The sequence below is a fragment of the Nyctibius grandis genome, chromosome 9, assembly GCF_013368605.1.
Source record: "Nyctibius grandis isolate bNycGra1 chromosome 9, bNycGra1.pri, whole genome shotgun sequence".
Classification (NCBI taxonomy): domain Eukaryota; kingdom Metazoa; phylum Chordata; class Aves; order Nyctibiiformes; family Nyctibiidae; genus Nyctibius; species Nyctibius grandis.
In genome coordinates this window covers 10,626,331-10,748,226 of record NC_090666.1, presented here as the reverse complement: position 1 = coordinate 10,748,226, position 121,896 = coordinate 10,626,331, and the positions used below count along the sequence as shown (strand labels likewise).

At 39.6% G+C, this 121,896-nt stretch overlaps 1 protein-coding gene across 1 annotated transcript; it reads right to left on the bottom strand.

The window, feature by feature from the left end:
- Positions 1–554: 554 nt before the first annotated feature.
- On the bottom strand, positions 555–102,072 carry RAPH1 (Ras association (RalGDS/AF-6) and pleckstrin homology domains 1). The gene is given in 15 exon segments (XM_068407740.1): positions 555–8,221; positions 8,224–8,788; positions 13,460–13,602; positions 15,258–15,378; positions 15,977–16,075; positions 19,706–19,816; positions 20,996–21,139; positions 22,579–22,644; positions 24,375–24,496; positions 25,593–25,752; positions 27,897–27,974; positions 57,948–58,465; positions 59,346–59,451; positions 62,985–63,104; positions 101,746–102,072. Coding segments are annotated over 14 exon segments (3,756 nt in total). The 5' UTR covers positions 101,746–102,072; the 3' UTR covers positions 555–6,818.
- Between the last annotated feature and the right edge of the window lie 19,824 nt (positions 102,073–121,896).

Here is a 121,896-nt window from a genome sequence, read left to right as displayed (position 1 = left end):
TGTCTTTGGTTACAGACTTTTCAACACAGTGAGGACAGGGATAGCCGCTTGTGTATGCAGCAGCCCCGTCCCAGAGGAGCTCTGAGAGCAGCACTTCCCACAGCAGAGGTATGATCATTGGCATCCAGCCTGCTGCCTCCAGCAGCTCCTCTCTCCACTTCAGTATATCTACTCATTTCCTATAATCACCACTATGCAATGCCTCAAATCTCTGCTGTAAAAGCTGATGACTGATGCAGGGCCAGCCTGCGAGCATACCCCAGGAGGAGCTGAACAGAGCTGAATTCCTTACAGTGGACCCCAGAGAGGGGCCACAGCAACACTTACCAGCCATCAGCTGTTCTTGCATGAGCAGAGCTGTACAGGACTCTCTATGCCTGAGGGAGGAGGCAGATGGAAAAGGTAAGCCTTCACACTGGTCCTCTTTAGACCTGTTATTGGTGTGTACCATGTTATGGTACAGCCAGCTCTGACCCACTGGAAAGAACTGTGCAAAGGAACAGTAAAAAGCAATTTTATTGAGAGTGAGCATATAAATGATAACCTGTGGGCCATCAGCTATCTGATGCCCTGAGAACACAATATGGGTTCTGAATTCATGAAAAAGGGATGGGGCAAGACAGAGGATTAAAACAGATTATTAAATTTAACTACATCTTTATTGAATTGTGCATATTCCATTGTATAATGATCTATATTGGGTACTCTATAATGTAGTATTTCTTTTTGTCCTCTCCCATGCTTAAAAAAGTATATTTATACATATATTTATATATATTTATAATATGGCAAAGCTCCCCCCAACCTGAAGCTATCAGTCTAAAAGAGCTTTGATTTTTCTTTTTGGAAAGGGAAGAAGAGGGGAGGCAATCCCATTGAAAGATAAAATGTGCAATTTTCTTTTTAAAGCAGTAAACATGAATGTATTTACAGCACTCACACAAGTTTGCTGAACAGACAGATCATTGCAATGACACTTTTCTTACATTTGCATCCCCAGTATTATACAGAATTTCACCAGTGGCTGCTAACAGTTAGTGTAAGCCATAAAACAAACTGCTGCTCTAGTTAATTTCCGGTCCACTGCAGTCCACTAGAAGGAGACCTAAAATTTGCAATCACAACTTGTGACAAATCACTTAGTTTTCCTTTTAGAAGTCCAAGCTCTATAGTGCTGCACCACATCAGCAGTAGGGAGCCTTGGGCACAGGTTCAATTGCTAAACTGTCCTTTGCCCCCGCCCCTTGCAGACGTGTACCCAGTTACCAGCGCTGGTTAAAGGCAAGAGATGCACATCCAACAGTGGCAGCCCTGTTCTCTTGCCAAACAGCTGCTGCAGATCAGCAACACTTCAGCTCCTGGCAGCCTAGCCTCAGGAGAGGCTGGTGCAAGCTCATCTGTGTACCTGGAATTTAGCTCTGAATGCATCTTTGGCATCTTGGGAAAGGTAGGAGGAACTATTCTCCACCGTAGGGAACAGTTGGTTCAATTCCCAAGTCTCCTAAAATACAAGTCACCTTTAAGCATTTAAATAAGGGGTGGGTGGGGTGGGTGTTGGTGTCCAAAATCTATTACTCAAGTTCCTTCTCACTCATTTCCCTCACTAAATCCCTGCCGGGGGGGATTGTGCATATAGCACTAGTTCCTGTTCCTCCTGTTCTTCCAACTTCTCTAGCTCTCCTCACCAAAGATACACGCTTCTAATGAACAGAGATCTCACTGAGTCCTTGCCCTGTTGAATGCCTCAGAGCACCAAATAGCCATTAACCCAAATCACTTTTTTCCCACATTACTGGCAATTACTTTTAATTTACATCATTAAATTATGTGAGGGATAAGCGTGTATTGTCACCTCATTTGCAGTTTAGTGTCTTAATCTTTTCAAAACTAGACAAGGCCTGTGACTCATTGGATCACAGTATTAGTGAGTGCTGACCCCTGCAATGTAACTCTGGTTTTGTGAGTCTTCATGGGCATTTTTTTAATTGAAGGAGAAAAAGAATTCAGAAAGGAAAATTACTCAACTTCAGACAAACTTGTAATTCCAAAAATAAAAGCTTAAAACCCACCAGCACATTACAAAAATGTCTATCTATCTCCTGTAGTGTTAAATCCTCTCTGGTTTGGAGTCTGCCCCAATGGTGCGAGGGAATGCAAAGCTTAACACCAGGAGCCGCAAATGGGCTTTGGGAAAAGATCTCCTCCAAAAGAAGTAAGACTCTCCTCACTGCCAAATGAGGAGCACTGTTTGAACAAGTACATAATCTACACCTTAGCAATGAAAAAAGGAAAAAAAAAACCCCAACCCCTCAAACTCACATGCTCTGGCTGCATCCTCACTACCTTGATGTCAGGAATGTATATTGCTTTCCTGGAGTGCAACTGATTTTAACATGACTGTACTTCTTTAAGTAATACAATAAGACTCACTTATAATCTTATTTATTTCAAATAAGAAACAAATTTACCTGCAATGGTACCACTGAAGTAAAGCAATTTAGCTCTATGCAGTTTTCTGTAATAAGCAGAAAATTTCTCTTTTGCCCTTCTGCTGTTGAAACGGCACTTTTGGTTCCTTTAAGTGTGGAAAAAATAATTTTTAACTCCGAGGCAAACTGGCCACACTTTTATCTCTGAGCTGATTTGAGTTATCTGGTGGCCTAAGGGCACAGAAAGAAGAAATTAGAAAACCTTTAAATGTGCAAGTCCAGAACAGTAAGTCTTAAAATGCACTTGTTGAAAAAAAACTGCTCCCTCTCCCATCAGACCTGAAACCAAAGTGATCGAGGTACTGTCACTTGGTTTCCCTGATGTGTCAGTCAGTCACTGTTGTCCTGCAGGAAACTGCAGCGTAAGTTCAGGAGTGGAGATCTTTGGCTTTGAGGTCATACACCAAAAGTCAGAGCAAGCAGTGGTGGTTTGCCACAGGCTCTTCCATAGAAGTAACAGGATTATTTTATTGTGAGACTTGTGCCTAACCTCCTCCCTCAACCACAGGTTTTGAAAGACTAAACAGAACCCCTGGCCTATGCACCTCACACACGTTACCTAAGGTTTGTTTAGAACCCGTGGGTTTTTTTTTTTTTGTTTTTAAATAATTTCTCCCCTAAGATTAGTGCTGACATAAGAGCCTAGTTTTCCCTTCCAAAGCAACTCCCCAAGACCTGAAGTGCAATGAGTGTCCAAGAAGACTCGCTCCCTGCTTTTTACACCTGTGCTGCAGGCACAGAGAAACCTGGCTGACCCAGAGGGACCCTGCTGCTCACAGAGGTGCATGGCAGAGAGGAAATGAAGACCAAATCTGGAACAATGAATGCAGCTGTATGCTCTCAGCTGCCCCTGCAGCAGCAGGGCTTTCACCAACACCCACCTTAACAAGTGTCAAAGGCCATATGCTTCATCATGTAACACAACTACAGCTGTGCTCTCAGTATTTTAGGATCAAAGCATCTGCTAGCTTTGTGTCCGGGTTATGAAAGCTCTGCTCTCACATGCTCATTTTAATAGTGCCAAAAGGATTACAGCCCATGTTTGTAGCAGGAAGCTTCTTGCTCCGTGTCCAAGATCTGGGCCCTTTGTTTTTCTGATTTAAATAAATATAATGGTGCAATTATGAGACCAGTGCACACAGGGGAAAATAACTTACTTGCAAATAAGGCATAAACATTTACTGTCACCAAAACAGTAAATACACTGGAAAAGCAAGTTACAATGAGGGGTCTCATAAGCTGAAAAGGCAACCAGGTTGTCTGAACCACACTGTAGCCAAATGTCAGTGCTCAGCTGAGAGAAAGCAACCTGCAGCTACTCACTACATTTCTGTATCACTACTGGCTTAGGAAGTAAGTTGTAACAAAAGGAATACAGGGTGCCACCTTTGTTGACGCTCATTCTTTTTGCTGCAAACTTAAGAGTTAAATTTCTGTCTCCCAGCATGCTGCGTAGCAACCTGCAGTAGTAAGCATGGATTCATGTCTAGGGAGAGATGAACTTGGGCACAGAAAAATGAGAACAAAGCTCAAATGCCTCTGAAGAAATTGCACTCAAAACAATGCTCTGCCGAGTCCAAAGCCCAGAGGTACCCGCACTGAATGAACAAAAGAAAAAGGACTGGAACTGACACAGACCAGTGGAGCTGTCTTAGGGGAAAAGAAAAACAGATGGGGCAAGCAGAATTCCCTGACTGCTGTCATCTGGGAGCACATGCTGCATCAGCCCAGATGCATCTTGCCAGGGAGTAGGAGAACGTGTCCACTTACCTATCATCAGTAAGAGCTGGGCAGATGACTGTATCTGCACACCTTGTGCTCCACTGGTGGGTATGAGCCCCAGGAGCTGCCTACAGTACAAGGCAGCAGGAGGACCAATGTTGGAAAATTACAGCACCCATGAATTGCAGTATAGCTTAACAACCTTCCTGTAAAGTTATTTGCCAGCTACACCGAGCATGCTTAAAATCAACAATGCAAATGCTTTTAAGGACACTTTAGAAGCACAAAAATAGTAGAAACAAAACTTTGTGAACAATTTGAAAGATACAAAAAGGTGCCTTTCCATAGCAGTGCTTTAAAAATGCACACAACAGTATATACTCTTATTGCTCAAAAAAACTAGTCTGAAATATTAAAACAACTTCCAGAGGTGCTGAAAACCGATTTTTAAAAAAATCATATGAAACAGGTCAGCAGAGACAGCACCATTACTTTTTCTCTTTTCATGATTCACTTATTTAAAACTATATAGTTATAGATGTGTCATTTTCCCCTCTAATTACCAAAGCTTTTTTCCTATTCATAAATTATTAACACAGACATTTACTTTATTATTTGGATTTTTTAAAAAAACACTTTATAAAAAAAAAAGGAATGAGGGACACTGTCACAATATTTCTTAAATCTATCAGCCTGCATTACTCTAATGAGAGATTATAGTTTACATCTTTTTTACACCCTTGAAGATGACTGTCAGGTCAAGCTACTTCCTTTGTTTCATTCTTTGGGGGAAGGAAAGCATTTAAAATTTGCTTTTGGAGAAAAGGTAAACAAACAGTAAAATCATTTGCCATCTGAGTCTTCACAGTATCCCCATGGTGACGAGGGAAGTTGTAACAACTGAAGATGGGGTAGGTACAGTCCAAGTATTTTAGTTACTTTACAAAGGTTGTGTACCAGTACCCTGTAGTGAACATGCATGATACAGAAGACCACTTACGCTAACTACGCTACCTTATCGCAATGTCCAAACACGTGGGTAAGACTGTACAATCAAGCTCCTGCAGTACAAGAAAAAGGACTCTAGTACTTGTTCTGGTGGTTGACTGTGAATCAGTGGCAAACAAAAAATCCAAAGCGAATATGATATTCTATTTCCTACCCATATGGGCCCTTAAATTAAATTATTATTGGCAAATGTTATTGCCTCTCAAAGTTGGGTCGTTTTCCAGTCTTCCCCCTTGACTGCTAGATGTGCAACTTGGTAATTAACAGGTTTATGCATTGGTCGCAATCTCTGGCGGGTCAAAGAAAAGAGAAAGAATTCCCACTGTGCTTGGCCTGAAATTACCACTCCCTTCTCCTTCTAGAAGGGAAAGCTTCCCGACAGTTTCTAATGAATTACAAACAATACTTTCTTTAAACGTTTTCAGACATTTGCTTTTTAAAGATATATATCTTACCAGGCACAGACAAGGTGAGACTGTATGCTGTGTATGCTGTGTGAGAACGTAACGCTCTCTACAGAAACCTACCTGTTCATTCAATGAAAGAATTACACGTACAAGTGATGTATCGGCATGGATCAGCCTTGTGGGTCGGCATTGATTGCAGGAGTCCTGGCAGCTTTCAGAAGGGGTTAACACAAATATCTTCATCTTGAGCCATAGAAACAAATGATCGGGCCTACTATAAAGTTAGAATGCATAATGGATTGGAATAATGTATATTTATCCTACTTACTGCATGGACAAATAACTTTGAAATAATTTGTAGCAGTGTATATTTTTAAACTATTTGAAAGGGAGGGGGAGGCTCTTTATAGTATAAATATATTTCACTCCAGCCCACTATATATAAAATCTATTTTCTTCCTCAGAACATACTCATTTTCAGTAGTATTATGACCAGAATGTTTTGGTATATTGCATCTGTACTTTTCAATCAATGGACAATGTACAGTTACAGCAGAACACCTCAGCTCTGCACCATTTACCCACCACAAACTGCCAAGAGGTTTGTGGGTGTTTTTTTTTTTTCTTTTTGTTTCTTCCTTTCTTTAAAGTGCCCCCTACATCTTCATCTTTGTGGTAAGATTTGACTAGTTACAGAGTCCGATTCCAGGTAATATAGTGACTGAAACAATAAATACGGTTCTACAAAAACATTCTGGTTATCTTCTATAATTGAGACGAAATATATCACAATATATTATATACCTACACTTATAATACATGCACAAACATGTCTCACATGGACAGACACTACAAAAAATTATCTCCCCCCCTCCCCTAAATGCAGAAAAAGTAAGAAAATGGTTTTTTTGGTCCAATCCATATGAAGGGTAAAAGAAACTGAAAGGATAAGTCAATGCCTCTCTACCCACCTTTCCCAATAAAATATCAACACCTCCAAGCCCCCAACTTTTTTGGCCTAGCCGTGAAAGGAGAACGTCTTTACATTTAGCCTTTGCTACAGTTTGAGATCACCTCTTTTGATGGGGCTATCACCCACGTCCCCACATTCTCTCCAAGTGCGCAAGATCGCAGGTTGGCCAATCACGGAGCAGCCCACAAGTCACGGAGAGCATCAGCCCCTGGGGACTGACTACCAGTCCCGTGACAGCTTGGTGTTCTGATCCCTTTTGGGCGGTGCAGGGGGTGGCCCCCTCCGTAACGTTGCATAGCCAGATATATGACTGCCCCCAAAGCTGCTCGTCTTCTGCTGGTCAGCCAGCAGCTCCGGTGGAGGCGGAGGCAGGGCCATGTCATCCATGGTGGCTGTGGGCTCTGTTCTGGACATCCGCGCGGAGGAAAGGGAGCCATGCCGGGTGATGGATTTCCGCTGCAGTGTCCGGTTGAGGTCTGCCAGGAATCCCGGCTGAACACTAAGGCTGGACTTGGGTGAAGTGGGCACTTGAGGGCCAGCTGATCCTGGTGGCTCTGTGACCTCCGCCTGCGTCAGTCGAGTACTGTCGTTCCGCTTGGGACGTGTGGGTGGTGGAGCTTTTTTCACAGATGGTTTTGACCACGCCTGAGGCTGGGGATTGACCACAGCGACTTTTGGGGAGGTGCTGCCTGAAAACAGGGATGGGATCTCAACTGGTGGGGGAGGAAGATCTATTTCAGGTGGTGGTGGTGGAAAGTCTGAATCAGATGGTGGTGAAGGGAACTCGACCACAGATTCCTTCCCAGAGACACCCGGAGCAGGAGCCTTGGCCAGGATCCCTCCTTGCGGGAGGACAATGGGCAGGCTCACCCCAGAAAGGTTGAGCTTTCCTGGCTTTGGAGGGGCTGCAGGAGGCGGTGACTCCTTGGAAGGAGACCCTGACGGCTCTGGTGGGTGTGCAAATTTGCTGACAAGGCGGTCCACCGAAGGCCTCTTGGACTCATGGTACTCATTGGAGCTGGTGGACTTGATGCTGGAGTTTCGTTGAGGTGTTGGAGGTGGTTTCTTCCCTCCGGGGCTTGATGTCTTGCTGGTCTTCTTGACTGGAGACCCTGATTTGTCAGGAGGGGGAGAACCTGCAGAGGAAGCTGGGGAAGGAGGTGGAGGAGGAAACACTAAGCTGCTCTCTGGTGGAGGAGGGGGGAAATCTGGTGAGGGAGCAGAAGTAGGCTGCCATTTGGGCTTTGCCTTCACTGCTGGAGGCGACTGTGGAGTCACACTCAGTGGAAGGGGTTTCAGAGGCTGGGGCTCAGTGGCAGGTGGGGTGGGAGGAGGTGGGAACTGGCTCACTATCTGTTTCACCACTGACGGCACTGGGGACTGAGGGGATGGAGGAGGCTTCACAGAGAAACCCTGCTGCTTTGGGAACGTTGCGGGGGGAGTGGGGCCAGGAGGGGCTGGGGGCAGTGGAGGCACCTGGGGAGAGGTGACACTTGGTTGTTTCTTTATTGCAAGGGGCAAGGGAGCTGGAACAGGAGGGGTGACATGTGAGACCCCTGGTGACACTGCCTTCCCACTAGGCTGGGGGGGGAGAGCTGCCATGACAGGCTTTGGGGGTGCCTGGGTGGTGGCGGGGCAGGCACAGGAGGAGGAGGTGGTGGCAACGATGAGGTGGCAGTGGCCTGGCTTATATTTGGTTGAACCTGATGGATTTTGGGGGGTGGTGGTGGCGGTGTGAACTGTGGCACAGAGGGGGCACAAGGTGCTGGCTTCAGTTGCGCCATGGCGGAGCCCGGTGTGGGGGGAGGCGGTGGAGGTGGGGGAGGCGGCATGACCCCGTTGGGGGGCACCAGTATCTGAGGCTTTGCGGAGGGCGGGGGGGGTGGGGGGGCCTGCTGCGCCACAGGAGCTTTGGGAAAAGGCCCGCCATGCTGGGCAGCGTTCTGCAACCTGGTGATGGTGCTGTACTTGACAAACATGGCGGCAGGCGGACCCGAAGATGGGGCAGCCTGGCTGGGGAGGGGGGGGGGCGGCGGGGGAGGGGGCGGCGGGGGAGGCGGGGGTGGGGGCGGCGGCGGGGGCAGTGGTGGGGACGGCTGCGATGCTGTGTAGGGGCTCGCCACTCTTGTCTGTGGGGACACAGAAGGTGCAACAGATATGAAGGGCCGACCTGCAGGCTCCATTCGGGCCTACGGGGAAGGGATTTTTAGTGAAAGTGGAAAGGGAGAAAAAGAAAGAGAGAGAGAGGGAGGGAGAGAGGGAGGGAGGGAGACAAAGAGATTATAAAGTCAAGGTCTAAATGTGCCTGTCATTAAAAATTAAGGGGCGGATTACAGCATGCAGAAGTATTAGCAAAACAATGCAGCAAGAGACAATTCCATACGCTGACAAGGCTGGGCCATGCAGTCTGACCGGGCAGGCAGGGAGGGGAGCTGGCAAGAATCAGTGGAGCCAGCTCTACCCCGAGCTAGGCTGAATGTCAGGGAGAAAATACACCAGCCTCATCACTTCTGGGGGCAGGCAGCTGTACCCAGTGCAAACCGCTGGTCCTCTCTGGGCAAGCACAGTGACCCAAACAGAGCACTCCCCAGAGTGCCACAGGCCGTGACGGGGGACATCAGGCAGAGCAAGGGATTCTGCGGATATCTCCTCAGCTCAGTAAGCCTGGAGCTAAACCATACATGGCCTCACAGAGCACCCGTCAAGCCTTTACGTTGGTTAGGTCAGGCCTTACACTGTTCAGTGTTGCAAAATGCAGAAACCCTGAACTGCTCTAAAACACATGAAGAGCAAGCTCTACGCAGGAATACTACCGAGATGCTTCCACTCCACATGCTCTGATACCCAAGACTGGCACAGAAAAAAATGAGGAAAAAGAGGGAGAACTGAGGTTTCGTAGGAAAATTTGCCCAGAAGGAAATGTTTAGAGATCTGCAAAAGAAAGTTAGCTTGGGAAAGAAAAGCTATACATGCAATTATCACGTTAAGCAGAAAAAGAAAGGAAAGAAGGAAAAGCTGACTAAGGAAAGGAGCAATTTCGGAAAGCAGCAGGCAATGTTTTAGTCTACTCATTGGGTTTTGCTCAGGTTAAATTGTTTCTTTAAAATTGTAAGCCTACAACCCTGTTAAAAATGAAAAAGATAATTGCATTACTCAAGTTTATAAACATCCTCCTAATACAAAGTGGTTTGGCTACAAGCCAAGTTGTGAATTCCACAGTACACAGCATAGAAACATGCATTAGAAATGTAACACCAACATGGCAACTGACCCCACTGGCTACTTCATTAGTACATACTTTGCCACAAGTTGGCCCAATTATGCTCATTTGCACTGTACGAGCAGGTTTGCATATTGCTTTGTTCTAAACACAGGTGCACAGAGTTTCTATACGCACAGAACAACACCAAAAGGATTAGTCAGAAACAACAAACAGTGATTTACAACACACGTGGGGTGTGCCTCTACCTGTCACATTAGGTCTGGAAGGCAAGAGTATAACAGTTCTGGAGCTAAATCAAAGTGTTCACATAACAAAACAGAAGAGAAATCTTGATCTCTTGCAAGTGTTAGTCTGTAAATTACCATTCTCCCAGTCACCCAGGTTAATGAATTTTCAAGTAGCATCACCTGACCTTAACTGTGCCCTGTATAAGGCACCACGGGTGTGCTGACCTTAGCTGTGCTGAGCTTCACTTTTGACACCTGAGACAGCAAAAGGCAACAGGAAAAATAAAAGCAGCATAAAACAGAGAGAGAGGGAGACCAAGGCGCAACAGAACAGCTATCCCTGAATGGCAAGACCTTGGAGAATCTCGAATCTGTCACTTATAGCACACACAGTGAGCACACATTTTGACGCCTGTTATAGCATCCCACTTCAAATAACACATTCAAAATCTAACAAGCAAAATGACACATAATGAGATCTTCACTGCCCAACTAAGAATAATGTGAACAGATGAATAAAATATTCTTTGGGCAAACAGCAATCTTTCAAAATATGAAGTGGAGGAATTACCTGCATTTTAGGAAAGGTGGGTTTTTAATCTTAGATATATTTGAAACAGAGAGGAATTTTCCTCATCTCCCTTAAAGACAGTCATTTTCACAGCGAGCAAATTAAACACTCAGGACAGGGAAAAGGATATTGTGCATCTCAGGAGGAGGAGCCCCTTCCATCTCCACGGAATCAAATTAAATTTCCACAACCAGAAACATATTCACTGATACTTTGTCTATAGAACCACCTCAAAACAGATCATTGTCCTTGTTCATCCTTATATCTATGTGATGTCCTTCTGTGTATCTTGAAAAATTACTTATTGTATACTATCAACTCATATTTGTAACATGCATCTTCATGATTATCTAGAACTCTCAGAAATGCTATAAAAGAAATAGTATGTATTTTTTAAAATAACAACGGTGTACTTTTTTTTGCTTTCCTAAGAAAACAAGCTTTTGCAATTGAACTGTTTGCCATCTCTTTTCCTATGCCAGTTGCTTTTGGACTGGTTAGCAAATTTCAGTCAAATATGACAGACCGCTAGAAATCTCAAAATGTTTTCAACTTCAATAAATTGTTGTGAAGTTACTGTCATCTGGTAAATGAGGGAAAAGCAGGCAGAACTCACCCACTTTTAACTTGTTGAGCAGTTAGCCACTGGCCAACCAGTACAACATCCTGGCTGGCTGGCCAGCCTCAATGTCCTCTCTCTGCTGAGCCAAAGCATGCTCTGTTCTGCCCTGCTTGCTGAGGGGGATGAGACAAGGGTGACAAGGGGGGAGAGAGCTGTTGCAAAAGGGGAAGGGACATACTGGACAAGTCTCCATTAATTCTGCCACTTGCAGCAACCTGCCCATATGAACTTCCTAAGCCAGCTTTGTCACCAAAGCACTGTGGAATAACTACCTCTGAAATAACTGTTTGGAGACTAATCTGCCTAAACCAGCATGTCTCAGTATCTTGCAACTGCAACTACCTTTTCATGTAAATTACAATTTTTTCAACACTGTTGTTTCCTTTCTTGCCACACAGTTTAACATTTTCCACTGCCAGTCTGATTTATTAGTTATTGAAGTTCCTTGGGCCAGACTGTACAGAATAAAAAAGCATGTACTGTAGTTTCACTGAAGGTAAATTTGTCCTTAATTTACTCAGAATTTTTTAACATGGCTTCGAATTATAATTTTACATGGTTTATGTCATTTGGATCCTTTGGCAGTTTTAGGGCAATCCATTCACCCGTCTTATGCACGAGGAAGAGAGAAATATACCTTTTATTGGATTTGTGCATAGAAAGGAATTCAAATTGATGAAATCTTGAAACGTGGATGGCCCTTAACAGGGAGCAGTCTGAATATTTTATTTTTAAAATGGCTTTAATCAGATAACATAAAAACTCTTTGGGTTTATTTAAATGAGCAATTGCCAGCAGCCCTATGGACTTGATAAGAACAACAGTAACTTCAGTGTGGTAAACTACAAACTTTTCTCTAAAAGCTCACAGAGAGTATAGCAGCAAGATTTTCACATTAAAACCAAAACTTTAGGAAAAAATAACATTACACTTCTCATAGCTGTACTCTCTCACCTCTGTCAGATGCATGCTAGACAGACTGAAGTGCCCTGTCTTTTGCACCTACCCTGCTCCTGCAGAAATGATGAACCCTGTACACATACACAAGCCATCTGCTGATGAACATGCACCAGGTGTTGCACTCATGCAGTAGAAAAATTTGGATCACAATTTAGCAAGCTACATTCCTGGGCTGAGTACTACATTACTATTAGACAATTTCCAAGCCAGCAGGCACTGCAGAAAAGTTATGAATCCCAAAGAATGCAGCCATGTCAGTTTTCACATGGTGGCACATGTGCTTTCTTATTTGAAAATGTGATGTTGTTTCTTATTTTTAGCTATTTATCTGATGCACCGATGTCAGGTGTAGTGACTCGTGGTTTTAGTTTTAAAAAGCTTCTTCCTCTGGCTTGAACCTGGAGTCTGGAGAAGATTCAAAATGACAGGAGTGAAGATGGCTTCTTGTAGCATCCTGCCAAGTACTTCCACACGTAACTGCTGCAGTTAATACTGACATCATGGCTGTTCAGGAATCTGTAAATTCCTTCGAGCCTGACAACAAACCAGCTTGAGTGGCAATTCTGCTGTGTTTGGAAGTATTCCCCGTGAACTACACAAGTCAACTACCACAAAAAGGACAGAAAACTGACCAAACCACAACAGACCTGAGCCCCAGGCTTCAATGGGTTAAAATCTTTTATAACTCTTTACCAGCAACAGGAGATACCACATCTGCCTCAATCCACAATTGCTGTCAATTTTAGTACTTTTGCTTTGACCATATCTATGGTTACTGTTTCCATTTCCACCAAATATAACAGAAAACATTTGAGTAAAAACTACTGGAGTACTTCCTAAACAGATATACCTGCCTTGAGGTCTGTTATTCACACCTTTACAATGGAAACCTGTGGCTACTTAACTGGAGAAAGATCTTAGTGAAAGAATTTCATTCAACTTGTTAACAGCTGATCTTTTTATTTTGTCTTTATTCAACATCAGTTAATAGGATTCTATGGGAAGGGCTGTATCATGCCTTCAAAGAACAGAGGGAGTCTGTGCACACAAATAAAAGCAAGAACAGAAGGTTCCAGGGCTGATTCCCTGAAAGAGTGACTCCTGAATAAACAATCATATGGTAGTGTATGTCAACAACATTGACCAAAAAAAAAAAAAAAAAAAAGAAATCCCACTCAAGACAGAGATTGAATAGGTATCGCTTTGTCTCGTTCATTTTGTTAGGCGTTGGTTCTCAAACTAAAGTCGTCTTGTTACCTTGCTGGATTCCTCCAGTTGAGTGCCTCGTTTCCAGGCCTCGGAGAACATGGAGCTGACAATACTTTGGGAACGGACATGTCCAGCTGGCTGGGTATCCGAAACTCCACTGTCAGACTGATTAGAATGATTTGATTGAGATTCTGTTTAGAAGAAAGTTAAGAAACAGTTAGCATATGTTTCTGAATGTAAAAGTAAAGTCAGTGTGCTTACAATGCAACTCTGTGTGACATTTATTGGTCACCCTTGTTAAACACGTTATCCCACCAAAGGACACTGTTCCTACTAACTACTGCATAAGCTCTAGCTCACATCGAGGCCGTTACTGAGTGGAAAACAAAACAATGCAACAGATCCCTGGTATTAACCAAATCTGAAGCTCCACGAAGATGATGGCGTGTCAGATATGCTGCAAAGTAAAAACACACTGCAGTTGTACAGGTTCTGAAACAGCCAACAGCTCCTGTACTTTGGGACAAGCCCCATTTCATGCAATGCATGCAGCCTGCTCTCTCCAGCACTCCCTTCCAGCACAACCTTAGAAACAGACACTGGACACTGGCTAAGGACAGGCAAGCTATGCTAGCCAAGGCAGTAGTCTGCTTCTGATTGCTCCATTCCTCAAGAGGAGAGAAGGAATGATGTGCATCCTGCAACTAGCAAACACAGACGATGCTCTGGGTCCACAGGGTATCTTAAAAAGGCAGCAGCAGCCACTGCCAGACCAATTTATCCAGCCTGGCACCTGTTTTCTGTGTAGTCCCAAGCTGTCCTGGGGAAAAAGAGCATCTAGGCACAGGCTGGACTACAGCTCTGGCAGAACATGCATGGCTGGTGGGCTTTGGCTCAGCTCCCCAGAAGAAGAGAAACTTTATCAGAAAAGCACCCAGCTTGGATGAAGAAATTGTCAGTAACCAAGAATTTACTGGTACACCTGGCAAGCTGTGCCACATAGTTGAAAAAACATGGTGCCTTCGCAGTTAGGCTGAATTTGCTTAGCTCATTCTCACAGGCTACTTCCTGAACCTTTCCAGTTCAGTAGCATTACTTCCTGACCTGTATCTGCCATGGACAAAACACTTTCACACAACAGCCTGTTTTCAATAACGAAACTTGCTCCTGAGCATTCAGAATAACCTGGCAAAGTGTCGGTCAGCTCTGAACAGTGAAATAAGACTATATAGACCATCAATTTTTAAACTGTTATGTGCTGCAAAAAAACAGTGCCAGTCCTGCTGAGAGGTAAACAGGAGCATATTAGTGCAGGGACACAGTCTGATACAGGAACAGAAACAGTATTTTCAAAGTTTGTCTCTGAATAGATTGTTTGGATCTTTGCCTTTAGGCAGGGACTATTTCTCTTTTTCTAATTTCAAATATTTCAGTCAACAAAAGCAGTTAAAGCGCTACACACACAAGTTGCTAAGCATCATTAAAACATATATTTGATTTCTTTTATATTTGATTTCTTTTTTTCAAATAGGTGAAGATAGAGGCATCAGAAATTTGAAAGGAAGTTTCCTCTTCTCAGTAGCAGAAAAATATTTTTTGGAGATGAACAAGGAAGTACTATATGTTCCAAATACATACACCATGACAAGTAATATAATAAAATAGGTTTTCATATGTTTTTATATATATATGTTAAAAATAAAGGCTATGTTTCAGACTAAACATAGCATAAAAGACTTTGGGGAAACAGTCCATTTCCTGCAATAATCTCTTCTGAGGTCTTCAGATAGTGGATGATTAAAAAGCTAATTAAATCTTTCTATTATGAGACAGATCACATTATTACCTGGCAAACTCGATGAGCTGGAGCCTGACTTGATACTGGAGCTAGACAAGGAAGTCCAGTCGTATGCCGATTCTGTTCTCTTCAATGCTTCCTGATAGTTCATGTATAGTTGCTTCCCATACTAAGCAAAATGACAAACAAGTTTAACTACTGTATAGGCTGTGTACCCTTTTCAGACTGTTGAGCTCCACCTCTGGCTTCTCTATTCCACCTTTTTCTCCCCCAGAGAGAAACAATAGGCTCTTTTGTTAAGTTGCTCAGGCAACATTAATTTTTTATCAGTGAATTGCTGAAAGAAAACAGTTTACTTATGCTAGAAGAGATAGCGCCGAGCAAGAAATGGGCCAATGAATAAACTAAGCCAACCTGGGGAGCTTAGAAAACAATTCTGTTTTCTCAATTCTTTTTTCCCATAACCCTTCTTTTTAAAATCTGTAATGGAGCTGGCTAAAACCTAGCCACGATGTCAGTTAGAACTTTGTCATGCGACAGGTGCAGCAGAAACAAGAAGGACCCAATTACTGAACTACCATAACAACAAACCTAACAATTTTGCTAGGCAATGAAATACGTAAGAAGATTGTATAGTTCACATTCAGAATAGTTAAAGAGAGGGAAGTTAGATTTGGCATGTATTTTGCTAAGTAACTGTAAATGGTTTCAAACAGATAATGACAACAACTCATGACAACAGTGCAAGACTGCCTAGAGGAGGTTACCTTAGCAATGCGGATGCCATTGATCCATTGGTGTAGAGTTCTTACGTCATCACAGCAAAGATACTTGATGTACTGGGATTTCTTCTGGATCTGAGGATGCTGCAGAAAAATTGTTAATCCTCATGAATATTTTAATAGCTAGGAATGCAAAGAAAGCCATTTATCTGTTGAGGTCTATACAGACAAACTTAATGCTGGAAGCTCTTCAATAGTACTCGGTATTTGAGCCCACTTAAAAATGTTTTGAGAGTATTTCAGGAGGTGACAGTGGGGATTGCTTCACACACAGATTGGCAGTGTGTCCAACATGCACTGATTTCCGGTTTGAAACACTAAGAAAGGGTGGAAATCTTTATACTCTCAAGCCAAGTCGTCAGAACAGTGTCAGCTTGTAAAAACCTTTCCTAAATACAACCAAGAGACTTCCAGAGCATAGAGAGTTGTCTCTTTTCACTCCTCTATGGACTGACTCACTACCTCAGGGAGACAACTGATATTTCACCTTCCTCTCACACCAAAACAAACTGGAGGAAAACAAACACACTGGTCTTCTCTGCTTTTGTATGGCTTGAGTGAGACACTCCACAAATGATATGCTGTTAAGCACAATTCCATTTTCAGCTCACAGAGCCTTCAAGATCCCCACCCGACTGATACAGGACTATCATCTAAAATACTTCCTGCTCCCACATGCATGTATAAAAAAGAAAAGGTTCTGTATTTATCAATTCAGCAGTCGAGAAAGAAATGTATATTTTTCAAAAATATACATTGGAAATCATTCTGGATGGATTATTCAGTTGTTTCCTGTCCATGCTGTAGAAGTTATATGTCTCACAGCTGTTGGGACAACTCTGAATATTCAAGTTCTTATCATTTCCTCTGTTAGCTTACAGTTCAGTGACACAGAGTTTTGCCAGATGATCGTAGATATGTAAGTTTTACTGAAGACTGTCTGAAACATATATCAAAGAACTTTAATCTCTTTTCAGAATATTTTCTCCTGTTGTCTTCCAAACATAATTGTTTTAAAATGAACATGAACATGTTTATCTCCATAAACAGAATATATATAACTAACTTCATTATAATATAATTGTTTTCATTTTTCACTACCAGCCTCTTTCACATACATGTTGTGTAACAAAAAAGAGTCTATAGAAGCACAAACAATTTCTTTGCTACAAGCCATCTTTTTCCTGGACTTATTAAAAAATTTGGCTATATAGAAATAAAAGAATCTCTCAGAAATGTAACATTTAGGACCAAGGAGCTGATATTATATACTAGCATACAAATGTTATATTTAACAATATAACACCTGTCTGGCACAGTAAGGTTCAAAATAAGCAAGGGAAGCAAACATGTAAAGACAAATCCATTCTGGACTTCAGTGAGAATCAGCCTTTCAGTTTGTATTTGTCATTCACCTCTCTAAAAACATGTTCATGTTTTGGAGGTATTTCCTAGCTTAGTGAATCTTTGTGGCACAAAACTGGGTTTATATTAAAGAAAACTGTATGGCTTCTATACTTTGGCACTAATATAAAAGATAGATTTAACATTTTAAGACTTGAGGAAAGCAGAACTCAATCCTGCTTAGTATAGTAATTTGGTGATTCATCAGTTCCACACTGAAAACATAGCTTCACTTCGTCTAAGTTATCCAACTAACTCTACCCCATTAATTTACTTAAATAAAGGGACAATTTAGAATTTGACTTTAACATTTTCATGTCTTCATTATGCTCAGAATGGCAATATTTTTTAAAAAAATCTACTTAGATAAGACTTAGTCTGGTTTACTCTATGTGGTCAACAAGCCTGAAAAAATAATTCACTATTAACGTGTCCAAATGATGTGGATAGAAAGGGACATGTAAGCAGAAGAAATCAATTTGCTTCAAGGAATTTATAAATACCTACAAACACTGACATTTTTGCTTTTAATTGCATTCAATTAACTGTGCCAATGACTTATAAGAACATGGAAAATATTTCCATTTTCAGCTGTATGCTTTCTCCCTTAATATCATGTCCCATATTTGATATTCAGTGCCTACCTCTCCTCTCAGTGGGCCCACATGCATGTTGCCCTATCTATTGAAAGATGAAATCTTTTTTTCACACAGTGGACAGGCAACCACACACTCCAGGCACATAAAACATTCGAATGTACTGACACATGCAACACCACATGAGCTACAGTTCAGGGAAGGTAAGAGGTCAAAGGAGAACTACAAGTGCAACTATAATCATCTCTTGTTACTTGCACCATTTTCAAATCCATGAAGACACTTTACTTGCTGTGAACATACTGCGAAAACCTGTTTTAAAATAGCTTTGTAGCTAGCTATCTTGCAGGAACTGACACCACTTTGAACACTGTGTGGGAGTCAAGAGCGACTGGGAGATGAGTTGACGCAATTTAAAATAACATGAAGTACTCAAGTTATTAGTCTCACAGTTTAAGACAGGTCACTGCTTTCATAACATTTTTTTCTACTTGTTCTTTCTACCTGTCCTTTATGCTCAGAAGTTTCCTCCTTTACAGCTTCCCCTTTCCCTCAGGTTGGGCAATATCAGCCGACTTGACTCTCTAATACCAATTTCTGCACAACTCTAGACCTACACTCTGAGAAGACAGCATCTCCCTGAAGTTAGCATTTCAAGGGGTATTATCTCACTGAACCTGAACTGTTGTAAGGTATAGAGTTGCCAAAGGGAAAAAAAGAGTTTAGTGTTATGTTTTAGAGTATGATGAACAATTAAACAGACAGGGACTCATCAGTCTGGAAGTAAGACAATTCAGGGCAATATGAAAACGTTTATAAAGTCATGAGGAGCATGGAGAACAGGCAACAGTAGTTCACTAACTGTTCACTCCCTGTACAAGAACTAGAAGAAAATAAAACGGGAAAGCAACTGATGGTTCAGAACAAGTCAAAAAGTGTACAAGGTGTACCCAACTGCTGCAGCATTTTACAAATTTCGTGGAATCCCAAAAGAGACGGGGCATACTCAAAGAGTAAGAATGCACCAAGGGCTATTAAACAGCCAAGATCCACTCCCTGACTCCCTAGATTTCTAAAGGCTGAAAAAGTATTCTGTGGAAGTATGTCTGCAAGACTGTCCTGTACTTCTATTTTTTCCCTAAGCAGCTTGCAAAGAAAGGCCACTGTCAGAGAAACTTAAGAGTGCCAGATGAATCTAGTAAAGCCATTCTGCCGCTGCTCTGATCTTTTTTGCCCCCCCGCCCCCACAATCCACATGGATCTTCTGGCAGGTGGAGGAAATCTGTCAGCTTGATGGGGAAGTGATTCATAGCCATTTCTTCCCTCTGCGCAAGACCCTGAATGGCATTTTCTCATTTTTTTTACCGTATTTCTGTCAAGGAGGCTCATTACAACTCCACAGAAAATGTAGTTAAACATAGCTTTCTCACTGTCACTATAACTTATGGCAATTTAGATTTCTCATGTGCAGAATGCAGATAATTTAGAGATTCGCCCCGAAAACTGACAGGCATAGTTTTCCAATTGTTATATATTACTATAGGAAGTGTATTCTAAATTATAATCTCTCCCAAGATCAATATTGTGTTAATCAGCTCTTGTTAACAATTAGGAAGTGTAGTTATTATAAGGGACTAAGATTAGTGTGGAAATGTTTCAAGTTCTTTAATTGCTTTTTTCAGTATGAGATTTTTCAAAGCAATTAACAAGTTACCTTTAGCACTAAACAATAGTCTGTGGGTGCTTTGTATTTGTTCCGATAATCCTGTCCATAGTAAACATTGACGTGATCTAGCTGTAGAAAGCACACGAGATCCCGCGAGACCTATTAAACATAAAAATGATCATTTACAAAGTATCTTTATAAGAAAACCACATGCACTGACAAAATCAGTCTAGTGTTAAGATCCAATAGTAATATAAGGTCTAGTTAAGGTCAAATATTAGTTTCAATCTGATTTGAAAACTACCAATACAAGGATATACAGCCATGCATAAACTCTTGCATCAGATGTTCATTTTTAACCAAGATATCCTTTTCCAAATTCAGTCTGGTTTTTTGTGGTTTTTTTTTGTCTGCATTTTGCCTTTTGACAACATTTTACTCCAGACTACTAATGTTTATTCAGAGTTGATATCAGGAGAAAGTAAATAGGACTGGTTGACCAGGAACTTTTTAACAGCTGTTGGTTACATTTCATCTTGGTAACAATCAAAGTGTCCAAATTCTAGTGTGACTGAGTAAAATTCCAATAAAGTTTGATAGTGATTGTAGGGCACAGAATTTCAACAGGCTATCTTGCATATAGATACAAAAGGCTGTGGAAAGAACATCTGAGATGTGCTGACAGAAATTTCCTCCTCATTGCCAGCTGTGTGGGAAGCGGACTTCCTGTACTGGAGATCAGTTGATGCTGTCAACACTGATGGATTCATGGACAACTTGAACTCACAGTAGTTCAGCCTTGAAGATATAATGCATTTGTAGCAGCTTTCTATTTACTTGTCATAATTGATACACACAGAATAGTAGCAAGTGACACTGAAGAAATGGTATTATATTTACCAGTTTCTAAAAACATAGCACAACTTGGTCCAAAAAGAATCCCATTTATATGAACCAACTAAACCCAATGAAATTATGCAGACTGATCATGGAGTTGGTCTGATATTTTATGATTGGCATTTGCAGTGCAATTTGGTCCTTCATCTGAATTCTGCTTGAGAAAAGACAGCCTCTTAACTCCATCAATCATTTTTCCTTTAGTGTTTCTGAACGCCTACCCTGAGCTCACTCCAAAAGCACACCCTTGTCTATTTTTAAATTTGGGGTTACACCCTTCACATCAAGTACTACCACAGTCATTTACATGATATTTCCATGACAAAGCTGCACTTTATTTAAGGGATGTGGCACTAGGCAAGGCACAGCTAAGCCAAAATTTAAGGCTGATTCTTGAGCATGCAATAAACAATTCAGAGAAATTGCTTTAAAATAGCATACCTTTGCCTTCCCTTTAGGGACATAGTAGATTCCAGAAGCCCGAAGAAGAAAGTAACGTTTCTTCCAAGACTTCTTACCATCCTCTTTCAGCCACAAAACTCCCTCAATCTCTGGCACAGTTACTGAACTTCCACAGAAACATTCCTGCCAATAAACACAGAGGTTTGGGAAGAGAGAAACAGACAGAACACACCGCGTGCAGTGGTCTGGTTTGTTTTTAATGACTGAAATTCTGAAATTCTTTATGTAAGGAACGCACACATAACAGGGACAGCTCTTTTTTTCATGCAGTGATACAAATTATAGATTAATTGTAGAAGCTATAAGGTAATTCAGCCAAACACAACAGGGCATCTTAAGCATTTTCTCAGCACAAGAATGACAACAAAAATATTGGCAGCTACTGTAAGATTTTCTAACCACTGCTTATCTGTACCAGATCCCTCAACAGCTTTACTGGCTTTAAAGTTACGAGGTCACCTTATAGATATAGTCTTTTAAGTCTAAGTACACACAAAGCCTAATTAGATATCCATCAGATACACCTATAGTTTGTTCCATGAATACTTTGTTGCTACTAACTGCCAACACTACAACTTCTGTTAAGATTCTATTTATAAAGAGCTAATAGAGGAAAACAAACACTTTAAATACACTCCAGATTAATATGCAGCACAAAGATTTATGAGTAATCCTAGAAGACAGAAAAAATTATATAGAATTACAACCCTCTGCATGTCTTGACTTCAAGCATCTTCTTGATCCACAGTATTCACATGATCACTTATTAAAACTCATATTAATAATATACTAAGAGCATGCATATGCTATTTACAAGTTAAATTGTATTAAGTATAGTCCAAAATTAAATACCAAAATATTTACATTTGTGTACTGAAATCATAATCATTATTCTGGAAATGAAGTGGAAGCTATGACACTTCAGCATGGGTATGTCTACAAAAATGTCACAAAACCATTCAGTTTTCAGCTTATGGAGGCTAAGTTTACTGTTTGCTTTAATTGCTCCACACATTTTTGTAAACTATTTAACGTGTTTGATATTAATTGACTTCCTTTTCTGTCACTCATTTTTTTGAATTTAATATTTGGTTGTTTATTTTAAAATGTAATTGAAACAATTTTTAACTACTTTGCTTACTAACAAAATTTAAAATTTTAACATAGAACAGTCATTGAACCAATGCTATAGAATTCTGTAGGGTGTAACAATTTGGAGAGTACTAGTAAAAAAATCTACCACCACAGGTCAAAAAAACCAGGTGACAGTTCTGCAAATTTCAACTGTTTTTAGACATAGTTACAGGTAACCTCATTTTGATTATCACTGTGCATGGTATTTTAGTTATTAAACAAAATAAAGAGACATTTTTATTAACTGATTGTACCTGAAACAGGGTAATATTAAAATAGCCATTTATCTCAAATGTAACACATTCCATTCACAGTTGTTCCAGAATTACACTCAGCTCTGTCCATCAATTTCAATCACCACAACCTTTTAGAGTTTAGCTTCAAGCTCTGAAATGACCACTATGCCCTTTTGGTTTTGGCAGTCTTACCTCTAGCAGCACCTCTTTATTTCTGTCTGCCATCTCAGAGGTTTCTTTCTTCCCCAGAAGATAGTTCTGTAATAAAAGAAAGCTTAATATTTCTACAGACATTCTGAAATCAAGCCAAATAACATTTCTCATTTGCCTTTCTGTAGCAGTAAGGAAAACCACAGCTATTATCTAAGAATAATACATTAATTGAAGAAAACTTTGTAGTCCAATTGAAACTACGTGTCAGACTGCTAAATAATACATGGAAATAAGTTATAACCGCCTTTTCCAGATGTATCAATCAGTCCATACTCTCATCTTAAGTAGCGGCCTCATAACAACATTGTCCTGGCTTTCCACAAAACAAACAGCTGCCTGGTACAACGCATCCAGAAATAAAAATACTATCAACTTGAAAATCCCACAATAAAAATATTTAAAAAACCAGAAATCTTTAAACTTGTTACATGTTGCCATTTTTTATGTGTTCAAAGAAGCACACACAGAAGCAATGTACTTTTTTCCACATTTCCCTGATAGTTTTGATGAATAAAAATAGTTATATTTCATGAAGAATTACTAAATATTTCTTGTCTTCTTAAAAGAAATCTAACTATGCATAGGTACTATATCTTATTTAATAAGAAGTTTTGTACCCTTCTTCAGCTTGGAAAGGATTGAGACAATGAAAATCTTCCTCTTCCTAACCCTAGCTCTTACACTGGGAAGAAAAAAAAACAATATTCACAAAGTTTAGCCAGTTCAATAATTTAAACCAAGGAGAAATATTGGTTTTATGCTGGTACCTCATTCTTGTTGACAGTAGCTACCATATGTACTGATGGTAAACGTATCAACTATACGCTTTTAAAAAGAATTTAGAATTTCGCTGCTTCGTCACAAAGCACTTGAATAAGACCTGTTTTTCAATTTTGCTTTTTTTTTTTAAAGAAAAAAAAAAATTCAAGTACACTGATGTTGTCCCAAAGGATGAGCATGCAAAACTGATACTCAGTTTAAATCCAGGAAATTACCACATAGATGCCATACAGATATAAAAATAATCTATGACCCCAAAAAGAAATACTTTAGGTAAGGGTTAAGAGAGAGATCAAATGATATTATATCCAGATCTTTTCAATTCAAGTTATTCAAAGAGCCACCTTCTGGTTTTGTGTCTCTTTTCCTCCACTCCCTTACAACACTGAACTGCTGCCAGATATAAAATCTGTAGCTACCATTTAAGAGAGGCCCTTGAGTCTATTTGAGAGAAAAGAGTGGTCTTTGGTTTCCTAGGCAGGGAACAGGAAACACAGGTGAACAGAGGCAGGTCCCACCTTCCGCAGGGAGGGACACATGCTCTCTTCTCTTCACTTGCCATTTGGCCACGGAGCAGCTATTCTCTTAGATTTTCTCTTCCCCTTCTTGCCAGCAACGCAAGAATGCACAGTGGAGAGGCATTACTATTAGCAATATCTGTCAATACCTTTCTTGTATATTTACATATTTGAACAGCACTAAGTATTGGTGTAAATGCCATGAAACTGCCTGCCTTCATCTCCATTAAAATCACCTACAAACATATGAGCAAACAGATCGCTTCAGCTCATGGTATTGTGCTAGGGACTTGATTTTGTGTCAACCACAACGCGGATGTACACAGTGCCGAAACGTAAAGTTGCCTGGCATTTTAGTACACACACAAGTATCAAAATAGAAGTATGGAAAAGACGACTACCAAAAAAAGTAAGAAACTGCAATCAGGCATGCATGCATGCACACACACAGGCATTCAACATGAATCTCCGACTTACCTGGGGATTCTTGAAAAGTGCGTATTTCTCTATACGTTCCACAAACATTAGTTTGTTTTGACTATCTCTTGTCCAGTTCAGAAGATTTTCAACTAAATTTTCATGATCTTCAAAGATCCTTTCTGCAGCAACAAGAGAGTAAATACATTTGAATCTGTCACATTTTGTGACAGAAACTACTCTGTAGTCATATCTGGGAGACAAGGCATATACGTAGAGAAAATAGAGTTCAAGGTCTACTAAACTGAGGAAGAAGTTTACACTAAGAAACTAAGAGAACCTGGTCAACTTCCAGGTGTGCCTGGTTTAATTTCACACATACACTCACTCAACACTCTCACTTCCATCTCTTCACCCTTATACTTCCATCAATATATGAAGTGTTTTTCTTTTTTTTACCTGACAAAGCCTACCATCCCACATGAACGCAGCAGACTCAAATGATGACATTTCAAATGTTATGAGTACAAATAAGAAGGTTATTACATTTATATGTACTCTGGTCCACACAATCCCTGGAGGAATTTCTTAGGCAGCTTTTTCAGCACAAGATTTGTTTCTACATCCCAATCACTATCTCACTCAAAGTCTTAAAAAAAGTAATGGATAATGATCAGAGGGAAAACAAAATGCGTCCGAAATGCAGAATACCCATGGTTAGTGGGGGTATAGTAGAAGTAATCTGAAAACTGACACTGTCTATATCTTACAATCTATCTTGTTGAATAAATGATGTATCAACAATGGCTTCTTGAGAACTCATTTTTCCCCTTGTTTTCCATTCAGATGCTACATCCTTTGGCTAAATGAACAACTTACATTGTGGTATGTGCAATGCAGCGCAAAGAGCTTTAATTGCGCTTAGAGCCATATTGCCAATTGCATTAAAATATTTAACAGAAAAAAAAATGGAGATGGCTTTTTGTAATAAGAGCTATTGGGATCAGTACAAAATACTATTTACAAAGACATCAGTAAAATTCCTATATCACACCTTAGAATTTAGACATACTTTTAATATGAAAGAAGAAAACATTTCCAGATCATTCTGAAACAACATCATTCATGAGCTTTATTACATGAATGAACATTTACTACATGAACCAACGCGATAATGAACTTTATGAAGGCAAGAATTTCAATCATTCTGAGGACATAGATATAGACAAGTATTACATCAATAGATAAGAACTATAAATGTTTATAATCATTACTTACCCATTTGCAATTCAGAGATGGTTTCCACCAATGACCAGTCTAAACTGTAACCGCAATGCGATTTGTCCATCAGATTGTCTAATACTTGTCTCACTGTCTGCCTCTCATCCACCATCATTGTTTTTGAGCTGTCATCAGACATATGGACTCTGATCACCAACTATTAAGCAGAAAATTAGGAAAATAAGAAGAAGGATTCATTTCCTACATTTCAAATAAAAACTTTTTTAAGATCTTGTTTCTTTTGCTAAGATTTTGTGAAAATAGCATAAAATATTAAGTTCAATCAAAACACTCTCTCAAAATGTAAAAAGCCACATATGATGCTTAGATATTCGTATCATAGACACCTAATAAGACACTGTTCTCCTTCAATATAAGAGAGTAAATATAAAGGTCTTCCCAATACAATGACAATGTGCTTTAGTTGTGTGTTGAGGAGAAAAATCCCTCCTGCCAAAGTGTCCTGTTCTGATTAATAAAGTGTCTTTGTGACAATTCTTCTCACATATCTAGGTGGAATAAACATACATATAGAGTTCTGCACAACCTTATATAGAACCAGAATTTTTCAATTTGTACTTCAAGCTTTCTGCCCACTTCCTCCATATTTTCTAAAAATGCTGATTATGTAAACAATATACCTACACTAAATAATCTTTTCCTGGGGAGTATGAAGCATTAGTGTGAAAGAAATCTGCTTTTAAACACAATGGCTTCTCATTGGCACTTTAAACAGGTCACTGTTCAGAAAGAAAAATGCAGCCATTTTTTTAACCAATCAAAAAACTTCAGACAATAGCTGCTTCTTGCCAATCATTATGCCTCCTATTTTACACCTTGTTCAGCTGGAAAAGTAAAACATACTAGCTGTAATACCCTGGTTGGCTTGTTAATTCCCATCTTCCAGCCAGGACAGTTTTTCAGCTTTTCATATATAAACACTGAATGTAAAAGGCATTTTAAGCTACTGAAAAACGCCAAACGTAAAATAAGAAAGCTAAATTTCAAGGTGTCCTGGTTTGGCCTAAACCAGGCCGATTTTCCTTTCAGTGATTTTTACTTTCAGCTAAGTCTCCTCTAAATAACTGCACTTTCTGAAACTAACTGCATGTTTTTGCAGACAGTGTCTGCTTCCAGGACTGATAACGCTCGAAGTTTGTAGTTATCGCTGAGGCACCGGTAGGGATGTTGTGCAGTAAGGCTCTTGCTGTACTTTTTTCTTAGAGAAACCGAGGTCACCGCTGAATTCCTCACTGCTTACAAGTGAAAAGCCGAAGGGGGGTCGCAGCTGCAGGGGGGAGCAGACAGGGCAGGTGACCCAAAATTGACCAACGAGGGTATTCCATCCCATACACGTCATTCTCGGTATAAAGCGGGGGGATCACGAGGGTCTCCCTCTTGCTCCTCTTGCTCCTTTCTGCTATGGCCAGTGTCCAAGGAGGACTCCGTCTGTTTTCCTGCTGCCCCCGATCCTGATCTGTGCATCCCTGAATCCAGCTCTCGACCGTCGCTAGGCCCAGCCTGGGCCTTCCCGGAGCCTGCCCTGCAGTGCTGGTGGTGACGTTGCCGACATCGGGGGAGCTCGATCTTGGTTTTGTATATATATTTGTATATATTTGATTATTCCAATATTATTATTATACTCTTTTTCATTATTATAGGTTTATTAAAACTGTTTTAACTTTCCAACCCGTAAGTCTCTCTCCCTTTTCCCTTTCCCTTTCCCTTCGGGTGGGGGGGGAGGGTTAACAGAGAGCGTCTGCTGCAGGTTTAATCGCCAGCCCAGCTTTAAACCGTAAATTTACGTATATTCTTTGATAGTGCATCAACTAATGTCAGTAGACTTTCTCCACTTGGTAAACCCTGTCTGTAGACTGGAATGCTTGTATTCCGTTTATCACTGGAAAATCCTGCTATGCATAATGGGAAGAGGTTTGTAAAGAAAACAGACCGAAATTTTAAATGCGTGACTGCTTAATATAGAAAGACAATCTCAGGAGGTTGCATGTTTATTTCAGCTCTGAGTGGAAGCTGGCAAAGTCTTCTCAATGTGCACTAGCTGCAAAATAAGCTATTACTTAAGAAAAATATGCACATGTTACTCCAAATGCTAGGATTTTCTTGATTAGGTCCAGTCTAGATGAGAAAGTACATTATCACTCAAGATCGGAACACTACAGTGTTCCTATTTTATTTTGGGCAACTTAAGGGTAACAGACACAAATGAGAAGAATATTGCCTGCATTTTCCAGGTGAATAAGTATAAAATTAAGACCTTACAAACCAGTATAAATAAGATACCTTTTTCACTTGTGCCTCTTTAATCTTCTCTAACGCAACCCTAATCTTCTCAGCTTTCAGTTTAGCAGCCTGTTCCTCCTAGGGGGACAAAACACACAGAATTCCAGTTAACACAAACTTCAGTTCATTTTTAGTGGGTTTAATTTTGAGGATACCATGCTTTAAAACATGAACTGAAATGCTGATTTACCCACCTATAAATCCTCAACTATTTCTTAGTGATGATGAAGACTATTATTTTTTAAGACAAAAAATGTTACTATATAGAGCCAACATTTAGAAACACAAGTGTCATTATCTCCAAAAGAACATACTGGAGCTATATATTTTGTATAGACGCATTTGGCATTTCTCTGTTCTTCCACATTGTAAGTAGCCTTGTGCACTGCTACCAAATCTGTTAGCATATCATGTATTTACAGTCATAGATTTGGACAATACATATTCAACAAGAGTGTACAATTGAGTACACCCAATAGATATTTGGTTGATAAACATAAAAAATAAATAGCACACTGAGAAGTATCAGAATTTAACAGCACACAGAAAGTACGGAAAACAAACCCTATAGATAGGATTCCACACTATGTGCATTGGTTTGGAAGATTTTAAACTATTAAATCCATTTGCAATAAGTAAGTAGCTTGAACAGTCCCTTTATCTTTACTAAATCCAGGCTGTATTTCTCCTCGCTTTAAGTATTTTAAGACACATAGAGCAAACGAGCATTCTTTTCTTTGACACTCTTCTAAGTAACCTATTTTTGTTACAACTGGAAATGCATTCAAAATTCAGATAATTTAAATCTATTCTATCTGCTGATGCTAAAGAAAGACTAGCAATATTGTTTTTTAATTTCTGGAGATTATTGATATTTCTGTTGAAAGTGGATTTGAAATATGCAGCTAAACAAGCAACCACTCTTTTTAAGACACCATATGAAGGTTTCAGATTTTAGAAATCTTAAATTGTGGATGCTCATTGTGCCTAATACCTAAAAGCATCATAATTATTTAAAAATCTCTAGAACAATAAACAAACAAATAAACAAACAAATCCCTTCCAAAATAGTCAATCTCCTTAGAAAAGAAAAATTAAGATTTTTCTCAGATCACAAGTAGCACAGCCCATCACATCACCCAACATGCCATAGACATTCAGCTCTGCATTGCTTTCTTGTATGAATGTAATTTGTGGTTTCTTTACCATGTGTTTAGATGGTTGCTTTTCTTGTAAAAGTCAAGATTCAGCTGTCCTGAAATCCAGAGAGTTTAAGTTTTCCACTTCTCAGTGAATTACTAATATTCCTATCAACTGCTAAAGGGAATTTCCTATGCTACTTACTGTACTTTTACTTAACAGCTTTTGCTCCCTCCCTCCTGTGACCATACGATGCACCAGAAAAAACATCAGCTAGACAGGGCAACAGGCTGCCTTGTGACAAACATTAATTCTTTTCAACAAAATGAGCCAGTAAGCTGACATGAGAAGAAATAATGTGAGCTTGAAACATTACCTGGGAACTCGATTACCTAGGAACTAAGTTTTTATTAGTCTACAGAGAACTATGGCTTTTTATTCACTGTAACAATGGTGTCATATAGCTTAGCATTCTATTAGCATTCTATTAAAAACAAACAGTGCCACGATACCTAGAATCATGTAAATGTAAAACACAGCTAGAATTCTAAAATATTCTTCCTCTTCCTTAACATTAACCATTTTCATCTGTAGAAATAAGTTATTACTAAAAAACAAGGCTATAAATACTTGTAAGTTTCTAAAAGTGATGCTATGCACCTATGCATTATGAAATCAGCAAGAGCAAGACTTTATTTTGTCACACATTTGGAGAAACTGTAATTTATAGCTTACAGAAGCTGCTCGTTAACCCAATCATAAACCTTTACAGCTGTACAAAGGTCGACAGCACATTTGGTCTTGCTCTTCACTGAAGTCAAGCAGCACAATTTTCCACTCCATTTCACTGCACACCTGTGCAATGCAGCAATGGATAGCAAACCCCAGCAGGAGCACTTACAGCCACAGTGCACAGGCAGCGGCAGCAACAAGAGAGCAAGCAACAAGTAATCAGCTGGGGGCCTCTCATATACCTGTGCCAATGCAGCTAAAATATCTTTGTTGATCTCAAAGTTTATAATCCATCCTTCCCTAAAATGCTCTTAAAAATAAATAAATATGTAGACCAAAAAATACTTACTATTTTAACACCTACCAATTACTTTTCATATCCCCCTCAATTTTAATGTGGGTCCAGAGATCAGCATTTCTTATACTTTACTAGAGTTTAACAAAGTCAGTTTAAATTTAAACAAAAACTTAGAATTACGATTATAAAAATAACAACCGGTTTCAACCAGCAACAAATTAAAAAAAAGCAGTCTGAATCTACTCACTGGAAACGTAAAGAGAAAAAGTGAGGTAGAAGTACAAATTTCTGAAAGCACATGGTAGACAAGGATTTTAAGTTATTCAAGTTTTGCTTTATAGTTAGTGCTCAGGCCACTGTTGCATCATTGCTGATGTGACAAACGATGTTTTACTGCTGCAGTACGAAGAACTATCTATTTTGATTACTCAATAAAATCAAACTACAGAATTCTTCAACATCACAATTTATTCTGTTTCTCTCCTAATGGCCCAAGAAGGCAGCCATCTACCTCCCCTCCCCATCAAAGCCACCCCAAAACTGCACTCAGACACAAACACAGCCTCTCTCCTGCCCCGTACATGGAACCAAGACAACTCCTCAATGGGAAGAAGCATCAGCTTGTACTAAGCTAACAGCATTTTTCATTGCACATGGAGAAAGGTGACAGGTAGCAAAAATACTCGACTGCAACTGTAAAATACTCAATGCCACAAACTAACATGGCCAGGACACACAGTCCAACCACATTTAACTTAGGCATTTATTTTCCCTTTGCTAGTAAAACCTTCTAGTAATAGTGATGTGAGTTAGGTTGCCAAAGGGTCATAAACATGCACATAAATGGCAGGACTGCTGCCTAGGTCATGGTTTCACAAGTGGCGTATACCAACATAAGTCCCTGATACGCCTGCCTCCTCTGCACAGTGTTACTTCTGTTACAGCAGTCATAGTGCTGCTGGGGCCATGCAGACAGTTCAGTCAGGGAGCCGATCTGGCTGAAAATTAACACGGCAGAAAGATTCAGCAGAACCCACTCCTTGCTAAGACTGCCTTTATGGTCACGTACACGCTATGGAAAAGCATAAAGGAGACACATACTGCGTGAAACCACAAAACATAAAGGAGTGTCATCTCCACCTCAGGAAAAGGATATTCTCTTTTAGTAGCAGTACACATCACTGAAAAATTGCGACATAAATTCCTCACTTTAATGGGATGACTTCGGGAACATTGTTATACTTGCATTTTAAAGCTTTGAGCTGAGATTACTTTTGGTTATTGAAAACATCCCACCTGATTTAAAAAATGCTCGGCAACATATGTACATGAAGAACTTGTTAATCCAAAATAGCCTAACATATTGTGAACTAAAAGAGTACAGCTCTACAATACAATGGTCTTAATGACATTTTTCTTTGTATTTTTATATCAGAACTCAGTTTTCAATAATTTTAGCCTATACTGGAGTATTGGAAAGAATAACTGCAAAAAATTTAAAGTTAACATTTCCTCAATATAACGACAATCAGCCTCCCGCCCCATTTTCCAGTCAAATGTGCAGTTAAATATACTCCAGCTGTTTTTTAACATTAAATATGCAAAATGTGTGCTATGACAGAGCTGACCTTGCTCAAATTACTTATGTCTCATATTTCTAGGTTGGGGTTTTATTTTTTGTTTAATTGTACATTTTTAAAGTGTCATTAACTGGTCTGTTTTACAGAGATCGCAGGCAGAACGGAAAAAAAAAAACGTACTTCACTTAAGTTAGCAGGGTAGATACACAGATCGCAAGACGCATAAAAGAAGAAATTTCTTTTATGTTTAATATTTGAAATTTTTGTCTGAAGTCTTTCTTTGTATGCAGATAAGAAGATAACTAAATACACAAGTAGCATTGACTTCTGAAGGACTAAAAGCAGGGATCCGCTGTTTATTTTCCCAGTTACAACCTAGCCTCAGGCAGAAATGCAACCACCTGTTTCTCAAGGACTCTCTATCCTTCAGAGTTTTTACTGAAACTGAGGTTCCTGTTGCCTGAGAACACCATATTAACATGTCAGTTTGTACCTAATTCCCCAAAATTTCAAGACATCTTCATTAGCCCTATGATTAGTGTATATCAATCAGAACATTAATCACAGTAATGAAGTGTTTTCTGTTGGTTGTTTTCATTTATTATTAAAAAAAAAAAAAAGGAACACCAGGACAAGCGTGTATGTGATCAGCGGTGGAAGGGGAAAGCCAAATGAGTGAATATTAACAGCAGTTCTTCTGTATTTCTTGATAAACTTATTAGGACAGGCAGAACACCCCTACCCTAAAAAATAACGTGTGGCAAAGGTGGCACAGCCCCTTTATAAACAGTGAACTCGTGTTTACAGTAGTAGTTCATGACCATTCTCAAACCATGTTTTATTGCATTTCTTCTCAAAATAACCCAGAATAACCTATATCTGAGTAAAGTAGAAAGGGAAACAAGACATTACTCTTTCAAAGCTCACTAAATGTAAGTGTACAGCAGCCATTTTCCTGGTGAGGGGTCCATCCTCCCTAATGTAGACTCGTCCCACACTTCCTCCTCCTTCCTTCCAAACTTTTATAGTTTTCTAATACCTTTGGCATATCACTATACTGTACTATGTTAATAAATACAGAAATGCATGTAAAGCAGTAGTATTGTGTTGGGGGTTGTGTCTGAGAATTATTCACATTAAAAGATTTAAACTATCTGGCAAAGTGTTAATGCTAGAAGTGCGACACAAAGAAATTTTCACAAACAAACGTGGCAGTGCTACTTGTCATTAAAGAGAACCACTGCACAACTTTAACAAGATCAGAATTCTATTTGCTTGCAATATCATTAAATCAACAGGCTGGGAAGAGAACTGCGGTGCTAGTGTCCTTATCTCTGACAAACCTGTTTTACCCAATTTTCACAGAATAGCTGAGGTCACCTTGTCCAACTCCCCTGCTCAAGCAGGGCCATCTAGAGCCAGCTGCCCAGGATTGTGTCCAGGTGGCTTCAGAGTATCTCCAAGGATGGAGACTCTACAACCCCTCTGGGCAACCTATGGCAGTGTTCAGTCACCTTCACTGTCAAAAAGTGTTTCCTGATATTCAGACAGAACCTCCTGTGTATCAATTTGTGCCCATTGCCTCTGCTCCTGTCACCGTGCACCACTGAAAAGAGCCTGGCTCCATCCTGTCTTCTTTACACCCTCCCTTCAGATATTTGTACACATTTATGAGATCCCCCCGAGTCTTCTCTTTGCCAGGCTGAACAGCTCCAGCTTTCTCAGCCTGTCCTCAAAGGAGAGATGCTCCAGCTCCTTCATTATCTTCATAGCCCTTTGCTGGACTCTTTTCAGTAGCTCTGTATCTCTCTTGTACTGGGGAGCCCAGAAGTGGACACACTACTCCAGGCGTGGCCTCACCAGTACTGAGTAGAGGGGAACCTCCGGCTGGCAACACTCCTCCCAATGCAGCTCAAGATACTGCTAGCCTTCTTTGCTGCAAGAGCATACTGCTGGCTCATGGTCAACGTGGTGTCCACCAGGACCCCGGGTCCTTTTCTGCTGAGCTGCTTTCCAGCTGTGTTGTCCCCATCATGGGCTCATGCACAGGGTTGTTCCTCCCCAGGTGCAGAACTTCACACTTCCCTCTGTCAAACTTTGTGATGTTCCTGTCAGCCCATTTCTCCACCCTGTTGAGGTCCCTCTGGATGGCAGCACAACCCTCTGGCATCACAGCCACTCCTCTCAGTTTGGTGTCATCAGCAAACCCACTGAGGGCACACTCTACCCCATCATCCAGATCAGTAATGAAGATGTTAAAGAGGACTGGACCTAGTATTGACTCCAGGGGTACACTGCTAGTTACCACCCTCCAACTAGACTTGGTGCCATTGATCACCACCCTCTGGCCCCGGCCATTCAGCCAGTTTTCAGTCCACCTCACTGTCTGTTTATCCATCCCATATATCAACAGCTTGTCTGAGGGTTAGCTTGTCTATAGGGTTAGTGCCGAGCAGAAGAGAGTGCCTAGAGGGGCCATTGGAGTGGTGCTGGAATTGGGCTGCCAAAGGCAAGCTGGAGCACTGAGGAGTAGTTTTTGATGTGGGTCAGAGGTGAGGGACTTAATCCAAGCCTGGGCCAGAAATCAGGGTTAGCATTTGCCCCACCATCTAGATCATTAATGAAGATGTTGAAAAGTATTGGACCCAGTATTGATCTCTGAGGTGCACCATTGGTTAATGATCTCCAACTAGACTTCATGCCATTTTGAAGGTATGCTTCAAGGTATGGCAGAATAGAATTTTTTTCAGCAGGGACGTGTGTTCTGCTGTCCCTCTGAAAGAATACTCAAACTAGATTTGACAAAGCTAGTAGCAATGAAGAAAAAAACCAAAACACATTTGTAAGGAATTTCACTGGCTCTTTATCCCTTGAAGCATCCATCTGCACAAGATTATCTTCCTGCTTGCCTCTCAATAGGACTCATCTCATAACAGCTCTAGGCCAGGTGCCTCAACAGGGCTACGTAAGGCAAACAGTTATGGGAGAAAAGATACTGGATCTGGGACCAGGAAAAAAGCAAGCAAGGGGAGAGGAAAAAAAAAAAACAAACCAGAAGGGAGAACAGGCCTTAGAAACCACGGTAAGGAAGTTTGAGAGCGGAAAGGAGATGACAACGTAAGAAATGAGGCACTAGGATTGACTGGTAAGGAGTTTTAGCTGGACAAAAAGCTCAACGATATATGGAACATGGCAGAAACACAGATTTGAGAACATAGGCTGTCTAACAATGAGTCCACAATAACTTATTATAATTCATTCCAAGACAAAGCTGACATTAACACTACACAGAAATGTCACAATAATCACAGTGGATTAGTACCAACCAGCTTCTTGAATAAAAAGTTTACATCATAATTTTCAGCATAGCACAAAAGCCTGCTACTAACCACCTATATCCTTTTTGTGGTTTCCAGGTATAGCCAACACAACTTCCTCAAAAATGGCTGTAGGAGGCTGGAGTTTTCAGATCATTCTTACATCCTTTGCAGATTATAAATCAGTTGCTGTATTTTTAAACTGCATTAAAAAAAAAATAATCTCAAACAGATGCTTCATTCAAGAGTGAGCACATCTGAATCAGATTGAGCTAAAATGCATGAAGCCAACTTCACAACTGATTTATTCAAAGGTCTGAAGGGATTACAGTGTGTAGTAACCAAAATCTACAAACCAGGGGAATCAAAGTTCATAAGAAGAATATTTGCCTTTCAGGTCAACAAGAAGAATGAAGTACTGGACAGCTGGGAAGAGAAGGCATAACATGACTCCTTTTCTCCAGATGCTGACGTACATATCTGAAGTATTACACATCATTAAACCACCATCATCTGGCTTCCTGAATGTAGTTTCAGCTTCGTATGCATCAGAAAGGTAGAAGAAATGGTAACTTCAAAATCTAGCATGTTACATTTCTATTTCCTGTTTTCATATCCTAAACTGGGATATAGTTGAGCTCTGAATACTCTCACAAAATTATTTGCATGTGCTCTATATTTCACAGCCATAAGCTTAGTTGTCAGTATTTATTTGATGGCTTAATTCCAAACCTACAGGGCAACAAGCTTGCAGATTTGACATTAAAGATACTGAATATTGAAAATAAAGCAATGTAACTTCACTGATATGCTTTCACTTCTTTCTATTTTCAAAAAAAGGGTTTGAATGCTGTGTGAACAATAACACATGGGATTATGTTTAAAAATTAAGAGACCACCACAACGAACAGGTCATTTTCCGAGCTGAGATCTGCCCTATGCTGCGATAGGAACAGTGTTTGTGCTGTAATGCAAAAGGAATCTAGTCCATGACTAGAGTTTTTACAATTAGTTACATTACCAGAGGACAAAAATGGTAGTATCATTCCCCCAAAGTGTCTCTAGTCTCAATATAAGACGTAGACAGATCAAAGAAGGGGAAGAATACAAGAAACAATAAGAAATAGTTGACACACCATAGACACCAGCATAGAGCTGCAACATGATCCTACAGCTAACTGATCTAACACCTTGCTCCAACCACAAGGAAAAGCCCCATTTCTTGGGACTGTTTCTCTCATACTGGGGCTTATCTAACATTACAGCAAGCTGAAGAGATCCAAGCAAAGTAGACTTCCATTTCATCATTTTAAAGATATTTCTCTCTGCAGGAGGTCAGAGGAGCACCAGTAAGTAACCACTCCAGGACCGTGTGCTCAGTAGTCAGAAGCAGAAGGTATAGCTGCACTGAGACAGTCCTAAACTGAGCTAACAACAAATATTTTCCTCATAACATCAGCAAGCTCACCAAAAGCACCTGTCTCAAAGGGCTACAAAATCTAATAAGACAAGACAAAGATTTATAAATCCAAACATTTAACTTCAGGAATCTTTCGGAATCACTGATACAAGGTAGTCCATGGTCATATGATGCAATGGACTTAATATTTTATGCATTTTTCTAATTGAAGTTCCTTACGCTAACCAACACTCATCCTGTATATAAATAACCAGAAGGGAAGATATGAAAACATATGGAGACGAAAGAGAGAAAATTACGGTTTCTGTTTGTGCCACAGCTGTTAATCTATTTGCAATGAAAGCAAGGTTTGCTGGTTTGGTGGCTCTTTGCTTTGCTGGGGGTGCGGGGGCGGGGAAGGAAAGAGGTATGGACTTAAATTTTAAGCAAAACAATCACAAGAGCAGAAAATTACTTGGTGTCCTGGTTTTGGATGGGATAGAGGTAATCTTCTTCCTAGTAGCTGGTACAGTGTTGCGTTTTGGATTTAGTATGAGAATAATGTTGATAACACACTGATGTTTTAGTTGTTGCTAAGTAGTGCTTATCCTAAGTCAAGGACTTTTCAGCTTCCCATGCTCTGCCAGTGAGGAGGTGCACAAGAAGCTGGGAGGGAGCATAGCCAGGACAGCTGACCCCAACTGGCCAAAGGGATGTCACACACCATGATGTCGTGCTCAGCATATAAAGTTGGTGGAAGGAGGAGGAAGGGGGGTATGTTTGGAGTGGCATTTGTCTTCCCAAGTAACTGTCATGCGTGATGGAGCCCAGCTTTCCTGGAGATGGCTGAACACCTGCCTGCTGACAGGAAGTAGTGAATTAAATCCTTGCTTTGCTTTGCTTGTGCACGCCACTTTTGCTTTACCCATTACACTGTCTTTATCTCAACCCATGAGTTTTCTCACTTTTAACTCTCCCAATTCTCTCCCCATCATCCCACCAGGGCGGGGAGTGCCAGGGCGAGCAGCTGGGTGGTGCTTAGTTGCAAGCTGGGTTAAACCCACGACATTTAGTTTGGCTCTTTATACTCCTCTAGAAGACAGCCTGAAAGTTTGTTGTCAGATGCATGCTGAGCATTTCAAGAAGAATGTTAAGGTATTTAAGAAAAAAGCAGTAAAACCAGTTCTAAACTTTATTGGAAAATACAGACTACTTATGCCCAGTAAACATTATCCTTATTGTTTTGAAGTCGCCAAGGTATATTTTGTCACTTCAGGCTTGCCTGAGATTTCTCCTCTAGAGTGTCTATTTTAAAAAATAACCCAAGGAGTGGTTTGCAGTAGGTTGTAGCACCAGGACATATCTGACCACCTCAACTAGCCGAACATTAAAGTTTTCTCAACAACGTGAAGCTGTATGTTCTCCATCCCAGCTTGGTTTTTTCCATCAAGGAGATGTATAGCTTGCTCCATCCCTCCTATTCTAGTTTCAGAAGGCAATATGTATAGAAAATGTAACTCTTAACAAATGGAATGGCAATTTGTGGCTTTCTTAGTACATTACTGACCTGTTTCCTGTAAAGAAAATGAATTGTATAATCACTATTTGTACATACCTGGCTCATTAGACCACTGTCCTTACTAGGACATTCTCTCCACATTGTATCAAGACAGCATTCAAAATGTTTAAAAAAAAAATCCAGTTACTTACTACAGTTTATCTTCAGCACAGCAAGTGAACTTATTTTAAGGGATACTACTGCCTTTTCACAGTACTGAATACCCCCACATATTTTCCACAGTTATGATCTTTTTTATTTTTTTTTAAACTAGTGAATGGGAATAGGAACAAAGAACTTCTAGCTCAGTACATTTCCTTTTCAGCTAAGGCAATTTTACCTGCTGACATGGCTATTAAGCATTTGCCAAGAACTTGAACACTTTGATAAATATGCAGAAACAAACAATAAAATTCAGTCTTTAAAAGCATCTTGGGACAATGAGGAAAAAACACGTAAGTAAACACACAAGTTCCTGGAAAGGGTATGGGTGGGAGGAGCATAACACACACCAAAAAGCATTCTTTCTACATAGAAATAGTCACATACAGGTGGAAAGAAGAAGCATCACCTTGGTCAGCAAATGAGAAGGCTTTCCTGCAATGTTTCTCAGAAGGAGGGAGGTTTCCCTGTCCAAATAGGAGTGCTTGTGCAGAAAGAAAGAGAAAGAAACATAAGTCAAAAGAAGTCAATATAGTAATTTTATAGTGTCTTGATTACAGAGATATAAAGTAGAGTTTAAGGGAAAAACCCCCTACGTCATCACTTTATTTCCCTCCCATAAAAAACATGAACATTCCCCAAATACTAGAGCCTAAGCACACCAGTATAAAAGCAGTTTGTGCTACTATAGGACACTCTTTTAAATCCTACCCTGTACAAAATGTCACACAACAGAATTAAGAAAAATTTTGCTTACCTGCTACTGGTTTCTTTTCTGCAAAGAGACAACTTATTTTTAAAGACATTTAGAACCACTACAAAGTACAGAAAAGCAGGCCACTTACAATGCTTTGCAAAATGCTGTCCAGTCTTCTAAAACTGGACATTCTACTCTGTTATGCAAACACAAAGCCACTAAAAACTAGTCATCTTGGAGTCAAGGAACTGGTTTCATGGCTTTTTTACAATGGCTGCTGCTTCCACAGTTAAAGAGAAAATATGTTACCATAAACAATAATCCAAACCTGACTTACAATGATTTTTTCTTTTTTTTCCTTTTTTTTTTTGAAAAGGCCTTAAGTCTCTCTTCTCTGTACAGTCTAAATTATATAATCCAAGAAGTTAGAAACATATCCATCATACTTCTCTCAGAAAGAGAAATTAGCAGGAAATACATTTTAATCTGTTTAAAAAGGGGGAAGCAAAATTAGTAGCAACCAGTAGAGGAGGACTTCTCAAAAGGCAAAAGTCAGTTAATGACAGTTAACAGAGCCATTATCGTCTCCAGCATCTGCTACAGAGGAACAACAAAACATCAGTCCATGAATTTGCAGAACCACACAGTCACAGGTCTGCTAAGGAAAAAAGGCTAATACTGTGGCATTTAACAAGAGCATTATGTATCCTGCGTACCACCACTGTACGGCAAATTTCGTCCCGTATGGCTGCACCTGTCTCAGCCTTATTTGTGTTAATTGGTCCGATGTTATATATAACGGCACGACAACTGAGCAGCCTACTATACTCTTGTTTATTAATCAGCAGCACAGAATCCCTGTCTCTTCTTCAGAGCCACAGTAAGGTATAGTCTCCTAAAAAAAATGAAGAGACCATGTCTACAACTTCATGCAAGGCAATATCAAAGAGTTTGGTGAATACAGTTCCTGCAGAGGGAGTTTACTTTATATGACTGCCACATGCTAGGATGAGTAACTAAGGATCTCTAGCATACTTTAAAACTTACAGCTTAGAAAAGCCCCTACACAGCATCTGAAGTAAAACCTAGGCTCCAGCCCAAGTTCCACCTGGTACTTAGCCACTAATATAGACACAGGTTATGCTACAGACTGAATTAAGATTTTTCTGCTTGCAGATTAATTACTGTCTGTGTCTACATTATATGTTTTAGAAGCACAGCAGTGCTGCCTAGTGACAAATTCTTCACACCTCAAGCACACACTGATAAAGAGCTTTATGATGCAGGACTTGGTACAATTAAAAGGTCTCTGCATTGTTTACAGTCATACAGAATTCTCAGACCAGACTTCCTGACATACATAATCATTTGAGACCAATGAACTACCACATTCTGCTTTTTCTACATACACAGGATTTCCAGCAACTTCAATGATACTTAAGAAAGGCTATCATTTAAAGAACACGTCATTTACCCGGTCTGAGGAAGCCTGAGGCAATGCTAACATTGCTGGTGAATAATACAGCTTTGCTTAACTTGAAGGCAGATTGATCCTCTTTTTAGCATTTCTGCTAGGTACATTTTTACTCTGAATTGTATCCTTTCCTACACAGAAGCTCTAACTTCACACACAGTCAGTTTAGAATGGTCTCATTACAACATATTACCACAGAACTTCTGGAATAAGTCGGATGGCTCAATGCAAAGCTCAAAAATGTATATATAAAAATCCAAAGACAAGTTCAAGGAAATTCTTTTAAAGAGTTTCTTGATGGAGTTCTTGCCAGACATCATGGACTCCAATTAATTTGGATCACTTTTTCACGGTGAATGAAGCACTGCATTAGAAAGATCATTGAAGTGTACATTTGTAGCCTTTTCCTTAGGATTTAGCCACCTTCTCTCCTTAGCTTATCAGTCAACAATAATAACAGGACGAAGAGGCAATATGGAATCTCTCCTTAAAGGAAACACTATTTGCTGGAGAATATTTCTCCCACAGAGAAGCTCAAGGCAACCTTCTTCCTATCGTTGGCCATTTTGGCTGTTGCCATCTTGCATTTAAGTACAGTGAAACTCTTCTCCACTAAGGAACTTTTATTCTATCCAGAAATGAGAATGCCATGTATTTCTTACAAAATAACCACCACTGGGGACTTTGCTAATACTGCTTTACAGACCTGCAGCAAAATATGAAAACAGAGAACCACAGGGAAGTTACTCTGTAAATCAAGAATGATGGTATTTCATGGGAACAGGTGTTGGCCAGTAAAACGTGGAATAACTGTGATGACAACTACCTATGTGAATTTGAGCTGGAGAGACATGCCTAGAAACAGGAAGGCAACAGTTCTTTGCCGGATATCTTTTGTGTATAGCTCCTTCCTACTGTGTAACACATTCTGCAGTACTGCAGATACACAAAGGTTAGAATGAGCAGAAGTAGCAAAGCAACAGGAAAGCCCAAGTTCTAGGAACTATAGCTTGGCTAAACAACAACTATGCACACATAACATTTTTTAAATATTTGACCTGCACAAACCATTAGAGAAAGAAAAAAATTAAGTTCATTTTAGAACAACAAATGTGTTACTCTTTCACAATCCACAGTTTTAAAGCATTTAATCTATTGGCAAAGGAAAGAGTTCAGCTCAAACATCAAGCTTTGAGGTGAACAGATGTTGCCCTTTAACACAGGCTTCTAGGAGTACTCCATTGTTCAGGTGAAGATAAACATTTTGTTATTTTTTCTTCAGATACCACAATCACATTGGAGCACACAGAAGATCTAAATAGCCCACTCTTCCTCCCTGCTTCTGGAGTTCAAATATGTATCAAAGCTCTGACAATATAAATGCCTGATTTTTCCAAATAAAGTACCTACTTTTCTGCCCCAAGTACTTTCCCAGACTAGAACCAACACCAATGAAATCTAGGAAAACAAAACCAAAACATTAATTACTCCTAAGTAGGTATTTCTAGTCTTCCACCATGAAAAGCACCTGTTCTCCTTCCACCTGCTCCCATCACAACAAGAACAACTCATGCCTTGGCAACAAAGAAGTCTCTCTCCCAGTGCATTGTCTTGGCTTCATTTAGGATCTAAAAACAATTCCAATTACACAAAGTAGTTCCCTCTGCCCCCACCAATGCCATACATTTTTTTACCCTGTAGTAGTAAGCTGACTACTTCCACACTACAAGGCCATCATTTCTCATAATGGGTATTTTCAGTTTAAAATTTTTTTAAATTGTCACGCAACCAGAATATTAAAATATCCTTGGAAGGTAAAAGTAGCTTGAAACATCATGAAAGTATGAAAATCTGACAAAATCTTCAGAGAAGGTAAAAACGTGCAGTTCTTTATACTAAGCATGAAGTTATACAAGAGCTAGGTTGTAACAGTGTTGGAAGACTATTTAATTGCTGCATTCATCAAAATACTCAGTGAAGCTTATTCAATGTGAATAACACCAAGTAAAAGACTTGATGCTTAATTAATTTACCAAATTCTTTGAAAGATCACATATTTCTAGGCCAGCACTTAACTAAGGTTGCAAACCTGAATAGTATATAAAATGTGCACAGTCCAAAGCTAGCTACAATTCTTTATTTCTAATAGAAGGTTTTATTCTTTGCTTCTATTAGAAGGTTTTATAGAAGGCTTTAAAAGCTGTATTTTTTATGTATAAGACAGCTTTCTCAATAAAATCCGGCCATCAGTTACAGCCATACCTTTTCTCAAGTTTTTGTATAAAATACTTATTGCAAATATAGGGCAAATGAAAAAGCTTTCCAAAGTTATTTCCAATATATGTAGAAAAAAATTCACTTAATAGGCATTAGCAGATATTAAAATTTTCTACTAAGAGGAGATCTATAAAACCACTCTGTCAACAAAAGAATTTTAAAACCAACACTTATATTTTGATATTTTAAATTACGAATACAGAGCCAGACTCCACTGAGGATTCCCAGTTAATCCAACACCACCACTGCTCAGTCAGAACTCAAAATACCATAGTCTGGTGAGCATCCCGGAAGGGAAATGTGATCGGGCTTTAAGAGAATTCTTAAAGAGGCAATAAGAAATTTTTCTCCTTGTCACATCACCAAATCATGTAATTTGCACTTCCACAGACAGTGTTTAAGTGAAGAATCTGCAATATAAACTGTGCTACAAGACTTCACAACAGTAACACTGGACAGGCTACAACACTAGCCATACTGGAGACTAAACCTCACTAAGTTTGTTTCTTTATAATCTTCAGAAGATACTCTTCCTTCCCTAAAAAAAGCAAATATGAAGCCTAGCATCAGGTAGCGAATACACTTGGAACTTCTTTTTGTGCCAAAATCACTTCTTTTGGGGACATTTTTTTTACACAACACATAAAAAGCTATTCAATTATGTTTTAGTCCTTCCTCATAACATAAAACAGACTTTTGAATTAAGCTTCAGAAACTCAATTTACTTCAAAAGACCTGGATAGAGAAAAAACAGTGAAAAGAAAAACTATAAAAAAAATAGGAAAATTAATGTTTTAAACTCATTTTATACATGAAGTATAAGCAAATAGGGCAATGATGACTGTTTTGGACTCTTTTCTACAGTAACTCCCAGCAGCAATTATTCCAAGTCACACTGAAAACTATGGATGTTAAAAATAATAATAATTAAAAAATCCTCAAAATACTAGAAAAGATATGCTGATCAGAATATTAATGTTCTATAAAATAAAATGTACACCTGTCTCCATTTAGCCCACACCCAGGGGTAAACAATAACCAGTTGTTCTATCACCCAGTGTCCCCTCCCCAACCAAAAAAGGGAACTGGGGAAAGGAGGGAGACTCATGGGTTGAAATTTAAACACATTTAATAAAATAAGGAAACCAATATCAATACAGAAGAAACAAAATTATACTTAGCTCACAGAGCGGTAGCAAGTCCCTCCAGAGAGAGAGAGGGGGGGGAGAGGGGGAGAGAGCCCCCCTAATCCCCAAGCAGCTTTCCCATTTATAGTGACCCTGACATTAACGTTACAGAATACACCTGTGGGCCAGCCTGGGTCAGCTGCCCTGGCTCTCACTGCTGATGGCCTTGACCACCATCCCACAGCTGGCCACACACTGAAACAAAATGTAGCAGAAAATTGATTCTATAAATTTTATCCCCACAAAACCAGGACAATACATTTCTCAAGGGATGACAGAACAGCTGTGCACAAAAGTATAAAGTACAAGAACATTTTTACATTAAAAAAATGGGGTATGATGATCAAAATATCAGAACTAACAAAAAAGCATATAAATAAGTCTACTAATGTCTCCATAATGAACTTTAGCTGGCATGGATAATAACAACATAGAAAACTAGATTTGAGTAAAATTAACATTAACATTTAAAAGTTCTAGATACTGTTAGGACAAAAAATTGTAAATAGTATTCATGCATAGTTCATTCAGCAAAGACAGATAGCCTTGATGTTAATAAAAACATGGCATATAGTCTTATTCCAAGTTACTTGTTGGACTTCAAAGATTTTCTATATCCTTTCTTTGAAGACAAGAATGTAACATGCATTATCTTCAGGCCTAAATACCAGAAGTTCATGGACCAGCTGTTGAATATTGCGCTTCACACTGTTTTCAGAGAACTCAACACGATATTCCTCTTAAATACAAAGTAGCTGCTTATGCCAGAAAGCTTTCTCAATGCCAAAACATTTTATACCCATCACCAACACTACATCTACAAAATATGTTTGCTAAACGTGACAGAACAGATGGACTACCAGTAAAATTAAAATACCTTTTGATTTTCAGAATATAATTGGTTGCACTATCCTAAATGACAAGTAATCCTCTACACGGCCAAAAGCTCAAGATTTTCTCCCCTATAATCCTTGCCCGTTCCTTTATGAAAAGTTCAGTAGGCTGTTTTAATTCTTGAGGTTCTGAGGTCTGAGGATGAAAGCCAGTTTAAAAAAAAAAAAAACCACCTGAAATTATTTCTAAACTAACACTGAATTACTGAGCATATTAGAATTATTTTTTGCAGACAGCAACTGATAGGTGGATTTTAAGAAGTAAAGATGTTTTTAGAAGATGTGATAAACTGAGCTGTCTAGCTAGGTTGTAAAGGACGTAGGCTGCGTAGCCCACCTTGCAACTGTAGCATGGCATCAGTTCACAGGTATAGACATGGCATCATTTCTTCAATTCTACTTGCACATTTTTGCAAAACCTTGACAATCACGTTCACATCAAACACCAATCTATTTTCTTGTTACACACCTGATTATCACTTAGTATACAAGTGAGACAAATTTAGAAAGATTCAATCTCATCGCTATGAGACAGAGTTGTATCTAATTCCTCTAATTTTAAAGTAAAGACTCAGAATACGTACATGCAGGGTTTAAAAACAGTACAATACAGTATGAAAGGTGCCAAATATGATCTTTACACTGTCAATTTACAAATAACGAACAAAAACTGGGTGGGAACTGTAAGAAAAAGATGACCAGGCAATCTTCTAAGGTATTTTATCTTATTGTTCTAAGGCCTTAAATAGGTTAAGCAGAAAAACTCCTTTCCGGTTCAAGATTATCTGTAGGTTCAAAGATATCATCCACTCAAGGTACGTACAACAGAATAACTTACCTCAGTACATATAAAAAAACCACCAAAAACCAAAAAAGCAAAAACATTGACAAGACACTGAGGACTTGTGTACATAAATATCTTACCACATTTCTTGCAAAACTCTACCAATTTAACATTAACACACACATCTAATTAAACCAGCTGGTGGCACTCTTGTGCCACTATTCTCGATTTAATATGACAGTTGAGAAACACTACAAAATATTTTTAAAAGCCCTCTTCTGTCCCTAAGAAACAAACTAAAATGAGGGAAACTGAGTAAGTAGTATCCAATAGAGAGCTACAAGCTTGCAAAACTTTGTTGAAAAGATAACTACTATAGCTTTCATTTCAACTACATCACTACGCTGAATTCTTTAGACTCCATCTTAAAGAATTAAAATGCACTCTTCTCAAAAGAGAACTCAAGAATGAAAAAACAGTTTAAACATAATTTTTGTAATTTTGTCCCAAAGGGGGACAAAGATGGGAAAGGAGAACTGAAATTTTTCTTCACAAACTCTTTGAGATTATGTACTCATATGGAATGTATAAGAGCACGCAATATAAAATGATTAACATCTAATTAAAAAAATCCGTTTTCCTTTGCAAAGGGGGTTGTTTAGGCTGCAGAAAAGGAGGCTGGGGGGAGATCTTATTGCGCTCTACAACTACCTGAAAGGTGGTTGTAACAAGGTGGTTGTCAGTCTCTTTTCCCAAGTAACAAATGACAGGACGAGAGGAAACGGCCTCAAATTGTGCCAGGGGAGGTTTAGATTGGATATTAGGAAAAATTTCTTCACTGAAAGGGTTGTCAAGCATTGAAACAGGCTGCCCAGGGAAGTGGTGGAGTCACCATCCCTGGAGGTATTTAAAAGATGTGTAGATGTGGTGCTCAGGGACATGGTTTAGTGGTGGACTTGGCAGTGTTAGGTTAACGGCTGGACCCTATGATCTTAAAGGTCTTTTCCAACGTAAATGATCCTATGATTCTATTCTATTCTATGACTGCCAAGAGCAATCAAGCTTCAGAAAAAAAGTTAAGTGTATTTTTAAGTAGCCTTGCTCAATTAATAACTACAAAATATGCAATGATCAACTTAAGACTAAAAAGGTTGACTGTAGTGATATACATACATGGTTACCTCACTGCACTGTTGGGATACTAATGAATTAAACTCAAGTCTCTAATGTGATTTTTGTGTTGCAGGCAAATTGACACAGCTATTGACATAAACAGAAGCCATATAAACATGTCATAACTTACAGGAGTCAATTCAGCTTCCTCTTCTGGAAGGTTAATGGGATGCTTGGACTGATTGATGGAATGTCCCATAGAAACAGTAAAAATGTAGGAAAATGGGAAGGGAAGGATGGAAAAGGGAAAGAAGGGAAAGGGAGGGAGGAGAAAGAAAGGCTTTATTATCACTCAGAAGGAGGAAGAAAGAAGCAGTGATGACAATTAACTTAAGTAAAGGCAACAAAACTAGATTAAGAAGTTGCAGTGTCCCTCATCCAAATTTCTTATGGACAAATGATCAACGACTTGAAGACAAGAGGAGATTCAGGCTCTCTCGTATGGGAAGGGAGAGGGAGATAGGGTAACAAGTATGTTTTTGACCCCAGTAAGATGGGAAATAGTCCATAATCTCAGATAAAAGCACTGCAGTAAAACATCTGCAGGCACACACAACACACTTTTTCTACCTTTGTTGAAACAAATCAGTAAATAAACCCAGGTAACATTCTCTTTGCACAACCACTTGCTCACTAAGCCAACAACTGAGAGTCAAATTCTCTAAACACTACAAACAGAAAAAGTCACACTGTCACTTTACACAAGCTTATCTGCTTCCCATGTCAGTTCCTCCATACTGGTAAATAACATAATACACTCTGGTGACAATTACTAAGTACATATATGAAGAATGTCCATTTAGTAGAGATTTATCTAATTTCCAGTCATACTATTTTAGATCCCTGAGCACCCTCATACTGTAATTCACTTTAAAAGAAATGAAAATTAAGTATTTCTGGTTTTCCATAATCTTCAGCAAGGGGGCAGGGACGGACATTTGTGGCTCAGGACAAGATACTCATGGTAACGACAAGCTGCTTAGTGTGAAGTTGTTAAGGGATCCAAAATTGTATATAACGTTACTTAAAAAGCAGAGTGCCTAAGATTTCCAGTGTGTCATCCAATGCTTGCTCCTTTTCTTTCAAAGGTACAGAAGTATTTGTTTCAGGTATGTTAATTTTGGTAACAGAGTTACACAGTTAAGGTTTGACAGATGCAAAAGGGGTTACAGTTTATTCTTACAAAAACCTCAGAAAAGGAAAATAGACACTTAGAAATTGAAGTAGCAGCTTTAGATAACAGAGCCACCTGATACTGCCACATACAAGATGAGTTTTCAGTTGCTTATAAAAATTTTGCCAAGCTATAAACACTAAGACAGAAATTTTCCAAGATGGGTTACTGTTATAGGATGATTACTAGTCATTCACATTAGACCAAGTATTTCCAAGAGAGGAACGGAAGGTATATCTCATTTAAAATACAGATGTTTTTAAAGACCTCTGCATGTCTGACCATGAAATAGATTATTGGCAAGGGCATCCTCAAAAACTTGCTTTGTGCTGTCCCATGGGAAGTTACCCACATTTGTCTGAGCATAAGCCTTTAAATTAAAATTGTGGTCCATAAAGTCCCAGTGAAGTCTGGAGCACCACAATTAAAAAAAACTCAAGGCTGCATCCTCTCACAGAGCACTGCCCAGCCCTTCAACTGGGCTGCACACTACTAACCTCAAACAGAAGATTGGCCAAGTTTGAGAACGCTTGGGTGCACGGTGGGAGAGTACAGCAGCCACCTTTAAATTGCAATGCCTGGCTGCTGCAGAGCATATTGGAGCCAGACATGGGAAGTAAGAATCTGGAGCTATTACTCTGTGCTCCTAAGTGGCCCACCCTCCTCCTGGATCTCATGCAACTCCATTTCACTGCAGGCAACTGGAATTTCCTAATTCTAAGTGTTCAACTTTGCAATTTTAAAAATCAGACCCAAAAAACAATCAGGACTAAAAAAAAAAGATACTTATTTACAGTAAATATTTCTTAACTATTAGGGATGCTTATAACTTCATGCCAGTTCTGACAGTTACAGTATAAACCTATTGGAAATCGCTGCAATTTAAGAAACATGTCTGTGGACATTTCAAATTAAGAAACTGCTGCACCATGTGCATGAGGTGCACTATTCGCTAGTCCATGCACCTCCCAGGTCAGGTTGTGATGCTTCCCTGTCGAACACAAGTTCCTTGGGACACAACAGGACAGAAAAGATTGCAAAATCTAATAAAAACATTTCTGTTCAAGCTTAGTTTCACTACTGGTTTTAAGAAATTTAAGACTAAACTGCCACAAGAAAGAGGCAGTCCTTATCTTCCTCCAACCATGTGCTCTCACATCTCTTTTGTGTGGACAGCAGTGATTTTGACCATGTGGTCCAGTGGATCAATGAAAAACTAATTCAGAAGGATTATTTTTCAGGGAGACCACAAGCTGATCCAAATCACTAGGCAGCTGTACAAACATTAGTGCCAATACAAGATGGGGCAAGACTGCCCAATTCAGCAGTAGCATGGACCTAAATTAGTATAAACCAATCATGAAATCCCAGATAAAGTTTGTCTACAGGGAGGAGGTTTCAAGCAGTGGAATTTTCCCAAAAGGAAAAAAATGTAACAGGAAAAAATAAATAAAATGGAGTATAATTTCACAGAAAATGGTTGTCTGATCTGTCTAAAGAGATGTATTAAGTGGAAGACTGAAAGAAGGAAGGAAAAAAACCCACCCAAACTTTAGTAAGACTAATTCATGTGTAACTGCATTAGTTAGAGAAAGAATATCAGATACTTGATCTTGTGAAGGGCTCTACCTGCAGCACAGTGTCGTGGTTTAACCCCAGCCAGCAACTAAGCACCATGCAGGTGCTCATTCACTCCCCCCCCGGGTGGGATAAGGGAGAGAATCTGAAGAGTAAAAGTCAGAAATCTCGTGGGTTGAGATACAGTGTAATAGGTAAAGGAAAAAATGCACACACAAGCAAAGCAAAACAAGAATTCATTCACTACTTCCCATCGTAGTCATCTCCAGGAAAGCCGGGCTCCACCATGCTAACAGTTACTTGGGAAGACAAACACCATCACTCCAAACGTCCCCCCCTTCCTTCTCCCCCCAGCTTTTATTGCTGAGCATGGCATCATATGGTATGGGACATCCCTGTGGCCGGTTGAGGTCAGCTGTCCTGGCTGTGTCCTCTCCCAACTCCTTGTGCACCCCCAGCCTACTTGCTGGTGGGGTGGTGTGAGAAGCAGAAAAGGCCTTGACTCTGTGTAAGCGCTGCTCAGCAATAACAAAAAAATCTCTGCGTTATCAACGCTGTTTCCAGCACAAACCCAAACCATAGCCCTCTACTAGCTACTATGAATAAAATTAACTCTATGCCAGCCAAAACCAGCACACACACAAAACAAGACACCAAAGCAGCTAACAAAACCTAAAGAGTAAAAGTACACGTAGCTTTAATTGGTTTTGTTTCAATCTGCTGCCTTTTACACTAAGTAGTAACTGTATTAAGTAACATTTGCCTATATGTCTGTTGACTTATAAACTATGAATCAGTCCTAAAAAAATGACTGTAGACATCAAATCATCCAAAAGTCAATCACTAGAAGAGAATGGGTATACACAGCTGGGGAGTTAAAAGTCTCAAATCTACCCTTTTGGTTAAAAGCAGATAAGCCATATGAAAAAAAATTAAACCTGCATAAATGAAGCAAACCACTGATGTGGCTGGTCTAAAATCTTGAGTAACTTTTACAAACATGAGACTAGTAAATGTCCAACACAGGAAACTAACCAAGGCTGTAAATTTGGTTAACTAAAAATGAAGGTTTTTCTTTGTATTTGCAGACAACTTTTATTATACTGTAACAGACTAACCAGCATGTGCAAAACTGACACAGCTAAAAGGCCCATTCTCAGCTGTTTCTTCAGAACATGAAGTCTCATATTTTGGGTTCAAAGTCATTCACAAACCTGACAAACCCTGTTTTTCATCCTATAAGTCAGAAGTATATGCAACTAAAGAAAACTGCATAAATTCTTTTCTCCTCTTAAGAGAGTTTAATGTTCCACAATGGGCTGCTGTGTTCTTAATTTTTGTCATCTGTTCCAAATTTGATTTTTGGCAACCTGAAGTAAGGACAAACAAGTAATCTGTTGCTAATTTCCTACAGATGTAGTATTTCTCTTCCCTAATCAAATTAGATGTTGCAGAAAAAGTAAAGGAATTTGTCTTGGTTTTAAGCGGACTGGTGTATCTACAAAGAAACTGGCTGTTTTAAAAGCTCCATTAATTAATCACAACTTGTAGAGCGATATCTTCACCGGAAACTGCAGTGCTTTTGACAAAATTTGGTAACATCATAAGGCAAGAATTCTCAATTCTCAACTCAGGTCTAGTGGCTCGGTCCAAGACCGCTTCTTCCAAGAGTTGCCTAGATTTACTTGTTTATATATCTATGGTATTTTGTCTCTTGCAGATGAATCTAGTAAGAGTTCCAGCCTCTGAACAACCATTTTCTTAGCTTGTCTGTATCGATGATATAATTTTTCTCAATAAATCCTATTATAAAGACAAGTATTTTCTAAAGTGCTGTGGAACTGGCATGGAAGAGGCGAGATTTATTTTAAAATGTGGTTATTCACACAGCATCCAATAAATTGTCTTCTGCAACTGATGAAGTCTATAACAGCGATTTCTCTAATCAATGCACATAGAGAGGCAGAAGGGGAAGCTAAAACGATACAGAAGGTCACTGGACTGCAAACAGCTTCCATCAGCAATAGCTGTTAGCATTACTGATCAAAACAGCACATGTACATACACACCAGGAAGTCTAACCATTTTAAGAGGGTACCAGCTCAGCTGACTACCACTGCCACTAGCTCACATTCTTTTCTTATAATAGGCAAGAGTCTACTGCAACTGAAAAGTGAAGGCTGATGAACCTTGAACTATGTGCCTTCATCTTAAAATGTCAGAACAGCTGGAGAACAGAAACCATCTTGCTTTGGTTTGGTATCTCCAGAAGAACACAGTGGAAGAAAGGCCAAGCACACCACAGGCAAATTCTAACCAATATAGTATGACTTTGTTGAAGACAGTCATCTCACTACTGCCACATGCAAGGGGCTACCAGGAAAGTTTCTGAAGAAGCAGTTTTAACTGCAGATAAATGCATTTGGGATAGCTGAGTTTGAGCCATTCAGTTGGTCATCCACAAAAGACTCCAACATCACAGAACAACCAGAAAGAACAGCATTTAGGCATATACAGTGCCTTTGGTGTTCATACTTAAGGTAACAAAATATACCATGACTAATTTTTGAGTTGATGCCAGCTTTGCCGGTCAGCTGTGTCAAACGAGACATGTATCATACTGTCCATTTTCCTTCTCCTTCCAGGGAGGGAACTTTTAAGCTTATTCATCAGTGTGAGGCAAAGTTGATAGGCAATCTCAGAAGATAAATATATGCTTACATGTTTTACAGCTCCTGCTACACTTTAATTAGTGACCTCCTATGTGGAAAAAAGTTACAGGGTAAATTTTAAATTCATGGCTATGAAATAAGTCAGATACATTGATCAGAGAATCAAGATTTACCAATACAAGGACAATGTTTAAGTTCTCATTTCCTTTCACTTATTTTAAATCTTATTTTAAATACACCCCAATTTTTAAAACCTACCATCCCACGCATGTACAGTAATCTAAGCTTTTAGAACATCTCCCTTGGATTCCAATTCAAAATTCTTACAAAAAAAAAATAATCCCTTCCCATCATTTGCCTTGCAGATGCCGTAAGTATAACATGAAAAAAAGTTTAGGTGTTAGTTTTGCAGGCACTGTGAAGAGTGTGTTAGTAATTTTTGAGTTCTAGTGCATCATATGACAAAAACTGTTTTAATTTCATACATAAACTTCATGATGAATAGCCAAGCACATTTGATTACCAAAACACATAAGGATTGTTTATATTTCATAAACTGATATGTTTATCTCAGAGGATGTTTTGAAAGCCTCCAAAAATCTGGCAAGTGAAGAGTCATTTTACATGTATTCAAGAGCATTTGAAAACTGGACGGCTCACCCTTCATATGCCAACAAAATTGGAAGCCAAAGTAATGCTTCAAGGTGATAGATATGCACAATTAATAGAACTGGCAGAAAATGAAATTAATTTCATTTTTTAAGAGCCTTTACAAGAAACACAAAACAAACATCTGTCATGCCTTGTTTGTTGCATATCTGTGACTACTCTCACAAATCTGAGACTAACATACTTCGCATCTGTTAACCACACAAAACACAGAAGGAAAACTACTCAAACCTTAAGCTCCCAAAATACAAGAGCCAATAATGCTCTATTTCTCTAAGAGCTAAAATAGACCACAACTGTTCTTTAAATCGCCTACAAATAATATGTGAGGTTCAGCAATCCAACTGTATTTTAAGACACTGTTTCCTACCAAAGACCATATATATTATGGGTTGATTTCTCTGCACACAGAAGCAGTCAGCTGCACCTTCATACAATGTAACATTTAGTAATCACACATAAAACCACCTACAATAATCTTTAATGGGTAGAAAAGCTCCTGCGTTATGCCACTGTGTAGCAAGTATTATTTTAGTGGCCATATGCCCGTACAAGAACCAAGGCAAAATTGCTATGGAATACAAACTTTGTCTTTCCTTATGCCCACTAAGTTTTCCACTTTATCCCACAGGACTTATTAGCCAATACAGATTTGTCTATGTGTGCTGAGCTTACATTACAACCATTACTAACTGTCATGCCCTCAAAGCTCCCTTGTTGTCCCTGAAAGAAACGTTAATGTTTACTCTACACTGCTGCCTCCTCTGCCAAGTGCAGCAAAGACCCTGTAGTTTTAAGGCAGTCCCCTGTCATGATTTTGACCTCTTATACCTCAAGTCTAAAACTGCAATGAATTTAAGTAAAAGCTTAAAAAAAAAAAAAATCAGGTAGCTTCACCAACTGCTAAATTATGCATTGTCTTCGTACGCAAGTCAGAACCTCTCAGCTGTGCAAACTGGTTACGGACATAAAGAACTCCATTGTGTTGGAAGGGGGGGAGATGCTGTACTGTGCCAGACCAGATGGCAGACACCAAACTTATCTGCAGCCTCTTCACTGAGTATATGCAGTACAGTAACAATGACTGTCCATGAATGGACCCTTTCACCCATCAGACATAACTAGCAACGTAAGCATGATTAACACAGTTCTCTATTCTCTCCCCACTACTTTCTTCTCCTGTTGCTCTAGCACAGTTTACTGAAAATAGAGACAATTTCTTGGTGGTGGAGGAACCAAAGGAAGAAGGAAAAAGATAATATGGGTGGGTGGAGGGGACAAGTTAGTCATACCGCCATCACTTCCCTTACCTTTAACTCATGCTATTACATCACTCATTCGGTCTACATTTAAGTAAAGTATCCCACAAGCAGAAACCAAGATTTAAAGTGTATGCCACCCATTACACAACTAAAACCACAGAAGACAAAACACAACATACCAATTTAAGGAGGAACACAGTTCAAGCAAGGATTTGGGAAATAATTTTGTGAAAGACAAATTTCAATTTAGCAAAAATTACCAGGGGTTGGGGTGGGGTGGAAATAACTTTTCTTATTCAGCAATGCTTAGAGGAGACTGAAGAACATAACTGCAGACAAACAACACTTAGTACCACCAAGACGAGATCTTGAGACTACAAAGCAATAGTCTTTAAAGACATTAATGCTCACAGCATCCGAAGAGATAGTGTTAAGAATTGTTATGAAAGGGAGAAAATGAAACAAATCATGACAACAACTAATAAAACCATGATTTTAGACAACCCAGAGAATTCCAGTCAACTCTACTGAAAATGGCATACAGACAAATTCATAATGAGAACAACAAGGATGCTCCTGGTCAATAGGATCACCAAGAGTTATCAGCTGTCATGATGCTGATGTACCTTCAACCCCAGGAAGTTCCTACAGCACAGACTGCTAGGAGGAAGAGGCAGACGACGACTCTAAGGTGCCTGTCCAATTGCTCAGGCAAAAAGATTTGAATAATCCATTACCACCAATGGGTGTACTCCTTCTCTCCCTTCCAGCCTCCAGCTCTTGGCTACAATCCTCCTACTGAGCATCAGCACACATCAGACTCCTCTGAGCCTATGCAATTCACCCAAATAACACAGAATGAGCCCCAGAATAAAAGTGGTAAGTTTTGTTGTGTTAAGTACCAGTAAGTGCCAAAGCTGGGACAAGTAAACAACAGCTCTGGAGAAGGAAGAAAGGAAAAGAGGAAAGGGAATTCATATCCTCCCATTTTGGTAGTTGTGGAATTGCAGCCTCTTTCCATAACATTTGTCACTTTTATCAGTCAGAAAGCATACTAGACTATACATACCTTCAGCAGGCCAGTGCATGGCAGTTCTTTCACAGGATTTCCCTACATTTCCAGGTCAGAGAGCTCTTAAATATACAGCAGAATTACTTAAGATAGAATACTGAACTTAATAACTGCCAAGCTTAATTTCCCTTTTCAGACAAGCATTTCCTCCTATCAAGAGAGTCTTCCATTTTACTTAGTTTTATTGGAATCGCAAGAGGAAGAGCACAACATTAAGTTGCGGGAGAAAGGATGACTTTTTAGAGTACCTGTACTGCCTGGAAAGGACAGAAAGGATCGGTCAAAAGGGCAGATCTGCCAAGTCACTGACCTCTTTCGTAAGAGCCATAGCAGCAAAGAAAAATTTTAAAGGTCAGCTGAACTACAGTCTCAAGGAAGACAGGCAATAAGAAAAGAGCTAACTTGAAGGACTATGTGCGAATGACAAATCTCAAAACAAATATGCTATGGCCATGAAGTAATAGCCTCTCCTCTTCCTGCATAAAAACTGTTTTTTTTCCTACACGGGCACTAGGTCTTTTTTTTCAAAGGCTACTTCCTCAGAGAGATGTCCTCTGTTAGAAACAGCACCATCGAGTCAACTGTGTGGGCAGGAGGGCAGAATTCAGCCCTACTAGGAAAATGTGTTTTGGTTCACAACCTAGCCAGATTAATAAACACCTAAACAGCAGTCTTCAGGCACTAAATGAATGAAAAAGGAAAACTTCCTTTGTTGGCACCCAGTGATTCTACCAAAGAATCCTTGGCTTTCTGCCCATTGATAAAGTGAATTTCATTTAAGAAACACTACCATAGATTCTGTCACAAACTCCAAACAAATGTGATTTTCCCCTTTTCCATTCACCAGTGATGAGAAAAAAGAAGCTGCTTCACAGTAAAAAGTCCCACCCTATTACATAGCAGTTTTAATACTGAATAGTTGAATGCCAATTCTATGAACTTGGGGAAAATTTCTCAGAGTTGAACATCTTCCTCAGGCTACTGAAATTAAAAAGGACAGAGCAAAAACCAAGCAGCACTGTTAATGAGTGTAGAGGTTCTGCTCTCAAGAGGACAGCAGAATTTGTCTATCAAATTACCAACACTTTCTGGTTACCTCCTTCAAAGGAATCATTCTTATCAACTTATCTGGGCAGAGAAACAATAGCCACATTTGTATGAGAAGCAATCACCAGGTTTACAAAGGCAGCTCTCATGTCTTTGTGAGAAAAGCTTTTGGGGGTGATTTTGAGCTTTGCAGTCAGTGGCTAAGAGCTCAGAAAGCAACTGAGAAAGCAACTGCAACACTTGCAGCAATATAGATTAGCTTCCTGTGAAGACAAAGCAACTGCTTGACCTCTGTCTCTTGATTCACCAATATTAAGCTACTTAAGTGCAGCAGGTGGTTTGTTGATTACTCACACCATGCAAAAACTGGAAAATCTGGGAGACAAGAATGGCAATCTTACTGATGCCTCAAGCATATCACTCCTGAAGCAAGAAAGGCAGAGATCTAGAGGGAGACCTGCAAAAACAACTGCAGAAAACATCCTGCACTTTTAAAAATTAAGAAATGCAAAATTCAAGTTTTTCTTGTGCTATGCAAGTTACAGAAGCAATTCATTCAAGTAAATAATCTTTTCAGCCTAAGGAGAGACAAAAATGAAATACTGTCTAACGTCCTACATAAAAAAAAAAGAGGTATCAGCATGAATAACAGTCAGAGATCCAAAAAAACCAAAAATAAGCCTTGTCATACCACAGAAAGAAAATGACTGACAAACAAACAATATAATCAATGATTGTCATAGGCTGGCTCCAACACTTAGGCCTACAGCAATAATGCAAAGGTTTGCATTTTGACTTTCCAAAGAGAAAAGGGCACATTTCTATTTACCTCTGGTTTGCTTCACTCAATATGAATCTCCAATAAAAATATAGTGAACACCAACTTTTTACAGAAAAAGGAAGTTTACCTAAACTGTCACTCATTCATTTCTCACCATTTCAAATAAAGATTTAAATCTAAGTGTGACCTTGATGAGTTGATAATTAGACTGACAAGCCTGCATCATTCACTCTTCCCATCAGATGAACATTTGCTGCAGATGGGTAGAGGCATGCCTTCAGTACAGCTCATCCAAATTAGTGCTAATTATTGATTAGAATAAACTCAGCTTGTTCCAGTTTTCTCCTATAAAGGAGGACATGCAGATTAGTACAACTGACTTTTGAACAGGCCAAATTTCTGTTTCAGAGAATATTTCTACAAGACAGCTTCTAGTTTAAGTTCTCTAAATTCATTGGAACATTTTCCCCATTTCCTAACACAAGTCACCAGCACTTTCAACATTCCCCAAACTGGCTGTGTTTTTACCGAAAAGTTTCCTCTCTGATTAAGCAACACCGAGGCACCAAAATCCCAAATGAACATCTGCTATTGCTGTACCCCAGCCCAGTTTTTTTCTGTGTTTAAGTATTAAGTAGCAGCAAATTACTGGTATAATATCGCTCCAGATAGGCACTCAAATTGCTCCATGTGTTTCAGGTATTAACTGTACTGTAACAGCAATGTAGTCTTGTCAGTTGTACTTTCTTTTTTCCACAGCTGTGCGCTCCTCAGATTTAAATTAAAAGCAATATATGAGACTTACTAAGAATAAAAACATTAACTATAAAACATTAAAATCCATGACTGGGTTAGGAGGATGAAGAGATGGGGAAAGCCCTTTAAAAAAAAAAAAAAAAAGGAAGTACATATTCTTTAAAAAGATTCCTTGCAGACAGAAACAAAAACAGAGAAAGAAGTAGCCACAGCATGTGCAGTCCACGCAAAAGCAATCTTAATCTTTAATCAACCCCACTTCACTGAAGATGTTTAGCTAGGAATGTCAGCATGGGAGCAGGGAAGGGGGAATAGCTTGAAGGAAAAAAAAAGCCAAACCGAACCAAAATCTTGAATTAATGACACTACCTCACTGATCGGTTGCCCTTGTGATGTCAAGTCCAGTTCCTGAGGTCTCGTCACCTTATCGATATCCAAGGAGTCCATGCTGGAAGCTGCAGAGGTTATGCTGGAGCGGGAGGAGTTACTGATAGAGCGCACCTCAGCATCACTCACTGTGCCAGCAGATGCTGTCCTCCTGTGCTGAGCAGTAACTACTGGTTTGGTGTCTTCTGCAACAGACTGTTGGGCTGCCTCATCCATGCTCAAAGAGGCCTTCTCTAACTGTGCAGTGATGTCATCCAAAGATACGTTGGCATGTGATGGTTTAGTCACCTTACCAGATGAGGAAGATAATCCTTTCATGCTGCCATGCTTAGCAGAAGGTCGGCTAGCAGGTGGTTTCTGAGCTTTGGATTCTGTGGCAAGGCGTTTCACTGCAGCATTGTTTGCTGAATGAGACCCAATGCTGCTGAGCTCCTGCTCTATGGAACAGAGATCAGCCATGAGAGCATCTAGATCCACAGTCTCCCCCTGATTCAGGGCTTCTGCAACAAACAAAAGTTTTCAGTATGTGCAGAGTTACTTCATTTGTCTGGGGAACTCTTCACTTTGTGTTACCAAATTTAACAGTTAGGGTAAGGGAGCAAAGGAAGCTGTATTTTCTTTTCCCATCTTTATTGCAAAAATCTCTGCTCACTGCTAACCAGAAATTTATTTGCACTACTACTCTTGATCTGTCTAAGAGCAATTAAGAAAGAACAAAACTATTTAGGTTAAATACATTTGCCAACAGAAGAAATCTATGAGTGTTCAGATTACATTTGAAAAGTTTAAACTCCTGTCCTGTGAACAGAATCTAAAAATACATTTATACAATATCATGCCTCAACTTTTCAAAAAGCGTAGGTCTTTTGCTAAGCATTTTATGCTACAGCAATGCAAGGTATGTGACACTGCTTTACAAAAGCCCACAGAATACTATACACATACTCAAGCCTTTAAATTAAGGCTTCCTGTACTACAACCAGGGGAAGCTATTTTAAGACAAGGAAAAACATTATCTTTGTTTAATGTGAAAGCATTCTGCAGCTATATTCCTGCATCCTGTCCCATGAAGCAAGACGCTCTTTCTTTCCATTTAACAGATACACATCAGTTCATTCTTTCATGAGACCAGATCCCAGAACATGTATTTCTGTACAAACACTAGACTACAATTCTCAGATTACTAGGTGCTGTAAAAGATACTGCTTTAGGATACTCAAAATGCTGTGCCATCAGAAAGCAATGCCTTCAGCAAACGCATTCTCACTTCAGCTAGAAGTGTATTTAAATACTCTTATATTTTACAATGTTCTCATTTATAGCTGGAACAGGTTTTTTTTTCCCAAATTAATATTTGAGAGAGTAAATAATTTAACAAACCATTCAAATTGTACATGGAGAAGCGATATGAGAAGTTGGCAAGATTGGTTTCCTGACGGAGAGGTGATCTCTTCACTGGTGCCACAGGCTTGTCTGTATCTAAACTCTGAAAAAGACAAAAAAAAAAAAAAAAAGGTCAGAATAAATTTTGACAAGGAACTGGACAAGCAAATCTTCAAGATGAATGAAAATTAATTTTCTCTACAGGAAATTTTCCAAAAACTCCTGGCATATAAAAAAAAAAATCTCTTATTTAGGCTTTAGACTGAAAACATGTCACCATACCACACAGATTTAGCTTCAGATATTCAATGGACAAAAGATATTAAACACATTCTGGTTTTCTCAGAATCAAAAGGACGGAAGTATGTTCCAAATGCATTTTTAAGTGGTGTTACATACTAGCTCATTTTGAAACACAGACAGCTGGCTTACCTGTAACAGCTCTGCAGCAAATCGCTCAAGTATCTAAACACATTCAAACTGTGGCACCTTCTCTAACAAATGCATCACTAGCTTCTGAGACTAATCATGGCATAAGTATACAAAAGCATTCAACAAAGAATTCTATTTTATTAAAAGGGATTTTAAATTGGCTAAATTAAGACACTTTTCTCAATAAGCCTTTCCTGCAAAAAATGTTAAATTGTGAAAAGCAAATCTCAGCCAGTTTATGTAGGATAAATTTTTTTCAGAAAAACTAATACAGGTTAAGAAAAGAAGACATCTTTCTACCCAATACATTGAATTGTTGCTATGAAGGCTAATATAGGCATAATATTATAATAAATACCAGCATTTTTTTAAGTAGCAAGCAGTAGGGCCCTATGATCCAGCGGGTGTCCCAAGAGGTGCATGACAGGGTCCGGAGCTGCTGCCTCTGGAGTGACAAGTGTTACGGGGGAATCTAGCTCTTGCTGTTGCTGAGGCTCGACAGGCCTGCAGAGGGTCTGAATTTAAGCAATGCTTGTACTGATAAAGTTTTTCTGAAGATAGGCTTGCCTGAAACAAAAGCATCTTCTAGCTCCAACAGAACAAAGTTTCTCACCTAAGCTTTTTATTTCCATTTTCTACATCTTTACTCAAGCCTTTGTTAAAAATCAGATGCCCTATTCTTTTCCCTAATATTTATTTTTGCTGAACTCCCTTCTCTCCTCAGTTTTGCTTGAACTTAAAAAAACAAAACAAAACAAAACACTTTATTGCGAAGTCAATCATCACTTAATGAGGAGAAGCCAGTGATGCAGTCCTGTCTTCCATCAGGTGGAAAATACCTCACCTCTAGTACCTCTGATGCAGCTTACATATTGTCCCACACAGAATAGCTGAAAAGAAAAAAAAAATAAAAAAAGGATCTTTTTATAACCCTAGTGGCAGCAGTGAAACTAGAGACAGAAGAGGCAAGTTAGGGCTCATTCCTTCAGACTGAACCCACAGACTGCCACAAAAGATTTCCTGTAAAGCAAATATATTCTGGTTAAAAGTATCTAAAATGAGTTTTTCTGATTTTAATAATAATTAAGTTATTTCACATCCTTGGAAACCCACGTGATGTGCTCTCACTATTATCAGAGCACATTCTCCATAACACACTATGATACTAAACTAGCAGTTTGGAGAACTGCTGAAAACTGCAACAGCACCAAAAGCTTAGTTCTGAATGACCACGAGAAGCAAGGTAAGATTTCCTTCATTTAACCTGCACCATAGAGCAGGATAACTAGAGCATGGTAAGTGTTAATGCACTCTGCATCTGTGCCAAACACTGCTCACACATGCTGCAAATTCTGTGACTACATTTTATAATGCTTTTATTAGACCAACAGTTAAAGAGGGCAAAGTGAATTCAAATGATCTCGTGGGCATCTTAATTACAGTTTTTTTTAAAAAGCACTTCTATCTGGAAAGGAATCTGGGTCTCACTTTCAATCCCGCCAAAATAAACATTTAGGAAATCTAAAAAGGAAGTTAAAGTTCAAGGAACTCAGGGACAAAAAACCTTTCCCCCTACTGCTCTTAGAGTCCAGCTGATAAATAACAAATGCTACAGGAGAATGCACTTTGGAGCTCACGAGCTCTAATCACCTCCCTTTATTGGAAATGTATTGGGACAGCTGCATCAAGACACAATCACTTTCCAAACAAACAAACTGAAACACAACTAACTGCATTAACTTGTTTATACAAAACAAGGTCATTCAAAGTTTTGGGGGAAATGTCATTTCTCAGTAGTCACAAAAGATACAAGGGCAACTGTCAGGCTGTGCTGCAGATTGTGTTGTACAGCAACGTGAAAGTGAGAAACAAATACTGTGGGTCTTCCCCTTAACTACCTGTTAGTAGATTTTAAGAATTTTGCATGGATTAACACACAAATTGAGACATCACCATAAAGTCTGTATGTCAATAGTGTAGCTGTAAGCCCCAAGTAAAGTATGCTTGTATTTCTAGGCTGCTCATACCTGAAAAAAATAAAGCAGAGAACAAAAGGTCTAAGACCAGTTACCCATTATGCTCCTCTATGAAGATCCTCACTTGAGGTAATTTACAGAACCCATGCCTTCAAAATGGCTTCCACTTACCATTAAAAATTCTTCACAGGAAGTTAAAAAAAAACCAAAACAACAAGAATTACAATATACAGATTTATTTCACACTGTCTTCCATTCATCTCAAAAGGCAGGACTCTTTATTGACCTGCATGCACAAGTTCAGGGGTAAAAAAAAAAAAAAAAAAAAAAAAAAAATCATTCTCCCCTTGAGTGCTATCTACATTTAGATCTTGCAGGCAAAGATTTAACCAGAAGATAACAGAGATGAGCCTGAATTTGAAATGCTGTCATATGATTTGCTCAATTTTCCTTCAGGCTTTGGGTAAGATGAAGATGAGAAAAGCTGCCTCTTCGCTAGCTTACTGAAACTTGAGGTATCATACCTTTGCTTACGTCTATGTGACAAAGAGGAAGAAGACAAATTATGTTATTCGGGAGGGTCAGCCCACATGGCTGAAAAAAACATAGCAGGCAGCCACAGAGCAATGGCCTGTCACCCCAGGAGTCTGACATACCATGCAAAATGCAAGATCTGCTTGTGAAGAAAAGGAAAAGCACTAGAAAAAAGGAAGTGCCAAAAGAAGATGTCCCATCAGCTGCCTCTCTGATGCAGGAAGAATACTCTGGAATAATGGTGAGTCCTCCAGGGTGCATCAGGGCACCTTACCATGTCATCAGCGGCAACATTCACAATTTCTTGTTCTTTATTGCTGTTCAGGTGCAACAAATAAATGCTGTCATAGCTGGACAATGTCCAACCATATGTTTGGAGATACAGCCTACCCTCTAGCCAGCTAAAGTCAGTGTTTCTCTCTACACATGAGGACAAAATACCAATTCCATAGCTGTCAGAAGGAATCATACCCTTTGGGAAAGGTCAAACTAGCACGTTGGGAAAAGTGAATTTAATAACTTTGAGATGGGGAAAACAAGTCAATTTAGAAACCTTTGAAGAGTAGTGAGCTGGTCACATGCTACAGTCTACCTTGCTGCAAGTGCCAGTGGCCAAGTAGTTAGCATCCAACTGAAAAGAAACATGTAATACTTATAAAGAATTATTCTATGAGATGATTGAAATCTCCCTAACCTGTGTGAGTTTGTCCAGTTCCCCCAGCCAGGCCCCAAACATCTTGTCCAGATCTTGATCTTCCTTATCACTATCTTCTTCCGCACCATGGTCAAGTTCTTCATCTGATAACTGCTCCATCTGAAAAAAATAAAAGTTTGATACTCAAATTGTATCAGTATCTAAGAAAATTGGTGTCAGCTACTAAGTTTCTGAAAAAGTGTTCTGAAGTCAGAGCACATGTCTGTCCATAAGCTTTGAAAAAATTACATACATTCAGTTTATTATCCTCTCACAAGTAAAGAGTTAGTGAGAAAGCTGCAGTGGATTACAAAGCCATTCTTGCAGTTCACCTTTGTCAGAACCATGCAGAAAAAGATGAAGAATAGAGTCCACAATATTCAATACACCATGAGAAATTATTTCGTGCTAGCCTTGCACGTGCATTCATCGCCAGCTATTGTTGGCAAAGTCTATTGAATTTACATCACAAAAATTCAACTCTTGTCCAAGGAATTCAGCTGACCACAGTTAAGCAACACCATTCAACCCACAGGAAGTGCAGTCTCACTGCACTGCAAATAGCTGACTCTACACATCTGTAAACAGAAATGCTTAAACAGGCACCAGAGAATGCCAGCAATACATCCCATGAGACAGTTTAAATCTTGGACACTGTCCAGATCACTTCAGTGATACTGCGCAATTTTTACCCAACAAAGAAACTCCTCCCTGGAAGCAAAGAGTCACCATTACAGCTCTCAGACCCTTCTTCATTCAACAAATTTGACTGACCCAAGATAAAGACTTAACGTTCTCCAAAGGTTAACTGTTATCACCTCAGAGGAAATTAATCTTTTGTTAAACAAGCCTCTATTCTTTTCCCCAAACATGTCCTCCAAGCCCCTTATAAGACACACATGCCTTCCTGGGTACATCCATGCTGTTAAACCCAGGATCTGGTTCAGAATGACAATTTACATACCTGTGGGGAAAATGACATAGGCAACAATTTTAGACCGATCAGACACTACCGAAGAGTAAATCCTAAAGGTGTGCTATAGAATGTCCAGAGAGACATGAGAACAGATCTCCACCAAGAACTACACAAAAAATTAATGGTGTGGTATACAGCTTGGTTTGATTTGGTCAAGTCATGGCCTACACAGTAATTTGCTACAAAGCTTTCAGAAAGCACCAGTTTACATTTTGTAGGTTTAAAAGCAAACTTTCTAAATGCTAGTCTTCAGGAAAAGACAAATCTTGGTCTAAAAGACATCACAGTGTTGCAGAGTTGAACCGATGAGAGATGTTACCAAAGATGATAAAGGTGATGTCAGAGAAAAACTGTTCAATCTGGTTTTGACTTTATATCACAATACTTCATGTAAAAAACCTCCATGATTTAAAAATAGCCTTTCCTTCTATTCACATATTGCTTACATTTCACTTTACCTTGATAAAATAATCAGGGAACAGGAGACTTTAGAGGTGACCTACAATTCTGAGGTCAGCAGATGCCAATGCCTCCCACAAATGCAAGATACTGCCATCCAGTTGCTGTAGGCAAAGCCACTTCAGTCTCCTACTGAGATTTTACTTTTGTGGGAGAGCACAATACAGCTGCTTACCTTTAAAGGGGCAATAACATTAAAGATAACCTGGCATGGCACACTGCACTGAGCAAACACTGAACAGATTAAATTCACCATCTGAATCTCATTTCTTCCAACACTTGCTTTGAGTCCTGTTAAATACTTCTAGCACTCCAGGGAAGGGAAGGAAGCTCTTCCTAAAATCTAAGAGTGATGCTGAAATCCAAAAAATGCCACTACGCTTATGTAATAGGGCTGCATCCTTCCACCAAGACTGCACCAGTTTTTATGTTCTGTAAGTCAGGCACGTCTCCCCCTGCAAGATTCCTCTCCATGATGTCAGCTGAAAGCCCTCCCACATACAGAAACGGAGACAGCAGGGTAGCAGCAACTTATACTCTGCCTGAACTTCTGTAAAACAAACAGAAGCTGGATTCCACTTTTATGCCCCTCCAAAGTTCTGCTTTACTACTCCTTAGGCTTTTACATGGACCAGAAATATTGTAAGTTCAAGACAAAACACATTATACTTCAGGTGATGTGGTCAAACTGCTCTAACAGTGTTCGCATTCAACAAGACAGCATTTCTCAATGTCTAGATACACTTGAAGTAAAAATTTTTATTTGAAGGCTAAGGGAAGGTATTAAAGCATGCCTTAGGGAATAGGACTATGAACTGGCAAATTAAATAAGTGGAAATTGTGACATAAACCAGGCAGAGCTCAGTATTTACAGATACTTTACACTGCTAGCCTTTCCCTCTTCGAGCCGTTTTTGCCACATACTCTACAGTTAGAGGGGACTTGTTTTGCAGTGCATTCATTCTATGGCACTGTTCATAACTCATCCTTTCATTAAGAGAGAAGGTTGTTCTTTTTACTAATATTTCTGAGGATCTAAGCTGTGGAAAGAAACCAGCATTCTCAATTTCCCATAAACTGTTGCTTTAGCCATTTTAACTTGGCGTCAGAGACGCTGCTTTAGTTCCAGTTACTCTGAAGACAGAATTAGCAGCCTAAAGAAAACTTTTACAAGTAAAGTACTGTTGTGTCAGCAAGTCTGGCACTAAATCCTGTAGTATTTGCCAGCTCCTTGTAGTCCCCACCCAAGCTTCCTAACGTCAGCTGCATTTCCTATGAGCCTGTCAACGTTTGCTTGCAAAAGGCACACAGAGGATAGTGTCTCACTTAAGAAACAGCTAATATTAACTTGCTAGTTCTGTAAAAGGGACCTCTCAGCACAACCTCCACTATGGGAAGGAGATAGCCCAAAGGACGTTAATTAAAGGATTAATTCAATAAATTAAGGCAGAGATAAAATGCTCAGATAACAGTATCTCAAGTTTTTTACGTAAGAACTCAAAATAGTAACAACTCAAAAAGCGCGCACATTCCAATTAAAAAGCTTGACATTTTCCTTTTTACGGCCATTTTCTTTCTCACTGTTTTTGATCACAACAAACTTGCACCATACTTCAGCAAATGATGAACTAACTGGGAGTTATCAGACCTTTCTACAGATATGACATTTTTATTTATAACAAGAAAGAAAAACGGCATAAGTTTAAGGGTTGGAGGGCATTGTGGTTTTTTGTGTGTGTTTTGTTTCACCATTTGGTTTTTTTTTTTTAAAGGAGTCATTTAGAACTAAATTAGGTCTAAAAAGATGGAAAAGGAATAACTGTTCTATTGCGACACCATAAGTAAGCCACTTACATTCCTAAAGCATTTGCAGGGTAGCAGAGTTTAAGTAGCTGTTGCTTCTGCTTAGCTCATACCAGGTGAAGTGCCAAAGTAATTTTAGGATTCAAGTTATCTTTCAACACTTCACCTTCTATTCTGTTCAAGTATATGTCAGGATAAAACTTAATGAAAATGAGCAGCAACATTCTGGGATACCTACATAAAAGAAGGTACCAAGATGGTATAGTCTTCCATATGCAAGTAAGACTTCCTGCACTGAAGTGCGGTCTATGTACACCTTCGTTATCCATTATGGACTGCATCGGTCAACTTTATCTGTTTGAAATGCTATTTGAACAGGCAGACCCATAATCACTGTAAGTCAACTGCCTAGTTTCCGAAACAGTTCATTAGGTTTGTTCATCTTTAAATGCATGAAGCACAGTATTCTAATGTTATTTTATGAAAAATTACTGAGGCTTTCATTAGAAGTCACCAGTTGCAACATTTAATCACAACCTACTATTTTAATTACATTGTAAGGAAAAAAATTTACCAATAATTTAGAAAAAAAAGAAACATTTACACTTTCAAGCTGATTCTTATGCAAGCCATTGTAGCTTTTAGTATGCCAGGACAAGCACAAGATGATGTGATATCACAACACATGAGGAAAGATGAAAAGCCCAAGCACAATGCTTCAAATACACCATTTTGACATTTGCAAGAAAAGACACCATCGCAGAATTCTGAAACTAACAAACTGCTGTCATGAGAAAGCAACAGCTTAGCGACAGAGGTAAGTTATAATCAGAAGGGTACTTAAAGTGTCTTTCACGGAGACCCCATTCTGCAGACTTGCACTTTCAGATGGTAGTTCCTACGTTGAATTAACCCAGTTCAATACAATAGGAAATTTTATTATATTAACAATATTTCCTTATAACAAAAACACTGCACTGAAAAAAGTAGTGGTAAAAGAATCAGACTGCAGGATTTGTCTACACCACACTTAATTAATGATGGAAAGATTATCAGAGAAACAAAAACAGAATTCTAAGTCCAACTGGAAATGCCAATGTGCTTAAAGGGTCAGCAGCAAGAATGTGTTTATTCCCTATAATTTCAGAAGCACTGTAATAAGCATTTTGAACTAGAGATGCTTAAGTATGTTCAAAGGCAACTGACAGCATAAAATCCCAAAATGAAAACAAACCATCTTTCTTTCAGGCAACTGATGTTTTCACCCCCAACCTTTCTTATTATTTAAACACAAGCTTGTACAAGCTCATGCTTGTTACTGCACTAAGGCTTTTCTTCCTACAAACAACTATGGAATTTGTTACAAATCTATTATAGGGATGCAGTAGACAACACACAAACGTTCAAAACACCATCTGAACAAGTGACTGGATTTCTGCATTTTAAAATCTAGCCTCAGAAACCAGAAGGAACTATATAACATAGTTTGGAAAACACTATTTGGAGCTGGTTTGGAAATTAGAGGAGTTCTTCCATTTGTGATCATCCACATGTCATCATGCCAGTGTCCTGTTCTGTTTAAGAAGTTGCATATGACAGAACACTACAGTAGTGTACTGTACGAGCACGTAAGCATAGTGTGCACACATAAATACAAGAGTGAGATTCCAGCAGGTTTTCACCTCTAATACTCATTCACCTGACTGCTTAAAGAAATAAGCTTATGTCGGAAAAAAAATTGAAATGCTTTTGCAAAACTGACAGCCAAAGCTCACATCCATGTTTCTACACATTTTCTTGAAGTTCTGGTAAATAGTGAAAGGTAGTTTGAGCACATAAATTATTTCTTTCACATTAATACTCTGTCCACATGACAGGGACCAATCAAATCCAGCATGTTTTTCAGTAAAAAATAAGAAAGTCTTATGCTATAACTGACACTAACAGTTCTCCTTTGAATTTAATACTGCTGCACTCTAAGCCAACGATACAGTGTAGATAATTTGCTTTAGTATTTCCATTTTTTTTCTTAATAAGCATAAAATATTCTGAAATTAACTACTCCTGAAAAAGAGATTTGGAGGGGGATTAGAAAGTTATGGCAAATTCTTTGTGCATTATCCAATGTCCTATAACCCAGTTTACGTTAAGAGTAATCTAGATGAAAACCTGAACAAAAGAGCATTTGTTTTCTTTTAACTTCAAACAGCACAGGTACTAGCTGAATACCTCCTAAGGCTCCTACAGCACACAGACATTCCATGCCTCTCAAATTCAATAACTGAGGTACAAATCTATCAGCCAAAAAATTCATATTCAAAACATCCCAAATAAAAATCTTATGTCAAGTGAAAGCCTCCTTCAATATACTACTTTGAGCCAACTTTGACTTCTGTTTTTCTTTTTTTAAACCATGCTTCAGGCTATAGTTTTCCAGGCTTGTAGTCACACAACATGGTGAAAACACACTGAATGTCTGACAAAAGATAAAGCTTCAGCCACTTCAGTAAAAGCAAAGATACCTTTTATAACCAATAACCTCATATGTTTCTGAAGTTACTTAAATGCAGAATTTTAACTATTAAAATTATTGCCTATGTGTTATATAAAGATATCATCTGCTGCCGCATTTTAAAAATCAAATAATGTCTGTGCACTCTTTTGTACCAGTTAAACAAGTAAATCTATTTATGCAATACAGCTTTAAAATGGAGAAAAATTGAATCTATGCTTTGCACACATGAAGAGATTCACGTACTCAGAACTATTGTGGGTGACCTCTTGAGGTCCTGGACAACAATACCTACCTGCCTTAATGTAAGACCCAAGAAAGAAATAGTTGCACCTAATCACACATCAACAGACTGAAGATATAATTAAGGCGTATAAAGCATTCATAGTTACTAATGTATTTCAATACTGGGTCACTGGATTATTAAGGAATGTGACAACTTTCGATTCAAGTCTACCACCTGTTTCCAGCCCTTCTTTCCCTCCCTCTCCAACTCATTAAGGATGTTTTTGTTACATCAACACATTATCTGCCACAATTCAATTGATCTGTCCTGTCAAACTCAACTGCATTCCAACTATCAATGAAGCAAGGGACTCAGCACTACTTTGGAAAATGGACTTTATTTAATTCCTTACTTATTTCTTAAACTAGTTAGTAGCAGTTTGGAAATTGGGTTGGCAAAAAGGAATGAACAAATGTTTATGCACATAGGGCACTGGACTTCAGCAATAAATCCTATTCTTAAAACACAGGAAGTCAAGAGCAGAACATGGAACCATACAAGACTTATTCAAAGCAACTAGGAATACAAATAATCACAGAATACATGTTAAAAAGTTTCAAAAGCAATGTGCAGTTTGAGCATATTTCATTTTCAAGTCTTTTACTTCACATCAGGCAGCTGGTCTGGACTGCAGAAATCCAGCAAGTATGAAAACCAGGCACCCTCACCGTAAGGGCTTATTCTCAGGTTTAGCTGGGAGGTGCAAAAGTGAACAGCCCACAATATTGCCTCCCGTACCACTGATCTTTGTGACATGCAAGAGTGTATCTTTGAAACCACGGAAAACAAATCTTCGTGTCTGAAATGCATGTTTTGGATTGCGGACAGGCTAGAGTTTCAATAAAAGATCAATTAAAAGCTGCTGAAAGTAAGTTATTCAGTCAAACATGCACAGCATGATTTCTAACGCTACTCCTAAAATTAAGCACATGCCTGTACAAGAACTTGCCTTTGCCTCTAGCTGTTTGTATTTTAAGCCCAGTCAAACAACCACCTTTTCACTAAGCTCTTAAAAATATTTTTCTTTAGATTATCTATAAATTTGTAATATAAATATTTATAGCAACACAAATGAACACATAACTTACATAAATTTTGGCAACTGCTAATGAAACAATTGTTTGAAAAAGCAACTGAAAGAAGAAAAAAGACTTAACCAGATATCAGATGGTAACATCAAAGCAAACTGTCTCACTGTTCCTGGAATCCCCCAAAATACATCCATGCTGTATACAGTAAATACAGGTTTTCTAAAACTCAGTGCTGTTTATGAGAGCACTGTTATGCCTTTCAGATTATAACAGGCTGTTCAACAACTACCCCCAGAGATTCTAACCAGGTAAGCGAAACACCACAGTTGCTCCCTGGTCTTCCACAGATTCAGTACCAAATCTTTAGAATGAAGCAGACAGTGTGTTAAGCAGGGATATGACAACACAGTACTCTACACAGAGAAAACAAATATGAAAGAATAAAGCTCTTTTTGGCTAGCAGAATGAAGAAATCGAAAAACTGAATTCTCCATATTCACATGCACTGCAGCTACCGACTCCCTTTGTATTTAAATCAAAACTTGTACACGCCCCCTCTAACTTCAGTTGACACAAGTGCCCATAATTTCCTGAAATAAACCAACTGCAGATACCAGAATGTTTACTTCATCATCTTGATTTCTAACAAACAATGGGAAATACTTCTGATGTGCCACAGCAAAACCACCCACAAAATACCCACCTGCCCACCCCTTCGTTTGAAAGCTTGAAGAGAGAGGTGAAATGCAAAGTGGATCAAGCAGAAGTCTACCCTATATTACACAGGGATGGTTTCTCATTATCACTTAAGCTGTCTTTGTATTATTATTACTATTTATATTGACTCTAGCTTTCCATAATTGCAGCCTGAAATTTTAAATTAGTCTCCATAGGGTGACCCCTTTTATATCGGAACACATTTAAAAGATCTTTCTTCCTGTAAGAGAGGAGACACACCAAAATTACTGAAATGTCTATTGAAGAATCTTATCTAATTGCATCTGAAATTTGTGCTGCTGAGAAGGCACACAGTAAAACCTTTATTCCCGCCAATATATTTCAGTGCCTGTCTCACATCTAGCCAAACAGATGTTGCCTTGAAAAGAAGGGGCTTTATCAATCGTTGTGTCCCATTTCCTGAACCAAGATTCCAGCCAGAGTACCCAAGTGGACATTAAACTAATTCCCATAAAAAGAGCATCCTAGATTAATTACATCATGTCTCACAGCAGATTCTTTATGAAGTCAACCTGAAGATAGCTCTAAAAAACTTCTTAGCCAGCAATCATGAAAACAAAAGTTGCCTTAGCTAAAATATTTTCAAGTAGAGGAAAACAATGACACTCATCAGTTGCAGCAACCAACACCTTAGTCATACCAGCTAAGACTAGAGAATTTTCAATGTGAAAACAGAATGAGATTATGAAAGCTAGAAAAATTTATAGCTTTAAACCTATATTAAAGTATAGTCTGCCTTCAGTAGGCAGAGATACTTAAAAACATACATTAGCTACAATTTTCCAGAATCTTCATTATGCAGTTATCATAACACAAACACTATTGCAGCATCTCTTCCCATTCACTTTTAGCTTTGGAATGATGTCCGAAAAAAGAATAACAAACATTAATAAGTTGATGCAGAAAGAGAGGCAGAACTAAGTTTAATGCAGTAACTTCAAGCAGCATATGTCTGTAAGTATTTTTTTTTTTTTTACGTAACTAATCTTTTAAAAATATTAGTAGGAAGTAGACAGAGGATGCATTTTGTATTATAAATGAAACAAAAATATCTTAGAGCAGCTGCAACCTTGACAAAAGACAGCTAGATGTCCAAAAAAGGTTTCATAGTCAAGTTAAGCTTTATTACACAATTTGAGAACATACAAATTCAAAGTTTTAAGGGGGTTATTTATGCTTGAATCCAGACAACCATGCTCATGACAGTATTTGAAGAGGACATAAGTACACAGTCAGGTCAATCTGTCTTAGAGGTTTTTAGATAAATGGTAAATGATCATTAAAAAGCATCTCTCTCTTACCCACTTGTCACGGTTTAAAGCTGGGCCAGTGACTCGCAGCAAGTTCTGCTATTTCAGCCCCAAGTTTTTCTTTCAGAAGAATCCTTCCTACAAATCCTCAAGATTACACTTCCTATATGTTGCAGACCATTAAACTTCCCCCAGGTTGAAGGCTGATGAAGCCTCTACCATAAGTGAAAAATTACTAAGCAAAATAAATTTCAGATGCCTCCAATACATGATTCTTGGTCCATACAGATTAGGAAAAAGAAGAGCCCTTGGACATTTCTCGCTAATTTGATCTGAGGGATAGAGAGGAGGAAGAGACTTCTGCCAACTCTAGCCACTAGTTTGAATACACAGCAAGACAGACTATGCAAGCATCTCAGAATGAGGATTCCCCACCTCAGACCACTGGGCTCCTTGCTCTGCTTTCCCAATTCTAGCTATGGTCACACATTTCAGGAAAACATAACACCCCTAAATATTTCATTAATTGTGAAGGCGGGGAGGGGGAGGGAGGAGATGTGCAGTAGCATAGGGAGAAGACAAACATTCCTGATCACAGCAGGCAACTTACTTAAGTCCTGAAGCATAATATTCAATTCAATTACAGTTATTATTCTAATACACAGCTGTAAATGATATGAGAACACTAAGGGCAATGTAGGCAATCCTTCTGTCCCCAGAGTACACAAAGGAAGTGGATGAGAGATCCAGAAGTGCACATCTCCTAATGACGTGGTAAACTCACACATACCGATCAGCCAGCCCGAAGCTCCACTAAAGCTTATATAAAACCTTTAAAAAAGGAAATGAAGAACTTCAGATGTCTGAACTTTTACTGCAGCTTCCCAAGGGCTTAATGATTCAAGTAAAAATGCAAGCCTTTAACATCTTTGTATGCATTTATCATCAAAACTACATCAGATATGTTGGAAGAATGAAGGTAGGACGATTTTCATTTTCCATTTTACAGATAAGGGCCAAGGCAAGGAATACAAAGCAAACTGTTCACGGTTTGGAAAGACAGAACAAGGAAAACTGCCTACATCCATAACTGTACCTTCAGCAACATTCTGCACATAACAACAGAACATAAAACCTGACTAAAAAAGCAGAGAAACATGCATGGTAATTTACATAACCAGTTAAAGGATTTACTTTGCAGTGAAGACAACATTTTCAGACATACTACCAGCAACAGTCCAAATGATGATCTGAAAAGACTAACACATTTTTCAGATAAAATGGCACGTAATTCTGCTATGTCTCATTTAGCCCTCTCTTTCCTCTATAGCTGGTAATGTTGACTGAATTATAATAGAAGGAAAAAAAAAATCAAAACCTAGCAATAACACACAACAAAATCAAGGCTGTCTTATTCTGTTGGAGGATCACACAACAGCCTTCAAAAAGAAGGATTCAGCTGAGACATGAGCAAAATATCTTTTTGTGATGCAGATCTACTTTCTTCCCTCTCCCTCTCAGGCAGTGTACAGTTCCATCCCTGTCCTTGCTGTTCAAAATGCAGGTTGCATTGACTATTCTATTTGCAGGCAATGCAAAAAGAGGTATTCCTATGTCAGTGTGATTGGTAAGGAAACATAGCAAATGGGAAAGTTCTTAATTCAGGATCAGCAGGTGACTGAACCAAGATGTATGAAACTGCATGAAGGGATGTGCACTCCGTAGGAGGGGATATCTCAAACAATACATGAGAAGAGACACCGCATGAAAGAATGGCTTTGTATACATCCATAGGTAAACTTAATGGGCACTGCAAAACACTTGTCAGCTGCCCTTAAAACCAATGCTAAACTAAGCACTAACTCAACAATGCAACAGAAGCAGGTGAGACCAGCCTGTGCACAGGTGCTGTACATTCATGCCATTCTGGCCACTCCTGGAATGATCACTCCACAGGTACCCAATCCATCACACTGCACTGTGGATCTTCTCTTCAATCCAGAAAAGCACTAAAAGGCACAATGTAAGTTAATTTTTATGAGCTTACTTGCCTCATGCAACTTCATCCATTCCAGAAAAATTATGTAGTCTCTCTTCTCCATCAGGAGACTAAGAATAGCAACGAATTTTGTTATAATATTTGACCTTACGCATATATCCCAGGAAATACCCAAATATTCTTGTAGCTGTGGCCCAGTAATAACAATCACCAAGCAAAGAGCAGCACTTTTAGGCTCACCCTGCACTTGGGAAGGTAAGAAGCAATTGCCAACTAATCACTATAAAATTCATATCCCTTTACAGACCAGTCTATTGTGCCTGCACCGGGTCTTTTTCCAGGAATGAATACCCAAAGAAATTCATTTTTACACATATACTAGGTTGTCTTTCAACTATAAGAAAGCAAAACAAAGCAAGCAACTGCCAACTACCTGTAAGAGCTGGACATCTTAACAGTGCTTATAGAAGATGGTATACATGAACGATCAAACCAACCAGGAGGATGGAGGTGTAAGAAAATAATTTAGATCACAGGTCAAATTACAATGCAGGTAAGCGTATTTCCTCCTAAGACTCTGAGCTACTCTGCTTTAGTACAGTTAAAAACTAATTTTTGCTCAAGGGACCCTCTCAAAGGTTAAAAATAATCATTATGACAATGCTCACTTAAGATACCACACCAGACACTGGCAATCTGTGTGATGTGGGTACTATCTAGACTCAGAAGTTGTTGCCAAATCCCTTTCAACAAGGACCTAGTGACAGCCTATGAACCATGGTTCAAAAAATGGAAGAGTAGTGCTTTAGCTATGATAGATAAACAACATTCTTCACAGGTTGCTTTATATAAACTTTGATATCAGGGTATATATTCTTTACACTAACCTCAGCTGCAACAGGCTGGAAGTCGATTAGGATTTCTGGTAAAAATTAAGATTACATTGTGAAGAGCTGCATTTCACTATGGCTGAAACTATACCACCTCCAGAAAACAAAAAAAAAAAAAAGAAAAAAATCAAAACCCACAACTGTATATTTTTCAGAAAACCCACAAATGAATGTTTCATACACCTAAAGTACATAGGTGTTTCATTCTTAGCATTTATGAGTCAACACATTTTGTTGTTTACAGTTAGCCATTACAAAACAGCACAACCTTAATAAACATCACTTGGAAAAAAGAAGTGTTTAGAGGACGAGTAGGGAAATAATCTTTTGGCTGAAACAGTATCAAAGAAGGAATACTCAATTTAGAAGAAAATATTTAATTTCAAAGACACATGATTTACTTTAAACCTACTTCTAACAAGCTGAGCAAAAGAACAACACTGGCTTAAAACAAAACATAAACATATCTAAACAACAGGCTACCCTGGCTCAATTAATTTTATATTTTAAGCCACTAGTAAGACCAGACTTAAGTATTTAAATTGGCAGTCAACTTTCATCCTCCAACTTCCTTGCAAACTGCAAGCAGGGACACAAAACTCCTCTCTATCCCCATCACACTTTTTCATCACCAGTTTCTACACAGAAGGATGTCTATTGAGGTGCGAGGCAGATGAGGATAGCCACTCTGGTGGAGGAAAAAAATGGATGTACTGCATCATGGTGTCACCAGAAAAGAAATACTATGTAAAGAGAGGCTTTTCCATGGAAAAAAGCTGTGCCTTGTGGGAGGCTTGGAAGGACTGCATAGAGGACAGCCTTGTGAGTCTAGGAAAAAGACTGATTTAGGGCACTGGACAGAGATGAGTCCTAGCAGTCAAGACTGGAAAGAAAGGCTGGAAGTTAGCAGGAACGGGGCAGCTTTCTGTGATGGGATCATCTGGCAGTAAACCAACACTGCTCACTAGGTAGTGATGTGAGGCACATGGGCTGAAGGGGCTGTTGCCACACAATGAAATTCAGAAGCAACTATGTGGCATGAAAAGGAGAAAGTACAGACAAGTTCTGCATGATATGGACGTAGGTGGAAAAACGTGTTTATGAATCTCACAACTGTAGGAGAACCACTGCTTCAAGAGAGTACTTTATCAGCATCTTCCCTTGGGCCTTGCAGGTGATGAGGCACAATTTCAGATCCCCATAAGCCTCACATGCAATAACAAGACAGAAAGCCAACTTCTTGCTACATAAACTGCAACTCACCATTTTCCTTGTTGATACTGGAAGAATCCAAGTTGTATTTTGACAATCCCACCAGGCAAGAAAAGAAAAAAAAAAAAATCCCTTGAAGGCAGTCCTACACTTGCACAACTCTTCTTCTCAGCACTTGCTCTTTTTCTCCTCAAAAAGAGAGAAGCCATTCCAGAAGTGATCTCAATCCACAAAGCAACCTCTGCGAGACATCTGGTTCAGCAGAGTGCCAAAGCCTGTAACAACTCTACCACCACCATTTTCTAGTAAAGCCTGCACAAATTTTGAAGAGAAAGTCTTTGAGCAGATATAGAAAGGCACGTTCATCATTGATAAAGGCTGAAAATACAACTTAATTCTTATTTGCCATTTTAGCAGAACGTCACTGAAAAACTCCCTCCAAAGTTTCTAAAAAAATGGAGAAAACTGACAATATTTCTCCCTGCATTTTTTTTTTTTTTTTTTTTAATACTTTCTTCACTCGGTATTTTGCTCCTACTGTCAATTCAACATCCTTTCTCTGGAAGGATGGTTTAATTATCTTAAATCAAGAATTCCACATAACAACTCAAACCAGTATCAGCAATTTGAGGTATAAAGCTATGAAATTTGTCACAGACTGCTAACAGGAATCTAAGCACTGCCTACTGAGCACTGACCTCAATCTCTAGTTTATAAGCCTCATGAAACTCATTAAAATTTTTTTAAATTAACTTTGTATGCTTAAGATGTGTTCTGAAGATACATGTTCATATCGAAAAGCTGCATTACTTCAGTTTCTAAATAAATCTTGTCAGTGAGGGAGGAAAGGAGGGAAAAACACCAGTTCTGGACTCCACTCCCTGGAAAAAAAAAGTACTTAAAGCAAGAAAGCAGCCTCAACATAAAAAAGTTTTGTTATGTCAAAGGTTAGAGCACTCTAAAAGCCAGTTAAGCACCAACTGATGCATACCAAAAGGACTATCTAAAATTTAATTGCAGAGATTAAGACCAAATGTAAATACTTAACACAGTATCAATGTTTTAAAGCACACATTCCTGAAAAAGTAAGAAAACCAGCTTCCATAGCAAAAAGGAAAAAAAACAAAGTGTAAGTCATGCCACTGAGGAAGTGAACACAAAATTTCTATACAATAGAATAACCATGGAAGATGGGGCTGACAGCTGGGTCTTGTTAAAGGAGGACTTTAAACAGAAGGATTTAAATTCACAGGATTAGGCCAGCATTCCTAAGAAACACTGTTCAGATGCTAAGCTGCAGAGGCCTTGTCTAAGCAGGTCAGCACCTGAGTCACATAAACAACTACTGTGAAGTCTGCTGCCGCGGCACTTGGTAGATTTGTGAATGGAACTTTTCTTGCATATGAAAACTAAAGACAGTAGAGTGCTTTGCTACTGCAACTGTGGGGAAAAAAAATAAAATAAATCAAGTGAGTCAACAGACTCCATACTGCCACTCATGGATGCAAGTTTCAAGATTTTTTTCTGAAAAGTTTCTTGATTAAAACTAATCCCCTCCCAAACTTTTAAACTAATAAGTTTTTTTTATTCAGTGAAGGATAATCCTAAGCAGGTGGTTGAGTGCAGCTATTATACACACAGACATATATACACTGTGCATTATGTTTCACATTATATTTTGCTTATAAACACACTTGGAAGTTCTATCACTCAGTATTCAATTATTCTTGTCTCTCATCTAAGTCTGATGCTGTGGTAAATGGATAAATCAAGGTAAGACAGATTTAGATGATGAGAAAAAAAAAACCACCAAAGGCTGACTAAAATAGTTTCAAAAGTTTACAAAAAAGTTTTTTAAAAGTCATAATTTTTAGATCATACTGATATAACATGGCTAGTTTTAAAGCCATCTGAAAGTAACATGGGTACTTGTTTTCCAGTCAACATTTTTTTTTTTTTTTAAATAAAAAGAGTAAATGAGCCTTTTTAAACTCCACAGCTTCTTAGCAAGGGTCACAGTGACTGAAAAATACTGTACAGTAGTCTCATTTCCATGCTAAAAAACACAAGTTCACAGGGGTAGGAATGAGATACTCCATGGCATTCACCAATCTGGGGGACAGATACCCTCCTGTCACAACTGAACTGTGAACATCAAGAATCTCTGTAGCATTCAAGAAGTTACAAAGAATGGTACTCTACAGGATGGCTCATGGGCTTCATCACACTGCACCTTCCCCCAGAATCCTCAGCAGCAAAACTTAGGACTATTTCTTTTGAGAGCAACTACCCTTTGACTGCCATCCTTCCTGGCATTCAAGAGCCTCTCCTCCATCACGCTGGATTTATTCGGAATGTGTTACTTAGTAAAAAGTCATAGGTGAACTCAGCTTGTCTGTTTCTCAAGACAGATAAGGGAAAGACCTTCAAAATAATTCACACAGACCATACTCAAGTTGCCCAGGAAAAGCAAAGCTGCGAGCAGATTGTGTGATATGCTGAAGGCAGCCGATCATTTGTGCTTGCCCCTTCACAAAGAAATTCACCTACAAGCACACACTGGGTTGTGCACACCCAACGGTTCCAGTCACATAGGAAAGGAGGGGCTGCAGCACATGCTTCCTCCTTTTTCCTTCCTATCCTCTCCTGGGATAAATATACCACCTGTTCAGATGAAGCAGCTGAGCACCAAAGTGTTAAGATACTTCCAAGACGAAATCCTTCAATTCGACCTATTCTCAGGAACATGCTAGTGTGAAAGGGGCAGCCTACCTCCTAGCTGCGTTACTCTGCATGATCAACTCATTCATCAAATACACCTACCACCATATCAGCTGGGTAAATCTACAAACACTTATTTTTAGCAAAGCATTTGAGAAATTTATTATTGTTATTGGCATTTAAGACCTGCAGGATATTAAAAAAAAAAAAAAAAAAAGAAAACCAACACATTTTGGATGGATGTTTTCTTTGCATTTAGGAAACACTGACAACTGGCTCAGAAGCAACAAAACTGTAGTTCGCTTTCTCTCTATTCCAGAGCCAACTTTCTACAGTCCTCTCCAAAGGAGCTTTTGGAAAAATGTTTCTACAAGCTTTCCTGATGTCTTTTTTTCTTAAGCTCCTGTTCCTACAGTTTAAAACGACAACTTACATATTAAAGCTCGAGCCAGTCCTTTCATTGCTGTCAAGAAAAGGAAGGACTCTTCTACCCCTCCATCCACTAGCACTTTGCTCCAGAACATCACTGAGCCTGCTCAACCTTCTAAACCACCAGAAAACTCACCCAACACTCCAAACACCAAAATAATCTTTCTGCTGAGTTCGCAAGCAGAAATAGATTACCCTTTGACTAGACAAATATTAGAGCTAACACATTCTTTTGGGTTCATACCAGACAGCTGGGAGAAGGGACAGAGAAAGAAACAAGTGGGACTTCGCCTTTTTGGCAGCAGCAAGTTCACCTGTAACAGGCTCACCTGTAACTTGCAACTCTACTTCTAGCTCACAGAGGGTACTATAAAAAATTCAAACACTTGGCTTACATTCTTAAGTTCTTAATAAATAGAAAAGGACACCTTTGCAATTAGTACAGAGAAAATTTCAAATGCTACCTACTGTAGGCCATATGCAAACACATATGCATGACACTGAAAAGCAGTTGTAATTCTACTGCATTTGCATTTATTTATGTTAAAATTGGATCAGTTTTACCAAATCAGCAAAATGACAAGTCTTAATAAATCACTTTAGCTACAAACATATTTAAAGCTTGTACTTTTCATTGCAAGCATTTAATGCTTTAGTACTTTCCAGATACCAAGTTAACCCCTAGAGAAGACTACATTTAAACACAAGTTGGAACAATTTGAAAAAAAAAAAAAAAATGTAGAGCACTACCATCCATAAATGTGTTAACTCTGAATTCAGAAAACTTCCAGCATTAACTCTGTAGCACTGAGGCACAAGATAGGAAAACATAGCATGCCCATACCATTACAGAGAGCTTTCAAATTAGAGGTTAAATATAGAAATGGTGTTTTCCCTGTTGCACTTTTTCATTTAATACTTACAAGCATTGGTCAGACATTTCTGGAAAACAAAAACTTATTTCACAAGCACAGGACCTTGCATATATCTGTGGAATTGGCAGTCTCAGAACCAGCCCAAAGGCAACACATTTACAAGCACAGATGTGCTTACATGTGTATTATATATATAATTTTAATATATATTATTTATAAAATAATAAAAGAAAACTCTGTTGCCAATTAAGTTACTTATTCACTAGTGTAGGTATTTATAACATTGAAACATTTGTGCATGAGCAAGGGCACAGCTCTGATAAAATGCATCACAGAACTGATGACATAAAGGTACAAATGAATACTTGTTGCAACACAAATTCCACTAAAAAGTAAAATTCAAAAAGAAGGACTTACACTTTAACAGGCCTGTATTTGTAGCACAGTTTTCCCAAATTATCAGGAACAAAAAGACATTCTTGCCTTAGATGTAAACACTCCTTTGCTACATGAAATGGTATGAAGAAAAGGCATGAAGCTGCATCAGGGGAAGTTCAGATTGGACATTAGAAAAAGATTCTTCACTGAGAGGGTGACCGGTCACTGGAACAGGCTCCCCAGGGAAGTGGTCATGGCACCAAGCCTGTCAGAGTTCAAGGAGCATCTGCACAATGCTCTTAAGTCATAGGATTTTGTTTTAGGTACTCATAGAATCACAGAATGTCCTGAGTCGGAAGGGACCCACAAGGATCATCAAGTCGAACTCCTGTCCCAGCACAGGACAACCACAGAATTCACACCATGTGTCTGAGGGCATTGTCCAAATGCTTCCTGAACACTGTCAGGCTTGGTGCCATGACTGCTTCCCTGGGGAGCCTGTTCCAGTGCTCCACCACCCTCTGGGTGAAGAACCTTTTCCTAATATCCAACCTAAACCTCCCCTGGCATATCTTCCTGCCATTCCCTCGAGTTCTGTCCCTGGTCGCCAGGGTGAAGAGGTCAATGCCTACTCCTCCACTTCCTCTTGTGAGGAAGTTGTAGACCGCAATGAGGTCTCCCCTCAGTCTTCTCTTCTCCAAGCTGAAGAGACCCAGTGACTTCAGCCGCTCCTCATATGGCTTCCCCTCTAAACCCTTCACCATCTTTGTGGCTCTCTTCTGGATACTCTCCAGTATGTCTGTATGTACATCTAGGGTTGCCATGTCCCAGGTGCAAAATTCGGCACTTTCCCTTGTTAAACTTCATGCGGTTGGTGTTTGCCCACCTCTCTAATTTATCTAGGTCTCTCTGCAGGGCCTCTCTGCCCTCAGGAGTGTCAACAGCTCCTCCCTATTTTGTGTCATCAGTGAACTTGGATAATAGTCCTTCAAGTCCTGTGTCCAAATCATTAATGAAGATATTGAAGAGCATTGGCCCCAAGATGGATCCCTGAGGAACCCCACTAGTGACCGGCCGCCAGCCCGACGTAACCCCATTTACTATAATTCTTTGAGCCCTACCCGTCAGCCAACTGTTCACCCATTGCATTATGTGTTTATCCAGCTGTATGCTGGACATTTTGCACCCAGGAGGATACTGTGAGAGACAGTATCGAAAGCTTTACTGAAATCCAAAAAGATTACATTGGCTATGAGGAGTAGGGAGTTGGGCTCAATGATCCTTATGGGTCCCTTCCAACTTCAGATATTCTATGATTCTATGAATATCTCATTTGGGTACAGCTATAATTGTGCAGTTTACTACCAATTCCACAACGTTAAAGTCACTTCAATTTTTCATTGTCTGCAGCATACATTAACTAGTTGATACAAGTTGCCTCTCCTGCCAGTGTAAGAAACATTCTGCAGTCTTCATACAAAAATTTAGCTATGATACACAAGTTCACATTTGTTTCAAAGTTTGTATATGGCTTCATTCAGATAAGTATGCACAATCTGCTGGCACCACCAGCACGCAGCTGACTGCCTCTGACTCTGCTGTGAGCAATGAGAAAGAGAAATGGGGTGACCAGCTTTAGGCACGCAACAGAGCACCCTTCCTCCTACATTCCTTCACAGCCTTCCAGACTACAGTATGTGCTTTATAAACCATTACATGCTAATTAACTACATCTGTGTTTTGGGGCTTTGTTGTTTTTTTTCAAAAACCAAAAACATATGAGCATGAACGGTTAATGTCATACCATAATATTTTCAGAAACACCTAAATTCAAATTATTTCATAAGAATACTTGTACATACACTAACACTTTAAAAAAAAAAAAAGCAACAACAACAACAAAAAAATCATAATTCGAAACAAGGAATACTAAGGGCTCACAAAATTCTGTGTAATGACCAGATATTAACAGTGTCAAGCTAAGTCTGGAGTAACTCAGGCAAAGTAAGAATTTTCTAATCTTTTCCCCAGATTGGCAGAGTCAAGACTGCAAAATTCCTCTGGAATGACATTTTTAAAATATCTTCTGCTAGACCTTTACTTAGTGTAAAGAGTACTTGCTGTAGATCCCTGAATACCTTAACTGTAAGTTTTTAAATAGAACCCTAATTGCAACTACAGACAGTTTCTGTTTTTCAGTGTTTGAAATGCTCTTTCTCTTATGGAAAGATGAAGAGTGACTCTGTATTCTCTTTCCTGGGGAAGGAAAAATGACCACTTCGCATTGTCCTTGTCCAGCACAGACACATCTCACTAGCACACTCTCAAGGCTTCCCTAACTCAAATGACACCTTGGAAATCTTTGGTTTTAACAGGTGTACAGAGCTCAGTACTAAAACAGGGGTACCAGCCGACTACACTCTCAGCTGTGGCTATGGTTCCTCATGATACTCTGTGCAAAGAGCTTGTTGCCATTGAACGCAGAGTCTTTGTCTTTCCAGTATCTGGCTCTAAAGGTGATCACGAAACATATGTACTGTATTATTTTGTTATATAACTGAGAATCAAACCCACAACCTTTACAAAACTTCAAGTAAGCAACAGTTTGTCGAGGAACAAATGTTCCTACCTCTTTTTGCCATCACATCTTAATATCAGACGCCATCAAGGCTCATTCTTTCCTGAATTCAATGGTAAAACGGGGAAACTTTGCAAGAAGACTAACTTACAGATGACTTTTCTCAGCTAGTCAGATATTTTAATTCCTTAATCTTTCCCACTACAAACGTAATGATACTACCAAAATATTATTTAAACAAAGAAAACCAACCAAACAAAAAGCACCTTTTAAAGATATACTGATACTACAGCTTTGTTAAAAAAAACCAAACCTTTTATAGATGTATTATTTTCTTATTAACACACACTACCTCAGTTTTTTCCTACAGAACATAAAAAATCGTGTCCTCATATGAAAACAATTAGATGCAATTTCTAAGCATTAAAAATTAGTTAGAAAAACAGGGCTAAAAACGAGTTTATACTGTAATGCACACTGAATTTGCATCATGCTTAAAGAGCCATGCCCTTCCTAAGGCAAAATACTACCTCAGTTTACAGTATTACTGCAGCCAATCTCAGTTCCTTTCCAAAATACTTAAGCCTGTGTCCACCAGGCTGATCGCCAGTGCTGTCATTTCCTTCAGTGTAATGTGGAAAGCAGCAGGAAACATGGCTCACAGCAAATGCAGGAATACCTGACATACACAAACAAAACGGAACCCACTGTCCAGTCCGAGCCCAGTTTTGAAGTCTGACTAAGTGTGCTCTACTGCAACTTAACCATAGTGAACTCCCAGCATTAAGGATATTCCGGTCAGAAATTCTCACAGATGAATATTTTTCTGCTATATAAAACCAGGACAAACTCTTATTCTAGACATACATTCTTTTGGTAGGACTAGGGGGAGGAGGTTGTATCTAGTTCACAGAAAATTAGGTCACCCATTTCATAAGCAAATATAAACTGCATGTTGACGTTTGTAAGCGTTTCATAGGTACTCTCCCTCAACAGAAACTTGGAAGAGATTTATCGCAAATTCTGCATACAGCTACATTAATTATAAATGCCGGAGGAAGGAAGTTCGTATTTACAGCCTTAGGCAAACAAAAAACCATTATATCATCTTAACAGCTGTGTAACAATTTGGCAAGCCTCAGAGAGAAGTTTTTTTCTGAACATCCCAAAAGAACAATTATTTTTGTTTCCTCAAAAATATCTTATTTGGTATAAAGACCTCTCTAAGGATTGAGCCAGATGAATAAACTACAGAACGCAACACTAAAAGTGGAATGTGTACCACAATGACTATTTTTACTGCTAAGGCAGCTGTACTGAGTTGACCACACTGTATAAGGAATGTCATTTGTGACACTAGAAATGGTAATTACTTGGACCACATTCACATCTTGTTAAGGACAAGGGTTGGCTAGAAAGAACTGATCTGCATTAATTTGCTGTAGCCAAAATGAGCCACAAAGCAGCAAAAGTAGCTATTTAAAATGTAGGTGACAGCAACCATATTAAAAGCCACATTACAATAAGTCTCTTAATTCATTAGCACCTCAATATTTAAAAGCAAAATAATTTCCAAGTTGTGTTAGTCTGCTGCACTATGAAAAAGTTTATGCAGATGGAGAAATCTGTGGAACATTCCATTAGCCTACAGACTCATTTCCTTGGATTGCTAACACTGAGGTGTGAATTGGCTGGAAGATTTTTTTAGTTTCATTTTTTGTGGAAAAGATTATTACGCTTGAATCTTAGCTCTCTATCTCAAGCTGAATTAAATAATAAAAAAAAAGCAGCACCGTGGAAGGAGTTACAATGACGCTTAAAAAGAATAAATTATTTCATAGAAAAACAATAAAAGCTATCTTCCTTCAGACCTCTAAACGCCCCTTCAGGTCTAAGTATGCTGGAAGCTTCTTCCTATTATCTTTCCAAAGGATTTATAAAGTTTTGCTTATAGGAGCTACAGCCTAGCATACCTTAAAGGGCCAGCTTGTGATAAATCAGAACAGCTTTATAAGCCAAAAAAAATAAATATTTTTTGCAGATTTACAAATTTCATTCCACTGGGAGCTTTCTGCACATTCTCCCTGCATCCCACCTTATCTGCAGTAAAGGTAGCTTATAATTACTAAAATATATAATTAAATTCCTTATGCATACTTATTTATGAAAAACTTCTGCCAGGGACCATGTCCAGACTGTAAAGGAATGTTGCATTTGATAGTGCCACATATCTGTTTCGATCAGCAGGAGGGGAACACTGCAATGAAATGGAGCTGCTTCTTTGGAGGTCCTGAAATTTATACAGGTGATGGACTTCATCCATCTTCACCCTTCAGAATTACAGATGTCACTCCATCTCAAAGATGAGGTATTACAGCTCTTACTATTAAATCACCACCTCTGCTTTTTCTTTTTTTTTTCTTCTCTTTTTCTTTCTCCTTTTCATTCACAAGCAGCATATTAAAGTGCATTCACACACATCAGGGCATTTCATCTTGTTCACTTAAATTACAGCAGGTAGTTCACTTGACTAACTCTAAAGCATGCAGAGGAATGGGTGGAGAACATGGTCTTGTAGCTAGAAAAGCAGCTCTTCTGTCAAGGTATCCCCTGACATTAATCTCCCCTCTCCTTCTACTCAACAGTAGAAGTAGACCTAAAACTGTAAAGAAACTGTTTGGTTCCTGACCATCAAAAAAAACAAGGAACTTCTTAGATGTTGGAAAATTAGGGCATGGTAGAACTCCAGCTTTTCAACTGGTATGACACATCAGTAAAACCAACATACATAATAAAATCTAATTTTAAAACGGGTAGTCTAACTTCAGTAAAAGATTTTCAGAATATGATCGGTGCTTTTTGATTTCAAGCCTAGCATCCAAGAACACTTTCATCAATGCTTTTCAGGAAGACTTCTAGCAATATTAACAGGGCTTGTGCCACAGTAGACTTCAGATGAACATGTTTCATGAGGAAAACAGGTTTTCACACTGCAGCCTGATAAAAGACAAGTTGGTTGGTTCCAAGCATAAGCAAGGGAAGTTAATTATAGGCCTTTAAGATAAAGTAATAGAGGATGAAACAGAGTCCACCCTAAAACAGACAAGCCATCTGAATTTTCATAGCACATAGATGTATTAGGAGAGGAATGAGAGATTGAATTAAGTTATTTGCGACTCAATGACTGAAAGGATTTGACATAATTCGTAGCAACAGTTTTTAAACAGGTCAAATGATAACAAACAATTACATGAAAAAATAAAAATATCCACCAACATCTGCACTGTATATCTAGGCTTAACAATCCCTGAGCATTTCAGGTGCATTTAATCTCTATATACTTTTGTATAAATTGGAACATCGAGAAGTTGATTGCCAAATTGGTTTTGCAGGTTGGGTGGGACAAAAATCAGACTTTAAATCAGGTCAAGGACAACCCAAACATTTAATAAAGTACAAAAGAAAAATCCCCTATGCTTGTTGACATCACTATGTAAAATAGTGATTCAGATGCCGCATCCAAAATAACCTCAGGATATAAATTAAAAAAAAATATAAATCTAGTCAACAATGGCATGTTTAAACACAGAAATAATCCACAAGTTCAGCTCATGTGTCATGCTGTATAAGAATTAGATGAATGATATTAGCAAAGCAGTTTAAAAATTCTACTAATTTTTATTATGAAAAAAAGTTAATTTTCATAAATTAGGCTTTTCCCACTGTCAAGTCCTGCAAAGGTCTTTAAAACTGCTGAAGTGACTAATTCCAATCACTTCATTATGGTACTGAGATTTCTTGATGCAAAGCTCCCACATAAGTATAAATACATCATCACCCTGCTCTCATAATCAAGCACTGAAAGGAGCCAGAAGACCTCTCCTTCCCATAATAAGAAAAAGGTTAAGTCTAAACTATCTGCAGGGTGCAGCAGACAATCCAAGCAATTCATATATGCAAAGTCAGAAAATCCAAGTTTCTCTATATAAATTTTCTGATTAATCTAAAACAAATTAGGTTGTCTTTTTCCAAGAGAAAGTGATATCAGAAAGAAGAAACAGAGTGTTACAAAGTCAAGAAATATTAGAATTACAACAATGTACTTGGGACTGGACAATGTTAACAGACATACGAAAGACAGTATGCCATTTAAAATTTATTTTTACAAGTCAAAGACTGGAAGGAAAACCTCAGAAAGCTTTTTCTTAAAAAAGAAAAACAAAACTCAAACCAAAAAACACAGACAACAACATAAAAAACAACCATGAGAGTCCCCACCCCTTTTCAAGTAAAGACAAACAAATGAGAAAAGCCCACCTTCTGTAGGAAAAAGAAAAACAAGCCCAAAAGTCAGTGGACGAAAGTTGGGAAAGATTTCCACACACTGCTGCTGCTGCAGTGCTAAACATTGCTGGTCACATGGACCAAGGATGAATTCCTAGTACTCACTGCTACCACTTTCTAGCTGCAACTGTATTAGAAAGGTCAGAAACTTAGAAAGGAAAAAAACTTACTTTTATACTTTACTTTCACAGAGTATACTTTTTGGACACTTGCTCATAAAAAGCACTAGCCAAGGGGCAGGTAGTACTACCAACATAATCCATTACTAAGAGTCCTCAAATATTTAAGTCTCAATAAATAAGTTTTTAGAACATTTCCACACAGAACATAGTTAGGTTTTGGGGTTGGGTTGGTTTTTTTTTGGATTAAACTACTTACACACAAGGTAGGTTTTAAATTGTGCTGCTGAAGCTGAAGCAACTTCTGTTCTCATGCAGCTGGATTTGGCATTCTGTTGAAAATGCTCTTTTGCATTTGACAGAAATCCTGCAACACACTTTGAAGGGGGATACATATAAATAGAATAAATAAGGAAGCAATTACCTGGGCAATTTTCCCATCACATTAAAGGAGGTCATATAAACAGTTCAGTTTTACTGAACTTAGAGAAAGCTGAAGATATGGGTCATGTTGGTTTGCTCTCCTTTTATTGTTCAACAGTATTCTAAAATCTTAACCTCACATTCTGATATTGCCAGAATACACAACAGTGTAGTAAAAGCCTGTAATCAGTGCAAAGTTAAGGCAACAGCCACTTTTCAAAAGACTGGTCATCAAGGTGCACATGGAAATTTTAGTCAAGAAACTTGCCAAAATTCATTATTTACTGGACAGTAGCTAGAACGATCAGCAGTGAATGACTCAAAAACTAGGTGCGAGTACGCTATAACATCAGTTGCAGCTGTTCCGTCAGAGCTGCCAGTGGACCTTCACACTTACTAAGGGAGCTCACTGACTGGCTCTGGTCCCATGGCAATACCGCTGAGAATGACTACCAGGAATCCGTGCCTGGCTGTTAGCACTACTTCTATGTCACTGTCTCTATGCATTCAGTGAAACCACTTCTGAGATCTGGAGATGAAACAGCTCAATCACAAGCCAGAGCATGCCCCACAACATCATTTATGAAGAAATACCTGTAAAAAAATGGGATGCATCTTAAGACCTTGTTTATTTCTTGTCTCAACTTTTCATCTGATGTCACAACCTTCTCTCAGAAGAAAACAATTAAAAGAGCAACATATCTGTGGAATCATTCACAGCCTTCCATGCTAAGTAGTAAGGTCAATTCTAACAGTACCTCTTTCCAGCTCTATTATTCCTGACAGTTTATATTTTTTAAAATACAATCAAGTCACAGAAAGCAAGTTCTCACCCCTAAAGAATCTCTCCCAGCTGAGGAAAATATGCAAAAAACACAGGACTAGCATAGCTAATTATACTATCCAACCTCCCCCCAAGGGCATTTTGAGATGGGTAATACCAAGAACAATATTCTGTCCAGTTCTCAGTGGACCTAATATCTCCTGTGGGACAATTCTAGCCAACAAAACTTAAAAGCACGCACGCAAACAGAAGCCCAAGTACAGGAAGGAACTGGGCACAGAAAAAAGGATTTTTCTACCTAACCAGTTTCAAATCAAGCAGCATTTCAGAAGCAAACGTTCCAAGACCAATACCCAAAAACAGGACAAGAGAGCTACACATACAACTTGCAAAACTACTCATTTTCTGCAACTCAACTAGAGAACTGGAAGACTGTATAAAGAAAATATGCATGTAACGAGACAGCAGAAAAAGTGTGGTTCAAAGATGACAAGGACAGCATTTAATCCATAATATAATGCTTCCTCTGTGGCAGACATAGCTTCCTCTTTTTAAATAATGTCCTATTCCTGAAGACACCATAAAAGATCAGCAATACGCAGAGGGCACAAATCAATTTTTTAAAGAACGCAGGTCATGGATATCATTTCAGTGCTTATCTTGCTCATCTTTGGAAATAAAAAGATCACAGTTATTTACAAACATTTTCTAAATGTGATCTATAAAATATGTTAAGCTTAGTGGCAATAAAAATATGAAAACTACATATTTATCAACGTGTATTCCATTAAATACCAGGCTACTGCATGCACAGTTAATGACAGGAAGATCAGCACTATTTACTACTGTTGAAATACAAGCCTCAGACTGTATATTCAAACTAGTTCCGTGTAACTACATAGACAATTCTCGATGCACGTAGGACCGGACTGCGGCTACCCTTGCCATGCCTGGGTGAAATGTTACTAATTATAGATGCAAGCAGAACTTCAGAAATTATGAAAGAAATATTACTTAAACTAAGGGCTTCTTTTACTGGACCTTCAATTCCCCCACAAAGTAGTGTTCTTTAGTTTATAGATGCCTCCAACACAGCGCTACAGTTTTCCACAACGAGTCATGTCAGGCAAAATTTTAAATTTTCTTTTCAAAAAGTGAAATACACCCACAGGTGTATTCTATAACATTAACATCAGGGTCACTATAATTGGGAAAGCTGCTGGGGATGGGGGGCTCTTTGCTCTGCTCTCCCCTCCCTCCTTCTCCTCTCTTCTCAATGGTTACTATCCCTGGAGGAACTTGCCACTACTCTATGAGTGAAGTATAACTTTGTGTCTTTTGTATTAATATTGATATTTGTTTCCTCATTTTAGTAAATCTGTTTAAATTTCAACCCACGAGTCTCCCTCCTTTTCCAATTCCCATTCTCAGTTGCAGAGGGGAGACTGGGTGATAGAACAACTGGTTATTGTTTAGCCCTGGGTACGGGCTAAACAAAGACAAACTGGTTAATCATCTACATATTCCAAATTCTATTAAAAAAAACCCCACAATTTCACACCCTACATACCACTGTTTTGAACAATGGCTGTTATTATACTCCAAAAAGTTTGATACTTCAGTCCGAGTGTCTTGGAATAAATACACATGATAAAAGGTGATCATTTAAGATGTATACTGATATACAATATCGATACAAAACAATATATTTAATCACACTGCAAAAACAAGAAAAGCCCTACTTTTGAATATATGTTAGTTCCATATTCCTGTCAATAATACTGCCTGCATCATGCTAAATTACCAACATTTTAAGGAAAGCAATCCAGCAAAAGTCATTTTAGGAATGAAGAACCAGCTGCTGAACTTATCAGTAGGCTATGCCTTCTCAACTCTTATGGCACATCATAACATAGTGAAAGCACGTGCAGTTGTAAACCCAAGTATTTAAATCCATACTGAAAGGCAAAAAGAATGCAGACAACATAAGGTCAGCTGCAATTTTTAACATTTTCGTAAGAGAGCAGCTGGCCCTTTATCTTGCTTTTCAACTCACTCTAAAGTAGAAAAATAAAGATTTAGGCAGCTTTAACTGAAACAATGTACTACACAAGACATATCAATATCTTGTAACATTTTGTCATGTTTCATTCATATATAGAGATGTTATTCTCAAATGCTCACAGCCTGTCAAGAGTTGTATCAAAGAGTATGCCAGACTAACCTTATCTCAGAAAGTTAATAATGAACATAAATACAGAAAACTAAAAAGTTCTGGCCTTCTAGTTTCAGGTGAGGTACTATTTAAACAAAAGACCATGTACCTTCAAGACTGAAGGAGAGGGGGAATATAAGTTCAGAAGGTAGAGGTTTTATGATGCTCTACAAAATCAAGCAAATAAATACAGTGTTAGGAAGACATTGCTTTAAAGCACATTCTCCTGTTTTACAAACACCTTAGACCTATTTTGTTACTGTTTTCAGGTTCACTTCTTATTTCTCAAACGCTAACGCACCTTTTACTTTACTGTGTACAAAGACATGAGGTTGGCCCATGGTCACATTATACAGGGACTTAACAATTAGTGTTGTCATCTGCCAGTTAAGAAGGTATACACTTCACAAGAATTAGTGGAACACATTAATCACCTGAAGGTACTAGATATGAGGAATAATTTTAAAAGTCACAGATAATACAATAATGTGCCCTATGTACTGCACTCAGATCAGGCTTTTGGCCAGAAAGCAAGCAACAGCAGTTCAATTCAAACTCTTTTCGTGACACTGATAGCAGACGGCCTGTACATTAAATCAAAGTAATTTGTGTCAAATGACAATGGTTTTTTCCTACACTATGTGTATGTTAAATTTAAAGGCCACACAAATCTAATATACTTTTGAAGGATCTAGGCCCAGAAAAAAAAGACACACAAAATCATTCCCCAGACTTTTGGGCGTAACAGTCTATCCAAGCTAACTTCCTACATGACACCTGTAAATATGTTAACTACATGGTGCTTGAGGAAAATGAAGATCAAGTGACACCTCTTTTAAAAAAGAGAGCCGCTCAAGTCATCGCATTTCAGAAATGAAACACCACTGAAGCTGAAAGTGCACAGTCTGAAAATACTTTGTTTACTCTACACTGGACTTTCAACCCTACAATGCACGCCAGTCATTCCAGGAATATTCCATTCCAGTTGATAAAAGATAATAATTTTCATTACAAAGTAGTAATAACTAATTCTAAGGGCTTTTTTTTAATTGTTGTTTTTCAGGACCTTCTGAAGTTTCTGCACTGATTCAAGCTAAACAGGAATAAGCAATATCAAAATAGAAAGTTTCATTCAAGCTAATCACAAGCACTTGAGTCAGGTTTTTTGGGGGTTTGTTTTCTGTTTTCTTTTTAACAAGAAAATCTCTGATTTTCACTAACTAGGACTGCAAGCACAAAAGGTTAAGCTGTAGGCTGCACTATCAACTGGAGTTTAGTTAATACAGAGCAGTCTTCATAAAGACACCGTGTGTTTCACTTTATGAACTGTGACGTGGATATGTGGTTCCACCTAAAAAATTTCACTCATTTCCCTATTGCTTCAATTTTCCACTCTACCAGCTGCCAGAAGCGAAGACAACATTCACATTTTGCTGTGGGGTCCTCCTTCTCCTTCCATGTAATTGCTGAATGTGAGACTTCTCACTTCTGCTATGCTTCTTAGAAAGCATCTCTGAGGGTCTCTAATCCAGAACTGAACATTTCTTCAGGAAAATAATTCCTTTCCTTCCTCCCTGGGCAGGAATTTATTGTTGGTACTCACATCAATCTGACAAACAGTCTTTCAGTTTCACAGAACTGATCATAAGATATCACAAAGTTACTTATTGATAGACATACCTGAGTAGAGGTGAAAGAAAAAGTGATCTTCTGTTACCCAGCTTCAGGCATAGTTGGTCTCCTGACCTGTGACGCACTCAGAGACAGCCAAAGGAATTCACAAGTTTTAGTCAGTATTACTATCTTGCAAAGCTACTAGTGAGTGAAAACCACTGGCCTTCCCTCCCTCCCTAAATAAAATGCCACTATTTAATAGATACAAGTGCTTTTCTTAAGCCCCTCAGACACAACTACTGTTAACTAAAATTCAAACTACTAGAAATGTTGGTCACTGATATACACAACAAACTTGCAGAATGCTTTTCTGGAAGTAGCGTGCAATCATCCATGTTTCTATCAAAGCCACTCAGAACAACATGTCCAAGTCATGCATTAAAGTAATTTTCTTAAGTCACGCATTAAAGAGAGAAGTGACAACTTCCTTAGAGAATAGAGGTCTGTAAGGCATTTTTCTTTAAAGGCTCAGAACAACTTAAGTAGTTTTTTCACCATTGGAATTTTTTTTAAATGCCCTATAAAACACATTTGTGTAAACGGTCTTTAGTCACCTGTGAAGAAGAACGATTACAGACACCTGGGAAGTCCAAACTTGCATTGGCATATTAAAACAGATTCCAACAATGATTAACTCAATTTTAAATGGTGCAACAAGATCACGGTGATCCTTCTAGCAAGGAGAAAAGCAGGAAGCAAAATTATTAAGGATAAATAAAGAGAGCTTGGAATGCTTGGCTTCTGGCATGGAATCAAAAATCCTATGCAAGACGCCTCATCACTATACAGGCATGAATTAGGCAAGTCAGGATGAAATTAAAAATAACCATACATGAGTGGGAAACTGCCCAGGAATAGCCAACAGTGCAATACCAAAGACTGAGGCTTTACTTTAAGTCCAGACACAATCCATCAGTAATATACCTCCCGCAGAACTACCATGAGGAACCTCCCTGGGTGGTGAACATTCTCCTCACTTCTGAAGGAAGCTAGAGTAGATATGCCATTTATTTCACATAGGTTGTCTTGTCCTTGTAGACACAGAGTTTCAGAGTTAACACAAATATAACAACTTTGCATTTTAACTTATCTTTGTGTATTCTCAGCCGATCATATGAGAAAACCTGAGCGAACACTGTCATAGTCATAACGAAATGGTTTCACATTTGTTATAGAGTACTTCTCACCTATTTCAATACTTCTTGTTCTAAACCATAAAGAGGAGTAGTAACAAGCAATGAGCTCAGACACAAAGAAGAAAACACACAGGATTAAAATGAAGGCAATTAGTATGCAAGTGCAGTATTACTGCAAAAGTAATAAGCTTCCCATGCCAATTTCACCTTCAGAAGATCATCATTAAGCTGCAAAAATCAGTCTCGTTCATTAGATATTTGAAAACATCTTGAAAACTTACTGTTTTCAATATTGAGCTAGAACCCATCCCAGTTTTGTAAACCAGCTTGCCTAAATAAGTATAGATAACATCTGTCATTTAGATATGAAAACAAATTAATTTACAAAATCATGGTGCAAAGTATTTCCTACTACAGATTCTGAAACCCTGGCTAGATGTCTTTTAACACTCATAAGATGCAAATAGCAGCCTGGAAGGGAGTTTGTCTTTATTTTTAAAAATGCTTTTACATCCCAGAGATAAAAGAACCTTTAATTTTGCAAATCATGGCTAGGAAGACATAGACAAGGATGTAGCTTCTCTTCCTCTCTCAATAGCTCCCCAAAGGTGGAACCTTTCACTGCAAGTCATCACCCCTTCAATTTCACTAGTTTGGCAAGTTGCAGATCATGCTGTAAACTGGATCACAGAACTTACGTGGATTAAATCTCACCAGTCTCTTCTTTTTAAGAGTATTTTTAACACACAACAGTTTAGTAATCACTAAAGCTAAATAAGACCTGAGGCTATTTCTGCCAGTAAAAGAATAAGGAAAAAAAAAAAAAGTTGTCTCTAATCTCAATTGCTTTTCTTTTGCTCTTACTAATACCATTTCATTAAGGGACCTACTGGAAAAAACAGAGTGGAACATACAGTTCTTGAGACTGGGTCAGCACCGTCAGAGATGCAAGCAGGGAGAACTGCAAACCTGTGGGCTACTTCAGGCATAGCAAATGCATCTGTACAGAGATGAATGACTGGAAGAAGTTTATAAACAACGCATGGAGCAACTTTACATCCTCCAAAAAACTTGTACATTTGTTTTGCCAATGCTATCTCCCGTAGCATCCATAATGAAGTCTATCAGCAACATCTCAGCATGAAGAGAAGGAAAGAGGATAGATGGAAAGCCAGCAAGCATGTACACAAGCTGTTTCCTTCTGAACATTTGTCTTTTCACTAATGGTACATTACAAGGATCAATTCAGCAACTTCACAGAGTTAAACGTTAGAGTACCCCTACAACTCTACTTTTCTTTGACAGAGAGGAAAATCCGTCACACAGCTTCAGTATACTTTCTCAGTGATAAAACCAATCAATTAGGCATTGTAGACGAAGAGATATTTCATCACAATAATCAAGGAAATGATTTAAAAGAAATCTAGAACGACAAAGGTTTTTTTTTTTTAATCACTGATTGAAACAACACAGTTGGGCAAAACTGTCTTAGCACCACTTGTAAATTCCAAGAAGAATGAAATTCCACACCAAAAACCCCTTTATGAATTCTATGTTGTAAAGGTAGCATTTTTCACAGTATGCAGTAACTCACTCAACTTCTAATGTTGCATTTAACTCAGCAGGCAATTTTATGACATATATTGAAGAGATTTAACTGCAAAGGTGATATCAGAGTAAGAATTCAGCCATTTGAGACAGGATTATTTTATCATCAATGCTTGATACATATTCATTATTTGCATTTCTAACACTAACAACGTAGCCTTCAAAATCCAATTTTACAAGCAGATGATGCAAATTTACCAATTATAGTTTCAATAAGGCTAGTAATTAAGGCTTTTGGACACTTCTGAAAACATTTTTCCTTTTACAATGACTAACTGGATTTCAGAAAATAAGGTAAAATTTCGCACAGAGTAATCCTTGAAGAGTTTGCAGTACTTCCTCGAAGAACCTGCAGAGTTATTCACAAGTCACTGATACACAATTGTAGGATAGTAGAAGCAGAAACTACTTGCTTGACAACAGTTTTAGTCTGGGGGACCACTTTTATCAGGACTCTGTAACCAAGTTCAGACATTAAGACTATGATCACACAGAATGAACTACCTTTCTATGCCAAAGATGGCTGTTCTTAAAGCAGAAAAGTATCAACAAATGACAGAATTTGCATCAAGATGAAGTCTATCCATGTATCATCGGAAAACAACAAGCTCTAGTTGGAGATTTTCTTTAGGGAGCAAACTATTAATCTGTTCCTTCCTACGGAAAGAGCTACAAAGGCAAAAATGGAAAAAAAACCCAATTACGAGAAGTAATTGTATTGCACATCTCAACTCTAAGCACAGCACGGTTACACTTCTTTTTATTTTTCTTTAACCCAGTATTAAGTACAAAAAGATATGCCAGGAACTGGTAAGCCTTTGGGGAAAGGGAAGGCCAAGATGAGATAATCACAGCACTGGCAGTAGGAAAGGACCCTATGCCAGTGATAGGCAGTGGACTTCAACTCTCACTATCACATGAACAGAAGTTTCTGCCAGTCCCCATGCAACTGCTCCCAAAGCTTTCTGAAGGGTAAAGTTATCGGAGAGGATGAAGGATGCCAATTAGTCTCCCTCCAGCCCCTTTCTGTACATATGTTTTATTTAACATATTTTTCCACTTCATACTTGCATTTGAGAGCAATTATCAGGTTCTCTATTTAACTTCTCCAAGTCTTTTTTAGATGAAAGCACAATACTGACACAAGTAATAAAACTGATCAGAGCCACAAAACTGGAAAATGACGTCACTTCTTCCTCCTGTTTCCTTCTAATCCTGATCTGCTAGAAATCAGCTGTTGTGCTGTAATAAACAGTAGGAGACAGTAAGGTGGTTTGGATCTGTGCTTATCATAGCTTAAGCAAAAGAGCACTCTGTTTTAGTATATGAACACAACTTGCTGTTCTGAACACTTACACTGACAGAGTACTGACACCCTTACACAGTACAAGACCATTTCAGCAGATGTCAAATACAACAATTAGAACAATACGATGTTAACATTCCAATAAGGGATAATATTTAAGATAATTTTCACACAAGATGAGAACAATCCTCATTCAGTTTACCATTTCCTCTGCGCAACATCAGTGCATTTTTATCAGCAAAAACGTGAGTTCTTGAACACTTTAAAATATTTACTCAAGAAAAGTAAATATATCATAACAGTTTTGATACTGTGTATAGTAATTCCCTCACCAGACTCACAATAATATTTTTGTATAAAAACTTTCATTTTACACACTGCTCTCCTAAAAGAAATACCAGAGGCAATGAAGATTCAACCACCTTTCTGATTACATCAATTTAAATTAATCTGATGAATTTCTGAGACTAGAAATTCAGTAACAGGTAAAAATTATGTTCTATGACTAAAAAGTTTTAGAACTATTTTTATAGTCACTCTGGAATTCCTCCTGCCCCTCAAGTCCTCTCTACAGAATTCAACTAATTCATTATGAAATAAGACAGCAAAAAAAATAATTTTCCTAATATTTAACCTCAGGCCAGTTTCAAGTTCTTGTGCACATCATCCTCTTCTGTACAATTCCTAACAAATAGAGTGATAGCTCACAGAACAAGACATTTCAAGTGCTGTTCATTAATAGATTTATTTTAAAAAAGCAAGCTCAACAAAAATATTATTCTATGTAACATATTACATTAAACACTTTAACTAAAGACTGTCCTAGCAAATAATTAAAATTACTACTTAGGACAAAATAGAGAAGTGACTAACTTGCTGAAAAGTCAAAAAATATCAGTCAGCGTCTCTGGATCAAGTTGCATAAAAAGTACGCTGCAGATACTTTTCTTAGTCTTTGTAAGATTTTCAACTATAAGGATAATTATCAGCAACCTCAATCATCACGGAATTTTACTCATCTTTCTCACAGGGACTGGTATGCTTAATTGGATAGCTATTACTAATTTCTAGTATTAACTTCTTGAAAATAATATGCCATTTTCAACACACACAGGTTTTAAGTGATGATAATGCTTGCAGATGAACAAGAAGAAACTTAAATCCCTTGCCAATCTGAAGAACAATTATAACAGGCAATTATAATGCAAGTTTCTTCACTGGCATTCCCTAACCTTGTCGACTTTCCTAAAGATGGAGAGCATTCAACCTGTGTACTCACGCAAAATCTGTGACTGCCAATTATGATATAGATTTTGAACCCTTAAAAGGATTTCCTCAATATAGATTTTGAATCCTTAAAAGGATTTACTCAATATGACAACTTTGGTTTTGTAAGTTATGTTTCCTTAAACAAAATCAACATTCCACACAGAAATACCTTAAACATGACTAGTCAGCAGCCTGCTGTCATTTCCACATGCTACTAAACCTCAGCAATAAAACAGATCTGGATTGCCCCTTTTTATAAGGCTTGTTTATCTGAGACTGCGATTCAGCTGTAAATCAACGTATGTTTTCTTCTAGCAGTTGCAGAGAAAGGGTGTGAAACATCACAAAATAAGCATCCATCAGTGTTTGGTTTATTGTTGGGGCCTGAAATATAAGTTGTATATTTTTCGGTTTGGTAAGTGCCTGTAACAAGTTCTAGATTTAATCAGCAAGGTCCTCAGTATGAACAGACATTCATGGGAAGCTGTGAAGCACATTATTTCAGTTCTACTTGAAAATTCAGTAATAAAACTATTGTTTAACATAACAGAAAAGGCAGTGTGATTATTTTGCAACCTTTGGCTTCATTTGTAACACAAGAGATGTGGATTTTGCTACTATTAAGAATGTGATCTAAATTACTTAACAGCTGGGATCTTTAGCACTATTCTTCTTAGTATTTGCCTAACTGGCTTAGTCACTCGGATTTAACTCTGTCCCAGTTTGATAGATTTTTTTTTTCCCTCCAGTGGCTGAAAGACATTTGAAGAAGGCAAGTTGTATGACCAGTAAAGATCAGATTAATATAGCATTTATAACTATTTCTGGCTAGAAAAGCTGGCTGATTTTATTAAAAATCTTGATGCTGAAGGAAGAGATAAAGGAGCACGCGTTCATATTCTTGCAAAATTCAAATAAAGGAGCAACACAATAGCTTTACAGCTGAAAAATGTCAGTGGTTTGGGGGAAAGGAGAAATGTGGCAATATACACATATTCCAATACTCAGAAGACGGAGGCACCCTCTTGAAAAATAAAGCCTCTTAAACCATTACCTACAGAAGTTACCACAGCAGCCTCATACACTCCTTTAAATCCACAGGTGTTCTCTGTACCATGGCTTACTTCATTAAGAAAGGAACAGGCTGCAATACACAGGAAGTTCAACATAGCTTATGTCAATGCACTGCTCCCCCGGAAAAACTAATTTAAATTCAAACCTGAAGGCAGTGGTCTCAAGATGTTATGCAAGGAAGGCAGATCGAAGATTATATAAAATTTGTCAGTGTCCCTTTTCACATTATTTTTTATATTCTTTTGAGAGATCAACAGCTGGTAAACTACATTGCTTTCCTGAACTGTGGCTTATCTCTTAGCCATACTTTTCTCTCTGTCATCCCATGCTGAGTCAGAGAAACAGTGGTAGAAGGACTTTTCATTGCATGTTGTGAGAGTTTAAAAACCAAGCCATTTCAAGGAAATATCTATCTGAAAATGAAACTTGTAGGAGGGCAATAAATAAATTCCTTAGTGCCACTTACCTCCTTGTTCTATGAAAGCAAAAAGCCTCCCTAACATCGATTTCTGTAAGGTAATTTGAGTGTCACCCACTGATATGAAAAACCACATACCAACCTAGGTGCAGAAAGAGAGTTCTATATTCCACTATCCACCACACCCACTCAAGAAGGATATCAGCCTATTAAATATGGACATGTCTACATCTTTATATAACTTACACGTAAAGTATTCCCTAGAACTGGAATTTATGACTTATACTTTTGTTCTTCAAGATTATTTAGCACGTGATTTTTCTGTTCCTCTATTTTACTAGTAAACTCCTCAGCAGAGAAAACCTGATTAAACAGACAGTAATAGAGAAAGACTTGCTTTTTTAGACATATTGGTTCAATAAACATCTAAATTCATTCATCAATAAACAACTAAACCCATTTTTCTGCTCAAAGGTGTTTTACAAGCTAATGTGTCCCTGCCTGGTGGACAGGGAATGAAGGGGGAACAAACAAAAAGATGCGATTTGTTTAAAATGGAGTGGGTGTGATTCTACAGTCTCATGAAACAGCAGTTTCCCCGTTCCTCCATAACATGAATGGCAACGTAAAGATACTAGCCATATAAAGTAGTATACTTGTGCCACTGTCCTGGTTTCATTGGGATTTTATTTCAGTTTGTGGCCAGCCATGGTAATCAGGGCCCTTAGCAGTTAAATCCAGGGCAGCTGACCCAGGCTGGCCCACAGGTGTATTCTATATCATTAACATGAAGTTCACTATAAAAGGGAGGGCTTGCTAGGGAGAGAAAGGGCTGTTCTTGCTCTCCTCTTTTTTGACCTCCTTTTTTTCCTCATTGCTGACAATTGCTCTTCCTGGACAACCTGCTGCAACCTGTAGCTAAGTACGTGTTTGTGCGTTTTGTGTTAGCATTTATATTGGTTTCTTTATTTTATTAAATCTGTTTAATTTTAACCCACAAGTCTCCCTCTTTTTCCCAATTTCCTTCCTCAGTTGGTAAAGGGACATGGGGTGACAGAGCCCTGGGTGCGGGCTAAACGAAGACAGCCACATCGAATGTACCTGTACTCCTCCAGTAAAAGAGGAATTATACTACACATACTGCTGTTTGTCCCCTTCTGAATACCTATATAAGCAGGTAAAAACATAAAAAGCCTTGAAATACTAGTAAAAATGATAAAATGCAAAGACAGTGCCCAAACATGCAGGTTGACTCTTTTCTGCCACACAAGATAACAAATCCAAAAGAAATAAAACCTTCCAAAATGAACAGGTAAGTCATCGGCTTCTTAAAACAACCAGCATTAATGCACGAGAAAAATTAGTATACCTATATGAATTTTACACGGGTCATGTGACACTCATGTATACAGACACTCCTCCTTTCCCTCCCACCATCAATGATTTTCCCCATGCAAAAAAAAAAAAATAATATACCATTTTTCCCATCTTCAAGAAAACCAACGCAGACACCAGCCTTGCTTGGAAGGCTCTTCACAAACCAGCCTGCCCTCAGTAAGTTGTATGGTTAAAAAGCTTAAAAGACTTCAGGTCGTTGTTTTTTTGTTTTGTTTTTTGTTTGTTTGTTTTTTTTAATAAACAAAACATTGTAACGAACAATCCAAGCCAATCTTTTCCTTTCTGCACCAGGAAAGAGGATTTGAGCGTGTTTTGTTCCCCGGGTTGCCCAGAGAGCCCCGGCGATGCCCGTGCAGGGGACTCGGCTGCCCGCAGCTCCACAGGGTGGAGACTCGCCCCAGCTGACATTGTCTGGATGCCACAGACTACATCCCTCGCGCATCCCGGCTCACTCCCCTGCCCCTTCTGAGGCATACCCTACACGGGGAAAAGCCGGGGAGGGGGGGAACACATACACACAAAACCTCCACCAGTCACCAGCACTGCAAAGCCTGTTTTGAAAAAATCACCCGACGATGTCTGGGGCGTGGAGGGGCGCAGGACACAGACCGTGGGCCGTTAAATCCTCGCACCTCTCACGCTCCTTCGCTCCGGTCCTCCCCGGCCGCAGCGGTCCCTCAGCGGCCCCCGCCCCGCCGCCCGGCTGAGGGGAAGCGGCAGGAAACGCCGCTCCCCGCCCGCCCCCCGCCACGGCCGGGCAGACGCCCGCCGGCTCTCCCACCGCCGCCCACCCCGGGCAGTGCGGCGGCGCCCCCCACATAAAAAAAACCGACAAGGCGGCGGCTCCACCACTCACCTCGCCCCGACTCCGGGGAAGCCCCCGGCGGGCTGGCGGGCAGCGGCGACCCCCCACAAAACAGAGGGGCGAGGCAGCGGGCACGCTCCCGCTCGCTGCCGGCGGCGGCACCCGGGCTCCGCTCCGCCTGCCGACCCCCGCGGCTGCTGCTGCTCCTCCCGCCGCCGCCGATGGTGGCCGCCGATACCGGTTCCCACTGCCGCTCCCTTCCTTTCCCGTTTCTTGTTTCCGCCGAGCGCGGAACCGCCTCCGCCCGGCCGCCAGAGCACGTCCCTGCCCGGCAGTGGAGACACCGCTCCCTCCACGCCGCTACCGCCCCAGCGCCCGCCGCCGCTCCGGGCTCCCCCCGCCGCTCACTTCCGGCGCGCAGGCCGCGCCGCACCTCGCCTCGCCCCGCCCCACCGGGCCCACCGCCAGCACCCGGGGGGCGCCGAGGGCCCCGCAGCGCTGGGGCAGCCGCCGGCCGTTGGGCGCGCGAGGGGCGGTTGAGCGCGCGAGCGGCCGTTGGGCAGCTGGCACGTGGGGGGCGGCTGGCGCGCGGGCGGCCGTTGGGCAGCTGGCGCGCGGGGGGCGGCTGGCGCGCGGGGGGGCGGCGGGGCGCAGCGCCGGGGCGCCCTGAGGAGCGCGGCCGCCGCCGCTGCCCCGGGGCCGCTACCCGCCGGCCGGGCGGTCGCGTTGCCAGGGCTGGCGAGGCAGGTCCGCCCGCAGCTTGCGGCGCGGAAAATGCCGTGCGGTTCAGTACAGGGCTGCGGGCGCTGCGGGACGTTAGCCGTGCCGCGCCGGTCACCGAGGGCTTCTGTAGGCAGCGAGTGACCAAATCCTGGACATCCTACGGAAACCCTCGGTCCCGTGTCCCGCAGTGCCGGCAGCGGCTGCCCTGCGCCGGCCCCGCACCGCGCCGCCTCGGCCGCGCTCTCCCCCGGCTGGGGCTGTACCCCTACTTCTCATCCTACCGCAACTTCAGGGCCGAGGTCACCATTTCTTAAATTATTTACAAAATGGGGTAAAACGCTGAGTGCTACCGCAAATCAGGCTATGCCTAAGAGAGGAGATGCACTTAAATATAGTTTCCTGCGTGGGCTGCTGGGGAAGATGTCGGTGTGCTGGGGCTCCAAGATACAGCGCAGAAGAGGTGACATTCGTGCTGGGAGGGTGCTGCTCCCCTTTGCTAGGACTGCTGTCATACCACGCCAGAACATAGGCGTATTTTACATCAGGTTTTATCTGTCAGTATTTTGACAAGGAGAAAACTTCAGTCAGCTGAAGCACAGTATTTTCCATAAATGAGAACAATTATGCAAAATCATGCTGTTTGTTTACCTGTAAATACTAATTTACCGACGAACTTGTAAGCTAGGTCAAAAGCAACATGAAGAGGCACATTTTAAAATACAAGCTAGTACATGGAGAAAATTATTTTCACGTGTACATACAATTAAGTCATTTGAAAGATGAAGTTCACATGTACAATTGTATATAGCAAAAAAATCTTTGCTATATAAATTAGCCTTAGCATGTAATCACTTCTAAATTTTGGACAACATAATGAAATGCTGGCAATTAACATCCCAGACAAGCTGAGGTCAAAGTTTTGGATGCAGCAACTGCAACTCTGAATTTCTTTTATAAATTGTCAGCGTGGAACAAAAATACATGCATTCATCATCACCAAAAGACTTCAGTAACCTTCTGGAGTTGCAGATAACACAATTTTAATCAAACTATTCAAAATAGTCAACCACTACTGCTACACTGCTTCATAGTTTGTGGAAATGTTCCATGATTAATAAATGTCTGGGCTCACATTATTTAGTAAAAGTGATTGATAAGTACTTCAATTTTCAGTGCTGTTCTGCACTTGCTGAGTATCAGCAGTGAGAGTGAGCTAGCAGCAACTATGAATCTGATGTTATCAGCAGGTTTAGGCTGTGTCTCCAGGTTGTATTAATCCCACCATGCTTTCCTAATGATCCTCCGTGACCCTGGAGGGATTAGAATACCTTGCCCAGATGCAGACCTGAGGTTCACGAGTAAGGACAGTGAGTGCATGGGCAGTCTAAGCAGCAACTTGGGTGTGCCATGCCCAGGTTCATTCTGGAGCTCTGTGGCAGCTCCAGCTACGTCTAACCCAGCACAGAAGTGCTGCCAAGTCACATTCAACACCACAGCAGCTCAGGAACTGCATGGCCATGAGGTGTGCAAAGCTTCATACACTCGACTATGAAATTGTATCGAAAGGAAAAAGAGGCTGCAGCTGACTACTGCAAACTGCTTTTGGCGCGTGTAAATGTTATTATTCCTTTATATCAAACTTGCTAAGTTGCCCTGAACCTAAGCAGACAACAGACAACACAGTTAATTTAATGCAGGGTAGAGATCAGAGCCAGACCATTTTAAGCTTGAGGACCAGACTGGATCTGTGTGCATCCTACAGAACCACTATCCAATTACATACATCAGTTACTAATGTAAAATCATCCCCCAGGCTAGGGAAATAGTACATACCTGCAGTAGACGTTGGGTAAGGTTTTCAAAGTAGTACAGGGGATTTAGTCATTTGCCAATAAAATTAACAGCTAATGAAATAATAAAAATAGTTAAGCCTTTTGAGTAGGTTAAAAGATCAGTTTAAATGTATATCTGCTTCCAAATAAGAAAGGCTAAAATGGATCATTGTTTTTAATCAGGGCAATAATTCCATAGCTATTGACCCTTCCTTCTCCCTAAGTGTCATCTATCAACCTCAATTTTAAGTACAGCTAAGCAGCGCTGGCAGCTGAGCTTAACTTCAAATCCTTCAAAGGTTTTATTTTCTGTATTTAAATAATTCTGAGTAAGAAAACATAAATAAACAAAGGTTACGTAGGCTTTTGGATAATTAAACAGTTGGAGGAATTTCCACAAAGGACACACCAGGCAAAGGCCGGAAATATGAGAGTTCAAAATTAAAAAAACAATTCCCACCTTGATTGCTTTGTTGGACCCAAGAAAGCTCAATGACTTGTGCAGTAGAAATGTCACATTTTGATGAAGACCAGCTGCATCTGATCTAGACTGTGCATCTATCAAACAAAACTATATATGTGTGTGCATATATAGGTACATCTATATATACATGCAGCTATCCCATCATGGAACTTCGAGCGCCTGTGAGCTGCCAGCTCTAACAAGGAGAAGAGCAGTCTGACTGTTTCCACATGCTTCTTTATCAAATTTTTGCCAACTACAGTGTTCAAGATACAGAATCATTAAAAAGCCTTTCTTGTGCATCAATAGCTTGCTCAACCTATACTGTATCTATTGCTGCTCAGCTAGCTATAATGGTATTTATGGGAGCTATGACAAAGTATTACGGTATTTCTTCACAACAGGTATAGCACCCATAGCCATTAACATAAATAATTCAGCTCATCCAGCCTATACATTAAAAATGTCTTTTCTCAGATCTTATCTACTGTTCAGAGTAAACAAGAATATCTTGAAAACGATCTGACCTTGAAGCAACGGGTATAATGACAACAGTAGCCCACAACAGGAATGAAGACTTGGAGAGGAGCTTCTGGGGTTTCAAGCCAGACAGCATGATACATAATCCATGGCAGAAACCGCCCATGTTCTAGGTTAAGGCCGCTAAGCTTTCTCAGGGCCACTGTTCTTCTTAGGAAAGGCTGCTGCTATTTGCATGCGGGAACAAGTTCAAACAGAGAGGCACCACAAACAGTGGAATGAAACCACCATTTTCTGAACTCATTTCATCAGTGTAAATCAGGAAAATCTTGACTAATTCCAGCTAAAGTATTGCTGATTTACAGTGGTATGACAGCTCTGAATCCAAAGCACAGAATGGCTGGGAATGCAAATATGACCACTCTCTTCTTTATGCACTTTCCCCTCATTCCACCTCTAAGAATGGAGAAATACTGTCTTCCCATTTCTCAGGAGATGATTTAAAGCACAGAGAGGGTAAGCTACCTCCCTACAGTCAGAAAGGAAGTCTCGTTCATAGCCAAGGTCTCAATTCTGCTCTCATCAGAGCCAAACTGGTCCCTTGCTTGGGAGATTGCTCTTCATCACAGACTCATTGACTGATACACTTTTTATGGAAGTGCCAGCATTACCATAATACAGACTAGCAAATAATCTACCTATAGCATTCATTATCATTATCACTCCTTTTAGTGAAAACTCAAAGCGTCTCATGACACGTCACAGTAAACCAGCAGGGCTAACACATGGCAAGAAAACATTTCTTCTTGACCCTCAAAGCAATCAGTTTATGCTGCTGAAGCAGGAAGCTTGTTTGACCCCTGCATTGTTTTAATCTAGCACGTGCAGCTGTAAATGTTGTCTTTGCTCACAAAGCTTCCTAAATCCCTTTTTTAATTCTGCTAAACTCTTTGGCTTGATGACTGCCTATGGCAATTGGATTCCATAGATAGAAAGCATACTGTGTGAAGTAGTACTGAAAATGTGTTCTGGAAGGTTTTGCTCTGTGAATTGGGGCACAGAGGCTGCCATTAACTGACTTCACTAGACACTTGATGAAGTTTCATCTTATGTGAAGGTCCCCTTTCCTCCATGATTTATATTACTCCCCATTACTCTTTATTCCGCACAGCTGACTTTCCGGTTCCTTTTTAGGTCCTCTGAGGAAAATCCTGGCCCTCATGAATGTATCTGAGCACCTGTGCAGCCATGCGCATAAATATAGGGAAGCAACAGTACACACAAAGATTAGGATCTTCCAGCATACAGGGCTCCACGGGGACTATCTGGACTCTCCTCCCAGGCTGAAGTCAGTGATTGCTTTTAATGGGAGCAGGGCTGAGCTAACGCTGGCACTTTGGAAAATCCCACCCAAGGGATTCAGTGATATTGAAAGTGCCCAAGGCAGGATAACTGTGAGGCATTTCCACTAATGGGGAATGGCGCAATTGTCTTTATTGATTTTCTTTCTCCAAGGTGTAATTAGGATGTATATATTTTTATACCTTTAGGAAGAAAATAATGTAAAATACTTCTATTTCTAGAGATTCTTACTGAGAGGCAGATAAATGAGTGACTTTCTGCAGCACAGTTACAGGAATTAAGATCTATCACACCCCCAAGATCTATTAATACTCTCCAGCTGCCTTTCTTTTTCCTTCATCTGACTTAATATGATTATAAGGGAAAATAATGTAGCTGTGGGTCCCAATCACAGTAGTTGAACTGGCCATTCATAAAACAAGGTTTTTCATCATCTTCTTGGAGACAGGAGGAGCCAATATTTTTCTATCTGACAGTACCTTTAAAACCAGGAGAAAAAAATCTCAGTGGTGAAGATGAATTGGAAAAGGCCCATTAGCAGAAGAAAATAAAAGGGTGACATGAACTGCAATGAGATGGCAACAACAGCAAGGGGGATGATGCAAACAAATGCTAATGCAGAGGACATTGACATTGACTCTGTCATGGTCAGTTTTTGAAGAAGTCACTACATGGTGAGGATGGCCAGTCTAAAAAAAGAGGCCAAAGCTATGGCAACAACTTTACAAACAACTCTGCAAATAAATGCACCCTGGAGTATCTTTGCTTTCTTTGAGTGATGCCTCTGAAAATTACGAGGTTACTCATTCATAAGAATTATGAGGTTCTGGCACATAATTCACTTAAAGTACAAATAGTGATTCTTTTCCACACATTCATTCAAACAACACTAGAATTTTCAGCATAGGAGCAAACATCACACATAATTTCCAAAACACTAAAACATCTCATTTGCTATGGTGTAATGGTAGAGGTTTGGCCATTAACATCACAGTGAAATGACAGAAGTATACCAAAAGTTTTTCAGTCGTGAGAACCATTGCTTTACATAAAAAAAAACCCAGTCCAAAATATGTTTAAACTACTAAGAGAGATGAGTGGCAGAGTGGGGTGGGAAAACAATTTTTTTTTTTTTCTGCTTGCTACTTCTACTTTGCAGCTCAAATTTGTCTTGCAGTTCTGAAAAAAAGTTCTGCTCTTCTTGCAGTAACCTTTTTGATGTGGCCTTACAGACTCTTTAGGCATAACAGCTCTGATTGATATCAAACTGGAGGGGTCCCAGGGTAATCCAGGGGTCTGGATTATTATTTCTCTGTGTCAGGCTGGAAAGCACTTCTCAGAAGGGCTTGGGAGTTCATCTTATCCATGTTGCCATTACAGAGTAAGGCATAAAAGAAGCAATAAGTAGTAATTTACCTTTCAGATTACTTTTAACCTTCTGGTTTTACTCCCTCCATGACAACATTTCTCATTTTATGCTGAAAAGGTTCTATTTCATCTCACTTCAGAAGTGACGTCTTTTGCTTATGGAGTTAGAAAAAGAGCAACGTTTTAATGTAAATGTAGAAAGAGTATTTCCTTCAAGACCAAACACTTTATATGCAGTTAATCCTCATTACAGAATAATTACCTGCTAAATCTGATTTAATAATTCTTAAAGTATAAGTGAATGTGCAATAAAATAGAGTTATCAGTCACATTGCTGTCTGAGATGGAACAGAATTTTGGAGCTTCTCCTGCTGCACTGTGAAAATCCAATCTACTACAGTTACCTTCCTTTCTTTATAGAGTGAAATATTTTAAATTCAGTCAAACTCATTTATGCACTGGCCGTAATCGCAGGAGGAAGCTTTGTGTGTGTATACTGCAGCAATGTAGTGGAGTTTCTGGAGCTGCAGGGATAGATATACACATCTGGTACATTCAGTGCTGGCATTACTGTTTGTTTTTCTAGTTACTATTAACTGCTCTTTCCCAGCCATCTTCAGCCATGTCTTGTCCTCAGATCCCATTCTGGATAGTGACTTTTTTTTCCTTTCAGGAGCCAGCTGGCAGTAATCAAGTTGCAAGACTGAGTAGAAAGTACAGCTTTGTCCAGAAGTTCTGTTATTTAACTGTACCAAATGTTTACAGAGCAGAACTATTTTTTTCCTGTCATTTTTGTGCATATGTGAAATATTTGACATATGCCTTGTAAATCATACATTAGGATTTACTGGAATTTCTGTCTTGACCACTTAAGTGACATTGGCTGGACTTGCCACATTTTTTTAAAGAAGTAGTTTAAACTGGTGCAGTTGTCCTTTAACTAGCAAGCAACTGAAAATAGTTGTGGGACGTTTCAGATTCTTTTTTGAACAGCTGTAGATGAACGGACAGTAGATTTCTGAACAGTGAATTTCAGCTTTTTTCTCATTGTATTTTGAAATTTTTACAATTTATTTCAAAACTCTCATTCTGTCGTGAAAAGTGGAAAATAAACATTTCAGCATACTTAATATGGTCCGTGTGATGTTTCTGGACTTATCAAAGAGAGCGATCATGATTTTTTTGAATAATTTTAGTGATGAGGTAGGAAAAATTAAATGGCACTTCAGAATAACTTTGAAGATTTTTGTTCTAGATTTGATGGGCAAAAATCCAAGCAATCCTCATTAGTAATACTTTCAGATAAAATTTCCTTCTTGAATCTTAATGTTTACTTTTGAGGTAGATGTCTTGAGAGCATCTGTTTTGGAAAATTCAACTGCCTTAGTTATCAGTGTGATTTCTCTCTTAGTCTAAGAGACACATGCAGTGTTGTGTACAGGTACACCCATACACATTATGTGTGTTTGCATGTAATTTGTACCAAAGTACTCAGGGATTACCTGTAACTAAATGAAGAGTGGGATTAAGTGAACATATGGTGTTAAGAAAGCTGGAAATAAAATCCCCCTCCATCTTACTCCGCCACACTTATATTGTTTATTAGAGGATTACTTCTGAGTCTATGTGGACAAGCTTTCTGAGGAAGGAATTGACAGGCATAAAGTTTCACAGCTTGGTACTGGTTATGAGGGAAATCCTGCAAAATTATACTGTCTAGGCAAAAGGTACTTTGTCTTCTGTTAGAATCTTGAAACTCATTTTTCACTTGTACTGTATCAATACGTACACGTAGAGAAAGGGAGGACCTAGTGGTTTCTTTTGACTCATCATCATATTGTGGCAGGTAGTTTTTCTGTAAGTCAGACTACATCATCTGGATCATCTACATCAGACTATGTCATAACTGGATGCTGCCTTCTTATTAAATGCCTTTTTATAAATGTGACCGGAAAGCTCATAAATCTACACTAAATTGACAGATCTTCAGTCAGAAAAATCTATATATTTACTTTAAAAAGTCATTTGTGATCCCAGATTTAAACCCCATGATTTTCCTGATTATTTACCTGACAACTAGGCCTAAAATACATAAAAAACCTTGCAACATCTATTGTGGATACCAACCAGTAGCAAACCGGATATCACTGTGTGAGAACAGCTTCAAAGGACAGAACCCATTGTCCCCCAGCAACTGTAGGCCTATGCATTTAGCTAGTGTAGCCAGTTCATGTTTAGCAGCCTCAGTGAGTTCTTCCAGACTAATTTGGAAGTCACCTTAATGGCACTTCTCCTTCTAGAGCTGTATGTGTGCTAGGTTATTCTGCAGTCTTGCTACTTCCTCCAGATCCTCACAGAGGTCCATTCACATTAACTAATTTGCCCAGTAGACCCTCTTCACATAAGTCTCAAATCCTTGTAAGACTCAGAGTCTAACCATTTCTTCCTCTTCTACTGACCAGTTGTACTCTTCTCCTATAAGTACAAGCTGTCTTCTCCTTTGTGTCCTAAAGTAAACTCCCTGGACAAATAGATGAAGCCACTGCATGGTCCCTTACAAACCTCTTCCATATGCACTCCATTTTGACATCTGTAAAGTTGATAACACCACCACAGCAACCAGTAAGAATACAAATGTCTCAAAATAGCAATCTGGCAATGCTTACAGTGCACAAAATCAATGTGTGCAACTGCCTGTTTTTATCTTTGCTATTCTTGTCCTTCCTTTCCCATTTCCTCCACTGGATTATCTTCCACTTTTTGTATTGTGTCAAAGCTGACTGTCAGCTCTTTCATAAGATGTAGGTCCCCTGCTACGTATGTGTGAATAGCTGGCATAAAAGAGCACTGAGAGCCGAGACAGGACCTGGGTTACCACACCCATGCTGCTGCCTGGGCTGTCAATACTGACTCACGCAGCAGGCAGCAAATCCCACGTATCCGGGCTGCATCAGCTGTACGACGGGTCTGCTGCCCTAATGGCCAGTGTGCAAGCAGTATGCCTGCTGCTGTTGGACACAGTGGACAGTTGGTCTGGTTAAAGTGGCTGGGCTGGAGACGCCTGGCCAGAGCGACAGTTCCCTCAGGGCTGCTTCAGCAGTTCCAGACAAAAAGCCCCATCCATCTTCTTCTACCAGGACAAAATTTTTGCACAGGAGCCTGTGTTCTGTTACAACACAAACAATAAATGACACAAAAGAAGCCTGGTCTTACCCCTGCTGATTTACAAGAGCATTGGAGAATGTTCAAGGTGACCAGCTGTGCTCCAGTCTCACCAGAAAAGGGGCCCAGGCTGCAGCTGCAGGTCTGCCCCTGGGGCAGGTTGTCTGGTGGTGGTGGTGTGGGTCATGGCTCTCTAAGCTGAGCAGCTCGTCTGCTGCAGCAGGCAGGTATCCTGCACTGCCCGCTCCTCTGCTAGGACTGGGGAACAGTGGCTTGGTGGGGAGTACCGGGCCCTTTGTGGCTGCAGGAGGATGTGGCAAGGCTCAATACAGCAGCTGCTTCCTGAGAAGCTCTCCTCTGCCACAGCTGAAAAATGGTGGTGGGCAGGGTCTGTGCAGCTGGGCCAGGCTGGGCGAGTGGTGATGATTACAGCTGTGTCTCCTTTAAATAGTTTATGAGTAGTGCTCACTTTGTTTTTTGTTTTACAACCAACTAGAAATCAGCCCCAGGAGCACCCCATATGTTCCTTGTCTTTTGTTTGCTTGGGTATGTTTATTGTGTGGGTTTACTTAGGATCCAGCTATGACTATGTCATGGGTTTTTTGTGTACACTGTCAAAGACATGAGACTGAGTCCAACACCTGTGCTTAAAACATTATGGTTGTGTCTGGAAAGTCAGAAAAATGGGAATATGATCTGTTCTGAGCTATTCTTACACCATTGTAAACAATTCTAGCTAGCTAAATAGAAATCCTGCCACTAAATACAAGTGTCAAATTGCAACCAGATCCTCAGCATGCCAAGACCACATCACTATAGTTCCAGATTTCCCTTTCAGTGAGTAACCCAGTAGTGCCTCGTGTTAAGCAGATGATAGCAGGACTGTTGTTACCTACTCCCTGCTCATCTGACTGCCCCTGTGCAGATCCACATTTTGGCAGGTCACAGTGGACTCGCAGGAACCCCAGGGCATACTGAGGGAATAAGCATAACTTCTCTTCCAGAAGAGAATGTAACCAGAGCCTGAATTACTGCTGGTCAGAACGTTGTGTGCACGACAGTGTAAGTAAGATGTATTGAAGCTCAGACCTATCCCTTGCAGACAAATGTCCTCCTCCTTTCAAAAGACTTCAAAGAGACAAATTCTCCCTCTGCTAAATCCTTAGGTCTCCAAAATCTTCCCTAACCCCACCTGCCCCCTCACCATCTTACCCTTGCTCTCTGAAAAGTATGTCCAATTTATTTTCGGTTTCTGTTGAGCCCATGTTGAGACATCTTAGTCTGCAACATCCACTCCAGTGTGAAGGTTCAGACTCTTTGCAACCTTCCATAAATGCTTCCCACTTTAAGATGTCTAGATCCAAATGGCTCCCTAAATGTTGATGTATTTGTGGCCTCCTTTGAACCTAAAGAATCTACAGATGGCAAGGAGATGTATGCAAGAAACACATGCTGCTAATTCTCTCTGAAAGTCTTAAGATTAAGGCTAAGACCACTAAAAGCTTGTGCCATTAGCTGAGTATCAATCAGAGAAAGGAAATTTTGGCAGCATTTATAAGTAACCTATATGAGAGTGTCCTAAGAGGAAAGTATTTTGGTCACTGTAACTAATACTGAAGTAGTGTAAGCTATATGGGTTAAAGCATATTTGTTTTCCTTTGTATTAGTTGTCCCTCCAGAAGGACAATGTGTTTGAACAGTTGGCAGATTCAATCTAGCATAGACCTGGCACATTGTCTCCTGCTATATGCATTCCTATTCCTTTCTCATCAAGCATCACATGGGATGAGCACAAGAAATCTAGATTAGAGCTGAGAAGCAGTGCTCATTTTTAATTTTCTAGTGTTATTTAGTTTGTGATACAGTCCAAATATGGCTGGAACCCAGTGTGTGTATTTAACTTTGCTATGTATTTAACTTTCCCTTTCCCACTGAATGTGTCATCTGTACTAAAGAGAACAGTTCTGCAGCACAAATTCCCTTCTGTCTAAGTAGTAATTGCTGTATAAAAATGAGGTCACTCTCTCTGTAAGGAACATTTTTAAAAATGTTTATGAAATGATTTATTCTGCGTAAAAGTAAAAAGGAATATTTTAAATTGATGTGGTTTTGTTGTTTGCTTCTGCAAAATCAGCCTTAAATGAACACTTACAACAGCATGTAAAATAGAGCTGGAAAGGAGTAGGCCAAGGGTACTTCTTAATGGAAGTGATTTTCTGCTAATGCTGAAGCAGAACTGTGTGAAGGTAGAAAAGGTCTCAAACCTGGCTGCTTAAAGTTAGGAATCTATGTGTCAATGACTAAATAAAATGGCCTGGTTTTCCGAAATGGTTGGCAGGCACCCACATCCCTCATTGAAATCAACAGGCGTATGCTTAACACCCTGGAAAATCAGGCCACTTATATTTAGGAATTTAAATATGACATTTGGAGCTTCAACTTCATCTCCTAGAGTTAAAATATTAAGCCAGAGTATCTAAAGCCTATTTTGACGCAGGATGTCTGATCTAATGGTAGAGGTTACAGTCAACTAAGATAAATGATTCTTATGCTGACCTCCCCTCGCCTCCAAAAATATGACCCATATACTGAGATACCCTAGCTGTAGCCTAGGTTTCTAGCAGAGAAACTTGTTTTGAGAACTCGTTTTGGAAACCCTTCTGACAACAATGTTCTTCATGGATATAAACCCCAGTAGTCAGCATTTTCACAAGCAAAAACATGTTTGAATGCAATTGCTACCAAAATAAGGATTTTGCTATTTGGTCCATTTGGTTTTAAATTACAGCAGAAAAAGTTGCTGTGCCACTTCCATCCTGGGCAGAGGTACCATGGCCCTCTGAGAAGAGCTGGGTGCCTGGAGCCCCAGTGCTCTGCTGACCTGTTGTCTGGACTTCCAGGTTGGGGAAGGCTGAGGGTTTTAGGGAAAGCACCTCTCACAGGCAGTGCTAAATCAGCATAGTCATTCAATAACACTGCCCAAGTCCTTTCCCAGTAAATACCTAGCCAAAAGTAAACAGAAGTAAAAGAGTTTCCCTGCTTCTAATGCATGAAATAATAGAAACTTTACTTGCTTCTCACTGCTTGGTCTGGGCTCACAGCAGGTGAGCCGGCCCGTTTCTCTGGTTAACCATGTCTATAGTGACTGTCTCCTCTTAAGGGAACAGAGGGAGAGGTACTGGGTCCTAAGTTTCCACTTTGCTCTGAAAAAGGATCAAGGACCACTTCCCTCCAGTCCTTGACATCCTTGTGCCTGCGTTTGTACCAGGGAAAATCATTATGCGACAGGGTGGAGCCCGGCTTCATCTTTCAGTTTGTTGCATGGTGCATTAAAAGAGAGTGCTAGCAGGCACAGCACTACTTTGCTAATCACCACCATATGTTAGAGTTCATTCTCTCACCATTATGAAAGAACAATGAGTTTTTACTTCAAATATTAATCAGAGCATCATACACAGCTCTGCTCATGGCTGCCAGCCTTTATGGATGCAGAATCCCAGTCTTTGCTTGATACTTTGGCCTGTGTTAAGGTATTGTGAGTACCAGCAAAATCGCAGGCAAGACTCTGCAGTGCTGTGCAGCTGGTTCAGGGCCTAGCAGCAGCAGCGCAGCCATGGGAATGTGGAGATTGTCCTCAGTAGCTAGTTTAAAGCTAAAATTGCAGTCATGGTGTTTCTGGAGGCTCAGTGATGCTCCTGCATCTTCACAGCTATCTTTAGTATGAACTTCCAGCATGTAGCCCATTTATTTTGCATGTTAAAAAAAAGAAAAAAGTCCCTTAAACAAATTCAAGCTCTTTCAAAGAATTTACCTCACCTCCACTCCTTATTTTTAAATGTCCTTGTGAGCATGAGATTCCTACACACAACATTTTCTGTTTATTTCCCCCCAGCCCAAAGACCTGGTGGTCACAGCTCCCTCTCCCTGGTTTGTCTGGTGGAAGGGAATCAAAGAAAACTGCTACAATGTGTGCTCTATTTCTGTGTGGTTTGAAAAAAGGATTTAAATGGCAAGTACTATAGAGGGATTGCAGGAGTCTGAATGTTCTCTTTTAAGTACCATTTGGACAGTGCCCATGGTAGAAAGTCCTTTATCTTCTAGAGGCCAAGACTTCCCCAGTTGTGTAAACACGCTCTCAGAAGGCACCTGTGTGTTAGATCACCACTGTGCTACCCACAAGTGGGGAAGGCTGGGGTTCATGCACCCTGCAAAGCCCTGACTCCAACCCACTTAAATTAGGAAAGTCTCTTGCTGATTTTAATGGGCTTTGGACCAGATCTTACCTGTGAGCTGCAGTGAATGTGTGTGTGACCCAAATTCAAGAATGAGGTCTGCTGGGTACATTTTCCAGGTAAAGGCTGAGTACTGGTGAGGACCATCATAACAATGCAGGCTCCCTAGAGCCAGCTCTGAGCTCTGAGCACTGTGCATGACTGTAATCTGCCTCAAGCCATGACCTGCATCTTCAGAAATCTTTCTGACATTGAGTAATTTATCCTTTCAATACATCTGCAGGGAAAACTCTATGACTAGCTTACAAGAAAAGAAGTGGCCAGAGAAGCAGAGTTGCATTTGCAGGTGCTGAAGAGCTGGAACTCCTGAGGAGTGTGAAAAAAAGCTGAGGGTGTACATTCTCTGTGAAAAAAAATCAGGCTTCTACTTACTTTTATCCACAAAGTGATTTTGTCTGAAAGCCAGAATTAAAAGTCAAAAGTTCCTGGCTTAGACCAAAACCCCAATGTGGGATAGTGTTTCATTATAGAAGTTATTTATCTACCGAAACTATTTAAAGACAGGAAGTGTGATCTGTGGCTAGGATTAATCATCTCTGTCACATAGCCTGTCTCCCAAATGAGAGATTAATGCAGAGTATAGCTTTCTGAGAGGTAAGAAGCATGGTATGGATCTTGTTAATTTCTGTGGTAAGAAGCAAAGCCAAGTAAATTGCACAATGCATGGCATGTTGGGACACTGTCAGCCAAAAATATCTCAGCTGAGGCTGCTCATTGTCCCAGACTTGATAGATGGAAACAGGCAAGGAAACCTCTGTCAAGCCCCAACATCCAAGCCTACCATGCTGAAAAGGGAGAATGACCAAGATGCTGGACATTCAGCAGGGAGGAGGCAGCTTCCACTTTTCCTGCCAAACTTCTGTTCTCCCTCAAGAAAAAATGAGAGTGCAAGAAAAGCAGGGCACCACAGGGAGACAGAGCAAACATGTGGAATGGCAACACCAAAGATGCTGGTGGAGGAGCAGAGACAGAATGGCAGAAAATGTGGCAGCCTGAATTGGCATTTGCTGCCTTGTGTGCTCAGCCAGCCCCAGGCACCTTGACCGCACGCAGCAGGCACACAAAGAGGGCACAGCGAGACCTGACCGCAAAACATCCTCTCCGGGCCCTTGTCATGCTGCCAAGTTGCAGATACCGTGCATTGCCCTTTGTGCACATTCACAGAGGAGGGGAACTTGTCACAATGAGACGGGGTAAGATTTTACTTGTTTAACTTGAAGGAAGAAGGTCATCACACAGATCTTTTGTCTGCCCAGATGAGGCTGCCTCGTCTGCTCTGCTATTTGCATAGCCGTCTACACAGCTGAAATATTTGCATTTTTTTCCTGGGCCCTGCAGCCAGTGCACCACTATTTGAGCTGGTAAGATGCCAGACTCTTACTCAGTTGTAAGACTGAGCTGGTGATCTAGTCGGCTTTGTTATGTTACTGTCAGCCACAGCAGCAAGATAGCAGACATCACCACCAAGATCATCAAAGAGAACATTCGCTCTTAAGAAAAAAGAAGAATAAGCTGGGTCATAAATTACACCACAAATCTATTTCTAGCCAAAAATAATATCTATTATTATCAGAACATATATGCTAGAAAAAGGTCAGGGCTTGACCTGGTCTTGTTGGATGATATGATGTGCTGCTGTTAGTAATGATATGATTGGAGCCATATGGGATCTCCAGAATATTATGTGCTAATTATGCGTTAATGGGATCAGTTCATGTGTGCCTAATGACTGTCTCTCTAGTGCTGCTGTACAGTTTATTCCCCAGCAGATCGACAACGTGTGAGAACTTCAGAGATAAATACAGGAATTTGCTATTTGAAGAAAAAGGAATCTGTGGGCTGACTCACCTTTTTTTCACCTGTGATGGAGTGATGGAGTTGTTAATTTCAAATGAGAATTATTCCTGTTCTGGTGGGGGAGAAGATGTTTTTTGAAGTATAAGACAATAGAGCACTGTCTTGTATGCTACAGCCTGAGAGTAACAGAACAGGATCAACCCAGTGCAAACATCCTCCGTTTATCTTAGCAGGACACGCAAAAATTATTTTTAATCCTTTGAGTGCTTTGTACCTTTAAGATAGTATTCTGAAACCAAGAAACACTCACTGTAACATTAAGTATTGATCACTTATAACACAGCTCACATTCAAAGTGTTTTTGTGGTATACTACTGAATTAATGCAGTTTGTATTTTCACTCTGCTCTTCCGTAAAAGTCTCACGTTTCAATGAACTGATGGGCAGCTTAGAGCTCTGACCCACTTCTTGTCCTCAGTCATCCTTATATACTGTTTGGAAGGGCTGGGCGGTAGCTAACATCCCTTCTGGCCCCTGATGACACAGGCTCAGACATCAGAGCTGTGTCGGAGCAGGCAATGAAACGACAGCGTACTCACACTTCGAAGGGCTGTGCCATTCAAGTAGGACTGTTTAATGCATTCGTTACATACCATGTTTGGAGAGTGCACTCAGGAGCTGAAGGCACCGTCTGGCAGCTCAGCTTCACTTCATCCTCAGCATGACTAATGAAAATAAGGTGTATCTTCTATACTACAGTAGACACGACAACTGAAACTGTGCCTCAAGACACAGCTGGCCTTCTCTGTGTTATTTTTTCCCCCTGTGCGGCTTTAGTCTTTTCATCCAGCTCCTTATGGGCAGCAGGCTGTGTGTATGTGTTTCTCTGCAGATAGCATTGTTCCCTGCCTTTGAAGTGCCTGCATGTTGTAGTTTGCTCCTTTCTTCACTCCGCCCCATGAAACTGGAGGGGTGGATGCTTTCTAGATAAGGACTGGGAAATGGCTGAATGTATATGTCTATGAAACATAATCAAACAAAATGAAAGCTGGGACTGACCCTTGAAATTTCACTGCAAACATTTTTATGCATGCAAGTGGCTTAGTTGACTTCAGAGAGGCTGTGAGTGTTCATAAAGGATATGCTGTGTGGAGACAGCAAGATGGACACTTCGTTTATAGTTATGATAATGTAACTAGCTTGAGGCTACTAGGAGATCACGATAAAGGATGTCTAAGAAAGATTGCAAGTTTATAAAGTGTTTCATTTTAAGGCACGTAGAGAATTATTAGCAGAGCAGCTGCAGCTTTTTATATCATTTCGTAATGCATGTGATGTGGCATTTTGAAATTAAAACCCTCTTTGTGGCTAACTTTTTGTCACATACATCATGGCCAACAGTCCACCTTTTCCAGAGCATTCTCCAGCTGAGTCTGCACAAAGGCTCAGACACCTTTGCAGGGTAAGGACCTTTAAAGTGCAAAACTGTTTTCCACGAAGAAAGTTAGGTGAGTTTGCCAGATTGAACTAACCAGCTCTGAGGAAGAAACAGCCTGTGTTTCTGCATCCTTGCAGTGGAAGAGCTGAGACATTCCCAGGCATGGCCCTGGCAAAGTCCAGTGCCCATGTATTTCTGGAATGAATGCCAGCTGCCTTCGCGTATTCTCACTCGCACATTGCAACGCTGTACAGTCAAAGCCACCAGCACTCGCAGAAAGCTCCGCAAATGATCTCAGGGGAAAGTAATCTAGGACCTTTTGCTCCTAAAAAAAAGAGATCCCTGAAACTGGATTCACATTACTAGAGGAGAAAAGACCCTTTTGACTGAAGAACAGAACCTGCAAATTCTTTACGCTTTCACTCCTCCAGGAACTCCTGGGCATTTCACCTCGGCCATTAGTTCTTCCAGACACCATGACTGTAAATTTAGAACTCATCCTGATTGCTTTAAACAAAAAGATAGGCACATAGAAGGACATAGCTGTAACTTAACTTCTAGGTGACAGAAAGGGTAAAAACTCAGGACTAAGGACTCCTGCCACTAGATTCAGCCACAAAACCTGCCTTCTTCCATCAGAGACATGAAATAGGTTCCAAATCATTGTGTGAACTCGGGAAAACCACTGAATCATTTCTTGTTTTAGTTTCCTCATCTCTGAATAAGGAAACCTTTTTGCAGGGAGGGGCTTAGCTTAGAGATCCATGGAAAGCTCCTTCTGCTCTGAAGGAAAATACGACAAGCATATGACAATGTTGTCACATACACGAAGGAAGCAGCACTAAGCCCAGCTCCCCTATAGTAGGCTTGTAAATAATCAGCAACTTCCAGTGAAGATACTAAAATCAGTGATATCTTCACACATACAGTAAGGCCCTTTTCAGGCTCAGCCACCAACCATGACCTTGTACAAACATTACATTCCTATGAAAAACAAGTTTGGACACTGATAAGCACTGTTGGAAAATTACACTTGATCAGGCAGACTGAGAAGCATTAGATTGTTAATCTCTTATCCCTTCAAAGATCTCATCCACTTGGAAATGAAAATCCGTTGTTACAGAGGCAGAGAATCCACCTTTGCAGTGGATTAACTGCTGGCTACCTAATGTCTGTTGTTCTTATGCCAAAGCCTGTGCAGGATAGTGCCCTCTCTTCTCCTTCCCAAAATGCTGCTGGAGATAAAGCAAGCAACTGCTTCCTGAGAGCTTCTGCTGCCCGCAGGCCATCCTGTCTGAGCCACCTGTGAAACCAGTCATTTTACCTTCTCTTACACTTCCTGCAGCAGAAGGCAGGTTCATACAGGCTCCCCTGGTCTGCCCCTGCATATCTCTCTCTCCCCCTCCAACTGCAGTAATACTTTTGCCCGATATTTTTATTTGGGTGGGCTACAAATCAACACGCATCCTGCCCAGGACTGCAGGGCAGGGGTCCAAGCACCACCGACGCATTGCTCCCTATTCCGGTGCTTGCCTATGTAGTTCAGGGACACTGTCTGTCCCTTCCCTCACCTCTCCTAGGCTCATTCCAATCCTCACCCACCCACACCTTAATCTAATATCTGGCATTTAGATTTGACTGACTTTCGAAGTAAATGGGTCAGGTTAGTTGGCATAGGCTGCTGGGTTGCGATTGCAGTTCTTTACGTGCTGAGTCACCCTGGCAGCAGATGTCATATGCTTCTTGTTTGAAGGAGAGGCACACAGTGAATTAAAAATGCAATGTGCACTGCTAAAATCTTACACAGCTGTATTCAGCAGGGATGAGTGGGGGTAACAAGACAGTCAAATTACAGGGGGTTCTACTATGAAGGCAGAAATTCAGAGGAAAAGCTTTTGTACAATGCTTAATTCAGTTCTCCATGTGTGCTTCAGTGAACTGGCTAAATATAGAACACCCAAACCATTGGAAAAGCAAAGGAAATGGAGACCCAGGAAAAATAAGCCACTGATGGTGATGCAGGAAATACTTCTGAATGAAACCATTTCCGCTGTAGCCTTTGTAATGTTCTCAGAAGACCACAGTTGTGAAAAATGAGTCATTCCTGGGCTTGAGTGTAACATTGGCTTTACATTGTTGACAAGGAATCACAAGGGATCTGTGTGGCAGTAGGGTAAACTGTGTTTGTTTTTACAGACGTGTATAAAAATACACATCACCAGAAAATCAAAGCAACAGCCACAACAGACCAAAGACTTTCCATAGGAGACAGAGAGCCTAATTCTCTGAGAGCCAGTGACCCCAGCTGCTCTCAGAGCTGAGACCGTCACTCACTCTCAAGACCTGACCCAGAAGAAAGGAAATCAGGGCTGCATTTCATTATTTCAGCACAACAGACTTCAACAGCTGCAACTAGGGTTAACGAACGGCAAGTAAACTTCCAGAGGCACAAACCGCATCAGCCCTCCCGCAGAATCAGGCACATTTGTGTCCCTGAAAATCTATCAAGACTGTTGCAAAAACAAGGTCCTTTGTGTGTGGCTCAAGCTGCTGAAGTGGAAGAGACACCCTGAGTAAGCGCAGGTCAAATGGGGTTAAGCTTTCTTTCTTCAAAGAGTTATCTGGAAAGGATTATGAATCCAGCAGCAGCACTGGCCATCATATGTGCTCAGATGTCTCAGCTGAACTCATACTGTCTTCCAGCAAAAAGCTTGGGTTTTGTTCCTCTAAATGTTATTTGTTCTTAAAGGTGTTTATGGCACTTACTGGCAGTTGACATTGGAAACAACCCACACTTCTATACTTGTATTTGTTGAAAAGAGGGAAGTTTTCACTGAAACGTTTGCCTCTGTTTTTCACAGAAAAGAAACCAATAGTTTTCTGCTGGACTGAAACTTCTGTAAACGCAGCTTGTTGGCTGACTAGCTGGGTTCATGGTTACATCCCTGTTTCACTCTTCCTACATGGCACTGCAAGTTCTGAAAGCGTAAGTTTTTAACCTTAAAACAGTCTTGGTTGTCACTGTAAAACTTCTGCCTCATTCCTGCCCCTCTGAATCACCTTCAGCCCAGTAGTATTTCACTCCAATTTACATCAACAGGATTTCAGGTGAGGGAGGCTGAGCACTGTTTTTTCTTTTATGACCTTTAAGATGAAGATTTTAAATGTTTTTATAAGATTAAAGAAAAAGATCTCTAGGGCTAACTAGGGGATGTGGAATACCTACTTTCAATGAGCAAGATCTGAGGCAGTCATTTCCCAGAAGGTGGTTTGGAAACGCCCTCC